This window comes from Artemia sp. Qi Xiang Cuo, chromosome 2 (genome assembly GCF_049724085.1).
Source record: "Artemia sp. Qi Xiang Cuo chromosome 2, ASM4972408v1, whole genome shotgun sequence".
Taxonomy (NCBI): domain Eukaryota; kingdom Metazoa; phylum Arthropoda; class Branchiopoda; order Anostraca; family Artemiidae; genus Artemia; species Artemia sp. Qi Xiang Cuo.
Window position 1 is genome coordinate 28,615,864 of NC_142795.1, and position 130,284 is coordinate 28,746,147.

A 130,284-nucleotide genomic window follows, 5' to 3' on the forward strand; every position below is an offset into this window, starting at 1 on the left:
CATATAAGGAGCCCTGTCACGAGTATAAGATAGCTCTCTACTTACATAGTCAATGCAATCATATTGGGCAATCTTGGAATTGAAGGCATTTTGATGAGGTGCTGGACAGCTGCTTTGGGCAGTAAAAAAATTTCCAACCGTTCCAGCTCTCACGCCATTAAAGCACCAAGGAAATCAAAATAAAAAAAATTGCCTCCCTGAACAAACCTTAATTCTATTCATTTCTGAAAAAATAGATTTTCTAAGATTTTTCTTTTGGTTGTTTCAAAATTTTATGAAGTTATTATGGCATTTTCACATTTTCGTCAGTATTGCCACGTTGAAACTTTCAAATAAATAAGCAAAACCAATTATTAAAATTTTACGATATATTTCATCTGTAGAAATTCTAACACAAGAAATATGCTTGATCCCAAAGACACAACTACACCTTCAAAGAAAGAAATTCATAAGCTGTCTTTATTCAGCTTATTTTGTGTGGAATTTCCACCACTTTTTTTGCCAGATTTGCCGCCAGCTCCTAATAAAAATAGCATAACTGCATATGGAGGTCTCTTTCATTGCAAATTATATTCCTGATTTTGCCTCGTTTTCTAAAATATGTATGCCAGGAAACCATGTCAGGAAGAGGAAAGTGTGGAAAAGTGAAGGGGAAGGCAAAGTCTCGTTCAAACAGGGCAGGTCTCCACTTCCCAGTGGAAAGGATATACCGTCTTCTGGTAAAGGGTAGCTATGCGGAGCGAGTTGGCGCAGGCGCACCTGTTTACCTTGCAGCAGTGATGGAGTATTTGGCTGCCGAGATCCTTGAGCTGGATTGCAATGATGCACGTTACAGTAAAAAAACGCGGAGCAGTAAGCTTCACATTCAGAGTGAAATTAGAAATGAAGAAGCTTAAATGTATCCACTCGTGGTTTACATTTGACAAATTTGGCATGTCTACCAACTTTAAATCCATCCTTCTCAAACATACTAATGACAAAGTGGCCCATGCGGAAATCGTTCACGCTTTTGACATAGACCTTCCCCCACCCCTTTTCTTTAGTTAAGTTTCCTTAATTTTATATCTTTGTACTTCCAACGTGGGCACATGCTATAGTGTAAATCATGTACTTTTTAGACGTTATAAGTGCGGGTGGTAAATTTTGGGTTGGGTCTAGTTCCAAAGTTAGAAATATTTATAACATTTTGTGGGGAAGGACTTTTGTAATATAAAATAAACGGGTTTTCAAGAAAATTTATTAGTTTGACAAAAACTTTACAGGTGTGTCCTACGATAGGCAATGCAATATGACGTGAAGAGGAAAACGATGGCAGGTTAAGGTAAATAGGGTTGCAAAGTGTCATCATAAATTTAGACGTGAAACAATCCACTTACTTACCCCTACATAGATCCGACAACTGGATCGTCGAGGTTATTTAAACCGAGTATCCGTCCTAATTTCCTAGGACACCAGAGGCGTGCTTAAAGTTTTTTCTAGAAAATGTTATTCGCGACGCTGTCACGTACACAGATCATAACGAGATACTAACTATATTCCATTGATGTAGTTTTAGTACTGACGAGTCCAGACAGCTTATAGTATTGACGTGTTTGTGCTTGGCTTCCAGTGGATGGGGCAACCGTCCCACTCCCCCTCTACATCAGCCTTTTTAAAGGCCAACAAATTTAAAAACACTTCCTAGCCCTGTTTTTATGAGAAAGTTCTTTTGTTTTCATAACAAATGTAGGTGCCGATTTTTTTTTCTTTTCGTCTCAAGAATACACCATACTTATTATTATTAGTGGAAATGGCAAGAGCACTTTAAAGTAATTTATCAGTTAATTTAAGGTTTGTCCCAATTTTGAGTAATAACTCAGGACAATTTGTAAGTAATAAAATCTTACATTTTAATGAACAAGACACTCCTATCATGTTTGAATAAAGCAAGCAAGAACGGAGGAAAATATGTTGTTACTCTTACCAAATTAACCCTGGACCTTACAATTTGGACGAAAGTATTGCATTAATTATATGCAGTTAATAAAAAAGTATGAAAAACTGGCAAAATTTTAGATAGCAAAGTAATTTTCTTATAAACTGAATCATGAGTTTCAAACTATATAAGAAAAGTAATCCGGCTGACTTTAATTTAGAGATTGGAAAACAAAAACTGTACTTATGCACACGATTGTACACATCGCTATATACTATATCAAGGAAACCTGAAACGACACCCGTAAATCAGATCTTTTAAATAGATATAACATAGCACAGCGTGGACTCTCCATGAGTGTACACTCTGTAAAAGAGTGTTTTTGTGGAGGAAGGGGGGGGAAAGGTACCTAGGTTACGTATTTAATATAAGCTATGCCTTACCTCCCACCCCCCCCCAACCCCCTAATGTGCAAATACATAGCCCAAATTTGTTTCAAATTTGTTTAACTATTATATATTCATCCTATTTTATTATATTTCATTAGCATTAACCAAACTTGACTTCTGTCGTGTGTACCATATAATGCACAAGTACCATACAAACAAATGGACTTTTATAGCTGGTACTCACTATTGAAATTTCAAGTCCTTGAAAGTCCATTATCCTTCTTAGCCCATCCCTCATAAAGACTTTTATTCTAATATGGAACATTTTATATTTATTATCCCTTTTTTTTGTTGGCAAAAGGGTGACTTGAGTTTCTTAGCATAACATATACTAAACGAATTCTTTGCGTTTAAAAAAAAAAAAAAAAAACAATTAAGCATTGAACATATTGGTTCTTCCCAGCACTACTTTTGGCCTTTTGAAATACAAGACTCCATAAGCATTAAAAGCCTTTGATTCGAAAAAAAAATGCATCCGAGATTCTTTGATTCATCTTTATCATTTTTCAAACTGTCGTGCTAGAGGGATCCTGGTAAAAAAAAAAAAAAAAAAAAAAAAAAAAAAAAAAAATCAGAGATGCTTGCTCTGAGAAGCTCCCTGTCCTCTTTATATCCTCGCTGTACCACCACTGATACAGATTTATATACAAAAACCTAAAAAGCAGCCATAATTTACTTACTTATTCATATAAATGTAAAGATTTTTAATGTGTCGGATTGTTATCTTTATTTCTTTATTTTTTTTTTTTTTTTAATTAGGCTAGTTTGTAATTCCTATTGTTAGTTTTTAGGCAAAAGTCGAAAATATACTGTAATAAAGGACATTTCTCTGGTTTCAAATAATTCTGTTTCAAGTGGTACGTATATTGAACATTTTATATATAATGTGATCGAAACAAATAAAAGCAGTTTACTTCCATTTTGCAACCGCTTTCCCCTCCCGCACGCATCTTGCAAACCATAAGACACTATTTCTGTTTTTGTAAATTTAATACTAGAAGGAAAATACATTTATTTTCATTAAAATACAAATTATACAAAAAATACAGAAAACGCACTCAAGAACGCTTAGTATTTCAAGAAGAAGGGTAATCTGACGGTCAAAAATTTACGCAGTGTATTGAATCTAGCTGAGTAGCCTATCAAGCATCGGGGGTTTAACCTTTATTTTATTGTGATAAATATTCTTATTCTCATCAGTGATTTTTGAGCAGTGAAAATGAGCTCACACTCCTCTAAAAGAGTGTATGTGCTGCGAGAAAATAAGCCTACACTTCCAGGGGAGTTGGTACCTAAACCATTCCTACAACAAGCAGAAAATGCTTTGCTAGGGCACATTGTCAAAAACAGCCCCCTCAATATAGAACAACCTATAGTATTTCCACAATTAATAGTGACAATTGGAGATCAAGGTCCACATGGATTCAAAGCAGAAGACAGAGTTCATGATTAATTTAAGAAGTCCAATCTTCTAATTTATGGATTTTATAGCCCTAAATTTAAAAGAAATGAAGAGTTTGGAGACTTTCTGCTGATATCAAAAAATGCATTGACTGTTATAGAAGTTAAAGCTTCCAAACTGGGTAAAGACCCATCAGAACTTAATTTAGAAAATTTCCAGAAGAAGTTGGTGTCAAATAAGTTTGAGAAACAGCAAGAACCTGTTGTATCTTTTCTTGGATTCTTACTGAGAAAGCATCGCTACAAGCCTGATTCTGTTAAAATAAATTACTATTATTTGTTCCCAAATATAAAACATCCAAACTTGACAGAAAAGCAAATAAACAAGAACCTTAATAATGTGCTTTTCCGGGATGATTATATAGGGAAACTTTATGACCTCCCCACAAATCAAACAGAAATCATAAAAGCTGATTGTTAATTTCCAATGTGCACTCTAGTAGCTTGTATATTTATTTTTCTAAAATAATGCAATTATAAAGCCGGGGTGTTATTTCAAGGGGAAGGGGGGGCAACTGTCCCTCAGGGACCTTAGTTTGCCTTCACCCCCTTCAAGACCTTAGTTTGCAAACATTCGACTAGAAGCAAAGACCTCAACTAGAACCATAAACATTTTCCAATATTCATTTCAATATAAAACAAACTCTTAAACACACATGTAGCAATTATCAAAAACGGTTTTTCTTTTCCAAAAAAAATAGCAGGTGCTATTTTTATAGTTAAAAAAAAATCCCAATCAATTAAACTTTTCCAAGGTGAATTACAATATCTGAAATGCTAAATCACTATTAATCTCTGTCGAAAAAGATTGCTACGTGTTCATATTTCTAACAAATTCTATTAATTATTGCTTATGTTTCGGTTATTGTTAACACAAGATTAATTGAGCAAACTTTTAACAGTTGTGCGTTAAATTAGGGCAAACATTGCGCATAATTTTTCGTTACCTATACATTTCTACTCATAATTAATTTGTTCATTCAATCGTCATTTGTTCTACGTCTCAAAATAATTGTTTTAAACAAATGGTAGAAACTTCGCAGGGCTGGTATAAGTCCTGCAATTTTTGTACTTTGTCAAATTTGGTTGCAAATAACTTTATCTTCAAATAATGATCATTATGTGTTACCATGAAGAGAACTTTAGTTTGAGACAGGATAATCACCAGAGCATTAGTTTAAAGGCTTACTGACTACATTTACTTTAAAAGTGTATTTGATTTCAGGTGAAAAAGTTTACAGCCGTTAAGAAGATAAGGGTTCTTGGGAAATTGCTCAACAACAACGCTGTTATTATAGTTGATAATTTCCGCTAGCTACTGGTGTTGCCAACTCAGTCTTTCAATATCGATGCTTGCTATTTTTTGGAATAAAGCAGCCGAATAGAATTAAATAAAAAAAAAATATTAAAAAAAAAGAGGAAACGTAATTAAAACCCTGAAAGTTATGGTTTCGTCAATTTGGTTCACTTCTTTTAGTTAGAAATTTTTACTGATTTTCCTAAACTTCCGCGTTGAATAACTACCATCAACCATCAAATCCAAGTTTACAAGGCTTGTGGAATTCCTGTCCTAACTCATGAATCCATTCGAAACTCACTAAAAAAGAAAAAAACATCAGTAAAGCTTCGCAAGTTTTGAATTCTTGAAATCAGTTCCAAGACTGAGTTCAAATCAATCTTCAACTGATCTTCTTTGCCTAAAAAAGAGAAATAGTTTAAAAAACTGACAAGACAATAATTGCTATCGCAATCTTCTTCGAGTTCGATTTTTAAGCCACTTTACAACAAAATTGGCAGGCTGATTTCAAAACCATAGATAGTTTTCTTTTGACATATCAAATTTTGCCTCAAATTCTTTTGTGAATTAGATAAAAAAAAACACAAGTTTTTTCGACTGAAAGTAGGAAGCAACATTAAAACTTAAAACAAACAGAAATTATTCTGTGCATCAAAGGGCTGTCCACTCCTCAACGCCTCGCTCTTTACGCTGAAGTTTTTCATTGTTTTAAAAAATAAAGTTGTGAGAAAGTCGAACTTTAGCGTAAAGAGCGAGGCGTTGAGGAGTGGACAGCCCCTTTGATATACGGAATAATTTCTGTTCGTTTTAATTTTTAATGTTGCTCTTTACTTTACTCTCAGTTGAAAAAACTTGTTTTTTTATTTGATTTCTGATCGTTTTTTAAATAATCCTAGGAAATCTGGCCCCTCCCCGGAGAAATCTTGACAATTTCCCGGAGAAATATCCTCTAGACAATTCAATCCCAGTGAAAATTTACCGCGGACAATTACTCTTAACCACTCCGCGCGTAAAGTTGAAACGGAAAAGAGAAAGCAAGACATATAAAAATAATTTTGTATAAGAATTCTGGCAAATTCCCGCAGTGTATAATTTCCCCTGACAAATTGACTCCCTAGAAACTTCCCTCCCCATGGAAAATTCCCCCGTGGAAAACCCCAAGCATAAAATTTGTCCCCCCCCCCACACCCAAAAATGTATGCATGGATGCCCATAACAAATACTATGCGTAAACAATGGACCAATTTTATAACTTAAATACCTTTCCCCTGGGGATGAAGAGGGGTCGTTTTATAACCAAAGGCATGATTATTGGGCCTTTCAACGATGATGGACAAAAGGGCTATCTCAAGATTTTGATCGGACAATTTTGCAAAAAAAGGGGCACTAAAACTTTGATATGCTCTGATATGCTGAATCTGATGGTGCGATTTTTATTGAGATCACTTGACTTTTAGGGAGTGTTTCCTTCTTTTTTCTAAAATCAGATAAATTTTCTCAGGCTCGTAACCTTTGATAAATAAGATTAAAGTTAATACATTTTAATGATACATATTTGAAACCAGCATAAAAAGCCAATTCTTTTGATATATCTATTGGTATCAAAATCCCGTTTTTTAGAGTTTTGTTTACTATTGAGCCGGGTCGCTACCCTACAGTTCGTCACCACGAACTGTTTGATACGAATAATAATAATAATAATAAACATACAACTTAGTGCTTTGTATTCAGAAAAACAAAAAACAACCAAAAGACAGGGAAGTCGAACAATTCATTAATAATAAAATTATCAATAATAACACTATATCACAACATAAAAATATGGGTAACTAAAAAGAAAAATAGAAGCAAGAAAAAAAGAATTCTTAAAGCAGGTATAAAATAAAAAAGCCTGTAATGAATCAATGAAAGTTATTATATCAACAAGGTAAAAAATAAAATAAAAATAAAATAAAAAAAACTGAGAAAAGTTTTGTAACGCCTGATATACTGTGGTGAGACGGTGTGTCTCCTGCTGATATAGTAAAGTGAATTCCGACGTCAAGTTCAAGTTGTAGTAGGTATGCAATGTTAGCCAAATTGAATTTATGATTTTACAATAGAAAAATACTAACTTTTTTCATCCCCCCCCCAAATACTCCGATCTCTTTAAGCTTTGGCCCACGCATGGTTATCATTACATCACATCTCAAGTTTCTGTTCTTTTTTTTTCTTTTTTTCTTTTTAACTCTATATATTTCCAATTTTCATAGCCTATTTCCATAAAGGCTATTCTAAAATTAGTCTAGATAAAATTTAGTTGCACAGTTTAGTTGAAAATTCAATAAAAGGAAAGAATGACAGACATTTACTTGATTCCTATCGGAAGCATCTAAACAGCCATAGTTTCTTTTGTTATATGCAGTTTCAACATTCACACACAAATGATATACACCAGTGTGTTTGCGTGGGGGAGACGATCTTGCCCAATTAAGAGAAAATCCAGAGCTCACCACGAAGTATGCAAATTCTACTACTAGTAACAGCTCACTGCAGCACCAAGCCATCTGAGACCAACACAGCTACGCACGCTCCTTTTCCATCCAAATCTATCCAAAGTCTCTCTCTTTACATCCTCCCCAGAAGTTCCCATGCCCCTTAAATCTTTCCACACGACACCCTCCTGCCCAATTTGCGGACAACCAAACGTTGCTTGGCTCTAGACGGTTAGCCGACAAGGACAATAAATAACACAATGTGCAAACAGTTAGTTGAATTAATTATGTGAACGAAGGGAAGCCGTGACAAATTTCAATCTAGTTAGCCTGTGATTTGCAAAAGCCCTGAAATACATGATGCAGTTTTTACTTTGTATGATGAATATGCCAGGATGTAACAAGAAACAAGTTTAAAATAGAATATTCTGGTTGACCGTCAGCTACATATCCTTAGAGGTAATGGCGGTCGTCCAGAGTTAGTTCCAATGCAAATTGGTGCATGAACAACAACCTCCACGTGCCTCTGTATATCCAACTAACCACCAGAGAGCCAAAAGCGTCAAAAGGTGGGTGAGTTAGCAAACTTTCCCTGGAACCCTATTGCTAAGAATGGAAATAGAAATCCAAGCTCAGATATAAGACTTCAATCCTTTCTGACCCCAGATCGTCTAAGGATGATTTCCTCTTCAGATCGTTGACCATGGTAGTATTACTATGGGAATGCCGTCTTCTGAGAAGAATATGTCACAAACCTTACATCAGCCATCTAACCAAAAGCAAGCTACTTTGCCTCGGTAGCTAGCGCCGTGCTGTATTCTTCAGTCTTAGCCCAAGACGAAGCCACAGATGATGAAATTAGATGTTGTCCAGGCAAAATAAATCCACAAAATTGGACGGTTTAAATCAGAGGTTCTCGATTATTTTTTTTTTTTGGGGTACACCTCTCTAAAAACATTTGGTTTGTCTGCAGCTGTCTTAATGCATCAGTTTTTTTTTTCAGAACTTTTGACCTTCTGCAGATATTGGAAAGCTTACGTTTTAAAAGCGATTACTCTATTGACAGCAAAAAAAAATAATTAAAAACAGATACTATTTTGGGATAAGTTAAAATATCATATTACAACTATTGTGATAATACCCATATGCAGCATAGACAGCCCCAAAGATCTTAGTTGCAGCAGGTGACCGTGGTGCAAAATACAGTCAAGGTTCGACATACAGTTGAAGTGCACTTTAATGTGGTTATGTTGGTCTCTCTCCTTTCATTTTTTTTTCTATGCTTTTGAAAAAAAGAAGAACATGTTTATAAAAATGAGGTCCTTAAAAAGGAGTAAAGCTGAATAGAATGCTAAAAATACTTTATTTTAAGTTTCCGTCAGGGGGTAATTTCTTCAAAGTGAAATGAAGAGATTCACCTTTTCAAAATGCACTTCTAAACTGATCTGTCTTGAAGGGTGCATCTCCTGTGCATTCGGTGACCTTGCTCTAGAAAAATAGTTCTTTGGTTCAAGATCTTTCTTCCATTCATCTCGACCCTGCTTCGTTACAAGTCATGCATAAGATCTGTAAATGAAAATATGGCTATTCGTCTCAACCATTGCCTCCAAAAAATATCATGGCATCACTCCAGGATCCTTAACAAAATTAGAGACGATTATAGCAGCGGCAAATATCAACTACTACCCTTCAAAGGAAAGGTTCGTCTGTGTATCAATAACTCTTTTCTAAGTCTATATGCAATCATTTCTTTCTGGCGAGCTTTCTCTTCTTGTGTCCCCATCGATGGTGGTTGGTGAACCATCTATTTGGAATAGTTTTCTTTAGGAGGTATTCCATCAGATCAATCTTTTGATTCCGTCAGGCTCAACATATACAAAAAAAAGAGCAAAAACTGACAAAAGATTAACGGCTTTCTTGGCGTATTCCCAGTGCTTCCCACAGTTAATTATGTTATAAATGCGTATTGTGACTAAAGAATCACCTAGGTTGTAAAAAAGAGAATCGTGGAAAATTTGTAAGATTTTGACAGAGCAAATACAACTCCACTTTTGTTTCTTTAGGAGACAGGGAGCTTTTCATAGTTTTGCCTAGGATATCATTCTCAAACGAATGCAAAACTATGTCTATACTACGTTTTGGTGTGTTGTTCCAGGAACCCTATTTAGGATCAGAAGGAAATCAAGTGCCTTCAATGATGCAAACAAATTCTCGATTGAAGATCTTTTTTAAGAATAAATGAAATGATTTTGAGACAATATATCCTTCTTACTACGTCCCCCAAATCATATACAGTTACTATCCATTCAAAAGTTTGATTTTTTTATAACAGCTGGGCAAAACTGAACATTACCCCATTTAGATCCTGTTAATACTGGACATGCAGCATGCTTGGTATTTTCATTTCCCTCTCCGTTAGGATGCAAATTGTACCAGAAAGCTGCTGAGCCTTTTCGAGGCCAGAGTGAAACGCCAATATTTGGAAATACAGTTGCACCGCCTGCTTCAACATCAGACATCTGTAATTAAATATTTAGTTAATCTCAGTTTCCTAATAATAAATGTTACAAATGAATTTGGGATGTCTACAATCTAAAATATCTATAAAACTAAGTAAAATTTAATTAACATTTCTCGAGAAAAATCCTTGATTATCCTTCAACTTCAATAGCTTGACTGATCCACAGCAATTTCTCTAAATCTATGTAAATGTATTCAAAGAATCTTCCAGTATTAGTCTGTCTTAAAAATAGCATATTATTTAGCTAGATTGGGTGGTCATACTTTGATTTATGCCTTTTTGGTGCAACATAGTAGAAAAATATCATTAAACTAATAGGTATGTTGATGAAACGATTTCACGTACTCAACTTTGTTTGCCTTTCAGAAAAACATGTCTTTTTAGATTGTACCACATTGAAAGTGATAGTGAGGCCTCGACAAGTGCCATATCTATGTTTCAAGAATTAAAATATATTGTCCTGACTCCTGACTATGTAATAAGGGGAAAAATTACAAAACTGTAAACTAGGTTGTATATTTTTTCTGGGATATATTTTATGCTGAATTAATTATCAAATCTCTATATATTTCTTCACTTAACTAAGTTAAAAAGGGGACAGCATCAGAATTTTATATTCAGATAAAAAGTGTGGAATTTTTTATTTTTTGCCAGAAGAGAGATTATGGAGGCGTGTTTATTTGTTGTCCCAGGAGTGAACGTATCGACTAAGTGGTCCTAGAATATCCGGAGAGGGATCATTCGAACGGATATTAAAAGTTCTAGTGCCCTTTTTAAGTAACCAGGACGGTTCGAAGCGCCAGAATTCGAACTTTTTATTGCCGTCTCGAACCGTTGCCGACAGGTCCAAAAAGGGTTCAAAATAATACCGAAGGATTTTACTTCAAAGAACAGCAGTCCAGAAGGTTTAGATATTTATGAAGGGTTTCTTATTAAATTTGCTACATTGTTTTCTCTCCTTATGCTTGTGCTTAAACTCAATTTTCACAATTTTCCTACTCTGAGCAAAAAATAAGTGTTGTTAAGACTGTAGCCCAATGAAGAATAAAAAAAAAACGATCCACTTTGTTATGTAAAAGAAAACCTGCGTTAAAGGTTACTGAAAACGGATTTGACTTTGACTTTATTGACTTTGTTGTTTTTGATCTGTTTTTATTTCAGGCAAACTAGACTTGGGAGAGTTGCTGCCACGGAAGATGAAAAGGAACCAAACTTTCCGGCCAAAGTTTACAGCACCTACTAACGCTATAGGATCAAAAGATGATAGTGACTGGGAAGAGGAAGTGAAACCTGAGAAAAAGCCAATAACAAAGCACAAAAATTTGGCACCTCGGAAATATACACTTGCCCAAAAAAGACGGTTCCAGGGAAATACATTCTTGCTCCCGTAGAATGGGAAAACAACACAGACACAGAACGTGAAGATGTAAGTTTTGTAGAAGAGATTACAGATAGAAGAGCTTCACAAGTGAAGGAGAAGAGAATGAAAAAGACACCAGCAACTGGACGAGGAGACTACAAAACTTTTGAAAATTCTATCTTGAAGCAAGCTGTTGAAGATTTCTTCATGGGACCGTCTGGGATGAAATTAATAGCAAAGAAGTACTCGATTCCTGTAACGACGTTGCAGAACCATATAGTCAAGAAAAAGGAGGATGGGTTCGAAGTAGGAAACGAGAAGAAACGAATGAGGGGCAAACTTCGAGGACCTTCTTACCTAAGTCTGACTGAGAAAGAAAAACTGGAGCAGTTTGTTTTGTGGAACAAGAGATTTTGTTTCCCATTATCAAAAGCCGACCTGCTCGATACAGTGACAATTATGATGGAACAAGCAAACCAAAGGGCTTCATCAGAGACTGGAAAACCGACCAAACACTGGTATTATTTCTTTCTGAAACGAGATCCTGCCATTTCCAAAAGAAAACTTGAGAATCTTCACGGTGGGCATTCTTCTGTAACCCGCAAAAGATCGTAAACTGGTGTCTCAACCATGAAAACTACTTGAAAGAAAAAGGAATTGAAGAGTTTCTGGATCCAAATGTTGAGCCCCCAAGAATATGGAATGCACATGATACAAGTTTTCTGTTCCTTCCTCACCGAAAAAAATGTTCTCGCGGAGTGGGGCAGCGACCAAGTTATACGGAACACAGGCATAAGGGACTGCCTCTGCGTCAGAGACTTGTTGGATGCGGGGCCCGAACTTTTGTGAAAGTATGAAAAATGTTCTGGTTCCTTACCTGAATCGAAACAACATCCAGAGACCTGTACTCATGTTTCTTGACGGGCATGCCTCTCATATTACGATCAAACTGAGTGAACTATGCGAAGCAGAACGAATTAAATTGGTAATACTGCTGACAAATGCTATGTTTATTCTGCAACCTCTCGATGTTGCCGTTTTTAGGAGCCTGAAGGAAAGGGAAAGACTTTTTGAGGAAAAAAGACTTGGAAGTTAGAGTCAGAGACCGCCAACGAAGGTTTGAAGTAAACAAAATAGGTTTTGCATCGGTGATAGCAGGATTCGTGCCAAACAATATGAAGAAAGAGGCTCTAAAAAGCGGGTTCCGCGCTTGCGGTCTATACCCGTGGGACATAGCCGCGATCGATTTTGAGAAGCTTGCAGTGCATGTTGAGTCACCTGACGATAGTATTTTCGTCGTCAACATCGATGACTTTAAGCAAAAAAATTACAGTCCTGCCTCAGGTCAACATGTCCAAGCTATGGAGCACACGATAGGAGACGACAAAGTTGAAGAGTTTCGGAATGTCGCCCGTATGCAGTTGAAATCAAAGCTGGAAGATAAGAGCCTCTTCAAGATTTGGATTAAAATGACAGGGCAGAAGGCTTTACAATCACAGAAAACCACAGCTAGTCCAACTGGTTGTTTCTCCCTGCCTAGTCAAAAAGAAGATGGACCTACCTCATCCCCCTTACCAAGTTGTGAGACGGAAACCAGGTCTACCTTGCAAACTGAGACGGGCCTACTTCATCCGTCTCCCAAACCTGTGCAAATAAAACAGTGACCGAACCCCCGAACTCACCAGTCAGTCAAGAAGAAGACCTTGATACTAGTCTTCTCACATTTGTTAATAGCTTCCAAGTTCCTGAGCCAGATATCCCTGTGGACGAGATCTTTAAAGTTTACAGTGCTGAAGACGGAGATGGTAAAACGCTTCATCAAGCTACACCAAAGCCCAATGGCACACTCCTCAAAAGTTAGCTTCTCAGCTCGCATAATATCTTGGACTGCTGTTAACTCATAAGAAAGCTCCTGTGAATACTGTCAACAGGAGGCGAGTATTTCATCAGCATCTTACAAACGAAAACTTTCGAGACCAGAAGAACGAAAAGCAGAAGCAGCCGTCTAAGCGTCGCAGTATGTCAGCTAGAAGTAAAGAAGCCGAGTCTTCATCAGTCCAGCTAAACACATCACTTAGCAACTTGAACTCAAGACACCGTCCCAGTGAGAAAGGCGGTCCCAGAGCCAGTCAAAGTTGAGCTGGAAAAGTACTATCAAGTTTGGTTCAGCAGAAAGAATGGCGAAAAGGGTTGGTTTATTAGTCGAGTGATAGGCCAAGACTTCCCCGACGAAGGACAAGTCGAGCTTAAATTCAAGAAGTGGTTGAAATTTAAAGAAAAAAACCTCAGGTCCCCTAAGATCGACGATATTGCAGTCGTCGCCGAAGAAATGGCGTTTTAAGGAGCTGTCGAACTAGTCGGATCTGATCCATTCCACCTCAAAAATACTAAAGACATGGAACTGGCCTCTGTTAGCTTTTGCCAAAAGTTTTGAACTGTGATTCAGCTATACCTATTTTGTATCTTTCTGTATTTTATCTCAATAATCAAAGTAAATAACCGAAATAAAATTACTTTCGAACCATTAAGGGTATAAAACATGGGGGTTCGAAAAGTTTTGAACCCTCAACTAGGAAGTTTTCGGTTATTTTCGAACCGGTTCGAAATCACCGGATAAGCATTCGAAAACCCCTGTCACTTCTTGACGGGTTCGAATTATTGCAGAAAATTGACCAATTGCGCATTTTTACAATTTTTGAGCAAGCTAATTACCGTAGAAGTGTAAATAAAAATATTATACTCGTGAGTGGTTCTCAGGGTTGCCACTCATCCGGTTTTTTGGGTGCCAAAATAGTGTCAATTTTGTAGAAAGTGTCATTTTCCAAAAATTTGCCGCTAGCGACGCTTCGCGTCACTTGCGCTCATATCAACAAGCTTTTCAAATTGAAAATTTTGGCCAATCCGCTTGGGATCACCCCTACGTGGTTTCCCGCATTTTTAAATTCTCCAACATGAAATGTCGGATCTAATGCCATCTATCAACTACAAAAAAGAAATTTTGATTTTACTTAGTCAGTGCTGATTTCCGGCTTTGCGCAGCACTTCCACTATTGTCAACTTTCCAGCCCCCCTCTTAAAAACCCACTAAAACACAAATGGTTCTTACTGTATGAAATGGGAACTCGTCCCACATAGTACTTTCTTCTCTTTTTTTCTGAGCAGTCTTTGTTCATAGCGTGAAAGGAACGGAAAAAGAAAAGAGGAAAAACCTTCAGTTTTTTTCTTTTGAGAAAACGGAAAAAAGGGACAGCAATACTCGTCTACATTGAGTTTTTCATCCAGTTTTTCCATAATATGGACTATCTAGATTATTACAGTCCATTCAGGTGCTTGAAACTTTTCTTTTCTCCGAAAATGCTGAAGAGAATGCCACGAACATAGATCGTAGCTATTGATGACCCTATGATAAACACAACTAATAGTGGTTCAGACACTAACTCTTTCAAATAATTTATTTGGCAAAACTAGTGGAAAAACAATAAGGCAGCTATATCATCTAATCTGTTTATCACAACCTAATCTGTTTATCATCAAATCTGTTTATCACAACCTGAATAGAATAAGTTTCACGAGAACTATTGCTACTCCCGTTAAATTTTTTTTATGATGTATCCAGGGACTAGGGCATAGGAACAGTCAACTAGCATTTAAAGTATCAATATGAAAATACCTTTATAATAAAAAACGAGCATTTAGGGTATCAGCGTGAAAGCACATCTATGATCTAAAATTAGTGGGAATGAAATAACTAAAAGAAGGAAGTGCGTCCAAATTCAATTTATGTAATGATGTAACATAAATTTAAGTAAGACAAAAAAGTGAAATTAGATTGTGATTTTGCTAATGATTGCATAGGATTTAAGATAATGGAAGTTTTGGTATCAATTTTGTTTTTAGTATGATGGTTATGTATGACTATTCATTTGTCCATTGCCAAGAGTTAAAAAAAAAATATGAAAAATATGAACGGAGATGTTAGAGCGCATTTTAGCGTCACTGGCCTAGTCACTGAAGAGGTCACTAGATATTCTTGGGGGACACCAGTGAGCTCAGTGGATGTTTTGCGTTGCTGAGTTGTTGTGTGATGTCACCAGTGAGCTTTTCAGTCACTGGGCTTCAAGAGCTCCAGTCACGGAAATCGATGAAAAGACGCGTAAAGTTAAGCAGTCACTGTCCCAGTGACTGATTAATATAGTAAAAGCAATTAGCACAGAGGCGCAAAAATATACCCTTAGCTGTTTTTGCTTTTTTCTTCTTTGAATTATAGACCACCCTCAACTAATATAACATAAAAATAGAATTTGGAACCACTCAAGAATTGCAAACCGATTGACTGACTTATCGTGTTTGAGCTAAAAAATTATTGAAACAACAAAAAATATTTGAACTAAACAACTTAAAACCATTGAAGGCTTCTCAATCACATGGCAGTTAAATGTTGGTCTCTGTCTTCTTTGTTGCCATGTATTCCGTACCGAGGATCACTGGGTGATCTTTGGTTATCAGTGATAAGAAAAAGAATATAAAAATTGCTCACACACAGAAAGAGACAAAAACCTTTACATTTTTCACCGCACAGAAAGATTCTTGCATCCAATAGGTGCCGCGCACAGAGTTAAGATAAGAATCTTAACTGACAGAAAAAGGATATCGATGCATTTCTACATTGACAGTTTTCCTTCCGGCTTTTTGTCTGAAAAATTTCTTTTTTGTAAAATAGTGCTACTTAGCGAAAAAAAAGTGTCACTTTTGCTAAAAAAGTGTCCAAGTAGTGTCAGGTGTCTTGAAAAGTGCCATTTAAAAAAGTGTTAAAAGTGACACTAAAGAGTCACCGGTGGCAACCCTGCTGGTTCTTTTACACGGTGCAAAAGTATTTTTGTTCTCATCATTTGATAGAGTGACAAGACATATGTGAGAACTGCTCGAATATGCATTTTTCAAAATAGGTTCGAAATATACCGGAAGTTATCTTAGGGTAAAAGACCTCTTTTCGGAAAGAACCACCTTTTTTCAACATTCCGGGAAAACAGAGACGGGTTTTCGGGCCGCCCCTATTTTATTGCTGCATGACGCTATGCAAGTAAAGTAACAACATCCCCGCCTTTTAACCGCCTTCTTGGTGATCACGAGGAAAAATTTGTACAAAAAAATAAAGGCTATTCTAGCTAATTAGAAATAAAAACAAAAATTATGGGTAAGTGGCAATGCAAATAAATATTGAAGGTAAGTTACAACCCACCATTATAGAAACAAGGTTAAGCGTGTATCCGTTTTTTTGGTGATTTATAAATTTGACGGTGTTTACAAAGAAAACAACAATTGTACACAAAAAGTAATTTTCTTCTAATGAATTAAATACAGAATTGCGGTACTTTTGCGCCACAAACCAGCGTAATAACATGGAATAACACGCACAAGAATAACACGACAAATTTTACTACTCTCCTCCCAACCCAAATAATTAAGTTTTATCATAAAGTTATTTTTTAATCTATATAATTTTTTTTTTTTAAGTGTTTTAAATGAAAGTAAGGAGTGACATTATAACTTAAAATGAACAGAAATTATTCCGTATATGAAAGGGGCCATCCCGTCCCTACACCTCTCTCTTTACGCTAAATTTTGACCCTGTGTAGCAACTCTACTTTTTAAAACAATAAAAACTTAAGCGTAAGGAGCAAGGAGTTGAGGAGGGGACAGTCCCTGTCGTATCCGGAATAATTTCTGTTCGTTTTAATGTTGTTCCTTACTTTCAGTAAAAAAAACTCGTTTTTTTTTTTAATTAAATTTCTGACGTTTTTCAACTAATGCAGGCTCGAATTTGGCTTACCGTCCATGAAAATTCACACAAAATTTGGATATTAATTTTGGCAGATTTATTTCGTATATAAAGCCCTCTTCTTAATGTCATGCTCTTTACGCTAAAGCTGTTAGCACCTTTAAAAAAGCTTCATATTGTAATTAAACTGCCTCCGTGTTTCAATTTTAGTAAATAGTCAAACTTTAACATAAAGGGCAAGGTATTGTGAAGGGCAATCCTTTATATATTGAGTAATTTATGTTTTTTTTTCAAATAATACTGGTGGATATGACTGACCCTCTATGAAATAGACCCCTCCCCCTCTCGGAAAACTCATCTACGGAAATGCTATACAATGTAAAATGCACCCTCTTCCTGTCAAATTCCCTCCAGCCAGTTCCATTTTAGCTAAGAATCCCCCCTCTATGTAAATTGCTTGCAGACGATTCAGCCTAAGAAATTCTCCTTTGTATCTTTTCATTTGAATAAGACTTTAATCTCTATCGGTTTCTCAATCCCTCCAGAAAAGCCCCCTTCCGTGAAAATTATTTCCCAGAAAACAAAAGACACAATCCTGGGTATGGCCTTGTCCCCAGTGTAACATTTCCCTCATAATATTCCCACTCCAGAAATTTCCCTCCCCATGGAACATTCTACTCATAGAAATGTATCCCGAGAACACCCCCCCTAAAAAATATAGGCTACACACTTCCTATATAACAAATACTACATGAAAACAATAGACGAATTTTATAACTTACAGGCATCTCCCCGTGCACTGTGGGGGGTCATTTTACAGCTAAAGACATAGTTGTTTTATATTTAAACTATACTGAACAAAACGGTTATCTCAAATTTTTTATTAGATAACTTCAGGAAATAAGCGTGGGAGGGGGCCATTTGCTCTCCACTCTTTTTAGTCACTTAACAAGGGCACTATAACTTTTAATTTCTTTTTGAATGATCCTTTTCCAGATATTCTAGGACAAATTAGTCAATACGTTCACTCATGGGACAACAAATAAACACACCTCCATAATCTTTCTTCTGGCAAAAAATACAAAATTCCACACTTTTTATCTGAATATAAAATTCTATAAGTGTCAAATGACTGATAAGTGTCAAATGACCTAAAAAGCCAAGCTACCAAAAATATGCTGTATGCTACCTATGAAATTCTGATGCTGTCCCCTTTTTAACTTAGTTAAGTGAAGAAATATATAGAGATTTGATAATTAATTCAGCATAAAATATATCCCAGAAAAAATATACCACCTAGTTTACAGTTTTGTAATTTTTCCCCTTATTACATAGTCAGGAGTCAGGACAATATATTTTAATTCTTGAAACATAGATATGGCACTTGTCGAGGCCTCACTATCACTTTCAATGTGGTACAATCTAAAAAGACATGTTTTTCTGAAAGGCAAACAAAGTTGAGTACGTGAAAATGTTTCATCAACACTTTTGCATTTTGCATTTTAGGGTTCTTTGATATGTTGAATCTGAGGGTGTGATTTTCATTAAGATTCTATGACTTTTAAGGGTCTTCCAGCCTTTTTTTGAAAATAAGGCAAAATTTCTCAGGCTCCTAACCTTTGATGGGTAAAACTGAATTTAATTAAACTTATACATTTGAAATCAGCATAAAAATTGATTTTTTTTTATATATCTATTGGTATCAAAATTCCATTTTTAGAGTTTCGGTTAGTACTGAGCTGGCTAGCTCCTTACTTACAGTTTGTCACCACAAACTGTTTGATAAGACTGGTTGTATAGGTCATATCTAAATTGTATATATTTGTCACCAATAAAATGTTACGTTGGATCTACGAGTTTTTTCTTGAACTTTATTAGTCATTTTATAATTAACATAAAAAATATATTAATGATAGCAAGACAATTTCTAGGAAGTAGGATAAGGGGATTGAACCCCCCCCGCAAAAAAATGGTTCTCCGGCACATAAAGATGTATTAAACATGCATAAATACAGTTTTGATTTTTTTACTGTGGTCTTTTTGCACCCCCCCCCCAATAGAATCCTGGATACAGCCTTGAATGATAGTAAAACTAAAATAAACAAACTCGAGTTTTTTTTATATACACGTGGATAAGAACCAGGTTTTGGTTCTTATCTGATTACTGTAGCACTAAAGTGTGTATCCACAGATTAAAATTAATTATGTAGTTAAATAAATTTTCTTCTTTTTGTTCGTGAACTAATTATATATGTTGTGGTTTGGAATGGAAAATTTACCCGTTGTGGACGAGTTTATTTGGTACTTATGCATTATAGATAAACCGGCGCTATAAACTGTACAAGGAAACCAGACATGGAAACCCGTCAAACGGGTATTTCATATCTAAATTGATAGTAAAGCGTGATTTCTCATTGCGTTTACAATATTTAAATGTCAACATGAATTGAAGTGATCAAGTATGTTACAGGTTGCATCAAGACATAGCTAATTGTAGACAGAGAAAAGCCAAGACAGAGAGTCCAAGTAATTGAGAGACAAAATGTTTAAATGGCAGGGGCACGGGTAGATGGCGGGAGTATGCATGACTCTTCATTCGATACATACTTCTTTGTTAGTTTTTGACAAGGCATGCCTGCCTAGAGTCTCTGGTATGTTGACCAAGAATTTTATTTCAATAATTTGGACCATATATCGATATCGAAACCTAAATATCAAACAGTTTGTGGTAACAAACTGTAAGTAAGGAGCGACCCGGATCAATACTAACCGAAACCCTAAAAAACAGAAATTTGATACAAATAGATATATCAAAAGTCAGCTTTTTATGCTGATTTCAATTAGGCTATACAAACTTCATTAGGTTTAATGTTACCTATCAAAGGTTACGAGCCTTAGAAAATTTTCCTGATTTTCGAAAAAAAGGGAAAACACCCCCTAAAAATCAAGTGATCTTAATGAAAATCACACGATAAGATTCAGCGTATCCAAGAACCCTACTGTATAGGTTTCAAGCTCCTATCTGCAAAAATGTGGAATTTTGTATTTTTTGCCAGAAGAAAGATCACGGAGGCATGTTTATTTGTTGTTTTTTTTCTACTTTCCAGGGGTGATCATATCAACCCAGCGGTCATAGAATATCGCGAGAGGGCTCATTGAACAGAAATTAAAAGTTATAGTACCCTTTTTAAGTGACCTAAAAAATTGGAGGGCGACTGTTAGGCCCCCTCCCCCACCCTATGTTCCGAAAATCAGTGAAAATCTACCCTGGAGAAATTTGCCAGAATTTTTATACAAAAATCTTTTAATGTCTTGCTTTCTCTTTTCCGTCTCAATTTTACACGCGGTAGGTTAAGAGTAATTGTCCAAGGTAAATTTTCAACGGGATTGAATTGTATAGAGGGTATTTCCGTGGAGGGGGGGGGTTTCCGGGAAGGTAGGGCCAGATTTCCTGGCATTGTTTAAAAAGCGATCAGAAATTTAATTAAAAACAAACAAGTTTTTTTACCTCACAAGAAGGGGCAGCATTAAAAATTGTGATAAATAGAAATTATTTCGTATATGCAGCGGATTGCCCCCTTCTCAACTCCTTACTCTTTACGCTAAAGTTTTAATTTTGTCCCAATTATTTAATAATGACTCCTGAAACACAAGGGCCGTTTAATTAGAACAATAAGACACTTTTTAAAAGTACTAAAAAAATCCCCCGATTCTTTTTCACAAACTTATATGATCAAAAATTTGAGATAGCAATTTTGATCAGCACTGGTGAAAGGTCAATTAATCAAGCATCTGGGGATGACACGAACCAGCAAGTCCCTCGGGTATATGTTGTAAGTTTGAAATTCGTTCTGTGTTTATATATAGTATTTATTATTGGGAAGTAGACATTCTTTGGGGAGGGTGATTTTTTTCTGCAGGGAGGGGGGGGGGCTGTTTCCAAAAAGAGAATTTACTGTGGCGAGGGAAGTTGAAAGGGATGAACTTTCAAAGGGAAACTATATGGGGGGGAATTTATCGGAATTCTGATACGAAATTCATTTTATTTTACCCACTTTCTTTTGCCAATTCAACATTTGAAGATATTCTGGGGAAATAGCCAAGGTCAAATTTTCAAAAGAGTAGAAGTTGTCAGGTAGATATTGCTATGGTGGGGTGGGTTGATTTTCCACAGGAGAGATTCCCCATGGGGGAACTTCACGTGGGATAAACCTTCCATTGAGACACAACTTTCCGTAAAAGGAATATTTCTGGCATGATTCGAAAAATGATTAGAAATTAAAGGAAAAACAAGTATTTTTTCTTTCAAACAAAAATAGGCTAAAAATAATTTTCCTGGTGGAATTGTCTGCAAGAAGCGTTATTATGGGGAATTTTAGCAGGGATAGCATTATCTAGGGCAAGGAGGATCTTACACGGGAGAAACTCTCCAATGAAGAATATTGTGGAGGGGGGTGTCCATGGAGAGAAAAGGTGTATTTTCAAATAGCCCCCCCCCCCAAGCCCATCATTCCCCCAAACACATCCAATCAAAATTTTGAGATAGCCATTTTGTTCAGCGTAGTTGATTTCCAGATAGAAAAAGTGTTTTTGATGAGGACACTCCCCCAAAACCCTCGGGGCAAGGGTTTTAAGTTATGCCCTGAGGGCACATAAGAACGATGTTGCCACAATGTACCATGTATTTTTTTTCCTTTAGAGCAGGGCACTTCATATGGAAGGGATTGTGGTAGAAATTTCAATAGGGGATTATTCGACTGGAAATTGGGAGTTCTAGTGCCCTTTTTAATAGTTGAAAGTGATTAGAGGGCAACTAGCCACCCCCCCCCCCCACACCCATCATTCCCCAAACACATCCAATCAAAATTTTGAGATGGCCATTTGGTTTAGCGTAGTTGATTTCCAGATAGAAAATATATTTTTGAGGAAGACACTCCCCCACAACCCTCAGGGCAAGGGTTTTATGTTATGCCCTGGGGGCATATAAGGTTTCTATAGAAGGCGTTGTTGTAGAAACTTCAAAACAGGCTCATTCAATTGGAAACTCGAAGGGCTAGTACTCTTATTAATAGTTGAAAGTGATCGGAGGGAAACTAGCCCCCCCCCATGCCCATCATTCCCCCAAACACATCCAATCAAAATTTTGAGATACCCATTTTGTTCAGCGTAGTTTATTTCCATATATAAAATATGTTTTTGAGGAGGACACTCCCCCAAAACCCTCAGAGCAAGGCTTTTAAGTTATGCCCTGGGGGCATATAAGGTTTTTTATAGAAGGCGTTGTTGTAGAAACTTCAAAAAAGGCTCATTCGATTAGAAATTCAAAGGGCTAGTGCCTTTTTCAATAGTCGATAGTGATTGGAGGGCAACTAGGCCCCACCCGCCCCCCACGCCCATCATTTCCCAAAATCCAATCAAAATTTTGTGATAGCCATTTTGTTCAGCATAGTTGATTTCCAGATAGAAAATATATTTTTGAGGAAGACACTTCCCCACAGCCTTCCGGGCAAGAGTTTTAAGTTATGCCCTGGGGGCATATAAGGTTTTTAAAGATTGCCTCGTCATATAAACTTCAAAAAAAGCTCATTTGATTGGAAACTCAAAGGGCTCGTGCCCTTTTTAATAGTCAAAAGTGATTTGAGGGCAACTAGACCCCCCCCCACGCCCATGATTCCCCCAAACACATCCAACACAATTTTTGAGATAGCCATTTTGTTCAGCGTAGTTGATTTCCAGATAGAAAATATATTTTTGAGTTGGACACTCCCCCACAACCCTCAGAGCAAGGTATGCCCTGGGAGCATATAAGGTTTTTAGTGAAACCTTTGTCGTAGAAACTTGTAAAATGGCTCTTTCGATTTGAAATTCAAAGGGATAGTACCATCTTTAATAGTCAAAAGTGATTTGAGGGCAACTAACCCCCCTCTCACGCCCACCTTTTCCCCAAACACATCCAATCAAAATTTTATTTAACGTAGTTGAAAGTTTTGGAAATTAGGTCTTTAAGGATGACAACCCCTCCCCCCACAGCCCTCAGGGCAAGGGTTGTAAGTTATGCCCCGGGAATATAAAATTTTTATTGAAAGCGTTGTCGAAGAAACTTTAAAAAGGCTCATTCAATTGGAAATTGAAAGGGTTAGCGAATTTTTTAATAGTTGAAAGTGATTGGATAGCAACTAACGCTATTCTCACGCCCACCATTTTCCAAAACACATCCAATCAAAATTTTGAGATATCCATTTTGTTCAACGTAGTTGAATGTTCTGGAAATTAGGTCTTTTAGGATGATAACCCCCTCAGAGCCCTCAGTGCAAGGGTTGTAAGTTATGCCCTGGGGGCATATAAGGTTTATATAGGAAGTTGTTTTATAAATCATAGGCAGAGCAATCGCGCTGCCTAATCAAAGAACGGGGACACTCGAAAACGAGACAAGAAACGGGGACTAAGTAAAGAAGAGGACTCTCCCCCACAACCCTCCAAATTTTCAACGATCACTCTTTCTATATATACCTTATATGACCCCAGGGCATAGTTAATAACCCTTGCCCTGAGGGCTGTGGGGGTGTGTCATCCTTAAAGACATAATTTCGGGACCTTTCAATTGCGTTGAACAAAGTGGCTATCTCAAAATTTTTATTGGATGTGTTTGGGGAAATGAAAAGTAAAGAACAATGGTGGCACAATGTGCTATTTTTTTTTCTTTAGACTAGGGCACTTCGTATCGAAGTAGTTGTCGTAGAAACTTCGAAAAGGGCCGTTCGATTGGAAATTGGACTGGCATGTGCCCTTTTAATAGTCGAAAGTGATTGGAAGGCAACTAACATCCCTTCTACGCCCACCATTTCTCCAAACACATCCAATCTAAATTTTTAGACAACCATTTTGTTCAGCGTAGTTGATTTCTAGATAGAAATTATATTTTTGAGGAGGACAGTCCCCCAAAACCCTCAGTGTATGGGTTGTAAGTTATGCTCTGGGTGCATATAAGATTTTCATAGAAAGCTTTGTCGTAGAAACTTCAAAATGGGCTCATTCAACTGGAAATTGAAGTGGCTAGTTACTTTTTAAAAGTCAAAAGTGATTGGAAGGCAACTAACACCCATTCCACGCCCACCATTTCCCCGAATACATCCAATTAAAATTTTGAGATAGCCATTTTGTTCAATGTAGTTGAAAGTTTTGGAAATTATATCTCTAAGCAGGATACACCCCCCACAGTCTTAAGGAAAAGGGTTATAAGTTATGTCCTGGGGGCAAGGTTTTTATTGAAAGCTTTGTCGTAGAAACTTCAAAAAGGGCTGATTCGATTTGAAATTCAAAGGGCTAGTGCTATTTTTAATAGTCGAAGGTGTTTGGAGGGCAACTAGCCCCAACTCCAACCAATTGGAGGGCAACTAGTCTCACGCCGACCATTTCCCTAAACACATGCAATCGAAATTTTGAGATATTCATTTTGTTCAACGTAGTTGGAAGTTGAGATAGCTTTTTTTCAACGTAGTTGAATGTTCAGGAAATTAGGTCTTTAAGGATGACAACCCCCCACAGCCCTCAGGGCAAGAGTTGTAAGTTACGCCCTGGGGGCATATGAATTTTTTATAGGAGTTGTTGTAAAAACTTCAAAAAGGGCTTATTCGATTAGAAATTGAAAAGGCTTGAGCCTTTTTAATAGTCGAAGGTGAATGAAGAACAACTAACCCTCCTCTCACACCCACTATTTCCCCAAACACATCCAACCAAAACTTTGATATATTCATTTTGTTCAACATAGTTAGAAGCTCAGGAAATTAGGTCTTTGAGTATGACAACCCCCCCTCCACAACCCTCGGGACAAACACCTGGGGCCATATATGGTTTTTATAGAAGGTTTGGTCATGGAAACTTCAAAAAGGGCTCATTTCATCGGAAATCGAAAGGGCTGGTACCCTGTTTAATAGTCAAAAGTGAATGGAGAGCAACTAACCCCCCTCTCACGCCCATCATTTCCCCAAACACATTCAATCACAGTTTTGAGATAGCCATTTTGTTCAACGTAGTTGAAAGTTCTGAAAATTATGTATTTGAGGATTGCAAACCCCCGAGAGCCCCCAGGGCAAAGGTTGTAAGTTATACCCTGGGGCATTTAAGTTTGTTATATATGAGAGGGCTGGTGCCCTTTTTAATAGTCGAAAGGTCTGAAATTTATGTCTTTGAGGATAACAAATCGTCCCAGCGCTCTGGGCAAGGGTTGTAAGTTTTGCCCTGGGGACATATAGTCCCCATTTTATAGAAAGCGTGGTCATATATGAACTTCAAAGGGGGCTCATTGGGTTGTTAATCATACGCTCTATTGTCCTTTTTAAGAGACAAAGTGATCAGAGCGCAGCTATCCTCTCCCCCCTACACACACGTCATATTGTCCCGAAATGCGTCTAATAGAAATATTGAGATATCCATTCTATTCAAAATAGTCTAAACATCATATAACAAGACTTTTGGGGCTGAAACAAGCCCCAGAGACTAGGGGTAAAGGTTGTAAGTTATGCCCAGGGGTTTTAAAGGTTATTATGGAAGGGATGGTTGTTTAACTTCAAAAAAGGCTCACTCTTTCTCCCTGAAAAAGACTATGTCAATATAATACGAACAGAAATTAATTAAAAAACTTTTTGCACAAAATAATTTCTTCCAAAAAAAGAGTAAGAACTCCATTAGACAAAAAATGAACAAATATAGAATCAAATAACCTACCAAGCATACAACTACCACAAATCAGTATCAATAAATAAATGAAACCCAAAACAAACAGAAATTAAAATAAGTCAAACTCAAAAAGAGCAGATATTAATCTGATTAGGGTTCTAAAGCCTACAATTTCTAAGAGCCAGAATATAATTTGTTCTTTATTGAAAAAAATCTTTTAAGTGTCTTCACTTTTATAACTTTAAGAAAGCAAAATAAATTAAGACTGTAAGGAATAAATATCAGCATATGTATATTAAACTGACAATGCTCAATTTTGATTGGATGTGTTTGGGGAAATAGTGGGCGTGTGAAGGGGTTAGTTGCCCTTCAATAGCTTTCCACTATTAAAAAGCGCGCTAGCCCTTTCAATTTCAAATCGAACGAGCCTTTTTCGAAGTTTCTACGACAACAAATAGCAATCTAAAAATTTTTATTAGATGTATTTTCGGAAAATACGAGGTCCGGGAGGATATCCACCCTTCCATCACTCTGAATCTCAAAAAGCGCACTAAAACTTCTAATTATTCATCATATGAACCCCTTCCGAAGTTTATACAATCAATCTTTTTATACAAACCTTATATGCCCCCAGGGCATAACTTACAAAACTTGCCCTGAGGGCTCTGATGGGGGAGGGGGGGGTGTGTCATTCTCAAATACATAATTTCTGGACCTTTCAACTACTTCGAACAAAATGGTTGGTTCAAAATTTTGATTGAATGTGTTTGGGGAAATAGTGGGCATGGAAGGCGTGTAAGTTGCCCTCCAATCAGTTTTGACAATCAAAATGGGCACAAGCACTTCCAATTTCCAATCAAATGAGCCCTTTTGGAAGTTTCTACGACAACTCCTTCGATACGAAGTGCCCAGGTCTACAAGAAAAAAATAAATAATACATTGTGCTCACATCGCTCTTTACTTAGGCAGCGCTATTCCGCTGCCTATCATACTCTATATGCCCCCAGGGCATAACTTACAACCCTTGCCCTCAAGGATCTAGGGGGGTGTCCTCCTCAGCGACAAAATTTGCAGAGCTTTCAATTATGTTTACAAAATAGCTATCTTAAAATTTTGTTTGGATGTGTTTGGGAAAATGGTGGGCATGGAAGGGGTGTTAGTTGCCCTCCAATCACTTTCGACTCTTACACAAACCCTTCCAAATTTCAATCAAATGAGCCCTTTCCGAAGTTTCTATGACAACTCCTTCGATACGAAGTGCCCTGGTCAAAGAAAAAAAAAACACAAAAACAAAAAAAACATGCCCACATCGCTCTTTACTTAGACAGCACTGTTTCGCTGCCTATGATATGTAAAGCTGAATCTAACATCATGTCCAAATTAAGAAACGCTGTTTTTAGCCATTTCGGAGCAAAAATAAAATATTTAGGCATTTTGAATGGGTTCTAGGCGTGAACCCCCTCGCGGAGAACATCCTCCTCCCCGCAGAAAATACCTCCCGGAAAATATCCCCCGTGAAAATAAGGTTTTCCAAATTTGAAAATTTTATTTAAGTTTATTTTTTTTAATTTCCCTAGCGGGAAGAAATTTTGGTACTTGTGTATTATGCGCCATTCACTCAAGTTTACGCTGTGTAAAATTCAAGAACAAACCTATTTTTTCGTTAGTTTCTTTGTTATTTTAGAAATAAATTTGGGCTATTTTCCGGGGGGTAAACGCGGACCACCTTTTGAATCACATCAACATATCCCGTCCTTTTGTGTAGGTGTCTTTCATCTATAGAAAAATATCTCACTCACATTACTCTCAATCGAAATTCTTGATCTCACCATAAAATAATACTTTTTTCGTTACATTATATTTACAACCAAAATGTTTATTTGTTTATAGTTGGTGTACCATGCCTACAATTTACTAGTTTGTACATGCAATCTGTGACTTACAACAAAATATCTAACAGGACATTTTACTCAGTTTTAATCCCATTCGAAATGAAAAAAAAAATCTTTAATTCTTGGTTATTTAATAGACATAAAAAAAAGGCAGATGAAGTGTTAAAATTATATTTTTTTTGACAAATGTAACAGTCAACCTCTGCTGGGACTGACTAAAAAACTTTTTTCAAAAAAAGAAGTTTTTCAAACAAAAGTTAAGAGCTACATTAAATCAAAGGGGAGAAGAAATTAAAGTTAAGTAATTTTTCAAGCATATATCTACAAAAAATCACCGTGAATAAACAAATAAAATTTAAAATGAACCAAAATTGCAATAAATAATTGATTCCTCTCAACATGTCCTGAAAGCTTCAACTTCATACTCTACGCTGTTCCTGAGAAATTTCACATAGGGTAAAGACTTCAGGCTTGGGACGATTTTTTTTATTTGCTTCTTACTCCTTGACACTTTGCAGTGCTGAAACAGAAATTTCTTAGCATCAGCTGCATTAATCAAGGAAGATGTTGTCAAGTTTTCAAGTCATGAAATTAATTTATTTTCAAGAAAATATGTTCTTTTGACAACTAGCCATTTTGTCCCAAGTATGGAACCGGGCACCATAGATGGGACAAGTGGAAACCATACTTGGGACAGACAATAAAAATGTTTATTCAATGCAACACTCAGTTATTTAATAGAGATAACATAGTAAATTGAAGAACAAAGCACAGCTGTATAAAACAAGCTTAAACCAGAAGTTGTTCACTTGTTCACAACATGTTAAATGGTGCCAAATCAAGGGGAAATACAAAACGTCCAGCCTGTCTTTTGGTCTGTCCGGAAGGCCCTGGCTTTGCCAAGATCATCCTAATTTCGGTAGAACTATACCAGTATGAAGTATCTGTGGAGATGGATTTCAAGAATGGAGCAATCCCCTTGAAATGCCGAACCTGTGCTTCTTTTTCCTCCAAGATATCTTCCGAGCTACTTCTGCTTTCAGTAAAAAAGGAAGGCCTAGACTTTTTGCGTTTTTGGCAAGGATTTCTGAGCTCTCCCTTAGATTTCTTAGTTTGTCGAAGTACAGCCACTTCCTCAATCTTCTTCTTTTCAGAAGTATCTGTCAGTATTCAACAGACCCCTTTTGGTCGGCCTCTTGTTGTGGCATTTCTGGGACAAGCTTTAGGATGTGGTCTTATTATGGCAGACGAAACACTCTAGTTTGAAGTGCAGGTGGTTCCTGAATCATGAGGGGCTCCACCATCCTCTTCTGAGGATAGCAAGTCTTCATCTCTGGGTTCCGACACAGGCTTACTCAGTGGTCTATCAGTGACAGCTGATGGTGAAAAATTGTCGTCGACAAAAATTTCATCATTAAATGGGCAAATACCTGTTACTCGAAACCCTGCAGTGATGTTGTTTGGGGGAAATGAAAGTGGATAAGTAACACCAAGAAACTGGAATACCTGGATTGTTGACCATCCAGTTTGAAATCGCTTTGTTGTAATGAAATTTGAGAGAATAAGACACTCCAAGATCAAGTGGTTGCAGTTTGTGCAATGTGTGTTGAGGCAAGGTCAAAAGGATTACATGATTACTTTTGGATAACTGAATAGCTTCAACTAATAAATGGGACTCATGATTATCCATAATAATTAACTATGGCTTGTCTTGGCTTGGCCAGACAGTGAAGCAGAAACTTGATGAATGCAGAAGCCGTAGTCCAGCCCCTGTCGCTAACACATGCAACAGCACCAGGTGGAGCCCCTAGATTCATCCTTGGTGTTGTCTTTTTCCTTCGGGAAGACAAAAATAGGTGGAATTGAGTTGTCAGCTACTGAAACACAAGTAAAAATGGTCGTGGTCTGATCCCTCTCAGCAGAAGTCACCCTTCCAACTTGACAGACTCCTGTCATAGCAACAACCTTATGTGGTTTTTGCACGGTAGTTAAGCCACTCTCGTCCATGTTCCATATACTTTGGGGAAGGAAGGCATACCCAGTCATGACATCACTAAGCTTGGAAAAGAAGATCCCAACATTGTAGCTATTGAAACTGGTTGCCCTAGATAGACTAGATGGTTCAGGCATTTTGAACATTCTGAAATCATCAAAAACACTGATTCTATTTCATAAAGATGCAATTGACAAACCAGAGTCAATGCATGAATACTGTAAACCACAGTTCATATAATTATCCAGTAGGCTTATCGCAGATCATTTCTGGTCTTCGTTCTCGGTGCAAACAAAAAGCTCCACCCACTTCTTTCTGCATTAGCGGGTTAGTACTTGTTTCCGATTAGATCACAGTCTGACTTGTCTACCCATGAAAAGATCGCAGGTTTCCACTTGTTTCCGATTAGATCACAGTCTGACTTGTCTACCCATGAAAAGATTTGATGCCGCCTATGTTTCTATCTGCAAAAACGTTCTCCGGAGCATTCGCACCCCAGTCCAGGTTTTTATAATGGGTGAGATAGGGAATGATCATACTGGATAATTATATGAACTGTGCTGTAAACCTAGCATTTCCCAAGACAGTTCATGAAACTCCACAAAAGTTTTTTTTATGTCTAACCTGAAATTTTTGATCCTTCCAGAAAAGAACAAACTGGCTACTGTAAAATGCAAACTTCAGCAGATGCCATCTGATAGAGATACTTCTCTATAATTATTTTGGGATTTTTGCTAGATGGCTTCACTGTATGTTAAGCCTGTCTCAATTATGGAGGTGTACCAAGTACAGGGCCTTCCCAATACATCCTTTTGGCAACCTACATATGTGTTTTGCTTCAGTTCAAAATCTTCCTAAATATTCCCTGAGGGTTTGAATTTAATATCCTTAGCTTAAGTAGAAGTATCATTGTTTAGTTTCAAGTCATAGGGTGGCAAATTACCAATTAAAGTTTGATTAAGAAATCCTGTCGATTTCAATTCCTCATTCCTTATCTTTTCCAGAAGCTAAAATAATGCGGCCCTTAATCAATTTCTGAAATATATAAATTACACAATTGTATAATTATTGTGTTATTCTTTAGTTTAGGTTAGGGTGAATCAGGGAAAGTCCGACAGTGGGGTAAGTCCGATACAGACCTTCAATTTGTCTATGGTCCATTGTATCTGTGAGAGGCTTTCATATTTTCTTCCATATTAGTAGCAGTAGACAACAGTGCCATCAACTTCCGGCAGAGTTAGCACGCCTTCTGTTCAGAAGGTTTTGAAGTTTTTTGGACGGCGTTTTCTTAGGAACACAGGTAACAGACTTTACTTTAACTTATGCAGATTATAAAGTAAGAGAGATAGAGAATATTTTTTCATTTCTTAGAAACTAGAAGACCAGGAGCATCTTCCTGATTTTTTAAAACAAGCTAATGTTATTAATTGAACAGATATGAGGGGTGTCAGTACTGGGATGAAATTACTGAAGACATGGAAGCTGCTGCCTCTAGATTGGACATCAGGAAGATGTATCAGCTCCTAAACTCAATCAGGAGTAAATCACATAAGCCTACTAGTACATCCGTTGAAGATGAAAATGGGAAGTTACTCTTGAATAATACCAAAATAATAAATTGCTGGAAGGAGCACTTTGACAAACTACTTAACCCGCCTCAACTCTCCACAGCAATGGATGATAATCCAAGTGGTAGCCCTGATGACCTGCAGGAACCAAACTCACCCAGCAGTATTTACAATTATGTGAATGTGGCTCCACCCACGTTAAATGAAGTCCAACAAGCAATCAATTGCCTTAAAAGCAATAAAGCCTCTGGTCCTGATACCATTCCGGCTGAAATTTACAAGCATGGAGGTACAGCACTTGCCAGCAGGCATCACAAACTAACCTGTCATATATGGGAAGAAGAGATGATTCCACAGGATTAAGGAGACTATCATCCTTCCAGCCTTCAAAAAAGGGCTAAAGACGAAATGTAGCACTTATTGCGGAATTTCTCTCATCTGCACTACTGCAAAAGTATTTGCCATAGTGCTAGATAATCGTTTTTGTATCCAGTGTAATGTAAAGACAATGCCCAATCAAGCGGGATTCTGCCCAGGCATGGGTACAATTGACCAACTATTTGTCTTAAGACAAATCTTTGAACGCACTGCAAAACACCAGAAACCAAACAGAAAAAACACCCAAGGAAAGTCTAGAAATGATTGTTCAATACAAAGTCAAAGTGAAGTTAATTATAGGTTTGTTTGGAGGGTAAGTCCATTTGTGTGTGTCTCTATTCATAGATTTTATTAGAGCTTTTGATTCTGTTTTAGGGGATGGAATCTGGAAGGCTATGACAGAAGATGGAGTACCAGGCAAGATATTCAGATTTATACAAGCATACTACCAGCATATGCAAGCCCAAATTCAGATCAGTACAGAACTCTCCTCAATGTTCCAAATTGATTTTGGTGTCCAACAGGGATGTATATTGTCTCCTGTTTTATTTAATTTCATGATTGACTGGATAATGACCAGAGCAATAACAAACTTTTCAGGCATTGAAGTAAGTCCCAATTTTGTGACCACCAATCTGGACTACTCCTATGATATTTGCTGGTTAGCTGAATCTTGTTCAAAAGCCAAATCTATGCTATCAAAGGTAGCTGAAAAATCCTCTCTGGTCAGCCTGAAAATAAGCTCCTCCAAGACATAGGTCATGGCATCTGGTATATCATCTCAAGATGCCCCAATTTTACAAGAACAGTTGCCCATAGATGAGATACATGAATTCAAGTACCTAGGCTCTCTCGTAGACCCAATAGGAGGATGCACATCAGAAATACAGTCAAGAATTGCTTCAGCAACTGGAATCTTCACCCAGCTAAATCACTCTCTATGGAACCAGAAAAAGGTTTGTCTGAAGACAAGAATAAAGATTTACCAGGCCCTTGCTTGGTCTGGCTTACTATACAGCTCTGATATATGGACTATGAATGCATCCAACATTCAAGCCCTCTATGTATTTGACCATTCATGTTTAAGGAGAATCACTGGCATTAAACTCTGTGATTGTGTCAGCAGTATAAAACTCTGCAAAATCTGGTATCAGCATTCTTATTTAGTGACTATATTTAAACGAAGACAACTCTTATGGTTTGGCCATACACTTTGCCACCCCCCCCCCACACCTTTGTCACTAAAGCCCTTGGATTTAACCTCGTTCGGGATGGCAAATGCAACATGGGGGCCAAAAGAGAACATGGCTCACCTGCATCAAGGCTGACCTAGATCCAATGGGTAGCATCAAGAGGTATGGACAAAAATGGGAAAAGTCCTGGCTTGATTTGATTGAACCCCTCACAAACGACCAAGAATCTTGGCTTATTACAATGACGAAGCTACTGGATGCCAGGGAGAGCAGAGATGCTTGAGCCCTGCTTCAAGTATGTGAGTAAGTACCAATGACAATGAATATGACATTTCTAAAATCCAATAAGTTAAATCTAAATATAAAAATCTAGTATTGGAAAGAGGAAAAAAAATTTAATACTTGACTTTAAAACTTGAAACCTTTTTCAGCTAAGATCAACATCAACTTAAAAGATAAAGATACTAACTAGGTTAAACATATTTAAATGACTCAATTATTATACTAAAAAAGAAATTTTTTTGAAATTTTAGTTAAGCACTAGGAACTTCAGCATATACAAGATGAATCCTCTTTGTTTTGAGATTTAGTGTTAATCTTTACGTCAATTTTGAGACAAAATATGGTAAAAAGTGGTTGAGTATATATATATATATATAAAAATATAAAACTAGACAAGCAATTGTTAAGCAAACAACTAAAGCCATTAAATGTACTTATCTATCTGTAGTGCCAAATAACTTAATTATATATATATATATATATATATATATATATATATATATATATATATATATATATATATATATATATATATATATATATATATATATATATATATATATATATATATATATATATATATATATTAATTTATTAATTAATAATAATTAATTATATATATATATATATATATATATATATATATATATATATATATATATATATATATAAAACAAATTTAATATGTTTTAATAGCATATTGGGTGGGATAGGGTCTAAGCCAAGAGGAGTGGATTTCATGAGCTTGAAGAAGTATATTGTCATTATAGTTGACTTAGTGGAATTTACTTTCATATGTAAATTCTTATTTTAATTTCTTAAATGAATAAAGTATATTTCTATGACATACTTGAAGGATCAGCAGTTCATCTACATATTAACACCTTTGAGGGAATCTCTTGCCAATTTTTATAATCAATACTAGATATAAAAGTGGTCCAATGAATTCCACGCCAAGTGGGGAGGGGTCAGAGAACATTTTTGTATTTTCAACTTGGAATCTATTTGAAAGAAAACATATACAGAATGTACTAAGAGAGGGTCTACTTCAAAGTTATTCAGTGATAAATAAGTTAAGATATTGTGATCAACTAAGTAAAATGCTTAAAAATACAAATATGATATGAGGCCAAGTGGCAGCTTGTCAGATAAAGGAAAAACCTTGTATCAAATCAATAAAATAGCAATAAAAAAAATAATGTTTTTTCATGTGGAATATCATTAGAAATAATAAACATCAAAATCTCTTGTTCTTGAGAAAGTACTTGTAAATTCAACCAATGTTTTTGTCAGAGGGCCCATGAAGTTCAACACAAACTGTATCTCATCTATTTTACATATTTAGTGAAGTTTTTACACTCACCTATATTTCAACAGGACCCATTTATGTCTGTCAAAAATTTTTACAATGTTAATATAAGATATTCTCAAAAAAAATGGGTAAATTTTTACCAAATCATATTATTGAGTAACAACTAAAGTGAATATACCATTTGATGCCTTTTTTTATGCTGATTATGAATATAACAATCATTTATATTGAAATTAATTTTAGCCCCCCCCCCCTTCTCCCACTTATATGTCAATTCAGGATATATATTTGCACATATGGGGGTGGGGGTTAGGTTAGGGGGGGGGGGACTGAAATTCCTTTCTGATAGAAATGATGATTATAGGCTATTCATAATCAGCATAAAAAAAGGCATCAAATGGTGCATTCACTTTATTCCGAACTCAAAAATATGATTTGGTAAAAATTTACCAAGAAATGAATATTATGATAGAAGCCAATATCTAAATTTGAATTTGGCAATAGGGACATTTTTAGTTGGTCTGGTATTCCAATAAATCAGACAAGAATTTTCAACATTGAAATATAGTTTTGCCAATAGGCTGTAATATTGGCTGCCATTTTAACTTACTTTTATCCAGAAAAGGCCAATGTGGCTAGATTTTAGAGAAGATCACATGCATTTTGATGTATTGATTCTAATCCCAACTATTTTTTTTTATAAAAAAAATAACCATATATGGACAGTTTGAACATCTAATAGCTGAAAAATTGTCAGGAGATGCAGTCAAGTGAAAATGACAGTGAAAACTGAAAATGATCTGCATAGTAAAAAAAGGGTAAGTATATACTAAAGAAAACAGCCACATTTTTGTGTATTCTGAATTATGCAGGCCTATTTTAGTTTTTAAAAATTAGAGGAACTAAATTTCAGTTGGGAGGGGGGTAACCTGGGGTCCAGGAGGGGACAAACTACGGTCTTGAAGGGGGTTAAGGCAATCTAAGGTCCCTGAGGGACCGTTGCCCCCCCCCCCCTTCCCCATTGAAATCCCACCCCTGATTTATAAGTGCATTATTTTAGAAAAAGAGAAAAAGAACTAGCCTTACCATGCTACTAGAGTGCAAAGTGAAAATTCATAATCAGCTGTTATGATTTCCTTTTGATTTGTGGTGAGGTCATAAAGTTTTCCTATATAATCATCTTGGAAAAGCACATTATTAAGGTTCTTGTTTATTTGCTTTTCTGTCAAGTTTGGATGCTTTATATTTGGGAACAAATAATAGTAATTTATTTTAACAGAATCAGGCTTGCAGTAATGCTTTTTCAGTAAGGATCCAAGAAGAGATATAACAGGTTCTTGCTGTTTCTCAAACTTATTTGACACCAACTTCTTCTGGAAATTTTCTAAATTGAGTTCTGATTTACCCAGGTGTTTACCCAGTTTGGAAGCTTTAACTTCTATAACAGTCAATGCATTTTTTGATATCAGCAGAAAGTCTCCAACCTCTTCATTTCTTTCAATTTTAGGGCTATAAAATACATAAATTTGAAGATTGGACTTCTTAAATTCATCATGAACTCTGTATTCTGCTTCGAATCCATGTGGATCTTGATCTCCAATTGTCCCTATTACTTGTGGAAATACTATAGGCTGTTCTATATTGAGGGGGCTATAGGCTACTCAGCTAGATTCAATACACTGCGTAAATTTTTGACAGTCAGATTACCCTTCTTCTTGAAATACTAAGCGTTCTTGAGTGCGTTTTCTGGCAACATTGTTGATCAACTTTGTTAATCACCAAGCCGTTCTGGCGATACATTGTTGATCAACATTCGTGTTTTAGCGACCAACAAAGGTCTTGTTGATCAACATTGCTGATTAAAACGACCCACAATTGAAATCTTTGTTTGTCAATCTTGTCGGTCAAATAAAGTGAGAATTTAAAAAAGAAAAATCATCGCAAAATATTATAGGGGTTTTCCCACCGTCCAATTGTTAACCAACAATTTTAGGTAGCAACAATTTCTTTAGACGGCGGAAATACAATTGTTAGCTAAGAGAAATAGTTAGCTTACAATTCGCAGAAACAAGATATTGGCAGGGAATTCCCAAAAATTTCTAACCAAGATAGTGTTGCTGTGAGTTTATTTAAGCTTGATAATACCCAACTGACACCAAAGCTTTGAAATTCAATTAATAGAATATTGCAAACTGTTCCTATCTAATAGAAAAAAAAATATAGCTATTAATGCCAGCAAGTGAAACAAAGGCACAAAACATTTTATTAACTGGCAACGTACATTGAATTGAGGCAAAAATTAAAATACCAATGCTTAATCTTTCCTAAAATAACTGTTTATTGCATTTGCATAAATTATCCCATTTATGAAGGAAGTGGATCAACCTAGTAAAAAATACAATTTGATTTCATAAGTGAAATCGTTAGATTTTTGATCATATCAAATTGCCATGACTAGGTGGCAGTGCCGTTGTTTTCTTATTTTTTCAACAGAAGAATTGATTTTTTCTTTTTCAATAAGATCACCAGAAAAGATATTTCTAAAAAACTAAAAAGGGAAAGGAAGAAAAATAAGAAATATTAGCATCCCTCGATTTTCTATCAATATTGTAAGCATAAGAAGTACCCATCTTGCTTATTTTTGAATATTTTGCATTAAATTCCCCAACAATTTCCTTCAACAAGTATTCGATTTGTTAGAGAAATCCTCTAGCAATGTTAGCTAACAAGTTTTAAATGGACGGCGGAAAAGCGATTGTTGGGGAAAATATTAGCTAACAGTTTTTTGCTGGACAGCGGAAAAACCCCTTTAAATACAAGTTCATGTTCTTGCAAAAAATATTGTAGATCAACAAATGTTTTCTCGAGATTGTTAATCAACATTGTTGATCAACGCACTTGTATAAAGTAAATTGTGATAAAATAGTTGTAATAAAATCCCAGTATAACATATCTGTAATGTTTCATTTAAGTGTTTTTTCCAAGTGTTAAGTCTTTTTTTTTTCAATGACCTATTTTCTAAATATTAAGTTTTATTAGGTTTAGACTCCGGCACCGCGCCTGCGGATCGACCGAACGCGACCGACGAGAGGCCCGGTGGAACGCCACCGAAGTGTCGTAACGCCGCCGGCAGAGGCGGCGGCGTTCGGTTGACTTCAAATAATTTTGCAGCAATTCTTTATTGCGTCAACCGCAAAGTCGGAGCTTTTCCTTCTCGTTTGGTTTAGTATTTCGATTTTCCTGAATAGAAATCAAGCAGGGCTTGCACTATCCCCGAATTTTCAGGTATTTCCCCAAAAATCTATGCGTCACCCCAAAAAAAATGTGGTTCCCCGAATCCCCAAAAATCACGCAATCACGGTCCCCCCCCCCCCTAGCGATTTATCACCAGTGACTTTCCCTGCCAAATATTACTTGGCATACCATAATTCTTCACTACTCTCTTGTTCATTAATTTTCGTCTCTTTTGTTACTTTGCATAAAAACTAGACAGATGTAATATGCAATTGCGAATATTGCAATATACACAGTTCTTCATATGTTGACAAAAAAAGTATCGTCTTTAGGAAATAACTTTAAGTCATTTGGAATGCAAGTTCCCAATCGCTATGTCTTACATCATTCGTAGTCAAGAATTTTATTTTCAAGTTGAATATAATTATAGGACGCATTCACTACTATACAGCTTTAGCCTTCAGTTGGATTTTTAAATTGACAGCCGACAAATTGTTTTTACAGCTGAATGGTAAATTTGCAGATTTTTTTTTTGCCGTTTTTAGATAAGATTTTCTTAATGTTCAATACTCAATTGTTGAACGCCTGTTAGAAAATACAACCTTCTTTCTGAGACATTTTTACCCCCCCCCCCCCAAAAAAAAAAACAAACTTCTATTGAGACAAAATTTAGCTATAGACTAAGCTATGTTTAAGGTTGGAGAATCAAAGATTCAACCGGAAGTTACCCCAAAAATATGATTCATAAATAAATTGTAAATTATTGCCTATAGAGGGGGGGGGGGATAGGGGGCTATCATTTTTAAATGATAATACCTCATTTTTTTATTGAAAGCAGGGATGCCAAAAAGATAATCATTTTTTTCATTTAAAGTGGAGACAGAAGAAAATGATTTCAAATTCCCTGGGAAACCATTGAAATGTTTTGATAGACCCAGGACCCCCCATTAGGACTTGTTCATTGTCTTGGGTATTTTGCGATTTCTCATAGGCTACTGGCCTAATTTGACTTTTGTGTGTGCTCCCTTTTAATTAGATTCTTTGGATCTTATTGAATGCCACGGCGAATCTATGACTCAGTTTTTCAATAATTTGAGGTATATCTGAATAATTTCGAGATTTTTGTTGTTGTCTTTTTACCCTCTTACTCATACCCTCATTTTTTTTTTCAAGGAACACTCAGCTGTTTAACATTATTTTGCGTGTTTGTTGGAACCACATAGTGACCTAGTTAATTATTAAGTAAATTATTTTTCTAATGAAAGCTGAGACGGTATCCAATCAAGGTGGTATCCAGAGGGGGGTAGGGTAGGGAGGTATAACATTTAAATGATAATATCTCGATTTGTTTTCTTATTGAAAGCAGGGATCCCAAAAAGTATTTTTTTTTTTAATTTAAAGCAAAGACGGCATCCTATCAAGGTGGTGTCCCGAGGGGGGGGAGGTAGTGAGCTATCATATTTAAATGATAATACCTCGATTTTTTTTTTTAAAGCAGGGGTGCCAATAAGTTAATTATCATTTTTTATTTAAAAAGAGACGGTATCCAGAGGGGGGAGGGGACATAGGGAGCTATTATATTTAAGTGATAGTACCTTGATTTTTTTTTTTGTTGAAAGCAGGGATGCCAAAAAGTTGAAAAGTTGACACAAATTAACAAGATTTTCGTGAGTTATACTTGATATAGCACTTGCATGGTTTTATCGTCCAAAGGGAAAGGGACATATGCGTCCAACCCGTTTTCTTCTTATTGATGAGACGGGTTTACTTTGAAAACATTCATTCACAAGTACCAGGCAGATTCACACAAAAACGAATTGGTGCGACGAGAGCGATATCGACATCCTCGCCTAACGTTGCGCTCGAGTGACAAAGGCACCCTTTGTCCAGTGCCCAAGTTACATTAAAAGGCCAGGTCATAATAAAAGCTTTCAATTTGGGAGGTTCAAGGAGGAGTCTTTGACAGTCTTATGACCTTAGGGTACTAGATGCATTATTAAGATTGTAAAATCTCCGTAATTGATTGAACCCATTTTTCAACAGAATAAATTTCTGTTCTATAATGTATAGACCAATATATGACCGTCCGATTTTCCCTCAAATTTCCTCGGAGCTAGAACAAATTAATTGATAATAACCCTAATTCGTGTGCTTTGAACAAAATCTCTGTGCAGCTGGCAAAGTTTGAATTCGCCAGTGTGTAAAAGTATGTTCGTTTTGTGCATACTTTAGCCAGTTTTTTTTAATCAACAAAACATGAGTGTATGAACATTATTTTACTAAAACAACTATTTATTTTCCTATCTTTTGCCTCAGTTTCAATTGCGATGGAAGGGGTAGGAGGTGAAGTTTTGGCACTGCTAGATGTTACTCTGCAAAATAGAACTTCATACATTTGAAGCTCCAAAATTATTCATTGCTATGACGGTGAAAATAAAGGTTGACAGCTTTATTTACTGGAGGCTAAATAATATTTGGAAATGACGCTAGGAACATAATTTTAAAACTAATCTGCGAATTCGTTCAAATATACAGAAATTTTAGAACTAATAAAACAAATCATAAAATTATTAAGACCGTTGGATACCATAAATTATAGCCAGTGGCGTAGCCTCGGCATTTTATTGGGGGGGGGGGCAAGAGGGGTCTCCTTCCATAGAGTCAAGGGGCATGGGCTATATAATAATTTATTTTCATATTATTGTGGGGTGGGCAACTGCACCCCCCCCCCCCCGATACGACTCCACTGAGGATAATCCATCTTGTCAATTATAAAACATGTTAATTTGTGTGGCTAAACATATCTTTAGATGCGTGCCATTTTGCCCAATTTTGGCCAAAACTCTCACTGTGGTTCAAAACGGTAGTTATTCCTTTAATTTTATCAAGACACAGGTTGGATAAGATCGTTCGTGAAAAAAAAGTCAAAATGAACTTTCAGAAAAATTAATGTTTTCCAACTTTTTGAGAAAATTTTCCAAAACCTCATTCCTGGGATGATTTCCCTTTACCTATCCTTACAGCGGGTGAGTAAACGAATAAAATCTTTAATTCCACACTCAAAACCTTTCCACAATTAGAAAGGAGTCACTACCCCTCTCAACACCCATTCTTAAAGCTTAATCAAAATACATTCCTTCAAAAGGAGGACGGTTATTAGGTATATTGTCCCCCTTCTAAATTGATCTGAAATATCTCTGACGAAAACTTTGTAAATTAGGTCCTTAAAGTACGATTTTTCGTGCTTCCGGCATCCCTCACTCCCCAGAAAGGGAAGGCACCTCTGACATAAAAATTAAGTAAATGAAGCTTTTAAATTATTATCTTATTATAATTATTACAACCTATTGCATATTTACAGAAGGTATGATCCATCTCGCAGCAGTCTGTCTTTCGAAACGTGGAGGTATTATACGACCTGTTTATGGTGGTTTTAAACTAATTGGCTATCATAACATTCGCTTGATAGCATTTTGGCCCTGTTCGGGCACTATTTGCTGATTTGTGGCGCAAAAGAGACGACAAAGGCACCATGCACGGACACGAGATCTTTTCTAAATAACTCACCGCAGAATGAGCCCTCTCTCAATATTATAAGACCAATGACTTGATACGAGCACCCACTTTAAAAAAAAACGTAGCTGTGACGCTCACAAGTAAAAACACAAAATTTCAAATATTTTTTATGTGTGTTCGAATCCTTCGTTCTATGGCTCTCAGATATTCTGAATTGAACGTTGAGACTTTCGTCAAGACTCTATCACTTATTGGAGTTTCTGCTCCGTTTTTTTTCTAGAACAGAAAATTTTCTAATCCTAATACTAACCTAGTTGTCTAACAATACGCTGCTCTACATTTAATGGATTTTACATGTTTGGAATCAAAATATAAAAAAAACAGATCTAATTAATATACTAATTGTTATCCAACTTTTGTTTTACAACCCTGGTTACTACTTACAGGGATTACTCTTTAGTAACCCTACCATGAACGGCTTGACCTTGTTGTTTGTTAATAGACAAGAAACAATTATTTTTTACTTCTTAAAGATAATATTTTTAGTTTTGATAAAATGAGTTATTATTAGATTAAGCAAATAGTGAAGCATTCTTACTAAGAAAGACAAAGGACTGATTTAGACCATGAATTTTACTACACATATTCTTGTTTTCGCAAAGACATTATCTATTTAAAAACATTATCAGGAACTGAGGACAGACTTATCAAAAATTTTACAGGAAAAATAATTCTTGAAAAACAGAAAATATTCTAGGATATACAGGTTTCCCTAAGCTTTACTTTTATTTTCCAAGTGTTTCAAAGAGAATTTGAGATGTGTCTTGTGTGTTTAAATCTTTGATTGCCTTTACAAGTTAATTACTTACTAAAGGGATCAATCTGCACTTGTTATATCCGAAATGCGTTACTAGGAGGAGAGGGGGGAGGTTCACCCTCTTAAAATTACAAAATGTCTAAAATATGTTTTAGCGCCCCCAATAATTTTTTTTTCAAAATACAGTGTGAAAAGATTTGTTATGTAGGTTTTCCTTTTGTTACGCTTAGTTTACCAACTAAGCGTAAAAGACGCGTCTCAGAAAACCATTGTTTTTCGAAATTAGCCGCTTAGTTAATCACAATCAAGCCCTTTACGTAATGCATGTTCGTGGATTTTCTGTCATTCATTTGAACGCCACATATTTAATCCCACAGCTTAAAGCTTTTCTTCAAAGGCTATACAACAAAGAGTAAAAAACAAACAAAGAGAAAAATCTCAATGAAAAAAAAACAAAAAAAAAACGAGACTGTGGCCAGTGGACAGAAAAGACAAATGTAAAACAACGTGGATATTTCGCCTGTATCCAAACAAGGCGTCTTCAGCACGAAAGAAACACAATAACACCAGGAATAAAAAAAAAACCAATACAAAACTAAAACCCAATAAAACCACCACCAAAAAAAAAAAAATGTACAATTGGCGCAAGCTGATCCACGTAGGGAAAAAATGCTATTATAGAGTTACTTCAGTGAGGACACCAGAGTAACTGCCTGAATGAGTTGATCACAATATCTTAACTGATTTATCACTGAATAACTTTGAAGTAGACCCTCTCTTAGTACATTCTGTATATGTTTTCTTTCAAATAGATCCCAAGTTGTAAAATACAAAATGTCCTCTGACCCATCCCCACTTGGTGTGGAATTCATCAAGGAACCTTACTGGACCACTTTTATATCTAGTATTGATTATAAAAATTGGCAAGAGATTCCCTCACAGGTGTTCATATGTAGATGAACTGCTGATCCTTCAAGTTCGTCATATAAATGAATGGTCAAATATATCCAAATAAACATAAATGGTCAAATACATTGAGGGCTTGAATGTCGGATGCATTCATAGTCCATATCTCACAGCTGTATAGTAACCCAGACCAAGCAAGGGCCTGGTAAATCCTTATTCTTGTCTTCAGTCAAACCTTTTTCTGGTTCCATAGAGAGTGATTTAGCTGGGTGAAGACTCCAGTTGCTGAAGCAATTCTTGACTGTATTTCTGATGTGCATCCTCCTATTGGGTCTACGAGAGAGCCTAGGTACTTGAATTCATGTATCTCATCTACGGGCAACTGTTCTTGTAAAATTGGGGCATCTTGAGATGATATACCAGATGCCATGACCTATGTCTTGGAGGAGCTTATTTTCAGGCTGACCAGAGAGGATTTTTCAGCTACCTTTAATAGCATAGATTTGGCTGTTGAATGAGATCCAGCTAACCAGCAAATATCATAGGAGTAGTCCAGATTGGTGGTCACAAAATTGGGACTTACTTCAATACCTGAAAAGTTTGTTATTGCTCTGGTCATTATCCAGTTAATCATGAAATTAAATAAAACAGGAGACAATATACATCCCTGTTGGACACCAAAATCAATTTGGAACATTGAGGAGAGTTCTGTACTGATCTGAATTTGGGCTTGCATATGCTGGTAGTATGCTTGGATAAATCTGAATATCTTGCCTGGTACTCCATCCTCTGTCATAGCCTTCCAGATTCCATCCCCTAGAAAAGAATCAAAAGCTGTAATAAAATCTATGGATAGAGACACACACAAATGGACTTACCCTCAAAACAAACCTAGAATTAACTTCACTTTGACTTTGTATTGAACAATCATTTCTAGACTTTCCTCGGGTGTTTTTTCTGTTTGGTTTCTGGTGTTTTGCCATGTGTCCAAAGGTTTGTCTTAAGACAAATAGTTGGTCAATTGTACCCATGCCTGGGCAGAATCCTGCTTGATTGGACCTTGTCTTTACATTACACTGGATACAAAAACGATTATGTAGCCCTATGGCAAATACTTTTGCAGTAGTGCAGATGAGAGAAATCCCGCGATAATTGCTACATTTTGCCTTTAGCCCTTTTTTGAAGACTGGAAGAATGATAGTCTCCCTAATCCTGTGGAATCATCTCTTCTTCCCATATATGACAGGTTAGATTGTGAAGCCTGCTGGCAAGTGCTGTACCTCCATGCTTATAAAGTTCAGCCGGAATGGTATCAGGACCAGAGGCTTTATTGCTTTTAAGGCAGTTAATTGCTTGTTGAACTTCATTTAACGTGGGTGGAGCCACATTCACATAATTGTAAATACTGCTGGGTGAGTTTGGTTCCTGCAGGTCATCAGGGCTACCACTTGGATTATCATCTATTGCTGTGGAGAGTTGGTGCGGGTTAAGTAGTTTTTCAAAGTGCTCCTTCCAGCAATTTATTATTTTGGTATTATTTGAGAGTAACTTGCCATTTTCATCTTCGACGGATGTACTAGATATATAGATCAAACGACATGCCGAAGAATCGCTAATGATCAGTATGAGAATCTATTAGGATCTGAACGCTTAGTATGCTCAGGTGTGCTATTAGAAAGAAAATTGAACCACTACCTAATATCACACCCAAAGCAAGACTAAGAGATATGACCTTAGGCTGCTGCTTCTTGACATTTTACAAGTTTAACTATGGAAGTGGGATCAGTAATACCGTTCTTAGTTCAGAAACAAAGGAGACTGTCAGAAACACAAAAACCATGTCTTTTTTCTGTTGTTAAATCCCTTGCAAATTCTGAACTCTACGAGTACAACATGTTTATGCAAGTAGCCGCAGATATGTAGCAAATGGATAAATGGATAAAGCAAATGGATCGGGGGGCGGAGCGCCCCCCCCCGAAATTTATTTTCTTTTTTTTAAGTGCCAATATAGTAAGTTCCGAAATATTCACGCTTTTAAGTTATTTGCAACACCCGTTCTTTTTTTCATTTCTTGTTAAATGGCTATCCATTTCTCCAGCAAGGTTATATCATTATTTTATCATCAAACGTGCAATCGCCTCCTGTAATCAAACAAGATGTCAAGAAATTTTTCTCACTATTTAACCCCCGCAGCTATAAGCACTAGCTTCTCTGCAATGAATGAATTGCGATATGGAATTGGACTAAGAGGCGATGGTTCATTCAAAGTTTCAAACGCTGCTATAATTCCAGTGTAAGCTAAGCACTGAAACGGACAGGTCACGTGAGAGGAAAGAAAGAAAATTACCTTAAATCGCATGTCCAGAGAGATAAGGTGGTTTTGAGCCTCCTGTAGAAATCTTGCTGGTGGTGTTTCAAGGCTATGATTTGACATCCCAGTTCAGCCTCCATTCGGCGGTGCCCCAGTCTTGATCAACTCCGTTCTTGAAGGCATATACAGTTTTAGATTGGACGGTGGCTTCGGATAAGCTGTTCCAGAGTGAGACGGAACGGACTGAGAAGAACTGTTAGCGCTCTCGCTTGATGCAACGGGGGACCTGCAGCTTCTTGGTGTGTCCTCAAGCTGGCAAATTTTTTTTAGATCTCAAATAAAAAAGAACGAGGTTGCTGACACTGGTGGTAGACTCATATAGTGATTCACTAGACGCGTGTGACTAATATTGCTATAAAAAAAGAAGAATATAAACCCGATTAATTTCTACTACGTTTATTATGCAATACATTTACAAAACAGTTTTTTGAAGCTTCTTCTTTTTAATAATGATCATGACCCAATTCAGCAAAAGTGATTGCTCTCTCTCCTCCCTCCTGTAAAAAAGAGACCCGGGACGTCACTGCTTATTATAAGTCAATCTAAAGAATAATAAAATTCAAATTATCACATATAGTGAATTACAACTTATAACTCAAAATCTGAAGAATAGAAACTCAAACCAACAAACAATACCCCCCTCCCCAATGAAACAAAAATATTGTTGGAGTAATAAAACCAAAAACAGGCCGGAAACTGAACTAAAAAACAAGTTTTTCATGTAAACGTAAAGAGTAACCTAGACAAAGTTTAAACAAAGACTTAAATGAACAGAAATTACTTTAGCTATGAGAGGTAAGGCTGCCACGTCCCCCCCCCCTTCTGTACGATAAGAGGCCTTTCATACCACTTTAATAGAACTTACGCTCCGTACCTAAGTAAATATAACGATCTATGATTGGTAAGGTGAAAATAATCTACCAACAAGTTTACATATTTACGGACTTTATATAAACCAGTGTAACAGGCCTACATACCCAGCATTAAGCCCCCACAAAATTTTACTCTCTTTTTACTGAAACTAACAACTTTTTAAAACAAACTAACCCAATTTGTTGCATAAAATAATGTTTTATTAACAATTTTGCTTTAATTCTTTTCAGCCTGGTTGGACATTCCAGTATCTATCCGAAAGAGTTTATGGACAAAGTGCTATCACCGCTTATTTAACAAGGAGGATTTTTGGATAACCTTTGCGACACCGTTATTGGGGTAAATATTAAAATTTACCCCAAGAACTGCAGTTTTTGTAAAAGGCGTATTTTTTAAATAAATTTTCGTATATTTAAGTATTATTCAGTAAGAGATAGTAACTCATCATTTGTCTCCTGAAAACTAAAATTTATATTTCAATTATTTAGTTGTTCAACATTGTCGGGCTCCCTATTCTTCTCCCTATATAGCATATACTTTTTGCTCCCGTGTTCTTTGTTCTAAGGCCTAATTCCCAACAAACGACATCGTTGATAAAACAAACATATACCTAAATAGGTAAGAAATATTTTTCTCTCATATGAAAAGAAATGCTCATGGACTCCTCTTACACATAATTTATTCCTTTTTGCTCTCGTAATATTTTCTAAGACTTATCTCCCGCCAAAGGTCCAGCACTGGGATCCCGTTAAAAAAAATAAAATAAAAAAATATCACAATAGGTATGGAAATATGCCTTTATATAAGAAAAACACAATTAATATAGGCGACAAACATTGGCTTTCCTATGAAAGACATAGGCGGGAAGACATAGTTCAGAACCTACAAAGGCTAAGGTTACAATGGTACAAGTAAGGTTACAAAGGCAAACTCCTAAATGATTTACTCTTTTTCATCCAGCACTATCCATGCAATGACAACAAAGGGGCTTACACGAAATCAATCTTGTAGATTCGCGTAAACTTTGCACACCAATACTGGAAGACATGGGTTAAAACACGTGTAGGTGTAATCCAGTTTAATTTTCTTGTCGGTCGTTAGGAAGTGGAATTCAAAATTCACTTGTTTCTTTAAAACAATCCTTCATAGCCAGCATCATCTTTGTATATGTTTAATAATAATTGTAGCCACAGCTGCACAGAGATTAAGCCCACTGGGTGGGGGAGGGAGGGGTCAGAACATGTTGTCATTCGAAATAACTTTAAGTGTAGATTGGCAAAATTCTTTGGTGTAAGAAATACAAGATCTGGCCCCATAAAAATCCGTTCCGTTGGCTTTCCATTTTATTTCCAAATTACATAGTTGTCAACAATCTTTTCTGAATTTTTTTTACGAATAAGGCTTATTACGACCTTCTGGCAAAGAGCCATCATTTGACATTGATTTAAAATTATTATGAAAATATGTATACCAAAAATATAAATGTTTTTACTTTTATAACTTTAATAAATCAAATAATATTAACATTTTGATTACTAAATATCAGTATATGCATATTAAACTGACAAAGCAATTTCATTTGTATTTTTTCAGCAAAGTGCAAATTTTGTTCTGGCCTTGGGAAGGCATAGGGGTTTTGCGCCCAACTTATATTAATTTCTGCTCGTTTTGAGTTTGACTCCGTTAATTATTGTAATTTCTGTTCGTTTTGGCTTTCATTTACTTATCGATGCTGATTTGAGGTAGTTTTACGCTTGGCAGATTATGTAATTTGAGTTTGGCTCGTTTTTGATTTAATGGAGTACTTTACTTTTTTTTGAAAAACTTATTTTGTGAAAAAAGTTTTCTTAATTAATTTCTGTTCGTTTTATATTGACATATTCTTTTCAGGGAAAAAGAAAATAGTACTTCAAATCTTTTAGTTTTTAAAGACTTTATAGTTTGGCCTGCTATTTGTCTGCTAAAGAAATATGTTCAGCAATTTTTAACAGAATACACCCTTTTGAAAATTAGGACGCAAATAGCACTGTTTAGTTTTGTTTTTAAACTTCTCTAGCTGACCTGTACTAGAAAACTTGATACCATTTGCAAAAAGATCTGTTTACTTTCTTTGATGGCTTGGATACACTTACGCTAAGGGGCGTAGGGAGGGGGGGGGGCAGTTTAAATTTTAGGAGCAGCAGTAGCCCCGAACGTTTGAACATAATACCCTCAGTCGTTCAATGGATACTGCTGAGATGCCTTATTGGGAATTGGCATTATCACAGTGGATTTTAATTTAATCTTAAGTCAAAATTTAGTTTTTAAACATATAAAAATTGGATTTGAGGAAGACTAAAATCTATTCTATAAATCATATACAACAACTTTCTGTATAAACCTTATATGCCCCCAGGGCAAAACTTACAACCCTTGCACTGAGGGCTCTAAGGGGTTTATCTTCCTAAAAGACCTGGTTTCCAGAAATTTCAACTGCGTTGAACAACATAGATATATCAAAATTTTTAATCGACGAGATTGGGAAAATGGTGGGCATGGGAGGGGCGTTAGTAACTGTCCAATCATTTTGAGCTATTGAAAAGGACACTGGCCCTTTCAATCTTCGGTATAATGAGCCCTTTTGATGTTTATACGAAATCTCTTTCTATAAAAACTTGACATGACCCCCGGCCATAACTTACAACACTTGCCCTGAGGGCTGTGGTGGGAGGGGTTGTCATCCTTAAAGACCTAATTTCCAAAACTTTTAACTACGTTGAATAAAATGGCTATCTACAAATTTTGATTGTATGTGTTTTGGGAAAAGGTGAGCGAGAGAGGGGGGTTAGTTGCCCTCAAATCACTTTTGAATATTAAAATGAGTACTAGTCCTTTGAATTTCAAATCGAATGAGCCCTTTTTCAAGGTCCTACGACAAAGATTTCAATAAAAACCATATATGCCCTCAGGGCATAAGTTTAAATCCGTGCCCTGTGGGTTGTGCGGGATTTTCCTCCTTAAAATTATGTGTTCTATCGGGAAATCAACTATGCTGAACAACATGTCTATCTCCAAAAGTTGAGTGGAGGTTTTTGGGGAACTGAGGGGTGTGGGGGGGCTAATTGCCCTCGAGCCACTTTTGACTATTGACAAGGGGAGTAGCTCTTTGAATTTCCAGTCGAATGAGCTTTTATTGAAGCTTCTACGACAACGCCTTTAAAAACCTTATATACCCCCAGGGCACAACTTAAAACCCTTGCCATGAGGGATATGGGGGAGTGTCCTCCTCAAAAACATATTTTCTATCCGGAAATCAACTACGCTGAACAAAATAGCTATCTCAAAATTTTGATTGGATGTGTTTGGGGGAATGAAGGGCGTGAGGGGGGAGGGGGCTAATTGCACTCAAATCACTTTCGACTATTAAAAAGGGTACTTGCCCTTTGACTTTCCAATCGAATGAGCCTGTTTTGAAGTTTCTACGACAACGCCTTCTATAAAAACCTCATACCCCCAGGGCATAACACAAAACCCTTGCCCTGAGGGTTGTGGGGGAGTATCCTCCTCAAAACATATTTTCTATTTGGAAATCAAGTACGCTGAACAAAATGGTTATCTCAAAATTTTGATTGGATGTGTTTGGGGGAATGGAGGGCGTGAGGGGGGGGGGGGCTAGTTGCCCTCCAATCACTTTCGACAATTAAAAGGGTACTAACGCTTTGAATTTCCAATCGAATGAGCCTGTTTTGAAGCTTCTACGACAACGCCTTCTATAAAAACCTGACATGCCCCCAGGGCATTACACAACACTCTTGCCCTGGGGGTTGTGGGGGACTGTCCTCCTCAAAACATATTTTCCATCTGGAAATCAACTACGCTGAACGAAATGGCTATCTAAAAATTTTGATTGGATGTGTTTGGTGGAATGATGGGCGTGGGGGGCTAGTTGCCCTTCTATCACTTTCGACTATTAAAAAGGGTACTAGCCCTTTGAATTTCCAATCGAATGAGCCTGTTTTGAAGTTTCTACGACAACGCCATCTATAAAACCTTATATGCCCCCAGGGTATAACTTAAAACCCATGCCCTGAGGGTTGTGGGGGAGTATCCTCCTCAAAAACATATTTTCTATCTGGAAATCAACTACGCTGAACAAAATGGCTATCTCAAAATTTTGATTGGATGTGTTTGGGGGAATGATGGGCGTGGGGGGGGGCTAGTTGCCCTCCAATCACTTTTGACTATTAGAAAAGGGTACTAGCCCTTTAAATTTCAAATCGAATGAACCTATCTTGAAGTTTCTACAACAACCCCTTCTATAGAAACCTTATATTCCCCCAGGGAATAACTTAAAACCCTTGCCCCGAGGGTTGTAGGGTAGTGTCCTCCTCAAAAGCATATTTTCTATCTGGAAATCAACTACGCTGAACAAAATGGCTATCTCAAAGTTTTGATTGGATGTGTTTGGGGGAATGATGGGCGCGGGGGGGGGGGGGGGCTAGTTGCCCTCCAATCACTTTTGACCTATAAAAAGGGTACTAGCCCTTTGAATTTCCAATCAAATGAGCCTTTTCTGAAGTTTCAACGACAACGCCTTCTATAAAAACCTTATATGCCCTCAGGGCATAACTTAAATCCCTTTCCCCGTGGGTTTTGGGGGCGTGTCCTCCTCAAAAAGATATTTTCTATCTGTAAATCAACTACGCTGAACAAAATGGCTATCTCAAAATTTTGATTGGACGTATTTAGGGGAATGATGGGCGTGGGGGGGGGGGGGTAGTTGCCCTCCAATCAATTTTGACTATAAAAAGGGCACTAGCCCTTTGAATTTCATATCAATTTCGCCTTTTTTGAAGTTTCTATGAAAACGCCTTCTATAAAAACCTTATATGCCCCTGGGGCATAACTTATTACCCTTGCCCTGAGGGTTGTGGGGGAGTGTCCTCTTCAAAAACAAATTTTCTATAACAAAAACTAAAAACCTTATATGCCCTCAGGGCATAACTTAAAGCCCTTCCCCCATGGGTTTTGGGGGGGGGGGGGTGTCCTCCTCAAAAATATATTTTCTATATGGAAATCAACTACGCTGAACAAAATGGCTATCACAAAAATTTTGATAGGACGTATGTTGGGGAATGATGGGCGTGGGGGGGGGGATGCCCTCCAATCACTTTCGACAATTGAAAAGAGCACTAGCCACTCCAATTTCCAATCGAATGAGCCCTTTTCGAAGTTTCTGTGACGACTCCTTCGATACGAAGTGCCCGCGTATGGAGAAAAACAACAAACAAAAAAAACAACATATTGTGCCCACATCGTTCTTTACTTAAACAGCGCTAGCGCGCAGCCTATGATTGAACAGTAGCTTAGGATTACCCTTCTGCTAATTCTTTTGAATGGAATACAGGGCTGACTACCATACTCTATATTATTCGTAACTTATTAGTTCCAGCCAATCAATAATCTGAGAACAGTCACCCGATATTATACAACAGATAGCCTACCTGTGCATAAGAACTGACCTGAAGCGTCCCTAGGCTACCGATCCTCACGAGTGCCTGTTTTTAAACTTTCATCCGAGTAAGTATTTTTATTACAGAAGTAGTTTACAGTCAGTACATTTAACTAGACGGTAATGAATTTTATAGGTAGTTTGGTCAGTATAGTTTGTCTCGGGGCTGGGGATCGAGATGATACTTTCACGAACAATTTCTTGGAGAGGGTAAGAGGGCTAAGAATTTTATATCTGAAGAAACAGGGCATTTTTTTGGTCTTCAGAGAAAAATATATGGTGCATTTTTCTTCTTTTTTATGCCTGTTATCCATTAAGCTCTTGTCTAATCTTTATATATAAAATCGAAAGTATGTCTGTGTATGTCCTGTCTTACAATTAATGATTATGTCAAACAAAGATATATCAAACTAAAGATAAACAAAAATATCAAACAAACAAAAATATCAAACATACTCTCGTGCCCCAGCCCCAGCCTTTACCCGTGCCCCAGCCATTTAAACATTTGCCTCTCAATTACTTGGACTATCTGTCTTGACTTTTCCCTGTCTACAATTACCCAGAGTCTTGATGCAACCTATTGCGAAATACTTGATAACTTCAATTCAAAATACTGATGCAGATGAATGAATGTTAAAACGAGTAAAAATTAAAGTGAATATTCAAGCTTGGCTACTGCCCTCTTACCGTAAAAGTTGTGAGGCGTATTGAGTTCTTTCCTTTTTATTGAAAACTATATGTATCTTGACAGTGTGGTTTAATTTTTGAAACATAGACAAATAAAAATAAATCACTATAATAATCATGGTAACTAAAGAACTAAGGACAATAATTTGACTATATGATATTAATTCCCGGAAATCTCAGCACTTCAAGATACAACATTGTTCATTGTATTCAAGATAAAACACTTATGTTTTTTACTTTTCAATGCTATAAATAAAAAGAATAATATTTACAATATATTTTGCTTACAGTAAAGCGCAAATGACACTATAAGCCATTTACTGTAAGAACTTTTACGATTCAAGGATTGGGAAGGGGGCAGTAGCCAAACTCGTATTTGTAGTAATTTTACTGATAGGACTTTTACAAATAGGGGATGGGGAGGAGGGTAGTAGCCAAACTCCTTTTAGTAGTAATTTTCGTCCGTTTTAAGTTTACTTGATTTTTCAATTTAATTTTTAATCGTTTTAACATTTTTTTTTATTCATCTACATTAGTATCTGTTATTTTTTTTGTTTGATATGATATTTAATTTCTGTTTGTTTTGAGTTTCATTTATTCTTTAATAGTAAATTCCCGTCCCTTTGAGTCTGAATTATTAGGGGATTTTATTTTTGTCGGTACAAGTTTAACATGGCTCTTTATATTTCTTTGGAACAACAAACAGAAGCATTGCTGCACTGTTCACAAGATTGTCAAGAAACTTTAAGAAGCTGTTGATTTCATGCCCCTGCCACATCTATCGATAAAGAAAGCCAAATATCATGAACGACATGGTAATTTTCTTGATTTTAGCGTCACACTTGTATTTAAGAAGCAAAAATTTAAATTGCAAGAAATTACTTTAAAGAGTTTGGACCAACAGTAATTTGTGTCCAACTGTTCTCTACTAATACTAAGTCTTCTTAATTTTTGTTATATTCCTCTCCGAGATAGAAAAACTGCTGTTCTAAGTTTCCACCGTTTCTAGTTCTAAAAATTATGCCTTAAACCTTGACTCTGATTGGTCAGTCAAGATATTAATGTTTGAAAGTTGAACAATGTTCAACTCGAGAAATTACGAACGACGAACGTAAATGGCGCTGTAGTCGTTCGTAATTTTGATTTTATCGACAAGTGTGACTATAATATGGCACGGACATCACTCTTCTGAAGGTTTTTGGGTGTGACCCCCCCCCCCCCGTGGCCCTCTTAATACGTTTCAGACTGACCGAAATTAGAGACCCTTCCATGCAAATAAGTGATAGGCCCTTCCGGTCATATTATTCACGTTTTCGAAATATTCAAGCAATGGGTTAGTTAATTACGAATTCTATCGTCTAACACACTTCCGAAATTATATAATTTCTTTTTCAATAACTTCTCTGAATTTAGTATTCAACGCTATCGCTAATTTCCAATACTTTTAACATTAAAAATACTAGTCGCTATTTTACATGTGGGCGAAAAATCTCTGCATGGGAGAATTTTCCGCACAGGGTTTTCCAGACGGTGACTTTCTATAAGATGCTTAATCAAAAAGATTGCGACTGAGCTTCGAATGTGAAAAGTGACTGTTCAAAAGAAAGAGATCTGCTAAGATTCATTTGACAACTTCAAGGAATAAAAGGGAAGCTAGTTACTGGGGGCAGCCGCCGTAAGCTAGTTTATTTATAATAAAAGATTGATATGCGAAATGAAAACCGACGCTTTAGAGAGGGAAAAGGATCCCATATCGATCAAATTTTTGCGCATAGTTTATGAATTATGGAGTTTCATAAATATTAGACCCTTATACTTCTCAATTTTATAACTTATCAACAGACATTTAATTCAGTAGATAGAAAATAGGTAGAAAATCATCTCCGCATGGGAGAATTTTCTGCGGGGGATTTTCCACACAGGACAATTTTCCTTGGATGTCCTGTCTTTTGAGATCATAGCAACGCGCGACGGGTAAGCTAGTTTATTTATAATAAAAGGTTGATATGCGAAACGAAATTCGTGATTAATAGTTATTGTTCAATAACGGGAGAAACCTGTAGTTTCTCATTTAAGAACGGTAGTTTATGATGGCAGATATATCTTTACTGACTTTTTTGAGAAATGCCAGTTAAAAAAAAAACTAAATTATTTCAAAAAAAGCTGGTAATTAAATGCTACTGGTGACTGATAGGGCTAATGGTCAGATAGCGGCTATCAGTGACTTTAAATATGAACACTAGCTGACAATGACAAGGGGGGAAAATTGTATCCCTCTTATAATTATTATCTAATTATTGTATAATTATCTTATATTATTTTGAAAAGCAAAACAGTTAACATTCTTCAAAAAGTAAACTGTTTCAAGTGAAAAATTGGCAATCTAATTGAGACTGAAAGAATTAAGAGTCTTATTTTTTGAATTTTTAGAACTATATTTTAGAAACTTAGCAATCACTCTTAAAAATTACTCCCCATGTGAGTGTAATAAATTCCATTAAAGAAACTGTCAATATTTTTAATGACACGAATATTATTTGTATACTTACCAGTCATTTTCAAAACTTCAGTTGTCAAGTTCTACTGCATACCGACGAAAGTTCACAAACGGGAACAATGAAACAAAAAAGCAACTTTTAACTGTTACCAAATACTGATTTTTCCTACTTTTATTACTCATAATAAAATACGGAGCCATAAACAGATTAGACTAAGAACGTACCGTTTTATTCCAACTTAAAAGATAAATATTGAACAAAACGTTACAAACTTCGCCTTTAGAACTGGATCATTTGACCCTGAAAGAGAAAAAAAAATTGATAAGTAAATATAAGGTCAATCTCCCAATATCAAATTATAATTTTCCTTTATTTTCATTTCGAATTATAATTGACTAGAATTCGAAAAGAAAATTATCATCTTCATTTACGTCGATCATTATCGACGTAAATATTTTTTTTTTTTAGGTATTCTATGAATTCGGCAGCCATTAACTTTCGGGGCGATTGTTGGAGTTACAGAGTAAAGACTAAATGTCACAAGACGGTTTTGGAGGAAATCCATGTTCTAAAAACAGGAACGCTCTCTGCCATCTAGATCCGCACTTTACTACAAAAATTAGTATAACAATAAAATAAGGATAGTAATCAAATAGAAACACTATATAAAACACTCCCAGAGAGATAAATTCAGTAGAAATATTTTCAGGTTTTTAGGAGATTTTATCAAATTTTCATCCTCATACTGCTCATAAGAAATTGGTTGTAATAACCAAAGTATGGCCCATATCGGAAAAATACACCTCAAATTTGTCAGTGCATCAATAATTTTTTTTGCACATTGATAAATCCGGCATTTTGGTACCTTTTTTTTACATATAATCTGCCTTGAAACTTATTTCACTTCCACCCCCTCCCCCTTGCGGGCAGGCAGAGACATACGACCCGTTTCTAACTAAAAAGTACACACATCAGATTTTCGAACATCAACAACAGAAGGATCTATCTCAAACCCCTCAAAATTTACATATAGTCCTTTGATTTTGCTATCCATTTGCTATGGAATAATTCACTTATATCCATTGTAAGAACAACAGCAGAATGCAATATTTTTCAGAAGTATGTAGAACAGATTTGGCTTTAGATCGATTGAACTAAAAAAGATCCAACAAACTAAGCTTCAAAAGACAAGATCTTACAGCTACAGAAACATATACAAAACATTAAAATATTCTAGTGAAATAGCACAGAAAAAACTTCAACAGTTTTGAAAGAACAGTTAAACTATTTTAAGACTAATTTGCGATGAAAAGTAAAATAAATTACCCGAAGTAATAGACAAAAATGGAACTAATACAATAGAACTTTCCAAAAGAAACTGACAAAAATAAGAGAAAACCTAATGCTTTTGGCTCACCGGAGCTAGAAAAAGGGCCTAAGATATTTTCCAAGGACTTCAGGAAGTGCTGTAAAACTTGAGAAATGCTCAAATTAGAACTTAGTTTGTGAGTTACAAAAAAAATACAATTTCAACACAGTGTTCTGTACTTTCAAAATAGAAAATGGACTTGGCCCACGTCAATACTGGATTCCTCCAAATGAACCCAAATAAAAATAATACTCATAAGCTGTTGACATGTCAACTGGATGAGGCTCAATTATCTTGATATTGTAGGATTAGGGCCCTTTATTGAGGCTTATTCCAGGAAGTTCAAATTGAAACTACATCATATGAATTTTATGAAAATAATCCAAAACTAAATCAGAACATACCCCCCCCCCCCGGCAGTTTGGTAGAATAATTAAATTTTTGTCTCTGGTGGCCACTGTTTTCACATTACGGACAGCCTTTCTATTGTTGTTGTTTGTATTTTTTTTTAGTAAGACTATGAAAAACTTAATTCTGTTTTTAGGTTTGTGAACAACAGCCATCACATAGGTCTCAGGGATGCCACCTAGAAGAGTGGCAAACTAGCTCCTTAATTGATAGTGAGAAAGAGAGAAAAAAAAAACAACAACAAACCTTTCTCTTCTTGTCACCACCCAATTCGAAGTGCTTGCACCTTTTCAGTGGGATCTGTTTCCTGTATTTACAATCACTGCATTCCATACGCAACACAATTTTCTTGGTTGTCTTAGCCTATAAAGACACAAAAATTACATTGTATATTATTCTTCTTATCATTCTGGAGTGCCCTGCTAAGACAGTATTTTTTACTATTTATTTTTTCATATTAAAATTAGTGAAGATTCAACCCACTTTGCACAAATTTGGAATTGGGTCACAAACAAGCAAAATCATATGGAAAAACTTTTTTATAAATAGGCTAAACTCTGTATGAACTAAGAAGTAGATTATTACAAATTATTGTTTAAAAGAGTATCCTTCTCTTAATCATAAATTTTCTGAAAATTTGATCCTCTTAAGCAGAGCGAGGTTCAACAAAGGTGTTTAGTAAAACCTATCTTAAGTAGACACAGAAGATAGCTACTATATAATACTCATCAATAAAAACTACAATCTCTTGAAACATGTTTTTAAACTTTGGTGGACATGCAGAGAATCAACTTTAGTCAAAATGAGAAATCTATAAATTTTGTTTAGACAAACAAGATACATAAAAGGATGTTGAAAAACACATCAAAACCATAGCTTGTGAAGATGCACCATTCCTTAAAAAAAAAGACACCAACTCTGAATAGGTAAATATATAATTAATATACACTAATGAACTATTGTACCCCCCAAGCAAACAATTCCAACGTTAACAACATAATAATGGTATCTAAAAGGAAACAAAATAAAAAAACTATTATCTATGCTAAAACAATAAGTGGAATTAGAAAAATCTAAGTTTAAAATTTTTTTTTTACTGTATTACAAAGAAAAGAACCTCTACACAGAAAAGAAAACTGACACTTCACTTTACTTTTAGGGACTGGGTGTCAACCACAAGAAACCTATTTTTGCCCAACTTTTTTGTATAGATATTTGCCAATTTTTGAACCTTAAGAAGATTTAGTAAAATGCAATTACATAACGTTTTCTAGCCAACAAGCCAATACAAAAAAAAAAAAATTCTAAAAAACAAAGTTTTGGTTACAATATATCCAGCAACAAGATCTATTATTTGTAATGATTCTAAATATGCAAAATCTACTGATATTAAAATTGCATATCAAAAACTATTAGTATATAATAGTTAGCATATGCATTTATTGTAATGTTTGTCCATGAGAGAGAAAAAGCCTTACCCAGGAAGTTATAAGACAAAAATTACCCATGTAAAACTACTAGTCATATTTGTTCAACTTCTACTTTAATTAGACAGAAGAAAAAAACTTACTTCTGTCAACAGGACACAAAGGAATATTTGTGTTCTTTTGTCAAACTAGCCAATGCTTGGCAGACTAGCATAGTCTTAACTACCTTATATTCACAAAAAAATGTCCATAGAGCTTGTGCATTTGATTCTAATCAAATTTTATTATGTCTAAGTCTAAATTCCACTCAACCTAAGTTTGTACACTCAACATAGTTTTTCTAGTCTTGTTAGGACACTTCTACTTTGGTAATGGTAATATAATTTTATTTCCTGCTAGGCCTATGTCAGAATACCAAGGATCTTCTTCAATTAAGCAACCTATTTTCATAGATGTATCTTTTAAAAATACATTCACAATTTCTTAAATGCAAACCTAAAAAAACTAAGTAGTAAAACAAACCTAGAAGTCACGCCTGAAAATATTAGAACTATTCCATTTAAATGGTTAAGCAAAACGGAAAAAAAAAAATTTGCATACCTTCTTTCTGAAAATGGGCTTAGTTTGTCCACCAAACCCAGACTGTTTCCTGTCATAACGACGACGGCCCTGAGCAACCTTACGATCCTTGGATTTTTTGTACTGGGTTACTTTGTGATTCTTGTGTGTCTTACATTTTTTGCAGTAAGTGCGACGTGCTTTGGGGATGTTCACCTAAAGGAAAAGCTTGTTTAAAATTTGGCTTGTTGACCCTATTAAGCCTTATTTAACATCCAAACAATTTCAAATTGTGTTTACTTTTTACTTTAGTTACAAAACTTGGCCTCAGTGGTAAAAAAGTAATACCTGAAATTACCTCTATTATATTGATATTTGAATTTGTAAAGACAATCCCAATAACCAAAAACTAATCTCAAAATACAATTATTTTATTCAGCATCAGGTTCCTCAATTTGTAATAGTGTGAGCAACTTATAGCCCATAGTAACCAAAGCTTTAAAAACAAGTTTTCTGTCAACTGACAAAAATTTTCCAATTGACAATGCTAAGGAAATGGCAATCTTTATCCAGATTCAATAGAATAGTAATTTATAATAATGAGAAAAAACAACAACAACCAGCAAAAACAAGCAAAACTTTAGAAAATGAAGATTTTCTGATAGAAGAAGGTAGCAAAATTAAAACTTAAAATGAATAAAATTATTGCTTCTTGGTCCTTAAGAAACTAAGAATGTGATCCAGGAACAAGCCAAGCTTCTTCTTTATGGTAAAAAAAGATTCTGCAAACTTGGTATGTAGACAAGGGCTATATCTGCCCCCAAGAGAGGGATCTATGGCATAATTGGATAAATTCATTGATGTCTACATAACTTCACTAGTTAAGAGACAAACATACTAATCAATGCAATTTTAATGCTGATTCCATATATGCTAATTGCTACCCTTGCAATTACATCCAATTGCATCACTTTTTAGAGGCTAGCAACAAGTATAATTAAAATCAATGTTTAAATGTGAATAAATTGGTTTATTCAGCTTTAAGCTATAAAGTTTACCTAAATATTGATAAATTTAAATATAAGCATATCACTGCCACAGCATTGAGTATTAATATTTGAAAAAAAAAAAAAATTGAATGGTATATTTACATTTGATTTCTATTCTGTACTATAATTTTACTTTGTATACTTTCTTTCTTCCCATATAGATTGGGCAAAGGCAAACAGCTATTTATTGGCAAGTCCCTAAAGGTCTGGACTAATTGGCAACCTTATTTAGTACCAGTAATTTGATGAAACACAATTGAGAGAGTAACTAAAAATATACTATATGACTCTCTATTCTGCACATACCTTCCAAATATGATAATTGCAACTGAATAGCCCTCTTCTCTGCTTCCATCTAGCACCTGGCTATAGCCCTGGGCTATACAAAAACTTGATGATTAAGTTATAATTCATTGACTTTTTTGCAAAGCATTTATTTGTAATGCCAAATTATTTTAAAGAAAAATTTGTCTCTAACTTAGGCATTAGGGCAAGGGGGATGCAATTATGACAGCAGTGATTATTATATTTGAAAAGAGCATTGATCAGAGAATTGACAATTTTTTTTGTACTATTTCTGTTCTATAAGCATCCTTAACCAGCTAGGCTATATCTAGGCATTGTGGGGAAGAGGCTGGAAACGAATTGTAATGGTTGAAAAGAGTAACTTATGTTTCTTCTGGGTAAAATTCTCAATGAGGTTTCATTTCTATTTTGGAGAGTAGATGAGACAGGAGAACAACACTTCCAGGAATGGATTTGGAGTGTAAATTATGCCCTAAGTAGGTGTTTTCAAGCTCTTGTGTCTACTCCTTCCCAATTCTTCATAAAGTAAAATTATACAGCAGAGTTTAGATTAGGAAAAAATACACCATTCTGATTCTCCATTCACAGCTCTTTCCAAATACAATAATTGCTAGTCACAATTACATTCCCACACCAATGCTTTTGCCCAATCATTTTTCTTTATTTTGTGAGCTTGCCATTACCTTTTATGGTTCTTTCTCATAAACAGTTGGTTTATTAGGCTAGGGGCAGGGAGGAGGGCAGTTTGTATTTCTTTTCAAAGATAAAAGCCAAGAAGTATTTTTCAAAATCTAGAGGGGCATATACCTCCCCCTCCAGGATACAAAAAGAAGTATTTTTCAAAATCTAGAGGGGCATATACCTTCCCATCCCAATTGGCAACCCTGATAAACTCCCTTAAAAAATTTGTATCCAGTCCCCTATCCTAACAACCTATTCTTTATACAAAAGTGTTTTTTTTGGTGGGGGGGGGGGGGGGTTGGGAACTGCATCTCCAAAACCCCAGCTTGGGAGTTACCCCCACTGGGGAAACCCCAGCCTGATATACCTTTGGGAGAAAATATATTTTCCCATGATTGTGATTTGAGTCTAGGTTTAGGAAATGCATTTTGGATGATTGAAGTATGATTATAGGGTAAACCATATATACTTAGATATCACCTAATTTTGAAAAAAATATTTTGATTAAAATGTATCTTTTACTAAAATTCGATAGCAAGTTCCTAATCTTGAACATTATGTAGATAGTTGGCATGTGTCTCAACATTGAAGTTAAAGCAAAAGTCACCCTCATTAATTTAAATATAATTATTCTTCTTTACAACAACAATCAGTCTATGGTTGAAACATTTTGCTTCCACTTTAAGATCATGTGTCCAGGATTAGGCAAGATACAGGTAGAATATTCAAACTAATGATATACTTGTCAAAAAAATCTAATGATGGAATTTCTATTTTATAGAATATTTTTAAGGGAGATATAACTGTTAAAATTAGTTGTTTGACTATTCAGTATCTTTCCATAAGCCATATTAAGATTTTATTCAAATTTAAGACATATTTTTCCATATCATTTTTAACAATACAAATTAGGGTTTAGTAGATATAAGGTACAAAACACTATTTGGGTCATATTTGTGCTTGAGATTTTGGTAGTTGTTTAGTAGCTGATAAACACACAAGCAGTGAGGTTTTGTTAATGCTAATGAAATAGAACAAAATAGGATGCAAATATAATAGTTTATGAAGAAATTTGGGTTATACATTTGCAGTTAGGGAGGGGGTGGTGGTAAAGCATAGCATATATTAAATATGTAACCTAATCAAACCTACATACCTTTTATTTCCCTTAAACCCCCAAAAATTAAAGTTTAAATATAGTTCCTAGAGTGAGAAACCCATTTCTGTATACAGCATCTCATACAAGTACCAGGTAAAGCCTATCTGATTTACTATACAATTCTTGTGTGTTTATTGGCTACTACACAAGTACCAAGATTTTTTCTGTAAGTTTCATTTTTATAATACAAGTTGGTCAAAGTTCATGAAACTTAGTACCTTTTGGAGGGAAAGGAGTTGATGACGATGTAGACACTACAAACAACTTCCTAGGATTTGAACAATCCTTTTTTACAGATGCAAAATTTGGCCAATGAAGCAACTACATGATAATGCACTGAAGGTGTTTGAGCATGCCTGTCTGAATAGTATCCTCAGGATATACCTGAGTGATTACATATCAAACATGGATATAAAATCAATATGCTGTTTCAAGAGCTGTGTTGTCATCAAGATCAAAGAGCATTGACTGAAATGGTTGGGCCATTTCTTACAGAAGCAACCAGAGTACTTACCTTACTGAAACCTTGCTGAGTCCCTCAGCTCATGGAAGAGATGCCAAGGAGGACAGCAGAAAAACTGGTGGAACTTGGTTAGATCATATCTTGAACTTATTAGGGGGTCCAGAGAGATCCTTGATGCTAGGCTAGGTGGAAGTGCCCCCAAATACAAAGTAAGGCTATTTGTCTAGAGAACTAACTGCAGAGAAGGAAACATGTTAAAAAAAAAAACATTCTTACTTCATAATATGCAGAATGATCATAGTTGACACATTTTGTATGTAGGGGGGGGGGGTAAAGTATAGCAGGGGTAAATGTGTTAACTGTTATTAATCTGCATATTATGAAGTAAGAATTGTTTTCTTAAGACAGGAAATATATAGTTTGGGCTATACATTTGCACATTAGGGGGGGGGTTGTACTTGTAAATTATAGCAAGCCTGCATGCAAAATATGTTTAACTATGGTTATTCTGTATATTATAAAGTAAGGATTGTTTTCTTAACATGTTTTCTACTCTCCTGTTAGTTTTCTAGGCAAATGCCTAAAGTACATATATTTAGGGATTCACCAAAATTTGCAATGGAAGCAATTAGCCTAATATATTTGGAAAAAAAAGAGACATTGAGTGTTCACCATCAACCTAAAGAGTAATTTAAAAGGTATAAACTCACTAAATCTCAAGTCTAAAATTGTATGTTCTATGGTTATCCTGGTAAAATTCTAGTTCAGCTACTTTTTGCTATCTTGGAAAGGGGTAAGGTTATGAAAATGAAACTTTCAGTAATGAATCTAGGGCCAAAAACATACTCTAGGAAGGTATTGCCAATCTTGGAAAGGGGTAAGGTTATGAAAATGAAACTTTCAGTAATGAATCTAGGGCCAAAAACTATTCTGGAAAGGTATTGCTAAGCTAATATGTTACCCTCTTCTGATTTCTAAGTCTTAGAAATTTGCCTACTTGACAGGTCTATACCTATTGAAACTTTGACAAAACAGCATTTTACCTTAACTTTCATTTACCAATTTTTTTTCACTGGTTTTAGTTCTGAAAATGCAATTCCTGTTGTGTGTGTAGAATTTTAAGCCATATCAATGTAGTTTTTTTTTCTTCTAAATTTAGAAAATGTTTTGTGGATCTTCAAAACTATATAAATTAGGACTGAACAAAGTTGTAAAGCTGAAAACAGTTTTGCTGTACTTAATTTAAGCAGAAGATCTAATTTGCAAGGTTTAAAGGCATGGGCACCCATAAGCTGAATTCCAGGGGGGGGGGCAAACCTGTTCTAATTGGCACTTTTAATGCTATATAATAGAAATCTCAGAACAAAAGTATAAAAATAGGGCAGCATCATTCAGCCAGGGGGCGGAGCCCTGCGCCCATGTTTGAAGGACTGGGCACACATAGCTGATTTAGGGAATTGATTTCAAGATCAGTGGACAAACAATAGCGGTAAGAAAAATTTATGGTGAAAAATTTTCAAATAAAAAAATTATGGACACAAATAGTCAACTGGAGTTTATTAATAGCTGTGTGATTGATCTCAGCTTAGTTTTCAGTTTAGTTTTCAGCTCAGTAGTGGGGTCTTTCACCACAGACATCAATGGCTGACTATTTCCATCCTGGTAAAATTCTACTTTAGGTACTTTTAGCTATCTTGGAAAGGGGTTATGTTAGGAAAATCAAACTTTCAGAGATGAGTCTTCAGGCTACAATATGTCCCAGGAAGGTATTTTGAAGCACCTGCCTCCACTCCTTCTCTCTCTAGATGGTGGACATCCAGCACATGGCTAATATGGGAGTAAAGTTCATTTGTGATGCAAATGGATGTTATATTTAGATTGAGGATGCAATTCTAGGTATATATTTGCACATTAGGGGGTGGGGGCATATATTCTGTGAATATATAGTAAAAGAAAATTGTTTTCAGCTTCACAACTGCTCAATCCCAATTTATATGGTTTTAAAGATATGCAAATACATTTCCAAATTTAAAAAAAAACATCAACATGGCTTAAAATTCTGCTCAAATAACAGGAATTGTATTTTCAGAACTAAAGCCAGAGAAAAAGAGACTGATGACTGAAAATTAGGGTAAAATATTGTTTTGTCCAAATTTCAATAGTATATAGACCAGTCATGTAGGCTAATTTCAGGACCCTCTAGGAGGGGAAGGAGTTGAGGTAGGTTCTCCAAAATACCTTCATGGGACATACTTTGGTAAATATTTACCAAATCATATTATTGACTTACAAATGAAGTGAATATACCATTAGATGCCTTTTTTATGCTGATTACAAATATAATAATCATTTCTATCAGAAATGAATTTTAGCCCCCCCCTAAATATGTCAATTCAGGATATATATTTGCACATTTGGGGGGGGGGGTTAGGTTGAGGGGGGGGGGCTAAAATTCATTTCCAATTGAAATGATTATTATATTTGTAATCAGCATAAAACAAGGCATTGAATGGTATATTCACTTTAGTTGTTACTCAATAATATGATTTGGTAAATATTTACCATGGTCAATATCTACGAAATCATATTATTGATTTAGTAATAAAGTTAATACACCATTCAATGCCTTTTTTTATGCTGATTAAGAATATAATAAGCATTTATATCCGAAATGAGTTTCAGCCCCCCCCCCCTATATAGGCTATACCTAACCTAACCCTGAATTGGCCTATATAGGGGGGGGCTGAAACTCATTTCCGATAGAAATGCTTATTATATTCGTAATCAGCATAAAAAAAGGCATCAAATGGTGTATTCACCCTTGTCCTAACTCAATAATATGATTTCGTAGATATTGACCTTTACCCATACTTTAGCCTGTAGACCCATACCTTAATGTTTCATTTTCTTAATCTAGCCCCTTTCCAAGGTAGCCAAAAGTAGCTAAAGTAAAATTTTACCAAATTTTACAAGCTCAAATTGATGCCAATTTCTTTTAAAATTGGTGCTGATTTCAAGATCAGTTCCCAAAATCAGCTAGGCCTACATGTGCCTAGCCCTTAAACTCCAAAAAACTAAAGTTTCAATAGCCTATTATAAAACAAGAGATAGACCACTGTTGGCAATGCTCAGCATGAATCCTCCATTGAAAGAACCTGTTTGACTAGTTTCTTTTACCATCTTTGTTTTATGAAATATCATATGTTTTACACCAAATAGAACAGTAGGCTACCAAGATTTTTAAAGGTCAGGGCCTTCAAGAGAAAGGAGTGGCAGTAGGTACATCAAAATAACTTCCTGGGGTGAACTTTAGTCAGTAGACCCACATCTGAAAGTTTGAATTTCCTAACCTAACCCATTTCCAAGATAGCAAAACAGCTGAACTAAATGTTACCATAATATTACCCCTTCTTTTCTCCCTGTCAGATTTTCCACTATAAGCTAATCGGGTAAAGTAATACCATCGTGACAATCTTCAATCTCAACATGTAGCCTAAATCTAGAAGATTCTTAATGCAAAACTAAGGCTGTTATAAACAGAAGCTTAGGGCACAATACGAGTGCTTAAAAACTAACTTTACAGTGCACCACTCGGTTGGTGGTTCACCACCTTGGCAGATCTTACTAATGGCATGTATAGTCAAGTTTTCGAGTTTAATTTGAAGTGTAATGAGATTAAGACAGATAAAGATGAAGGAAAATCACGTACCATTTTTATATTTATATTTTATGCCCCTTCTTCGGCGACTGAACGATGAAATTCTTCCTTTGAAGGACTTTGACAGGATTGCTTGATTAGAGGTATGAAGTATGAGCTAAAGTGCGAAAACACACACTACATTGGTCACACACTACAGATGCAAAAAAACGGTCTGGGTTCGATTAAAGAGTTTTATATCGATCAAGTTCAGCGTCCAAAGAGTTTGAGACTTAGTCTAAGATTAAATCAAAAATGTTGAGATTGTCTGAGTCAAATGGTGGCTAAATATATGGAACAGTTATAAGTGATGTTGCAAAAGAAAGTAATAGATTGAAAGTTAATTTGAGCGTCACATATTTGGCCACTTTAAGTCCAATACGCAGTCAGTGCTAGACTTATTGAAAACAAAGGTGCATATACTTGAGATCACTATGAAATAGAGTCAAAAGTCTCGGTAGGTGATATTGAAAATTTAGCCAAATAAGCTGTTTCTGAATATTCATAAAATTTTCAGCAAGACAAGAAGTCCAAGCTCCATCGGAGTTATTCTAAAAAGGAAACGAAATAAATCAACTTAAAAGACACTGCTCTCTAACACAATTGACGTTGAGGCTCATAAATATAAAGATTCTTCACTATCACGCAGAACAGCTCCCACTTCACTTCTCAATACAACCACATCCACAATTACTTATTATAATCGTAGCTCTCTGGTTCCTCCCTCCCTCACCGGACGCACAATCACCTCACCTAATTGACTAAACAAACATAAAAGTAAAAAAATAGAAATAATATTAAATACTAAACTTATTTTAATCCAATTTAACTTCTATTTATTTGACCTTTCTCTGAATAATTCTTTAAATTATTTTTTAAGGGCCCAAGTGGTCTTTTACACCTCAGCTCTTGCGGAAGCATATTCAACGCTATACTACAAAGTATATCCAGTGCAAAATCCGAAAGCACCGTTGGTGTTAGTCTCATCTAAATGTCAAAAGCAGATCGGCTGTTTTGATCATATTGTTCAGACTCCAACCTAAAAGGATTACGAAAAGGAGATGGAAGTGATCGGGAGAAGAATCTAAAAATATAAACTGAGCATGACAGACAGTGGAGTGAACCAAAGGAGAGATAATCATCTATACTTCCAATTATTTCCAGTGGACGCTTATGTATTGAATCACCTCTGTTCAGGTACGATTTGAACGTCGATTACCTAATTGTCGCACAATATTGGAGATGAGGCGTCATAAGTCCGTTGTAAAGTAGACGAAGTATTTTTGTAGAAATGTGTTCTTCGGCATCCTGATAATGCCAAGATTGCGGGAGAGCTTAGTTCTACAGCCTGGATGCGGTGTAAAAAAGATAAGTTTTCATCCAGAAGTATACCTAGATGCCTGGAAAAACCCGTTTCTGGTGGCCTAATCGTTCCTGGAGATGTCGTAGTTCCGGCTATTTCTCGATGAAGAGTTCTGATCCTCGAAAAAAAAGAGAACACACGATTTGTTAACATTATTTACAAGTCGATTTGTATCCTTTCATATGTAAGTTTCTTCAAAGATGACTTGTAGTTTTCTTTGAAGCACTAACATGCCAGTATCACAGAAAGTCATTGTAGTGTCATCTGCGAAAGCCATCAGTTTATCAAAGTTACTGTCATCATTGAAAATGTCTTCACCACAGCATAGTTTGCAGCACCTTGAAGTCCTGGTATATGGGTTTAGGACACGACTTAGGTCAGTGACGCGAACTTAAAGTAACAGTGGACCTAGGATCGATCCCTTCGGCACAACGAAGTTAATGACGACATAATTCAACGGGTCTTTTCCTATGTAAATATGCCGGTTGCTAAGGTCGGACTGGAACCATTCTAGTGACTGTCCTCTAACTCCGATGTATGTATTTTAATTTACCTAGTAGAATTTGCTGATTCATACAGTCATACGCTTTTTTAATGTCAAGCAAGATAGCAAATGGCACAAGTCTTGGGTCAAGTGTTATGTTCACAAATAAGCTCATTAACGTCAGCTTATCTTCTGCTGAATGTCCTGGTCTGAGTCTGAAATGTCTTTGGTTTGGGAAGCCCTTCACTATGAGAAAAGAGTAAAGTTGGTTCTTCATAGGCTTTTCAAAAACTTTGGAAAACATTGAGAGAACTGAGATGGGTCGGAAGTCGGACGGGTTATCTAGAGAGCCCCTTTTTTGGAAAGGGACTATTCGTGCTTTCTTCAGGAGTGATGGAAACACCCCAGTCTGCAAAGAGAGGCTTATAAAGTGTGTTAACAGTTTTAAGATGGACTAGAGAAACGGATTTTTTAATGTGGTCACTTATGGCACACTTGATTATGATAATGATGAACAGTTCATCCCCTCTTCCTCTAACTAAGGAAAATTGAACGATTTTTGTGCAATACGGAGTCTGAAATACCTGCCTAGCAGTAACATAGCCAGTTCTAATAAGGGGCTGTATACAGTTAGCTTTTTGGTTAGCTCTTTCAAACTGAAGATTGAAATCTGGTTATATTCTCAGTAAAAAAAAAAAAAAAGGATATATCTCAATTTGCCCAGATGCATCAATCGCAGACTGAAAACAAGAGATTTTAAAAGGGGTAAAGAAGGAATCTACTGCAGCAAAAAAGAACATTGGAATACACATAGGTATGATTGTGCCAAAACAGAAATAAGGATGGACTCGGTAGCGTAGCACCAATTCGGTCCCCCATGGATCGCTAGATCCCTCCTCATTCTTGGTAAACAGTGTAAAAAGCGAAAATGATCCGCGTAAGACTAAATAGAACTCATTAAATTTGATTTTCTTCTCTGGTTCGGACTCTTGTTAAGTCAATAACACAAAATAACGATTATCAGTAACTACTGACCGTGATTCTTCCACTGCTAGATGTGGTCTTGACAAGATTCTACATCCCATTACAAATAGTTGAAATACGACATAAAATGATGTGACGATTGCAGATTTCCAAAAAATAAAAATAAAAACAATGTCTCGTTTTGTTTTCGTTTAAGTTTTATAGTGGTTGAATTTGCAAAGCTCGCACTTTCGTTGTGTAAGAAATATGTCGATCTTTTTTTTCTGTGAAGCGTGTGTCAAGGACTTTGCAACTCAGCTTGAAGGTTCTCACGTCTAAGTACCGGGATATTTCCTAAGGAGTAGCCTGAATAGTGACCAGTACCACCGAGGAGTGGCTGTATGCATGAAATGTTGACAAAACGTATAGAAGATAAATCTTTCTACTTTTCTCCCTACTTGTGTTTTGGGTTGAGCATGCAGCTATTAGAATATAATTCTAATAGAGTTTGTATTTGACGAAAGTTTTTGAATATTTACACTCTCTATAGGTGGTTTTTTGCCCCCCCCCCCACCGAAAAAAATGATTCTCACCTAGTTGCGTTACGTTTAATACATATTTTGAGTAGCTGGAATTTTCTTCAATTGGCTTACGAAGGTTTCAATATGTCTATGGCTAGTTGGTCTCATGGTATTGGGCATTCCAGTGCTAACCCCACCTATGTGTAACAACCCAAACCCTTGCCAATAACCTCCTAACCAAGCTCATTGACCGGCCCGCTAGGTTTAGACATTAAAAAACACCTTTACTACGTAAACTTCTGATAACTAATGACTCTAAAAAGATAGTTACAACTCTATACCATCCATCATTTGATGTAAGTGACTAAGTTTGTATCTTGAATGAAATCACCATCGATAAACGCCTGAATAACATAGTAAAACCAAGACTTGATCAATTACAAACTGATCTGTGAAGATTTGTCAAAAATAAATTGGGAAGAACACATAACTCAGGACAGAGATGTTAAACCAATTGTAACTTCTTCAATTCAACAGTGCTTAGCCTAGAAAAAAGACACTCTAGCGCATATTGGTCAGAAAAATCAAAGTCACTCCCTATCCGGTATTTGAACCAAATATTAACTTCTATTGTTTTTGTTTAGTTTAAACGTTAATTTCCATTTGTTTTAGTCTTTACCGGTGTGTTTAATAACACTTTTGTTCTTTTTAGGTTTCATTTATTCATTCACTGTAGTTTATCTTCGTTTTAGGATAGATTTGTTACCCTTCACGTTACTAGAGTATTTATCATTTGCCCCCCCCCCAACTTCCAGGTTCAGCATTGAGACTCCCATGACCCCTGACAGTAACTAAAAGTTATATTTGGTTCATCATATCCATTCCCAAAATGTTGCAGATAAGTTATTTTGATAATCTTTGCACGCTTTGTGCCTTTTAGTTCACCTTGCTATTACAGCATAAAAAAGGGATTCACGACAAAAAATTTTGTTGAATTAGAAATTAATATTTTCACCCTTCCGCCCTCCTAGGTCTTTACCACCAGCACAATATTTGAATTCCCCTTGTCCTCGGCACAATACACAGAGTTTTCAAATCAATCCCCTAAGCCGTTCCCGACTTTATGCAGATGCTGTATTTTCAAGCCTTAATGAGGGGAAATCTTTTTAATGTTCTCAGGTACACGAATCATTTCGTGGGTATACTGTTGGGAACTCTGGTAGCTAGTCGCTTAGACGGCGATCTCGAAGAGCTCCTAGCCAACCATATACCTGAGACGAAATATACCCATTTGTTCAACAACAACACATTTGAGTACAGTGTGTAATTAGCATACATTAGGTCGTCAAGGGCTGACGAGGGGTCATCCTGACTTAGGATGTAAATCTATAAGACGTTTAAACCATTTTTTTTTATCAGTATAGTTAAACTATAATACTGTATATAATATTAATACTCTGGTAGCTAGTCGCTTAGACGGCGATTTCGAGGAGCTCCTAGCCAACCATACAGCTGAGACGAAATATAACCGTCTGTTCAACAACAAGACATTTGAGTACAGTGTGTAATTAGCATACATTAGGTCGTCAAGGGCTGACGAGGGGTCATCCTGACTTAGGATGTAAATCTATAAAATGTTTAAACCATTTTGTTAACAGTATAGCTGTCTAGAAATTTGATTTATGCCACTGGTGTGCACAGAAGCACCAGGAAACATTATTGCAACGGAGAGAGGTCAAGACGCCCTCTGACCATATCTGGCCACCTGAATAGACCACTAGAAATTTCCGTTTGTGTTCTGTTGCTCCTGTCTTCAACTTCCCACACCCCTCACTTCCGTATGATATGATCCAGAAAAAAACAAAACAATAAAAATTTTAAATAAAAAATCTGAGGAGGCCTCACCTTTCACTAAGCAACTGTTTTTTTTTAAATGCATCTGACTGATGCCAATGGCTAAAATCAAGTGGTTTAAGCAGAAAGCTTTGACAATGGAAAAAATTTATTTCTTAGGATTTCTTGCATGAAATCAATCAAAAATTGATTTCATGTGCCGCGCCGTTAGTAGTAGCTATTGAACTAAGCCTAGATTCTGCTTTAATTCTAACCTAGGCACTCTACATCTTTTTTCTTTCTTTTTCAAAAGGTATGAGTGAAAACTCCAAGAAAAAGCAAAATAGTATTGGTGACTTCTTTTTGAAAATCTCGAAAATAGCCTAGCCTTCCACCTCGATGCTAAAAAGCTCTGACATACTGTAGATCTTTGTGATGATACAGATCGTACTATAGAAAATTGGTCAAAAATACTTGCGCATGGCGTAAATCAGAAACCAAATGGCAGTAATGGTAACAGAACACCGAAAGAGCAACATTTTTTCCGCATGTGGGAACAAGACTAACAGCTGAAACATTCTTTAATTTGGTCACCAAATGATGGATAGTCAGCATATTGGAGGTTTTGCTGCAAATCTTGGATATAAAGTGAAGATCTAAAGACAAGATGCTCATTCACAGCCAAAAAAACACGCAAAGAGAGAGTAAAAATTGACGAAATGATATTCCCTTTAATCCATTTACTCAATCTTCATTCGAGCAAAAGAAGGCTATCTCTGCGTGTGAAATGTAGATAACTGGGTTGTTTGTCTCTGAAGATGTATCTTTCAAGAAGGCTGATCTTTTACTATTGTGTCTCAAGGTATCCATTCCCAATTCAAACATTGTCAAGCAGATAAAGCTGGAAAGGACCAAATTCAAAGTAATAACTAATGATTTGATGGTATCACATGACCATCACAGATTAGATGGCCTTCTAACAAAAACCTATTATGCAGCTATATGAGAAAAGATGACTAACAAAAAGTTCACAAAGTCCTTGGTTCTGAAGTGAAATATAGACACCCAGAAACTTTGCTTACAAAAACAGGCCTCCTGGGCTAAGTGAAGGCAAATGACGGCTTGAGAGGACAGCTGAAACGACTTACTGAAAATTGCCAGAAGGATAGTAGATTTCATGAAGCAAAGATGATGGTGATTGCTTGTGACAATGCTTCTCTAGATTTCAAAGTGTAAAATAGCCTTGGCAGGCTATTCCAGGCTGAACATCCTCACCTTTTCATGCTTAGATGCACAAACCATTTATTTGCACTATGTTATAGCTATGTGTCCATATTTCTTTCAGATCATTAGAGTTTTTCCTAAGGATCTTATAAACTTTACTCTGTGGAATCTGGAAGGGTTTGCTGAGCTGAACTATACAAAGAGATTAGAGATGCGTTTATTCTCCGCAGAATAGTCTTCTGCAAATAGCTAACACAAGCCTGCTTTTCTTAGAAACAGCTATCAAACGAGCTTTGGAAGCGTGACATCCCCTCTGACTTTTTTTAAAAGAAACATTCAAAAGATCCTATCACATCAAGCAATGGAATAGAATATAAAGCATCCGAGATAATTTCGTATATTAAAAGCCATGACAAGGGCGTAAGTGTTCTTCTTGTGTTGTCCTGAAAAAAAAAACATGAACTTCCAATTTCAGTATAAGATACAACAGGGGCGTCCTAAGGATCATTTTATTGGGAGACGATCTTTTTAAATTTTTCCGAATTGCTACCTGATTTATGTTGGATTTTCTGCAAAAGTCAAGAATTTTATGAAATTTTGGCCAATTTTGCAAAATTTCTGCTGAAATTTTCGCCTTCAGCAAAAATTTTACAGAATACCAAAAAATTTGGGTGGTTTTTCCTTTTAATAATCAATAAAAATATTTTTTTATGTAACCCTTATTCTTTTACCAAGCAAAACATTTAAACAAGAATACACTATTATATATGTAGCCACTAGCTTCTGTATGGTTTATTCTAAATTTGCCAAAAGTCTTCTGCTATTGGCTGAATTTTGTGGACTTTCCTGAAAAAGCTAAATAAAGTTCAACTTTTATCCGACAGCAATAAAGTCAACAAAGTTAAGCGAGGAAAACAGTTTATCAGCTTTGTGGACAGCTTTATGAACTTTATTAAGGCCATGGGAGCCCCGCATAAAATCTATTTAATTTACAATCTTTATGCTGAGCTTGTGTGCTCCATCCAATCACGGCTGATGCCGATAGGCAATTTCTCTAATGACTAACACCAAAGCCAAGTTGAGAAATAATCTGAAAGTTGACTAACTTCAAATGCGCTTTATTTACGTTTTGAGCCTGAAAAAGTCATAATGAAGACACGGTTTTGCTGAGTAAGTTTTCAAAGTTTAGTACAAGGCCGGCGTTGAAATTGCGTGTGAACAAAATAGACATTGGATTGGATTTTCAGCATACTTTTTAACTGAAATAAATTCAAAAGAGCAGAATTATTTAATGTTTTGCTATTAAATGGACTATAGAGGTATGTCCCTGATCGATTATGCCATGAAGATCTTTTGCGTCATTCTTTTGAATCGTTTCAAAGACGCAACATACACGTTAACCCGTCCTGAACAAGCAGGCTTCAGACAAGGTAGAGGCTGTCCTGAACAGATATTGAATATTCTCCTCATCCTTCAGCAGTACAGCAAGTTTCATCTACCCCCTTCTCATCGCCTTTATTGCCAGAGGAGCTCATTGAGATACTCCGAAGTGCGTATAAGGACACTGAGACTTGCGTCCGTGTTTCCGGCAATCATACTTCTAAGTTTCCAATGGAGTTTGGGGTAAAGTAGGGATGCCCCCTGTCGCTTTTATTATTCAACTACGCGATAGACTGAATCATAAACAATACAATGAGAAAGCACAGCGGAATAGTCTTCGGACAAATAGCTGGTTTCCTCCAGTCCCTGACAGATCTGGACTTCGCAGACGACATTGCTGAGCTGGAAACTACCACCGATAGCTTACAAAGCATGATCAACGATACCTCTGAGGTCTCGAAGTGCATCAGAGTGACCATCAGCAGCGGAAAGACAAAATAAAGTGTTGGCTCTCAACCAACCTGCTCCTTGCCAGGTTACCCTCGAGGATGAGCCAATAGAAAACGTCGAGGAATTCAAGTATCTTGGCTCTATCATAATATCAGATGGCGAAGCTGAAAGGGATATTTCTGCCCGCATAGCAAAAGCCTGGGGAGTCTTTACTAGTCTAAAAAAAGAACTATGGACCAGACGGGAGATCTCAACCAAAACAAAAGTCAGAATCTATGTTGCAACTGTTCGAGCAGTATTACTGTATGTTTGCAAGACATGGCTGATCAAGGCTGAAGGCGCGAGAACTTTGGGCGTATTTGACCACCGCTGCCTTCGTTACATCCTCTGCATTAAGAGATGGGACAAGATTTCTAATAGTGAAGTAAGGAGTCGCTGTGGCCAATCAGAAGAGCTATCGCTTATCATTAAAAGACGTCACCTGAAGCTCCTCGGCCACACATTGCGTCGTCCCGAAGCCATGATGTGTCAAGACGTCCTTGTCTGTGAACCAGCCCCTCCTGGAAACGAAATCAGGAGGATAAAAGAAGAAACTGTGGCAAAAATTTAAGTAGGATCTGGAACCGTGGGGAGGATTCAGGAGACACGGTCGGAGATGGGACAAAGACTGGCCAAGGATCGCCGGAGAAGCTGCAGCCGACCGGTCCAAGTTATCTTTGGAAGTCATCCCAAGATCCTTTGGTGCCGAGCAGGATAGTTCATCGTCTGGTTCCCGCCGAAAGTAAGTAAGTAAAGTAGTTATTAAATAGAAGCCCGTGAATTTTATTGTGTCATTATTTGAATAAATATGATCATCCTATTGTCATAGGAAATTTGATTTTTCGTTTAATTGATTTCATGAATACATAGTTACTTAGAATAATAATAATACTATCTCTATATCAGTTTGAATGTTGCCTATTGGGACACATCTTCTAGATGTATCACTTTCATGTTGTGATTATACAATGTCTGAAGGTTAATTTTTACCAAATCATATTATTGAGTTAGGAATAAAGTGAATACACCATTCGATGCCTTTTTTTATGTTGATTACGAATACAATCATCATTTCTATCGGAAATGAATTTCAGCCCCCCTAACGTAACTTAACCCCCACCCCCATATATGCAAATATATATCCTGAATTGACATATAGAGGGGGGGGCTAGAAATTGAGTTCTAGCCTCTAGAACTCAATGTCTAGGATTTTTGATTGCAGCCAATCAGAATGTGTCGAGATCCACTATTTTCAGCATTTTTGTTTTCTCATTGATTGTTTTTTTCATTTCAGGCAAATATACAACACCAGAAATAATAATGAAGCACACTAAGGTAATTGTTTTGCTTATCTCATCCATTAGCTTGTGACGGTAAAAATAGGGATTATAATATTTGAAAGTTTTGTCCGCATAAGCTCTGTTGATTGGCTAGAAATGACAATTTGAAGCTAAATTTGTAGTTTTAGCTAAACACCGAATTTTGCATGTGAACGGTCGTTGCCTAGAAATTGGATTCTGGCTAGACACGTGTCTAGACATGGGATTCTAGCTAGACACGCTTCTGAACGCCGCTTAAACCAATTACCTATTCGAAAAAAAAAATGTTTCCTGTTGCTCCACGAGCGGAAATAATTTGCGACCGAAAGTTTTTTTTCTGGAGGGAAACTGAAAGTGTCTCTTTTTTGGTTGCTATGCTACATTGGTTCAAAAAAGTTTCGCACCCCTGCTATAGACCTATAGTTGTCAGTTTTAAAAAGTGTAATGGTCAAAATATTTGAATGTATACTGGTCTGGAAATGGATGAAGTTTATTCCGTTTTACAAGCCAAAGTTGATCTTGGAAAAGTAATTTGAAGTTCAATTCTAGGCTAGAAAAAAATTATTATTAACAGTGATGAATGAGGATTTAATCCAAGTTGGATACTTAGGAATTTAAGCTGTCAGCATAGTAGGCTAGCATAGGCCTATGCATTGGTTTAAATTCAGAATAATCTTGTGGGAGGGGTGACCTCTTTTCTCAATAAAGAGTCTAAAATAGGGAGAAATAGAGATTATCCAATAGGAAATATGCCAAATTTGCAGGTAATTCCAATGCTGGTAAAAGACCAAAGGGTAAAAGACCTCTTTTTGGGAAAGACTAGCCTACTTTTCTTTGGTACTCCAGAAAAATAGAGATGGGTGTTTAGACCACCCCTATTTTACTACAGCATGATGCAATGTGAGGATAGTATCAAGAGCCCCACCTTCTTGGTGAAATTTCCACCAATGACTTGTCAGCATAAATTAAAAATGTGGTCTCTGTTTTGACTAATAATTGAAAAGAAAAAATTATATTTCATATTTGTAAGTTATAGAACATCAGCTTTCTGTCAATATGTGAGTAAAGCTGAAATGCTGAGATGATATATAGGCCTACATCAAAATAGGATTATTAGTGATGTATATATGTATGATATATACATCAAAATAGGATTATTAGTATTTCCAAAGAGAGGTCCTTGTAGGTAAGTCAATTAACTAGCCTAATAATTTCAAGTGTTTGATTTTAAATAATTTGAATAATAACCATGCTGGTGTATAGCTTAGATTTTTAGTTATTCTTTCATATATACAATTCTTCTCAATTTCTCTGTGGTAACAAGGTGTGAGGGTTTGAGTTTTACACAATTTTGCTCAATTGGATACTGTTTTTTTTACCCTAAGGACAAGATGAAGACACTATTCATGCCTTTTTAGGCTTTTTGTAAATATAATAATCATTTCACTTGCAAATACAACTTAGTTCTAGTTTAAGTGGTGTGCCACCTAACAAGAAACATTTAGGCCACCAAAGAAGCAGGGTTCAGACTTGCCTATAAATTCCTATATTTTAATGCATTCCTATAAAATGCCTATATTTTGGCTAAAATCCTATTATTCCTATATTTTTGGCTGAAGAGTGCTAAGAACATTGCTCATGACATTGCTCAAGAACATTGCAATTTTTACTGCTCATTAGGTAAGCCAAGATGTGATTTTCTTTGCTTTTGACTGCTTGTCAACTGTGGTGTCTTTCAGTGTAGATTGATAATTAATTACAACTGTTGACCTGTTTGAACTTAACTAATGCTTTGTTTTAAGCTTAGTAAGCTGCTTCTGCCTGGGCTTGGCTGTTGTGCTGACTTTTTTTTTTTTTTTATCAAAAATAGACTACAATACTGAAAAGATTGAATATCATTTTCTGATACATTTTTTAAATCATTATTCTTTCATTTCTTTCATCCAGTGGTATTTGGTCATCCTTTCTGCGTTTCCTCTTCTTTTTCATTTTCTCAATAATAAGTGGTGATACATCACGTAATGGATAGAATCAAACCGGCTTTTGTTTCCTTTTCGTAATCCCAAAAAAAAAAAAAAATCAATCCTGATTTTTTCTTCTTTTTTTATCTAAGACTTCTTGCTTATTTGTAATCTAACTTGTCTCTATTTCTCTATTATTCCTTAACTTTACTGCATATCTATCTTAACTCTTACTCGACGTTCCATAGCTTTCCATCTTTTTAATTACTCACATACATTATTTTTTCTCTCCTGTTACCTTTTATTTACATTTTTCCTAATTGTTTTTTTCATTCATACGATTCTCTATCCATTAATTTACCATACAACAATTTCAAAATTCTCATTCTAGCTACCCACGGCAGCAAAGGGCTGCTCCTTATTGATTAGGCCTATAACATATAGCATTAAAATACAAATTTACAATGCATATGTTTTTGTACTTTAAAATATATTCACCTTTCTTATAACACTTTAATACACTTTTCAATATATTTACATAAATAAAAGAAAAAATTAAAAATATAACACCATTTTTTTTTAATACATCACATTTCAACACACTCTACTCTTGCTGGGCCTTGCATCATTAGGTAGCTACAGTAATCCTCAAAACAATTCCCAAAAATCAAATACTTCACAATCCAGGTGAATCATACCCCCCTCAACATATAAAATAAATTCCACTAGTTTAAAATAAATTCCAAACAAACATTAAAAAAAATGACCAAATCTAAAATCTATAATCTAAAAATTCATAAAATCCAATACTATAACTATTCATTTAGATTTAAATCTTACCTAATAAATAAACTTAAAAATACTGAATAATTCCTGAAGCTAACTATTATCATCTAAAAATTCTAATTAGGGCCTAAACTTTAAAATCAAACACTTCATTAAAAGTTCAAAATATTTAACTTAAAATCTGCTCTGATTCCATATACCAAAATTAAAAACTCCATTTTCTACTCTTCTACCTAGATCCTTACCACAAAATGAAAAAGCAAAAATCATACAAATGTAAAACCTTAAACCCTATAATGTTTTCTCAACTCTCCTTTTATTATTATTATTTTTTTCCCTTTTTTTAACAGCACATCCTTGCCCACCAAGACACAAAAACTATTCCCTTCTACTTTATACCAAACACGTTCTCAGTTTTCTTACAGTTCATAATCTTCCTTCTGCTTTTCTTTTTGCTTCCACATGCAATAACAAAAAAAGCGATACTATATACACTATTGTGCTTGTATAGGCATAATCATCTACTTTGAGGTACACAGCTTTCTCTTAATTAATTACATCTTTTTTACCTGTAATACTTGCCAGTAAAGTCCTCAGTCCTTGTACATTAGTTTCTTGTTTTTCACATTCTAACTTTACATGATATTGCGTTTCTAGTATTTTCTCGCATAGCTGACAAAGTCCATTACTACCACTCATATTCATCTTTACTTTTGACTCTTCTGTGGGTAACAAATTATGCATAAAGAAAAACATATGTTCTTTAACTTTTGGTGGCAATAAGCAACTTTCTAGTAGTATGAAACTTTTGTCTGCCTCTTCTTCACTATAACTTCCATTTTCAATTATTTTTAGTGGAAGAAGCTGCTTCTTTTTTTCATAATATTCCTTAAGTTTTACTTTGTCAGTTTTCCCACTTATCTCAAGTGACATTCCTAATTTTTCTATTTCATAAATTTCTTCAAATGCTTGATTATATTTTGGAGGATATTTCTTTTCTTTTTCATATTTCATACCAAGCACTTGTTGGTGATTCTTTTTTCCTTGTCACTTGTTCCAACATTGTCCTAATAATTAGTTCTTTCATCTTACATTCCACATGTATGACCTGAAGGCCTCCATGATTTCTATATATGAACATATTGTCTGTTTTCAATTTAGATGGAAATTTTTCATTCCATATGTACTGGTAAATTGCACACACAATCTGCTTTAAGTGTCTCTTTTTGGGTTGAGAAACAAAGAACAGATACCATAAAACCGGGCAAGCATAAATATTCACATACTGGGCTCCCTGTTGAACTGTCATACCTCTTCCATATCCTTGTCTAAGGGCATTCTGAATTTCAATATTGTACTTATCCAATTTTCACTTTCCGTTCGGCTCCAACTTCTTTGAAAAAACACACCCAATATTTTAATTTTTTCCTTTCTCAGGATCCCCTCATACACCTCTTCTACTTCGTCTCCCAGTGATAGCATTTCACACTTATTTCTATTGAGCTGTAGCTTGTAGATGTCACAATATTCAACTATGCACTGAACAGCCACTTTGAAATCATCTTCAGTTTCTGTGTATGTTGTCAAATCATCTACAAAACTGTTCAACTTCATTGCCACATTTTCTATTATAATGCCATTCATTTCCTTAGATAAATATTGAAGTAACAGGTCAAAATGTATTTCAAACATTAAAAGGCTCAGTGGGCATCCTTGGTGCACTCCAGTTTCTGCTTCAAATACTCCTGTAACATCACTATTCACACAAATTACCTGTACTATTTTTTCAATTATCCTATTGATCCATTTTATGGATGTCTTGTGGAAACCGTAGTAATTCATGATCCATACTAATATTTTTTTCTTATTTTATTTTATCAAAGGCCTTTTTAATATCATAACTTGTTATCCTATACTTTATTTTCTTTTTTACCTTTCGACTTCCTGCTTGTATTATTACGTCTCTTATATTGGCCAGTACATCTGCTGTTTTATGGTTTTCTAGTCCTCCTCTTTGGTTTACACTTAGTATGGATGGTAGCACCTTTTTTTAGACGGTTTGCTAATACTTTAGACATAATTCTGTAATCGCAATCTGTGATATTAACTGGCCTCCAGTTGTTGAGGTCTTCAGGGCTACCTTTTTTTGGTATTAATTTCATCATCCCTAAACACTGTATCTTGATATCATCATTGTTTAGTAATTCATTAAAAATATCTGACAGATGTTCTGTGATTTGTTCAACATGTGTCTTATAAAATTTGTAGTGTATTCCATCAAGTCCTGGTGTTTTATTGTTTTCCGTTTCCATAATAGCTTTTTTCATTTCTTCTTTTGTTATTTTTGCTATTAGTATATTATTTTCTTCCTCTGTCACTTGATTATATTCAATCTTTCGAAAAAATTTGTCCACTCTCTCCTTTTCTTCTTCTGTCTCTCTTATAAATACATTCTTGAAGAAGGATCTTACTTTTTCCATGATATCTTCCATTTTCTCAGTTATTACCCCATATTTCTTTTTAACTCTTTTAAGAATAGTTTCTTTTGCTTGCTTTTTCTCCTTGAAAATAAGTGTTGTTGTTAGTTGTTCATTCCTTATCTGGTCCTCGCATTTTGCTCTTATCCTATAGGCTTCTGCCTTCTTTTGTTCTATTTCTCTTATTTCAAATAGAGTCTCGAAATATTCCTTATTTGAATTTCTCCCTTCATTTATCTCTCTTTTTAGTTCATAAACTATTCTATAAAGAAATTTCAGATACTCATCACTAGTTTTTGATGATTCTAGTGAAATTTTCTTTACCTCTTGCATAATTCTGGACTTCATCGTCTGTTTCCAGTATTTGGGTAGTAGCTTGGGATGTATTTCCTTCATCGTTTTCAATAGCTTCCCTATCTTTGTCTTACATTAATCACTTCCTAAGACTGCAGTTTTCATTTCCCATGTAGATTTCTTTCTTTTTCCTTGCATTTTTTCACTAACACTGCATTGTGGTCAGTGAAAGACACTATCTTGTGTTCTATGTTTACCATTCTTAACATTACTTTTGATGCATAAACTCTGTCAAGTCTTGCTCCACCTCCATGTTTTCCTACCCAGTTTATTCTTGTAAAGCTGTTTATCCTCTTAACTCCCTCCTAGACATCTACCAGTTCCAGCTCATTTATTAGCTCAACCAATGCTCTGCAAATATTACCTTCTCGGGCTATGGCGTCTTTCTTACTTGATACACAGTTAAAATCTCCAAGTAATATTAATTCATTGGAGGATAAATACTGCAATGTCTTGCCGGAAAAATTTCTCTCCGTTTTTCCTATTTTGGGATCCGGAATCCGGATGGTGCATAAACATTGATATATGTTCTTCCATTTATCACACAACTGATAATTCTTCCTTCTTCGTTGATTCTGACATTTTTTGGCTCAAACTGACGTTTATATACCACTGCTACACTATCGTCACCAATGCACGTGTTTGTTAAGTATTTGTATTCGGGTTTTACGCTTTTTAAATTATCAGTATCACTTTCTTGTACAAAAGCTAATTCTATACTTTCTGTCATCAGAAAGTCTCTTAGAAACTGTTGTCTCTTTCTTTGCTTCAGTCCATTTACATTTAAACTTATAAGCTTTTTGGATCCAATTCTAATCTCGTTTCATTCTCCTCTTCTTCACCAGTTTTTGCTTTCTTTTTCTCTTTTTCTGATCCACTCGATGATGTTGACGTATTCATTTCTACTTCTACCATGTTCACCAATGTATTATCCACGTACTAGTCCACCAACAACACCGGTGTAATGCTATTCAGGATAGCTTCCATATTTTCGATGTGTTTCAACGTTCCAGATTCTTTCTCTTTTTCTTCGTTTTTCTTAAACCGTCTGTTTTTATTTCTTTTCATCCCCCTTGTTTTGACTCCTGGTGTAGAATGGCTACGAGGTCGTATACCTGTGATCTCTTCTTCTTTTTCACTATCTTTTGTTGCTTACTGTTGATTTAGCTGACTTCTTTTTAGGTTTTTTCCTTATTTCTTTCTTTGTAGCCTCTATGTTTTCTGTCTGAGTTTTTTGTTTCTATTTTTGTTCTTCTCTCATTTTGTGCTGACTTAGTAGCCTATGTTTTGTTTTTTGTTGTGCTGGGCCTGTCCAAAATGAGTGAAGATCAGTATATAGGCTATCAATCTCTGCTTAATGAGACTGGAGTTCTTTCTTGCGACTTATGCGTTTCCTGGCTGAACGAACGCTATAAAAGGCAGATGCGAATACGGCCCAGTATCAGACATATCCACATTTTTTCGTTTTATGGTTTTTTAATTGCGGGATGCCATTTTGCATGTGATGCTTGGTAATTACGTATGGGACCTACCAAGTTTAATAGTTCATGGTATGCTAAGACGGATTGCAGCGGTAGAAAGATTGGCGAATGGTTCATGACTGGGAACAACCAGTACTCGTTCTTTTGAAAACTCTGCTTGGAAAATCTTGGTTGCACAGCTGAGGTTGCTCAGCTAAACCAACATATACAATCTGCAGAACACAAAGCCGCAGTTACTACTCAACTACATCCACTACAGCTTCACCTGACCGGACAATCTCGATTTAATGAAACAACCAAGGATAAACCATTAGTTGGTACAAAAATGTTTTGTGAGCGTGATGCCGCTTATAAAGCTGAGTTGATATGGGCACTTCAGACGGTACAGCGTTCCATGTCTGGTAACTCTTTAGACCATATTGTCGTAACCTTCCATGCGATGTTCCCGGGTAAGATCCCCGATGGAATATCCCTATGTGCGAAGAAACTCACGTATCTGATCACCAATACGCTGCATCCTTACTGTAAGCAAATGCTTGTGAAGGACATTCTGTCATATTTTGTACTAGAATATGACGAGACAACCAACAACGCTGGCATGAAAGAGTTACTGATACCTGTTCGATATTGGTCCTCATAGGGAAATGATGAATTTATCTGACCAGGCATTTCACGCCATCTACCACATCTCTGATCCCCAGGACTTCCGAATCCTATATGTTGGCCTGGGAAATCCTATAAAAATAGGACAGAGCCTATAATTTGATACTAACCAACCAGTCCGAACCCTGAAACTGCTTAATTAAATTTTAAAGTACTTTTATATATCATTCCAAAAAGTGCTTCACTTGACTTTATCCCCTCTCCTCCTGGATGTTTGAATATATAATTAAAATTATATTTTCTTTATGGATTTTTCATACATGATTCTTTTCTTCAAATTAAATACACAGGCTGATGGTGGAGTGAAGGGACCAGGGAAGGGGAGAGTCCTTTTATAGAGGAAGAAAACCCTGTATATATATATACATATATATATATATATATATATATATATATATATATATATATATATATATATATATATATATATATATATATACATATATATATATATATATATATATATATATATATATATATATATATATATATATATATATATATATATATATATATATATATATATATATATATATATATATATATATATATATTATATATGCCTTTCTCTCCTTGTATGCGAACAGTCATCCTTAAGCTGTAACCAAGCATTGCTCAATACTAAGATCAATAAACAAACTTGAATACTGATATTTCTCCTATCCATTCTAAACAATTGTTTTTACCATTATTTGTCTACTAAAGAAACCACTATGCCATTTAAGGCTGCATTTAAGAGGAGGCAGATTGGTAGGTGTGCCCAGACAATGCTTAAAAAGAGACCTTTTTGAGGCCAAAATTTCTATGTTAAAAAGTATTTACATGATTTTGTCATAATGCTATTAGCAAAGTCTTCTATGTTGTCCCAATAGCAGATCCCCCCCCCCGTAAAGCTATGCTTAGGAGATCATATCCTCTTGACGCATAAATTCTGCCAAATTTCTTATGTTCAAGTTGCATATTTTACAGCTAGAACCAATAAATCAAAGAAGAATAGTTGCTTTTGTGAACCATTTTATTGAAGAATCAGCAAGGCTTCTGGATATATTTATCCAAACCTCTGAAAGGAAGTTACTGCATTTAAATGAGCGACTTTACAAACTTGAGGCTACCATGACCCTTCTTGAGAATCAGGTAATTGCAAAGAAAAAATTTCAACTTAAGCTCTTGGCTGTAATTGACAAACTAACAATCTGAAACAATGCACTTTACAAATATCACCCATTGCATTGTAACTAAGAAAAAAAAAATAATTTATTGAATCTTTTGGGTATTTTAAAGATGTCAATGCAGCAAAGTATTTTTTTCTTATTTTTAAAAATTACAGGTTTTTGATGTGAAGTCTTAAGAAAATGGCTGATTTTTTTCTCCTGTGTCTACCTAGATATATAAAACTTTGGTATTATTAATATCAGAGGAAATCTAAGCATTTGCTTTTAGTTCTGCATAGCCAACTAAAGTACACAAAATCCTCAAATACCAGAATTTCTTTGGCATTAAACTATTCTCTTGTGTCTACCTAGATATGTGAAACTTTGGTACTATTAATGCCAGAGGAAATCTCTAATGTTCACTTCTAATTCTAAATAACTCTAAAATATGTAAATTTCTCAAATGCTAAACCTTCTTTGCTATTTAACTATGCTATCAAGGTTAATCTATAAAGTTAATCTATGTTTTCTTTTATCTAAGAATCGAAGCTATTGAAAATATTGCATGTGCTTCAATCGCCTACAATGGATAGTTTATTGATGAGAGTCCTGTGAAGCAATTGTTGCTTGGCCCTTCTGGTGACTCGCTGTAATGTGCAATTTTTTGAACAGTGAATTACAGTGATTTTATGTTAATTCAACACAGGTATAGAAACATAAGTGAAAGAGTCATAAAATGCTTGAAGAAGCTTATCGGGAGTTATCTTAGTGCCCTACATAATTTCGTGAGTGGTTCAGATGTTAGGAAATTTTCCTGGGATTTAAATTTCCTGGAAACATCTCTAATGTTAGTGAAGATGTTTTAGATTGTTTAAATCAGTAATTTGCACATGTCAGCTTAATTTCTAACACTGCATGAAACAAGGGGATACAATGCAACATCAGTGATAAACATATACCAAAGATTGTTGAGAAAAAAAAAAAAAAAAATTGTTGCATTGTTATGTCTTGAAATGGAAGGGTCTTTGAGAAAACTGTAGAAAGAAAAGAATGGTACTTTGAACATAAATGCATAGTGCTGCAAGTTTGTAATGAGCAGCCCTATCTTTTGAGGAAAAGATGTATTATTTTTTGGAAATTTTTTCTCCAATATTTAATTTTAGACTTTTCCCCTGAAATTAAAAAATTCTGAAAGAATTTTTTTTCAGTTTTTTTTACTATGAATCTTAAAATACTTGATTTGAATTTTTTATCCTAGGTCAAAACACAAAGTAGTTTTTCACCCAGTCATTAGGTATGAAGGATGCTTTTATAAACATCCCATGTAACCCACTATTAAAAGTGAACTTACTGATTATTTGCAGTGGATGTGTGAAATTCAGTAAAGCTTTAAATCTGCTCTCTATTTGTAGAACTATTTGGATTTTAGTTTGGCCATTGCATCAGAGGCAATGCCCTAGTCATTTCAAAACAGACTGTAAGTAAAGAGTGACCCAGGCCAATAGTAACTAGAACTCTAGAAGACGGAATTTTGATACCAATAGATATATGAAAAGAATTGGGGTTTTATGCTGATTTCAAATATTTAAGTTTCATCAAGTTTGATCTTACCCAACAATGGTTACAAGCCTGAGAAATTTTAACTGATTTTTGAAAAAAAGAGGAACCACTCCCTAAAGTCATACCATCCTTATGAAAATCACACCATCAAATTCTGCATATCAGAGAACTCTAATGTAGAGGTTTCAAGCGCCTATCTGAAAAAATGTAGAATTTTGTATTTTTTGCCAGAAGAAAGATCGTGGATGCATGCTTATTTGTTTTTTTGTTTTGTTTATTCTTCCCAGGGGTGATTGTATCAACCCAGTAGTCCTAGAATATCAAGAGAGGGCTTGTTTGACCAGAAATTAGAAGTTCTAGTGCCCTTTTTAAGTGACCAGAAAAATTGGAGGGCAACTAGGTCCCCTCCCACGCCCTTTTTTTCTCACAATCGTCCGATCAAAATTTTGAGATAACCATTTTGTTCAGCATAGTTGAAAGGCCGAATAAATATGCATTTGGAGATAGTCATGACCCCCCACATCCCCTGGGGAAAGGTATAAGTTACAAAATTTGTCGATTGTTTACATATAATATTTGTTATTGGGAAGCATGCATACATTTTCTGGGGGGGGGGGTTCTACTTGTGGGTTTTTCCATGGAGAGGGAAGTTTCCAGAGGGTGAATTTTTCAGGGAAAATTTTACACTGTGAAAATTTGCCAGAATTCGTATGCAAAATTCTTCTTATGTCTTGCTTTCTCATTGCCAGCTCAACTTTACACGTGGAGATGCTAAGGGTAATTATCCAGGGTAAATTTTCACCAAGACTGAACTGTCTAGAGATTAAATTCTTGGAGAGGAGGGATTTTCTGTGGAGGAGTAGCCAGATTTCCTGGCATTATTTAAAAAACAATCATTATTTCCTGGCATTATTTAAATAAAAAAAAAGGTTTTTTCAACTGAAAGTAAGGAGCAACATTAAAACTTAAAACGAACAGAAATTATTGCATATATGAGGGGGGCTACTCCTCCGCAACGCTTTGCTCTAGTAGAATGGGGGGTGCTACTCGTGACCCTACACCAAATATGGGCATAAAGTCATTAGGGAGAACACGTTGTTAATGGGGTCAATGACCTCTTTATCCAATGTGTCAACAAAAACAACATCGACCTTGACACTCACTGAGAGCATGCACTTACAACATCAACAACATCGACGGTGGAACACCTGTGATATCGACCTCAATTCACCTATCGTGAATCAATAATTCCCCTTAGAAACAACAAATTAATTCCCCTTTCTTGACAGATCAATCAACCAATGACATCATTTGTCAGACTTTAAAAATTTTCGCATAGAAACGATTCTCCAGGAATAGATCCAAGTCATTAATGTCTTGGCCTCGGAAACAACGCTTTTGGTCGAACTCCAAACGATATTAATAGCCAAAGGCCATGGAAACAATTCTCCAAGAAACATCTTAGCGATGAATTGTTTTAACGCGGGAATCAGGTTTCTTATTAATTTGAAATGCATTAGTGCAGAGATGCCAAAAACAAAAGGAACACGCTGAATTACGTTTAGGGATTATTTGGGCGAAACTGTTTTAGAGAGGTTATGGAACTATTTCGGCGAAACAGTTAGAGACATTTTAAAAGATGATTTTTGAAGAGATTTTAGAAGAGAATTTAATGGTGAAACTCTATGGTCGTTATAATACACAAGTTTCATTTGAACAGTGTTGTGAGGTCCTCTAACCCAACCCCAAAGGGTTCCAATCCTCCTACCCCAACCCCGAAGGAAGCCCCCGGTCCTCAAAGGCCCCCCAAGCTCTCAAAGGGCCACCGGCGCCCCCCAAGGCCCCCCCAGACCCCCAAAGGCCATCCCCGGGCCCCCCAAAGGCCCATCGGGCTCCCAAAGGACCAACGGGGTCCCAAAGGCCCTCTACCGGTCCCCAAATGTCCCCCAGGCCCCCAACTGCCCCCCGGACCCCCAAAGGCCCTCCCTGTGCCCCAAAGGCCCACCCGGTTCCCCAACGGCCCTCCCCCCGGCCCCCAAAGGGCCCCCAGACCCGAGAAGCTCCACCGGGATGCGCCGTGGGCCCGGCCAGCACCGCCGGCTGTGCAGCAGGGATGCGCCGTGGGTCAGGAAAGCGCCGCGGGGGGTGCGCCGCAGGCAGGCACCACAGGAAAGTGCCTCAGGATGCGCCACAGGGATGCACCACAAAAAAAAGTAAACTCCAAAGTAAAATTTTCGAAATTTTCTCCTCCAAACTCCCTCCAACGTCCCACCAAGGTCCTCCCCAGGTCCTCAGAGGTCACCCGGGCTCCCAAAGGGCCAACCCGCCCCCCAGGGGCCCCCCCGCCCCCATAGGTCCACCCCCCGGCCCCCAAAGGTCCACTGGGCTCCCAAAGGCCCTCCCCCGGTCCCCAAAGGTCCCCCGGGCTCCCAAACGTCCTCCCCGGGCCCCAAGGGCCTCCCCGGATCCCCAAACGCCCTCCCTGGGCCCCAAAGGTCCTCCCCCGGTCCCCATACATGCACACAAAAACTTACACACACACAAAAACTTACACACACACACACAAACTTACACACACACACGAAAACTTACATACACACACAAAAACTTACACACACACGCCAAAACTTACACACACACACACACAAAAACTTACACACACACACACACACACACAAAAACTTACACATGCACACGAAAACTTACATGCACACAAAAACTTACATGCACAAAAAAACTTACACACACACACACACACACGCAAACTTATACACTCACACACACACACTAAAAATCACACACACACTCAAAAAATAACACACATAAACAAACTTACACAAAAACACATTCACAAAAACAAAATAATACATGAACAAAAAAAATAATCACACACACACACACAAAAACTTACACACACACACACACACACACACACACACAAAACTAACAAACGCACGAACGAAAACAAAAAAAAACACGCCAAAACAAACACACACAAACAAACACACACACACACTTACACACACACAAAAAAAAAACAAACACACAAAAAAACTTACACACACACACACACACACAAACTTAAAAACAAAAAAAAAAAACAAACATCACCAAGAAATAAATAAGACAAACAAAAACTTACACACACACACACAAAAACATACAAAAGATCCAACAAAAAAAAATGAACAAACAAAAAAAAATGACACACCCCTCTAAAAAAATAAAACACAAAAAAAAAAAAGAAAACCAAATACAACACACACACACAAACTAACACACACACAAGCATGAAAACTTACACACACACGCGAAAACTTACACACACACTCCAAAACTTACACACACACAAACACAAACTTACACACACACACACACAAAAAAACTTACACAAGCACACTAAAACTTACATGCACACAAAAACTTACAACCACACAAAAACTAACACACACACACACACAAGAATATTACTCACACACACAAAAAAGAAAAAACACATACACACTCCAAATCTTACAAACACACAAAAAAATACACACAAAAACACACACAAATACAAACAAACTTACAAAATAAACCAAAAAAAAACTCACAATCACACGCACTACAAATAGAAAACACACACACAGAAAAAACTTACACACACACACACACACGAACACTAACACACACGCCCCAGAACTTACACACAAACAAACTTACACACACAAACACACACAAAAAACTTACACATGCACACGAAAACTTACATGCACACAAAAACTTACATGCACACAAAAAATCACACACACACAAACACACACAAAACTAACACACACAAACACACGAAAACTCACACACACACACAAAAACTGACACACACACAAAAACTAACACACACACACATACACACACAAAAACTAACACAAGAACACAATAAAACTCACACACACACGCACAAAAACTTACACACACAAACACTCACAAAACTTACACATACACACACCAAAACTTACACACACACCACAAAACTCACACACACAAACACAAAAACATTCACACGAAAACATACACACACACACACACGAAAAAATAAAAAAACAAGCAAACTCTTACACACACACACACAAACACAAAAACTGAAACACACACACACACACAAAAAAGAACACAAGCACAATAAAAATTACATTCAAGCGCAAAATTACATTAAATAAAATACTTACACACACACACACAAAACTTACACACACACACACACACACGTACAATCACACACACACGAAAACAAATACACACACACAAAAACTTACACACACACACACATACAAAAAAACTAACACAAGAACACAAAAAAAACTAAAACACTCATGCACACAAACTTGAAAACACAAACACAAACAAAAACCACTAAAAAAAAAAAACACGAAAACTTAAAAAGACGAGCCAAAAATTACAAAAAAAAAAACTTACACATACACACACACACACACACAAAATTAAATAAAAACACACAAAAAAAAAACATACACACACAAATAAATACACACACACACAAAAACACACACACAAACTTACAAAAAAACACAAAAAACTTTTATCAACACACAATATCTTACACACACAAAAACTAACACACAAAAAAAAAAACTAAAACCAACACTCAAAATCAAACATCCACACACAAACTTACAAGCACACACAAACTTACACACACACAAAAACTAACACACACGCACAAACACTCACACACACACACAAACACTAACACACACACACACGAAAACTTACACACACACGCCAAAACTTACACACACACACACAAACTACACACACAAACACTTACACATTCACACGAACACTTACATTCACACAAAAACTTACACACACACACAAGAAAACTAACACACACACGACAAAAATGACACACACACAATAAAACACACACAAAAACTAACACACACACACATAAAAAAAAAAAAAAATACACATGCACAATATTACACACACACACACAAAAACTTACACACAAAAAAAAAAACAAGAAAACACACACAAAATAAAATAAACACACACTCACTAACATACACACACACACACAAAAACTAAAACACTCAAAAGAACAAATACTCAGCAAAAAAATAATACACAAACTAAAACAATAAAAAACACACACACAAAAACGAACACACATACACACCCGAAAACTAACTTACACACACTAAAACATACACACACACACTCAAAAAATTAGACGCACACAAAAAATTACACACACACACATACAAAAACGCTTAAACAAGCATAAGAGAAATTACAATAACATACGAAATAAAATTAAAATAAAAACTTACACACACTATCGAAAACTTAAAGGCAGTTACAAAAACTTACACACACACACGAAAACTTACACACACACGCGAAAACTAACACTCACACACAAAAACTTACACACACACGCCAAAACTAAGACACACACAAAAACTTACACAAACAAAAACACACCCAAACAAAAAAACACACACACCCACACAAAAAAAAACAAACACACACACAAACACAGACAAACACACACACACACACACACACACACACACACACACACACACAAAAACTTACACACACACACAAAACTTACACACACACACACACACACACCCACATACACACACACACACACACACACACACGAAAACTTACACACACACACACGAAAACTAACGAACACACACAAAACATACACACACACACACACACACACACACACACACACACACACACACACACACACACACACACAAACACACAAACACCCACACACACACACACACACACACACACACACACACACACACACACACACACACACACACACACACACACACACACACACACACACAAAACTCACACACACACACAAACACACACAAAAACACACACACACACACGCACACACACACACACACTTACACACACACAAAAAATACACACACAAACAAACACACACACACACACACACACACACACTCACAAAAACTTACACATACACACACACACACACACACACACACACACACACATACACACACACACAAAACTTACAAACACACACACAAAAACATCAAACACACACACAAAAAAACTGACACACACACACACACAAACACTGACAAAAATACACAAACACACAAATACATACACACACACACTAAAACTCACACATACACAAACACTTACACACATACACAAAAACTTACACACACACACAAACTTAAACACACACACACACACACAAAACTCACACACACACAAACACTTACACATACACACACACACAGAAACTTACACACACACACACACAAAAAAACTTACACACACACACACAAAAACTTACAAACACACAAAAAAAAACAACACCAAACACAAAAAATAACACCCACGTACACACTCACTCACACCTAAAAACACAAACACATAAACACACACACACAAAAACACATATACAATCACATGCACACACACACACATACACACACATATACACACACACACTAACACACGCCCACACACAAAACAACACACCCACACAATCACTCACACGCGCACAAAAACGCAGACACACGCACCCACACGCACAAACACACACACACACACAAAAACTTACACACACGCACAAAAACTTATACGCACATACAAAAACTTACACACACACACACACACACAAAAAACTTACACACACACACCAAAACTTACACACACACACAAAACTCACACAAACATAAAAACTTACACACACAAAAAAACTTACACACATACACAAAAACACACACAAATACAAAATTACACACACACAAAAATACTTAAAAACACACAAAAACTCACACACACACAAAAACTTACAAATACACAAAAACTTACACACGCAAAAACTTACACACACACACACACACAAACTTACACACACAAAAACTTACACATGCACACGAAAACTTACATGCACACAAAAACTTACACACACACAAAAACTAACACACACACACAAAACTTACACACACACAAAAACTTACACACACACAAAACTTACACACACCAACACACACACACGAAAACTTACACACACACACAAAACTTACACACACCAAAACTTACACACACACACACGAAAACTTACACACGCACACACACGAAAACTTACACACACACGCACAAAACTTACACACACACAAAAACTTACACACAAACAAAACTTATACAAACAAACACGCAAAACTTACACACACACAAAAACTTACACACACACAAAAACTTAAACACACACACACACACACAAAACTTACACACACACAAAAACTTACGCACACACAAACACACACCAAATCTTAGACGCACACGCAAAAAATTACACACACACGAAAACTTACACAAACACAAACAAAAACTTACACACACAAAAAAAATTACACACACACACACAAAACTTACGCACACACAAAACTAAAACATACACACAAAAATTACAAAAACACAAAACTTACACACACACAGAAAAACTTACACACACACACAAAAAAAAAAAAAAACAAAAAAAACTTACACAACCACTAAAACTTTCTCAACCACAAAAACTTACAAACAAACCACCACAATTACACACACACACAAAAAACTTACACACACACAAAAACTTACACAAACACAAAAACTTAATAGCACACAAAAACTTACGCAAACCAACACTAACTTACACACACACACAAAAAATTACACACACACAAAAACTTACACACACACACAAAAACTTACACACACACACACACAAAAACTTACACACAACACACACAAAAACTTACACACACACGCAACAAATCTTACACACACACACAAAAACTTACAAAAACACAAAAACACAAACACAAAAAAACAATAAAACAAAAACACAAACACACACTAACAAAAAACTTACACACAAACACACGACAACAAACAAGCAAAAGAACACAAACACTCACACAAAAAAACAAAAACAAAAATAACAAAAACACAAATACAATAATATAATTCCAAACACACAAAAACTAACTCACACAGGCAAAATCTCACACACACAAAAACATACACACACACACACAAAAACTTACACACACACAAACACAACCTAACACCCACATACAAAAACTGACATGCACACAAAAACTTACACGCACACAAAAACTTACACACACACTAAAACTAGAAGAAACGCACAAAAACATACACACACACACAAAAACTTACACAAACTCACACGAAGACTTACACACAAACACAAACAAACACACACAAAAAAAACTAACACAAGCACACTAAAACTTAAATGCACAAAAAATCTTACATACACACGAAAAATTACACACACGCACAAAATATTAAAAACAAACTAAAAAAATTACACACACACACTAAAAATTACAAAAGAACACTAAAACTTACACACACACACACACAAAAACTAAACCAAATACACATTAAAAAATACACACACACACGAAAACTTACAAACACACACCAAAAATTACAAACACAAACAAAAAAACAAACACGCACGCACAAGAAAACTAACACATACACACACAAAAACTAACACATGCACACAAAAACTTACATGCACACAAAAACTTATACACACATGCACACAAAAACTTACACACACACACACACACACACACACACACTACACACACACACACACACACACACAAAATTTTACACACACACACCAAAACTTACACACACACAAAAACTTACACACACAAACAACAACCAATCACACACACACACACAAAAACTTACACGAGAACTCGAACACTAACAAACACAAAAAAACATACACACACACACACACACACACACACACAAACTAGAAAAAGCCCAACACAAAAACAAAAACACCAATGCACCCACAAATACAAACACACACACACACACACACAAAACTTACACACACACACACGAAAAAACAAAAACAAACGAAAAAAATTACACACAAAAAAAATAACACAAACACAAACAAACACAAAAACATAAACAAACAAACAAAAACAAACAAACACACACAAAAAAATTACAAACACAAACAAAAACTAACACACACACAAAAAAGCTTAGACAGACAAAAGCTTACACACACAAACACACAAACTAAAAAACACATGGAAAAACTTACATCCACACAAAAACAAAAATGCACACAAAAAATTACACACACACAAACACACACAAACTAACAAACACACACAAAAAATTACACACACACACGCAAACAAAAACAAACACACAAACACTTACACACACACACACACACACAAACTTACACACACACTAACAATTACCTGAACACAAAAAATTACACACACACAAACACACACGAAAACTTACACACATACACGACAAAACTTAAACACACAAAAGCTTAGACACACAAAAACTAAAACACACACACAAAAACTTACACCACACGGAAAAACTAACATGCACACAAAAACTTACACACACACAAAACTTACACAAACACAAAAACTTACACACACACAAACAAAAACTTACACACACACAAAACTTACACACACACAAAACTTACACACACACACACACTTACACACACACAAAACTTACACACACACAAAACTTACACACGCAAAACTTACACACACACAAAACTTACACACACACAAAACTTACACACACACAAAACTTACACACACACACAAAACTTACACACACAAAAACTTACACACACAAAAACTTACACACACACAAAACTTACACACACACAAAACTTACACACATACAAAACTTACACACACACACACACAAAAACTTACAAACACACAAAAACTTACACACACACACAAAACTTACACACTCACAAAACTTACACACACACAAAACTTACACACACACAAAACTTACACACACACAAAACTTACACACACCAAAACTTACACACACACAAAACTTACACACACACACAAACTTACACACACACAAAAACTTACACACACAAAAAATTACACTCACACAAAACTTACACACACAAAAACTTACACACACACAAAAACTTACACACACACAAAACTTACACACACACAAAACTTACACACACACAAAAACTTACACACACCAAAACTTACACACACACACAAACTTACACACGCCAAAACTTACACACGCCAAAACTTACACACTCAAAAACTTACACACGCCAAAACTTACACACGACAAAACATACACACGCCATATCTTACACACTAAATCACTTACACACTCAAAAACTTACACACTCCCCAACTAACACACGCCAAAACTAACACACCCCAAAACTAACACACTCCAAAACTAACACACGCCAAAACTAACACACGCCAAAACTTACACACACACACACACACAAAACTTACACACACAAAAAAACTTACACACACACAAAAACTTACAGAAAAACAAAACTCACACAAGAACACAAACTTACACACGCACAAATCATACATGCAAACAAAAACTAATACACTCACAAAATATTACACACACACACACACAAAAACTTACACCCATAAACAAAAACTTACACACACACACACACAAACATACACACACACAAAAACTTACACACACACACACACACAAAAAAAAACAAACATACAACAACAAACACATACACACACACAAAAAAATACACACACACAAACATAAACACACACACACACACAAAAACTTAAACACAAACACACAAACCCAAAAACATAAAAACACACAAAAACTTACACCCACACACAAAAGAAAACTCAAACAAAAACTTACACACACACACACAAAAACTTACACATACATACACAAACATACAACCACATACAAAAACTTACATGCACACAAAAACTTACATTTACGCAAAATCATAAACACAAAAAAAAAATTACACACTCTCTCAAAAACTTACACACACACAAAAACTTATACACACACACGAACAATTACGCACACACACACACACGCAAACATACGCAAAAAACTATTAATCTAGCAAACGAAAAATAACAAGCAAATAAAAAAAAAAGTGAATAAAAAATATTAAATGAATGAGCAAAAAACTTCACGCACACACCCACAATTTAACCAACACAATAACACGTACACACACACACGAAAAAATAAAAAAAAGGATCCAAAAAATTACACACACACACATGAAAAAATAAACACCAACACACGAAAACTTTAATACACACGCAAAAACTTACATCTCCACAAAAACATACACACACACACACACACAAAAACTAACAAAAGCGCACGAAATAAACAAAGAAAACAAAAACGAACAATCACATATACACAAAAACACACACACACAAAAACAACTCACACACACACACACACACAAAAACTTACACACACACAAAAAAAACTTACACACACACAAAAACTTACACACACACACACACACAAAAACTTACACATGCACACGAAAACTTACATGCACACAAAAACTTACACACACACACACACACACACACACACACACACACACACACAAAAACTTACACATGCACACTAAAACTTACACACACACACACACGAAAACTTACAAACACACACACACACACACACACACACAAAAAAACAAACACAACCAAACAAAAAAAACACACACACAAACGCACAAAAACTTACAAACACACACACACAAAAACACAAAACTAAAACACACACACACGAAAAAACACACACACACGACAAAAATTACACACACAAAAACTTACACACACACACACACACACAAACACATACACACACACAAAAAAAACTTACACACAAAAACAAACAAAAACAAACTTACAAAAACACAAAAAAAGTTACAACCACAAACAAAAGCTTATACAAACAAAACTTACACACACACACAAAAACTTACACCCAAACTCAAAAACTCACATTCACACAAAAACAAACATGCACACAAAAACTTACACACACACAAAAACATACACACACTCAAAAACTTACACGCACACACAAAAACTTACACACACACACACACACACTAAAAAAAACTAAAAAACACACACACTAACACAATCACACTAAAAATGAAAGTCAAACAAAAACTTACACACACACACGAAAACTTACACATACACACGAAAAAACTAACACACACAAGATCAAAGACATACAAAAACTTACACACACACACACAAAAAACTAACACACACACGCAAAAAACTAACAGGCACACAAAAAATTACATTAACACAGCAAAAAACACACACAAAAACTTACACACACTCACACAAAAAGACACACAAACACAAAAAAACTTACACACACACACACGAAAAATTCCGAACATACACGCAAACTTACACACACACACACCAAAACTTACACACACACAACAACTAACACACTTACCATATCACAGTTACATTGTCATAATTTTTCAAATTACATTTTGAATTTCTGTCGTGACATGCAAGAGTTGGAATATTTCAGTAGTGACTTGTTGGGCTTTACCTTCTCACAGTTACATTCTCTTGATTTTTCGAAGTTCATTTTGAATTTCTGTCATGAAATGCAAGAGTTGGAAAATTGGGGTCTTAGTCAACCAGCCCGACTGGTGGAAATCCACTAGCTCAGGATTGGGGTCCCAGGCTACCAGCTTGATTTGTGGAAATGCATTAGCTCATTATTGGGGTCCTAGTCCACAAGCTTGAATGATGGAAATCTACCGTCACACTATGGGGGTCTGAGTCTACCAGACTTATTGGTGTAATTTAACTGTCTAAGTTAGGTTAGGTTATATTGTCTTGCGATCGCACGATAATTTAACCAAGACTTTTCCGTCGAGTCCGGTAAGGTTAGGCGCGATTAAGTTAGGTTAGGGTAAGTTAGGTTAGGTTAGCCCATGTACGCTTCACTTATGTTATCTTAGGTTAGGTGAGAGACAGGCAAAAAGTTAGGTGTATGATTAGGTTAAGTTAGGTTAGATTAAGTTAGGTTAGGTTAAGTTAGGTTAGGCTAGGTTAGCCTACGTACGCGCGCGTACGTTTTGCGTGCATGGTAAGTTTTTTAAGTTTTCGTGTGCATGTGTAAGTTTGTGTGCGTGTGTGTGTGTGTAAGTTTGTGTGTGTGTGTGTGTTAGTTTTTGTGTGTGTGTGTAAGTTTTGGCGTGTGTGTGTTAGTGTGTGTGTGTGGGTGTTTTGATGTGAGTTCGTGGGGTCGTCTTTTTTTATGCGTGGGTGGATGTTTTTGTGTGTGTGTAAGTTTTTGTGTGCACCTAAGTGTTATTGGTCTAACATGATTGATCGTTGTGGTGTATGTGTTTGTGTGTGTGTGTAATAGTTTGTGTGTCTAAGTTATTGTGTGCATTTATGTTTTTGTGTGTGTGTGTAATTTTGTGTGTGTGTGTGTGTATGTTTTTGTGTGTGTAATTTGTTGTTGTTGTGTGTATTTTTAAGTTTTTGTGTTTGTATTTGTGTGTGTGTGTATGTTTTTGTGTGTGTAATTTTTTGCGTGTGTGTGTTAGATTTGGTGTGTGGGTGTGTGATTTTGTGTTTGTGTGTGTGTGTAAGTTTTGTGTGTGTGTGTGTGTGTGTGTGAATTTTTTTTGTGTTCTTTTGTATGTTTTTGTGTGTGTGTGTGTGTAAGTTTTTGTGTGTGTGTAAGTTTTTTAGTGTGTGTGTAATTTTTCATGTGTGTTTGTGTGTGTTAGTTTTTTTTGTTTGTGTGTGTAAGTTTTTGTGTGCATGTAAGTTTTTGTGTGCATGTAAGTTTTAGTGTGCTTGTGTAAGTTTTTGTGTGTGTGTGTGTGTGTAAGTGGGTGTGTGGCTTGGTGTAAGGGGGTGCCGGTGTGTGGAAGTTTGCGTGTGTGTGTGTAAGTTTTCATGTGTTTGTGTCTTTTTTTGTGTGTGTGTAAGTTTTTTTGTGTGTGTAAGTTTTTGTGTGCATGTATGGGGACGGGGGGAGGACCTTTGGGGCCCAGGGAGGGCGTTTGGGGACCGGGGGAGGGCCTTTGGGGCCCAGGGAGGGCCTTTGGGAGCCCGGGGGACCTTTGGGGACCGGGGGAGGGCCTTTGGGAGCCCAGTGGACCTTTGGGGGGCCGGGGGAGGACCTTTGGGGACCCGGGGGGCCCTTGGGGGCCGCTTGGCCCTGTGGAAGCCCGAGGGACCTCTGAGGACCAGGGGAGGGCCTTTGGGGGGCTGAGGAGGGCGTTTGGGGGATAACATTTCGAAATTTTTACTGTTTAGTTTCCTTTTTTTTGCGGTGTATCCCTGTGGTGCCTCCCCTGCGGCACTTTCCTGCGGTGACTCCCTATGGCGCATCCCCCGCGGCGCTTTCCTGACCCCCGGCGCACCCCTGCGGCACATCCTGTGGCGCTTTCCTGGCCCACGGCGCATCCCAGCGGCGCTTCTCTGGTCCGGGAGACCTTTGGGGGCCGGGGAGGGCCTTTGGGGCACAGGGAGGGCCTTTGGGGCACAGGGAGGGCCTTTGGGGGTCCGGGGAAGCAGTTGGGGCCTGGGGGACATTTGGGGACCGGTGGAGGGCCTTTGGGACCCCGTTGGTCCTTTGGGAGCTCGATGGACCTTTGAGGACCGGAGGGATGGCCTTTGGGGGTCTGGGTGGGCCTTTGGGGGCGCCGGTGGCCCTTTGAGGACCGGGGGCTTCCTTCGGGGTTGGGGTAGGAGGATTGGAACCCTTTGGGTTGGGTTATAGGACCTCACAACACTGTTCAAATGAAACTTGTGTATTATATCGACCACAGAGTTTCACCATTAAATTCTCTTCTAAAATCTCTTCAAAAATCTTCTTTTAAAATCTCTCTAACTGTTTCGCCGAAATAGTTCCATAACCTGTCTAAAACAGTTTCGACCAAATAATCCCTAAACGTACTTCAGCGTGTTCCTTTTGTTTTTGGCATCTCTGCGCTCATGCATTTCAAATTAATAAGAAACCTGATTCCCGCGCTAAAACAATTCATCGCTAAGATGTTTCTTGGAGAATTGTTTCCATGGCATTTGGCTATTAATATCCTTTGGAGTTCGACCAAAAGCGTTGTTTCCGAGGCAAAGACATTAATGACTTAGATCTATTCCTGGAGAATCGTTTCTATGCGAAAATTTTTAAAGTCTGACTGATGATGTCATTGGTTCATTGATCTGTCAAGAAAGGGGAATTAATTTGTTGTTTCTAAGAAGAATTATTGATTCACGATAGGTGAATTGAGGTCGACATCACAGGTGTTCCAAGGTCGATGTTGTTGTTGTTGTAAGTGTTCGCTCTCAGCGAATTTCAAGGTTGATGTTGCTGTTGTTGACACCTAGGAAAAGAGGTCAGTGACCCCATTAACCACGTGTTCTCCCTAATGACTCTATGCCCATATTTGGTATGGGGTCACGAGTAGCACCCCCCATTCTACTTGCTCTTTACGCTAAAGTTTGAATTCTGTCCCAATTCTTTAAGAACGACTCCTCAAACACTATTTTTGTTTAATTAGAACAATAAAAAAAAATTTTAAGTACTAACAAACTTTAGCGTAAAGAGCGAGGTGTTCAGGAGGAGCAACCCCCTCATATACGCAATAATTTCTGTTCGTTTATGTTTTAATGTTGCTCCTTACTTTAAGTTGAAGAAACTTGTTTTGTTATTATTATTTAATCTTAGTAAAGAACAACGTGCCTTTTGAAGGTTTTAGTGCCCTTTGAAGTGTCAAAATTAATTGGAAGGCAAATGCCATGCCGTTTTATGTTACCCAGCCCCTGTGACCCCCTAATTACATCAGATCAAAGTTTTGATATTGACCTTGTATTCAAAATAGTCAAAATGCACAATAGATACAGCTCCAGGAAGGAAATGACCCCCAGAGTCCACTGGGACAAGGGCTGCAAAAATGCAAATGGTCAAGAATTTACAGATAGACTCCATAGTGGAAAAAGGGGCTTGTTTTATTTTGAGTGTCTGATTTTCTCGAAACTTTGAGAAATCTTTTCCTGAGCCAAGAGGAACACATATTTTGTTAGGAGAGAAAAAAACATGTTTTGGGTCCACCTCCTCTAAAAACCGGCTAAGGGAAAACGAATGCCCAAAAAAGTATTAGTTCTCCCGGAAGTAAAAAAAATGGGCCTAAAAGTGCCCCCTCAAAATTTTCGCCCCAATTAGGTCCATTTTTTTCAATTCGCCTTAAACTTTAAATGTTCATTGTTTGGGCTATGACAACCATAAATTTTGTTTTGAGCGGGTGGGTGTCAGGGGGTTGTAAATGGGCCAAAAATATTGTTTATCCTTGATGTGCCTGAACCTGTAGCCGTAAGTCTCCGGTCGAAGAGAAGCCTAATGTTTAAAAAACATTGTTTTGGGATATCCCCCTAAAATGAGTTCAAGAAAGACAATTTTTTTCCTTTTATCGGCTTAAAACTTAAATCCTTAAGTCCTTAAGCCAAGAGAAAGCAGAGGCGATTGAAGGACGAGGAAAATCTAAAGACACTATGTGCATCCAGGTGGTTGAAATAGCATACCTGCAATATCTCAAAAAACGGCTTGGGTAATGGAGATGAAACTTTCAGGTAATGCTCAGGAAAGGAACAGTCATTGGGGCAAAGGGAAATCAAATTTTGTAGTGAGGGATGGGCTAAACAATTTTTATCTGATTTGATATTTCTAGCAAAACTTTTTGCACTTTAAGCTCCTATAGGACTCGTATCTATTCATGGTCAAGTAGCGACGTAAATCAAAAGAGATTATTTGCTGCCATGGTATCAAAATGCCGTACCTTCAATATCTCGAATATTCCGGGGGATTGAGTTGAAACTTTCAGATAGTATTGAAGAAAGAATGGGTGAATGGCAAGAGGAGTTCAAATATTGTGTTAGGGTGAGTGGTTAGTTTTGTTTTGTCTCCAGTCGACCTAAATATTTTTGGACTATAAGCTGCTATGGGACTTAGAATTTACTCATGGTTAAGTAGTGAGCTAAATCAAAGGATCAATAATTGCTAAATTTTTGAAAAGAAATGGTACTTTTTACAGCAAATAATGAAACTAAGTTCATTTTTCATGAAAAAAGTTTTATACATATACATGTTTTCAGGTCATATAAATTAATTGTGTAAGCTATTTAATTGCTGGTATGTTGAGGAAAAAACGACTTATTATGACAGTTTTGCATGGCCAATTCCAGGATAAAACACAAACAAATCAAGAGATAGATTCACAGCTCTATATTGGATGAGGTTTTTTTTTATAATTTTGTGGAAATTTCTCGTGTCTTTTAGCTAATTTCTGTACATCTTCAAAAGTTAAAGTCAAAAGTTGTTAATCTAATATTCCTATTTTCTAGTTAAACTCTATACCAAGAGTTTTCTTAATCTAATATTCCTATTTTCTAGCTAAACTCTATACCAAGAGTTGAAATACAAGTACAGAAAAAGTCTGTTGAGAATCTTGTAATTAGTGCCAAAGCAGCTAACCCTCTCAAGCCGGACGAAACCCAAATCGCGGAGAAAGAAGAATTTGAATTGCCGCAGCTGGCTGAAAGCAACCAAAGTGAGTCGAGAATATTTAGTACTACATAGAAAAATGTAAGACTATGGCTTTTACTTAGGTTATGAACTTTTTGTCTAAATATACCAGACAAAACAGTGTTTCTCAACCTTCGTAGCCTTGTTGAAGTCTTGAAATAAATTATATGTGTAACAAAACCCCTGTAAAGTATACACAATGGCACTTTCGTAATTTTTTTCTTCATACTTTGTCTCAGTGTAATTTTTTGTTCATACTTAGTCTCCATAACCTTTATGGACATTCTGCAGAACTCAGTGTTCCGCTTTGTAGTCTGTTTATTCTGCTTTTTTAATATCTCTGTAGCTTCGGACTAGAGCAATGTTCATGAAGGTGAAAGATCGGTGTGTTTTGGTGACTAAAAAGAGGAAATTAAGGAAAAATGTGAAACAGCTTTGACCCATCGTTTGCTAAAGCGTACTTCAAGATGTTTATTTTTTAAATATGTAAAGTATAGTGATCCTAAAAAAAGCTTAGCAGACTACAAAACAGCAGACTACAGAACATCTTGCAGACTACTGAACAAACGGACTACAAAGCGGAACACTGAGTTCTGCCGGATGTTCCTAAAAGGTTCTGCAAGACACAGTGAGCCAAAGTAGGAAGAAAAAGTTACGAAAGTGCCATTGTGTATAAATAAATGTTAATTATAAATGTTAATTTTATCTAAATGCTAATTTTATTTAAACGTTAATTTTATTTAAATGTCCCAAAATAAATTTTATAATTCTGGTTTTCCCCAGTCCTCGTATTGTTATCTATTGCCAAAAAAAAATCTCTTGAATTGTGCAATTAATTAGACCTTATAGGTTGGTGGGATTAGAAAATTAGCATGCTGTAATTTATGATGCATATTGGGAAAATAATACTTTTTTTCTTCAACTAGGCGATTGTTTTACTATTTTGTAATATTGACCAAGATGCAAAAGTGTCTGCAGGGGAGAGTAGAGTTCTGCCAAAGAATTTTATTTTACCTTGATGTTCCTCTAAAGTATTTCCAGGCTTCCTCTCACTATAGCTGTTTTGGCTATACTGTGGTTGTAGACTCTTTCTGCTCAGTCTGAGTGTCAGAATTGTTGCAATGCACCATCACCGGTCCCTTCTGAGAGTGACCTCCACATTTGCTGACAAAGGTTCAAAGTTGTTGGTTGTATCTTATCTTGTGAAGTTACCTTTTAGTTGCGGTGCCTGCTACAACCAAAAATGGTTTTCTCATTCCTGATTGTACAAGTTTCCACTCGAACGATTCAACCAATTAGACATCATTTCAACTGTCTCTGATGCTTCAAAATATTTTTTAAATTTGAAACATAAAGCATTTGTATAGTTAATTCTTTAATAAATAAATTATCAAGTTCAATATTTATTCTTCGAATTTTATAGTTCTGTTCTGGAAATCCATTAAATTTTTTTTTGTAACAATATTCATTTGGCTTTCGAACACAATTGTTGCTGCTTCTTAGGATTTTGTTTCTCATTGGGAAAAATTCTGGCTGCTTGGAAGAGTAGCTTGTAGATTCAGGCACTGTAGATGCAGATTCTGAATTTCTAGCATAAAATTCCCCTTGTTTATGCGTTAGTAAATGTGTTGCCTTTTTCAGGCACCAGACTTGGTATTTTTTTTCCTTTGGAGGGTCATTTCCATGTTCCTCTTTGGATATCAAATTTGTAAAGCCACACTTATAAATAAATTCTAACGTATGTTCCTGTATCCTTGTTGCTACTTTACTGAAAACTCTCCTCTTCTATTGCTATTAGCAAATTTTCTTGTATGAGGCTTGATTCAAGTTTGTCGTGAAAGAGAAATAAGCTTGAAACAGTCTGCAAGCTTAAATCAAAGTTTGAAAAGGCTTGTTTTAAGCCTTCAGTTCTGAAAATACACTCAGAATAAGTCTGCAAAATAATTCCGTAACTACAAAATCCTTGATCCTGTTTTATGTCTGTAATTTTGATATTTAATTTTGATTTGTTTTTGACAAGGTATTTAAACATTTAAAATAAGCTTACGAAGCAAGCCCAATAGCACTGGAAAATCTTCATGTTGATAATCTGAGCGTAAGTTAGCTCGATGTTTATTCTTCTCTTTACTTTTTTTTTCAGTTTCGACCGATGTTATTGAGGAGGTTGATCCAAACATGCTTAGATACCGGAGGATGCTTCAAGTTGGTGTTCCTGCGCAAGCGGTGAAGCTCAAAATGAAATCCGAAGGATTTGATCCATCACTGTTATAAGTAATATTTCCCATTTTAAATTTTTGTTTTCATGTTTGATGAATTATATTTTTTTTTGTCTTCACGGTTAAATGTTTTGATACTTTCCATCAAATTTGCCATAAAAAGTCACAATGCATTGTGGATATCTGTGGATATTTGCTCACTGACTAAATTTTAATACTTAACACCATCCATTTAGAATAATCTTCCAATTTGAGGGAATGGTGAAGGGGGTGCTTAGCCAAATCAAAAGAAGGTATGTGCATAACGGTCGCAAAAAAGGCAGACTTGTAATAAATCAAGAACGGCTAAGAGCATTAAGTTGAAGCTTTCAGGGACAGTTGAGGGGGATGGTAAACTAAATCAACATGCACTCTGGAATCTGGATTTCCAAAAGGATACATCTGCAATATCTCAGAAACGACTTTAATAAGTCAGCACCATCAGGGAATGTCGAGGGTGATGTTGAACTAAAGACAAAGAAATTATAATTACAAAGAATAAATATAATTACAAATTATAGTTACAAAGAATACAGGTTGTCAAAATGGTGTATATGCAATGTCTTAGGAACGGCTGTGGCGTTAAGTTGAAACTTCCAGGAGCTGTTAAGCTAAATCAAAATACACCATGCATCCAGGTTGTCAAAAGAGTGTATCTGTAATATCTCGGGAAGGACAAAAGGTATAAATTAACGGCTTAAGAGACCCAGCTGGAACTCTGAGGAAATTTTGGACAGGGAGATCAAGAAGATTCTAACTTTTGACTTTGACCAAGGTCAGCTCATCAAGGACATCAATGTTCGAAAAAATGTGGTTATATTTATTCTTAGTTGAAATATTTATTTTTTATGTTGATTAATTTCTAAGATCTCGAGGAAACCGGAAAATCATTTACTTGATTTTTTGTTTGTTTGACAAATATCACAGGAATCCTGTCTAAAACGAATTAAGAAAAAAACTGTTTCTCTTTGTGAGACATTCAGATTTTTTCCCTTTTTTATCTTTTGAATTGAATCAAAGAGGAAAAAAAGGACAATATTGAATGGTGTGTTTCAGTGTTTTGTGTTTTCATCAGGCCAGAAGGTTGTTTAAGTCATGCAAATAATTTCTGCTATATTTGTGGTGAGCTGACTGTCAAGGCTCAGAAGTGAAATTTTACCACACTTATAAAGAAGTGATTTATACAATGAAGAGTTCCATGTACCAGTATGTGCAGGTACGACCTTGAGTGATAACCCTGATCCTGACCTACCTCAAACTCAAAATGAGTCAGATAAAAATAGAGTGATCCTAGATTAAAATTGTTACGATTAGGTTAGGTAAGTTGGAAAGATTTTGAAACAGTTAGATTAAATTTTAGTTACTCAAGAGATACAAAAATGCTGTGTCAGATCTGACCGTTTTACTCTCATTGTTTGTATTCTATGGTAAAACAGACACAGGGAAAGGAGGTATATTTTAGAGTTATGTTGTCTAGGAATGATATTAAATTGGGTAAGTCCATGTAGATATAATGCTGTTTTACTTAGAGAAGCAAGAAAACATTTTGAAAGGGTTAAAAGAAAGAGTCGTCCTTACAGCTGTCCGGTGTGTAGAGAGTAAGAGGAAAATTTTACTGCATTTTTTAGAGAAGTGTGAGGGGTTAAGCGATTTGAAAAATAAAGTTTTAGAGTTGATGATGGGGAAGGGTTTTGGGTGGAAAACTGTCGAGGAATAAATATTTAATGAGTATTAGGAGTCTGGCGAGGTTTTTCGTGTGGGTATGACCCGCCGAGAGTGTTTGCTATGATAGTTATGTTTATATTGATGTTTTCGTTTTGTTTCTTATTGTACGGTTGTTTCCTCTATTTTTGCGCGTGGCGATGGTTTTACAAGGTTTTTTTTTGTGTCGAACATACATATACATATGAAGCCAGTAGCCATCCTTCCCGAATCAACAGTCTAATGTTCTGACTCGAGATTTAAATTTGTCTGAACAGCAAGCGGAACTTTAATTTCCAGAATCAAAGGGTAGAATCTACTTCGAAAAGATGTAAGAATATGTAGTTTTTGTAGCCGCCATAGTGTTTATAAAAAACTGCTTCCCTGGAAAAAATTGACACTGCTCCGTAATAACATTGTTCAGTTATGGAAAATGGGCTACCACTCGCGGAAAAAATAAAACAAGATGACTCTCAAATGAAAGTTTGATCACCCATTCAACATTGGAGTTTATTGGAACTAACATCAAATTATGTAAGACTACTTTTGGAAATCATAAAGCAGAAAATGTTTGTGACATAATGGCTGATCTTCTGCAATCTTAGGAAGCTAAAGGATTCATCATATTGTTAAAAATTCCCTGTTTGGACTTTTTCTTTGACTTTTTCGCCATAAGTCTCGGAGCTTTCATCAATAAATATATAGAGTACTTTCATCGACAAATTTCTACAATGGAGAAGAGGTACCAAGGCAAATGCAGTTCTAAAATGCAGATTGACTACTGTTGAACAAAGAAGAGGGACGCTCCAGATGCAAAATATGTCCAGAAATCACTATTTACCCCTTCCTCTTTAATTTAGAACGAGTATTTTTTATTCTTAGTGGGATAGCTTGTTAAGGGTTCTTAGAATATTATAAAAAATTCCGATGAAGAGCACACAAAACTGCTTCCCGATGGGGAAAACCCGAAATGCTATGTGAATTCAGATATTTCATCGGAAACGTTTTCCATCAGAAAAATTTGTCATTGTGCGTGCGCGAAGGCGGGGTCAATGAATCTTGTGCGGTTTTAGATATGTGTCAAAAATTTTCAATGGAGAGTATAGGAATTTTCGCTACTGAATATTACCTTTACTGTGGTCCTGTTTCTTATTTGGTTTGATGTATGCTCCCAGTTGCTCAATTCTATTGCTTATTAATTCTCATTTATGGATTTGACGTTGGATCTGGCATAATTTTAAGCAGTAGCTGTGTCCAAGCGAACTTTCCTTAGAATATCCAGTCCAGCCTGTGCCTTTATTTATTTACTTACGTTTATTTACATCAGCATTTTGTTTTTTGTGTTTTGCGTTCTGGCTTTGAAAATTAGTATGAAACAGATCAAAATGCTTGTGATGGTTTGGTGATATTTGAAACAATTAATGAAATAGCTGGAAAAAAAAACTTTTAGAGTCTGTTATTTCATTTCTTGTAAAGGAAAAATTGGTCAATAGCGATCCCTCTCCATTCACTCGAATTCTATTAGTAAAAGTATTATTAAAAGGTCATTGCACAAAACTACCGTTGATCAAAAGCCTTGATTAAATATTCAAATCTTGTCCGATATTCAAATTACAATCAAACGTTTTGATTCTTTAGAAGAAAAACTAAAAAAGTTTACAAAGTTTTCTACTATTTATACAAGAATAATTAAAAATAACCTTTGAAAAAGAACTTCTTCAAAGCAAAGTAAAGATGTATAGAAAAGCCTAAGACGAGGAGATATAAAGTCATGTAATAATTCAAAATGAAAACGAACCGAAATTATGAAAATGCAAACCCAAAATGAACGGATATTAAAATAACTATATCAAACATAAAGATAATAGATACTAATATAGACGAAAAATCAAATCTAAGATGAACAGAAATTAGGATAAGCAAGAGTTGCACTACCACCTCCTAAATACCATTGCTATTGCGTCATTTAAAGGCTTAGGGGGCGGTGGCCCTACTGCTGTTTCTGGTGATTTCTGTTTGTTTTAAGTTTGACATGATTATTCATTTTAGTTTCTGTTCCGTTTATTCATCTATTCCAATATCTGTTATCTTTGTTTGATGTTATTATTTATTTAATCTCTATTCGATTCTGGTTTCATTCGTCCATCTATAGTAAATTTTTTTTGAAGTTCGAGTTACTATAGGAATTTGTATCTGTTATCTTAAGTTTTTTGTACGACTCTTCATTTTGTTTTAAAAAATTCGTTTTCCGAAAATATTTTGCATTAAATTAACATCTTAAAAAATCAATGTAGTTTCAATTAGTTTATTACTAGTCTAACATACGGTAAGTTTATATCAAAAGTTCCTTTTTTTAAACGTGTTTTTTTTTCTTCAAATGTATAGAAAATTGAAGGGTAAACCATTTATTATTTTGTCAATCCAAGACATTTCTTCAACAAACTAAACCGGTTGCATAAAAATTACCATTGCTCGTTTTAGTCATTTCTTGGACATCAATTTTCTGTGGGTTCCAAAAGGAGGCGACGAAGAAGCGAGTGAGCGAATAGGGAGGGGGAACAAGAATTTGTGATCCATAAATATAACATAAGAATAAGAATATCATAAGAATATTCTAATAAGAATATCATAATGCCAGAGCGATAATTGCAATTCCCTAAGTTGATTAAGGTTTGATATATGAAGAAATAAAAATGAAGTTTTTGTTTCAGAAAGATTTTGAAGTCGTGCAGGACGATGAAATAAAGTACCAATGAATCTTACGGCCTTATTTTGTAATATCTGGAGGTGTTTAAAATGATTAGGAAATTTATTTAGGTAAATAATGGGACAATATCTTAGGTATGATTCTATTGAAGAATGAATAAAGAATTTTAATAATTGAAACAGGACAAACATACTTCTATCAATTTAGACATCCTAAATTTTGAGATAATTTAGTATTGGGGTGGTCTGAATGATTACAGAAACATAAAAGATCATCAAGAATAATCCCTAAGTATCTATATTTCTTCACCAGTCTAATTCTATACCCAAAAACAACACACTAATCAATCCCAAATTTAGCAACTCCTTGCTTAGATCTTCCGAAAACCATAAATTCTGTCTTTGACAAATTTAGAGCTAGACGATTACAAGAAAACCATTGGATAACTGAATTCATTTAAGACCCCATGTTCTCGATCAATAATGAAAGGGTTTTAGCTTCAACAGATACCACTGTATCATCTGCAAACATAAGTGCTAGGCTATCCTTATAGGATACACAATTAGGGAGATCATTTATATATATATCAAAGCTAGTAACGGTCAAAGTATAGACCCCTGGGGCACTCCAATATGATCCAGGGAGTTAGGCTGAGACAGATGGCCTTGTAGGTCTACTTGGAATCCATGATATCGTAGATATGACTTTATTAAATCCAATGCCTTTCCACGAATTCCAGAGTTATTCAATTTTTCAAACAAAATGGAATGATTTAGAGTATCAAATGCTTTTTTTTATATCGTAGAAAATGCATGATACATAATTACCATTACTCAGTGAATCATTAGTTTTAAGTAAAAGGGCTGCAACTGCTTGTTCAGTAGAACGACCCGGTCTAAACCCAAACTGGCTTTTGGTTAAAAATTTTTTTTTTTTTATCTAAATAAGACAAAATTATTTTGTGAAATAACTTTTCCAAAATCTTTGACAAAGGAGAAAGTATTGCAATAGGTCGGTAATTATTAACATTAGTTTTATCAGCTTTTTTATTCCGTGGGATAACTCGAGCATTTTTCCATTTAGAAGGGAATACCCCACAAGATAAACACAAATTAAAAATATAAACAAGAGGTATATGAATTACAGAAGCAAGGTGTTTCAAAATATTAGTTGAAAGTCCATCCAAACTTTAATGAATTACCTCTATTTAAATCTATTAAATTTCGTTTGGAATTCATCAAGACTAACTGGGGTCAAAACATACTTGTATCCTCTGATTGACGAAGGTATCGACAAAGTACAATTTTATCTTCCAAGATGTTTATGATGCTGCTTTTGCTGATGACAGAGTATTTACAATATGCGGGAAGTCAATTGATGAGGTTGTGCTAAAATTAAATGAAGCGTTAAAAAGGTTGAAAGTTTTAATGAATCTTAGTTTATTCTGCATCAACGTGAATAACACCTTCCTCAAGACCTCCTGCTGAGTAGGAATGCTTGCTGATGCTAGTGGTCTTGTTGTGCTATCTGGCAATGCACCAAGTGAATTGCCTACGATACTAGGCTATTTTCATTGATTCTAATCTGTCATGGAGGCATCATAGTGATGTTATTTCTTCCAAAATTGCCAGACAAGTTGGAACTATATAAAGACTAGTAGTTTTTTCCAAAGCGAACTCTACTAATGATATATTATTCCACTGTTTCTCAGCCTGTTGTACGCGTACCCCTTGGGGGTACACAAAATTTTTTAGGGGGTACGCGGCCGGCCAATAAAAAAAAAATAAGCCACCCTTTAACTCAAGACTAGCAGTTTTATTTATATTTTAGCTATAGTTTCCTTAGTACCGGTAACTGAGAAGGGGTATCTAAAATGTTTTGTGGGTAAAAAGGGGTACAGTATCTAAATAAGTTTGAGAACCACTGTATTATTCAAATATTCACACATTTATCTTTTATGTCTGGAGGCATCAAGAGGAGGGATTTTTACGACAATTTTGAAAGAGTACAAATCTTGCAAAACAAAGCAGTAAGGATAATAGGTAAGTATGTTAAAGAAGTGAAGGATGCATGTGCTTCTTTTAGGTCTTTGGGTTTGTTTAACGTTAGTGAACTGCGTGATTATGAAGCTTTGGTTTTCCATTTCCAGTGTACAAATGATATTTTTAGAATTTTTACCGTGCTAATAGCGATATCCATGATTATGAGATATGATTATGAGTGATGATTTGGAGGTTGAGCATAAGATCAATCTACTGCAGATTTAGATTCCAGTTTCTTGAAACATTCGTGCAGAATTCGTTACCGATGATCATCAGAGTGGCTGAACATCTTTTAGATTTTAAGAGGAAAGTAAAAGAGTATTTATTAAAAGATGGGTAATTTCATTTTGAGGGTTGAAAGGGGGTAGATGGGGTTAGATTTTTGAGGTAGTTTTGAATGGTTTGATATAATGGAGGGTAGTAGTTATGGAGGTGGGGTAGCAGGGCAGAAGGATGGCGGGGGGTTGTGGTAGAGGTGTGTTTTAGAAATGATATTGTTGAAGGAGTCTTTTTTGTTGTTTTTTCCTCTTCTTCATTTTTTTTCTTTTATTATTATTTATTATTGTGTTCGAGTTGAAAAAACTGACTAATATCTTATACTGCACTCTAGGAAAAGCATCAGTTTTTCATAGGTGAAACCTTGTTTATATACATACATATATATATATATATATATATATATATATATATATATATATATATATATATATATATATATATATATATATATATATATATATATATATATATATATATATATATATATATATATATATATGTATATATAATTATATATATATATATATGTATATGTATATATATATATATGTATCGATTCCATGACTAGCTGAAACGATAGTTCAGTTACTTTTCCTTCTCTTGAAAAGTTGTGTTTTTGAAGCAACTCTCAAGATCCATGGGATTTTTCAAAATACATCATCGAAGGTTTATATTGTACTTCTTGTTTAAATTTGAATAATACTTAAATATTTTACTTCGAATAAATACCGAATACTCTAACTTTTATATTCATCCCCATTGGTTTTTGGTAGGTACATCCTTTTTATTGCTAACACAAAAAATATTTTTTTTTCTTTTTAAAAATTTGTATTTGAATTGATGAACCAAGTTTGCGAAACTAATTCGGTACCCGAGGTTCTTAAAAGGATATGACCAAAAGGCTATTTAATGCTTTTTGTTTCCATATTAGGATAATTTGTAGGTGTGCATTTTACGTCTAATAAAAGCTATTTGTCCGACTCATACTTCTGGTCACTATAAAATTAAATTCGTTTTTATTTAGAATTAATAAAATTAATTGTTCCAATTGTGAATTGTGGTGATGAAGAAACTGTATCCTATTCTTTTTGAGCGTAAACTTTTTGAAAATGAAAGAATACAAATTGAATTTAAACTACAAGAGTTTTCTTATTCTGATATTTTAACATTAATTTTGTTTGGTTGTTTGAAGAGGCTCGGCATAGAGTTCTAGCATACTTGAATCGAACAAACAGACTGGATTATGTAAAAATGGGAAGTATAGAAATATGATTCTCTAGATGTCTTTCAAACATTATTATAGTCCAATGGTGGTACAGTGGATTAATCTTTGCCTGGGGGTAAATGGCCCAGGATTTTAATCCAGCTGCCGCAGGGCCAATGTAAGGATCTGCAGTCAAGAATCTTCGTTAATTAATAGACGGATGGATGGATATATGATACGTGTTTACTATCATACAAACCCAATTTATTCAAATTTTAGCAGGATTCTTGAAACATTCGTGCAGAATTTGTTACCGATGAGCATCAGAGTGGCTGAACATCTTTTAGATTGTAAGAGGAAAGTAAAAGGGTATTTATTAAAAGATGGGTAATTTCATTTTGAGGGCTGGAACGGGGGTAGACGGGTTAGATTTTTGAGGTCGTTTTGACTGGTTTGATATGATGGAGGGTAGTAGTTATGCAGGTGGGGTAGCAGGGAAGAAATGTATCAAAATGATACACAGCAAAATTTCATAGTTTAATATATATATATATATATATATATATATATATATATATATATATATATATATATATATATATATATATATATATATATATATATATATATATATATATATATTTTTTTTTTATATATATATATATATATATATATATATATATATATATATATATATATATATATATATATATATATATACATATATATATATAAAGATTCTGCAGTCAAGAATCTTCGTTAATTAATAGACGGATGGATGGATATATGATACGTGTTTACTATCATACAAACCCGATTTATTCAAATTTTAGCAGGATTTCGAAATTCTTCCCTATAGGTTTTTGTCTTAAAGGCAAATTAATGCTAAGAAGCGGAAGATTGTGCAATTCTTTATTAAAGCTTAACTTACAATGCAAAAAAAACTAGGAACTAAGCAATCAACCCAGTAGCCTAGTGCAGTAGGTTAGATAATATCGTAATTTTACTCCTTATCTTTGCCAGAAGATGCTTTTGACATCAAATCAGATAATTTGAATCTACGTTTATAATAAGGTGATTGTCGATACTGTATGTCTGTGCCATGAATGTAGTCCAAAATTCCAAAAACCCCAAAACATTGTGTAAACCTGGAAATAAGAAAGAATTAATTGAGGTGTCTCACTAAAAGTGATATGGACCGCAATTCAGGCACGTCCGACGTATGATATTAAGGCTACGTACGTTCATCAACTTACGGTCTATGTTCCGCCTTTTTTCCCTCCATGTACCGTGATTTAGTATCTTTTTATGTATTAAGAAACGTAAACTTAAATGTATAGCTAAATGTTCACACTGAAAGAATTGGTGAGACAAGCAAGATTCGTCAATAGCTGTAGTACAACCTTAAATTCAGTCTTTTTTAATTTTTATTCAAATATCCCTTAAGTAAAGCTAATGAAGTAAAGATATTGCAGTTCTGCGTTTAAAACAAAAAAAAAGACACTCATTTCAACCCAAATTTGTCTTGAATCCGAGAAAATTTGGACCTTGCTCTATTAATACTTGAATTATATTATGTTTTTGCATAGTTCATCGCTTTTGATGACCGATCATGCGAAGTTTTCGAATTATAAACCACCCTCCGATTATCGAATTGTAAAACTATTCAAACACAATTTCTCTTAGTCTTTGGTTGCCATGGCTGCATTCTTATTTCATCATTGCCAGGTATTTTTTTTTTCATCTGTGCAGGTAATTTAAAAAACAAGTGCACTACAGCAAGAGGGGTACTATCAGGTGGAAGATGCAAAACATAGATCCTTCGGCGCTCCCATACTTTCCTTACTTGAGCCAAACATCGTTTGTCTTTCTGGTTCTACTTTCTACGTCTTCGGTATAATATGCTTTCTAGCACAGACAGTGTAAAACGATGGTTTTATGTGATTTTAAATACATGTTGTAACATTTACTGGCTAAAGAGATCATTTTCTTAGCTGAACCCTAAAATCCCTTCACTATAAAATTTCCAGAATGTCCTCAAGCGCCACCTATGTTCCAAATCTCCTATTTTTTTTCATTTCTCTGCTAAAGCTTGCATGCTTTACTATATACCAGTGAGATTTTACCCCTTCTCTCTTCCTAGGTGAGGGAGGGGGGCTCTAAAATAAAATTTAAATAATCCTCATGTGAACAAACTCAAAAGAGAGTTTATTGAAGCTATGTATAATGAATACAAAAATGAAAGCCATTATAGTAGGTAACGTGACGCCAACGAATGAACACCAGCGAGAATCAAAATCTCAAGCTTGCATCACAGAACCTAACTGAACATGGAGGACCAAACTGAACATAGAGAACACCACAGAACCAAACTGAACATAGAGGAGTAAGAAAAAGTTCAGGAAGAAGAAAAAAGAACTGAATCTTTACCCTTGGTTCCTTTAAGAAAAAAACTGCTGCAACGACTATATTCGTAAATTATATGAAAAAGCAGTTTTATTTGCTTTTGTGTTCACAAAGGATTTTTCAGTCAGTGGATTTTTTCTTCGAAAAACTTATTCCTTCTGGGGCCCTTGTTTTTTTTACAATAAATTGTCAGAAAAAATCGCTGTTGGTCGATAAAAGTTGAATTTCTTGTCTCTATTAATTGCTTGTCAAAGCAAATAAAATAACTGAAGTTGGCAAATTAATTGCTATGATGAGCAAACACTGCCCGTTTGTAAACAACTATGGTACAACTAAGGTTTGAACCGTTCCGATCTTGTTCTATGCGATGTAGCATTAATTTATCTATTATAAGAAACTGTCTTTTCGAGATAGTAAATTAAGTGGTTCATATCTTAACTATGCTTTGTATCTCAAGTTCTTCCTTTGTTTGTTTTTGAGATTGTTCAATGTTTTGATTGTGTTTTTGAGAGTGCAAATTGCATTAGCGTAACCGCGCGTAACTGCAACATATCTGTCAAATTTGGAATGCAAAGTTGTTTCGTCATCTAAAGGTGTGATAAATTGTCTTTTCAGTTTGCTTTATGTTAAACTGTGCGTGTAACCGTCACTTGCATCTGCCTGTGTGTACATATGTGGTTGCATCCCAAGGAAACAAAATCATATCTGTTGATAAAAACCTAAGATACATGAATAGCATTTCTTTTTCTTTGATTTTAATGCTCTTGCGGGGGAGCGAAAGAATGAAATCCTGAGAATTGCCTAAGATACATGAATGATAGTTATTTATTTTTCTCGGTTTTAACGCCCTTGCAGTGACGCAGAAAATTGAAATTCAAAGAATTGGTTAAATCAAAATTAATTTGTTTGTGACTATTGCCTATTAGTAATATATCTTTGTATCGTTTGCCAGCTGCATCTTACATGTTGGGAAATTGTTATTCTAAGTTTTCATTTTTCCTAGTTTCAAAAAGTTGTGCCTAAATGTTTGCTCTGACTGACAAATCATAAATTTTATACTTAAAAGTTGAGCATTATTCAATCCAATATATTACGAGCTGGATAAATAATCAACGCTGTAGCCGTCCACAATTTTTATTTTAACCATAAGTGTGACCAAATTATGTCCCAGGGCCGCCGAAAAGCAACGGAGTGGTTGATCAGTAAAGGAAAACGTGTCTCCCATAGCTTACTTTGTATCCCATTCCCTCATTTGTTCGAAAATTGAACTTTATAATCTCTGTTTTTGATCGAAAGTGATCAGTTGGAAACCAGCCAATTTTGATGCCCTTTACCCTGGACACTCCCTTAGCCTTCAATGTCATTAGTTCACAATTTTGAGACAGTAATTTCACTCAAAATTGTCAAAGAGTAAAAAGAAATGTGCTCCCAGAGGACACATGACCCATGATGCTCCAGTGACTAGCATTCCAAATTGTACCATTGACCCATTCTCTCAAATACATTTTAGTAGAAAAGTTGATCATGTTTTACCCTGTTAAAACCAAAATCATAGAAAAATTTAAATCTGTATGATTGGAACTACAAATTTCACTTATAATAACTCCACCACCCCCCCCCCACCCCCTTCTCAGCCTCCAATTTCTTATTAGAAAGTTAGGCATGTTACAACCTGCTTAAACTGGAATCATGCAAGGGTGTTCAATGCTTGTGCAAAATCCAGCCAAGTTTAAGTTGTTGACTGAGTTGCTACAATTGCGAGTTAAGTCCCGATTCGGTACAAAAATTTCGAATAAACTGTTTAGAACATAATGGCTTATTTCTAGGTTTTACTTTTTTATGAGGTCCAGGCCCGGTCATTACTCTTTATTTTCTATACTCTATTCTATACTCTAAATGATTTCCAGTAGGATATCTACCAAAAGGGAATAACAGATCTTAACCCCACTTGGTGGAAAGTAAGAGCTCGTTTCCTAGGTATCATTCTGATGATCATGACCCGATTTCATAACCGAGGAGAGTGAAAAGGGGTATTTTTAGAATCTTGTCATCAAGACACCTACCAGAAAAGATTATTGGATATTTGCCAAACCTGGTTGGGAGTGAAAGGCATAATTGTGCGTTTTTGGCACCTGAACACAATGTGTCCGAGCCAGAACGAGGAGGGATGTCCCATAAGTCTTCATCACGACGTAACCAGAAGAAGCTGTTGGGTCTCAAAAGAACTTGGTGGGAAGTAACACTTCATGTCCTAGTTATGTATTCTCCGAATCAATACCTGATCTAAACTTTTTGGCGTGAAAAAAGAAGGGGTACATAGAAATTTTTCGCCAGGGTAACTGCTAGAAAAAGGTTCCGAATGTCAAATCAACTAGGTTAGAAGTAAGAGTAACTGTTGTAGTTTTGCCTGTTGGCTGTCCACTTATTCGTGGTCCCTGTGGGGCAAGAGTTCCTAATTTCTTGCCGTCGTGAACCAGAACAGATTGTTGGATCTCATTCGTCATTGATGGAGAATAAAAACAATTGTCCAAATTGTGTGACTTCGTGACCCGGTCTCAATTATAACTCTGAAGGTTTTAGCAAAACTGTGAAAAATGAAAGTTAATCTTATTGTTGTGGATTTTTTTTTGGACTAAATCCCATCCTACCTCTCTTCTGGAAAAGGGTTTCTAAATTATTTTTATAAGGGCAGCCACAGGAAGAGGCTATCTGATCTCTACCAACTTGTTCACAGCGAGGCCCACAGGCTCTAGATCCAGATATGAAAGCTGTTGGACATAGGAGGGGAGAGAAAGTGAGAGTTACTAAATTCTTGTCATGAGCACCTATACCAAAAGGAGGTACTTGATGCTAGCCAAAGTTTCTACAGCGTAAGAACATGGCTCATAGTCTTGCCTTTTCAAAGTCCATGTCTTGTCTTATCTCTGAGTGTGGAAGTGAGGGGGGCATGGGTTTTTGCCATATCTTGTTAGTAGTTTAATTTTTAGGTTAGCAGGCTAAATTCAAGCGAACCCAGCCAACAGTTGCTTGTACAATTTTTGGTGTTCTTACCCCAAATTCTTTTTATGCTCATCAAAACAGATTGAATGTCAGTTAAATATAATTGAAGATCATTATAGACCTCTGACTTGAAAAATTTTCTGCTAGAAGAAAGTGCCGTATGAGTTTTAAGGTCGTGTTTCGTTTCTTGATTTAGGTGATTTAAAGGACAATAAACAGCTAAAAAAATATAAATGTATTAATAGTAATATATAAAAGTCTGAGGAAAAATCCATGAAGATGAATTACTTTAATACAAATCAAAATAACTCCCAATATGAGAATAGATAACATACAAACTGGTTTGCTAGAATTAGACAAAACGAAGTTTGCATAAATTTCTAATATTAATAATGATTTAATAATCAAAAGGTACCACAAAAAAAGGGGTTGGAGTATCTCATTTAAAATTTCAGTGACAAGAAGAACAAGGTTTTCACACATCTTGTAAAAAAAATATTTTCTAAAGAAAAAAAAATAAATGGTGATATGGATGAGGCGTAACAATGAGGATATACAGCTGTGATTGAGCGAGGGGGTGAGATCCAAGAGGATAAAAATGAATAGGGAAAATCGAGTTTGCTCAGAAGCTACGGATACAGTTCTTGGTAAAATTCAGACAATTTTCGTTTTCCTTTCTGCAAAGATTAGCTCTGCGGAGAAGGTAGATGTAAAGAACGTATTGAGGATGAGTTCTAGAGGTTTTTTTTTTAACTGCCTCTATTCTGTCCGACAGTTACTTGGGGAGACCAAAATGTTTGATCTGGCACACGTGCTCGAGTACCGAGTACATAAAGGATAGTAAATTCTCAAACAGTTAAGTTCAGTTCTTACTTCATGTGATGATAATCATGCGCTTCTGGTGTCGAAATCAAAGGTAGATGGTAGCCAGAGTGGTCATTCAACGTGTGAACAAGTGCCATAGTAAACCATACCCACTGTGTTGCAATATGAGGACCAACCAATAGAATTCCAATGAATGGTGGCAGTAGGTTTGATAGCACATGTTCAACAGGGTGGCAATAGATTGCTGTTATTGCTATAGGTGCAGTCCACTGATGATGCTGTTTATGAATATGCTTGTAAATCGCTTTGTGATGTAACAATCTAGAATAATAAGGATCAAATTGTTAACATATATAACTATATCTTTTTTAAATACTTTTATTCAACTTCGATTGTCTATGGTGAAGATAAGAAGACCAGATTTTTTAAGAATAAATACCAGTCTATAAATCTGGCAATTGCAATAGATCTGTCTTTTTGTCTTAACAAAATACAAATAAAATCAGACACCACGGATCATGGAAACAGATTTACTTCCAAAATTTGTTTTCTTCATTGTGTTTCCCCCTGGCCCAGTCTATTTGACCCTTAAATTTCACGCTGATTAGCCATATAATATTTTCTAAATTCACTCGTTCTGTAGCGATACAACCAAAGTTTTCATCCAAAACTTATTATTCCCATTTTCATACCCTGGTTTCGTCTACATTCAGTCACCTAACAGTGTCAAGCCGATTGAAGAAAAGCAATTTTAGGTCCCTTTTAGAGTGTCTTTTTAGGCATCTTCTTAGGGAGTTGTGTCTTCTTAGGTACGTTTTGTCCAGTCAAAAAGTCCAAATTACAAGCAGATCAAAGATACAAAGGATCCTTTTTTTGTGTTTCGAGAGTCGATAAAACCAAATTTTGTTTTATATTATTAGTCTTCCTTTAAGGCCCCTGGTGTCTCTACCTGCCTAGGAAGTTTCGAGTGGATTTTGAAAAACAATTTTTGGATGTTCTTGCGTCACAAGTTGTGAAAATCAATTCTTTTTCAAATTTCAAACATTAGTTCATGTGTAAGTCCTTTCTTCTAGTCTATCATACCCTGTAAATTTAATCCAACCCCAAAAAAAATTGGCCCGGTTTCAGGCGTCAAAGATGGAAATCAAAGTTGGTTTCCAAAATATTTTGTCTTCAATGAGGTCTAGCTGACCTTGTTTACAGTCCATTTAAGTTTCATGTCGATTAAAGACAAAAAAAATAATTCTGGAGCCCCCTTTCAAAGCCAAAATTAGTTTCAAACTTTTCTACATTCGGGATACACTTGGCCCAGGGAAATGAGAATGAAATTTTCAAGCCGATACGAGGCACGAAATTTGTTACCATTCTTCAGGTGCCTTATTCTCTTTTGTTGTAGGGTAATCAGATACGTTCTAAGTTCAGCAATTCCTTTTAATCTGGATTGATCCTTTCTGATTGGAAAAAAAAAGGTTTTTCACCCAATTTTCAGGCGATCTGAAAGTTTTCATTTTTTGTCTGTGGATTGGGGTTCATTTTACCCAGAGACTTACTGATATAAGTTTCAATCTGGTCGGGAAGAAATTTTTAGGCCCTTTTTCTTTGGTTAATTTTTGAGTGAGCCATATTTTTATTTTCATTTATTCCTTGTGTATTGGGCTGAAGAACTTGCAGATACAAGTCTCCGGCTGACTAAATATCAAGTTTTTTGGCCCGTTGTAGGGCCTAATTTTCGGAATGCAACCGTGATCTCAGGGGTAAAATTATAGAGTTTTGGGGCTATATCAAGCTGATTGGGGCTGATTACGAATACCTCATGACTATAAGTACTAAGCACTTGCTTGATGATTCTATACAACTACGTTCGTTAACTTTTCAATTTCGCTCAGACTAAGTCTGAATTTTTACTGAAAAAGTGCAGTTGTCTTCATTATACCTAGCCAAACTATTAAGTAATCTTTAATTTGCTATCAAGTTGCCAAAAATTTGACACCGGCTTCAATGAAGGATCAGTGCAGCCCATACTGATGTGTAAAAATAATAAGATCGCGGGAGCGACACCAGAAGAGGAAAAATTTTAAATTTAAAGTTTCTTATGCTGCTGGCCAATCATAAAGACATGCTGGCTATATCAGTTATATGAGCATATGCAGAATCTGCTATACAAACAGGAGCGTAAATAAGTCAACTAGTTCGCTACAATCAAAGCACTATATACAGACATTGTTAAATTTCTAACATTGTTAGCAACTGAAATCACACGGAATATTCACAGCAGCTTATTAAAGTGGTAAGACTTTTATAGACTGTGCTATCATGAAAATTTATATGCATCATAATATGCATCATATGTTTTTCAGTCAAACTCAAAACGAGCAGAAGTTAACATAAGTTGGGCTCAAAACCCCTATGTCTTCCCAAGGCCAGAACAAAATTTGCACTTTACTGAAAAAAATACAAATGAATATGCAGTGTCAGTTTAATATACATATACTGAAATTTAGTAATCAAAATGTTAATATTATTTGATTTATTAAAGTTATAAACGTAAAAACATTTATATTTTTTTCAGTAAAGCGCAAATTTTGTTCCGGCCTTGGGAAGGCATAGGGGTTTTGAGCCCATCTTAATTTAATTTCTTCTCGTTTTGAGTTTGACTCGGTTTTACTCAGTATTTATTTTAATTTCTGTTCGTTTTGTGTTTCATTTATTTATCAATGCTGATTTGTGGTAGTTTCACGCTTGGTAGATTATTTGATTTTATTTTTGCTCATTTTTTGGTTAATGGATTTTTTTACTTTTCTTTGAAAAACTTATTTTGTGGAAACAGTTTTTTAAATTAATTTTTAGAATAAACGGAAAGAAAAATCCTAAATATCCAGAAACAGTACAGACTTCAAAGGAAGAAAACAAATTGAAAATTTAATAATTTAGCAATGATTTTTTCTTTCAGAAATGTAATAAATGTAGATACAGGCCACCTACTTATAAAAATATGACAGCCTTCAGAAAATGAGTTTCAAATAATTTGCTACACAAAAAAAATACATGTGATTCAACTCAAAATAAAGGAACAAAGTCAGTCAATGCTACTCCAAAAATATTTCGCCACTTAAATGTGATTTTTTAGTTTTTTTAAATGGAAATTTTTATTGATTTTAGTTATGTTCCAAGTTGGATAGGACATATATTGGGATAGGAAATAGCTGTATGTTTGATTTTTTTTTCTTATCTTCGTTCTGCTTTTATTTTGTAATTTCCTTCATTTGTTTGTTGTTCTTTTTGGTTCTTAGCTGGTGGATGTTTACCTCATAAATCCAACCTTATTTTAAAATTTTCACTATCATGGGTTACTATGCACTGAGGGCGCTTTATTGCCTTTACAGGTGAAAAATCCACGATCTTTTTTAAGTTTGTCAGCTTCATTGGGTTTGGCAGAGATCATTGGTGACTTCTCCTTGATGCCTCAGGTGCCTCAGGAGGCACATATGGAGCTAAGGTAAGGTCATTGGGTTAATATTGTTTTTCTTTTTTTCTTCCTGATTTTCAGAGTCTTAGTTATTCTTTGCCAGTTCCACTTTAGAACTGACAATTCATTTATAAGAAATTTGCGAAGTCCTTCTTTCTAGCTCTGGCTAGAATTTTATTTTATATTATTTATTTATTTTTTGTTTGGTTGATTTTCTATACCAGTACCTGTGAGAATAGTAAAACACGATCTCTTCAATGAGACTTATCAAGACTAAATGGACGACAAATGTTGTAAAATCTGGCAGCTTAAAGATCGGAGGTAACTCTCTATGTTTGAAATTCACATGAGAGAAGTATGTGAGTGGTAACGTCACTACTATTTGATTGAACAGCACTTGCTTGATGACCTAAAAAAAAGAAACAGATAGAAACCATTATTTTTATTTATTACGTTTGGCAACAACATACTCTCTCTCTCTCTCTCTTTCTCTCTCTCTCTCTATCTCTCTCTCTCTCTCTCTCTCTCTCTCTCTCTCTCTCTCTCTCTCTCTCTCTCTCTCTCTCTCTCTCTCTCTCTCTCTCTCTCTCTCTCTCTCTCTCTCTCTCTCTCTCTCTCTCTGTCTCTCTCTTTCATATAGCCCTAGAAAGCGGGATTGAACTATATTTTTGGTACAGCTTTGTATGTGGGATTAACAAAAAAAAAAGAAAAAAAAAAGAAAAAAGATACCACATAGGTATTCGACTGACTGACGATATCCCAAATACAAAGCTGTACCACAAATATAGTTCAATCCCGCTTTCTAGGGCTATAATGAGAGAAAGGATGAGATGGGTACGACACAATTTGTGGATTAAGGGTGACAGATTGCCAAAGATTGTCCCTGTTGGCCAACCGTTTAGGGCCAATGCAGGTCGTCCCCGAATGAGATGGGAGGATTTCGTAAGGAAAGATGTAAAAGAAATAGGAATTTTTTTGGAGTGCATAAAGAGGGAGGCTCTGGATGGATTGGGATGGAGGAGGACCGTGTGTAGCTGTGTTAACCTCAGGCGGCTTGGTGCTACAGTGAGTTGTTAATAGTAGTAGTAGTAATGCATCTTGTAATGCTTGCCCAGTTTTATGGTGTCTGTCCTTTGTTTCACAATCCAAAAAGACACACCTAAAGCAGATTGTGTGTGCAATTTACCAGGACATATGGAATGAAAAATATCCACCTAAATTGAAAACAGACAATATGTTTATATATAGAAATCATGGAGGCCTTTAGGTCATACATCTGGAATGCAAGATGAAAGAACTTTCCAATAGGACAATGTTAGAACAAGTGATGAGGAAAAACGAATCACCAACAAGTGCTTCGTATGAAACATGGAACAGAAAAGAAAAGAAATATCCTCCAAAATTTAATCAAGCATTCGAAGGGATTTATGAAATAGAAAAAATAGAAATGTCGCTTGAGATAAGTCGGAAAATTGACAAAGAAAACTTAAGGAATATTATGAAAAAAAGAAGCAGCTTCCTCTACTAAAAATAATTGAAAATGGTAGTTATAGTGAGGTGGACCAAAGTTTCATACTCCTAGAAAGTTGCCTGTTGCCGCCAAAAGTTAAAGAACATATGTTTTTCTTTATGCATAATTGATTACCCACATAAGAGTCAAAATTAAAGATGAATATGAGTGGTAGTAATGGGCTTTGTAAGCTATGCGAGAAAAAACTAGACACGTAATATCTTGTTACCCCTATTCGCCTACTCGCTTCTTCGTCGGCTCGTTTTGGAGCGTATAGAATCCCTTTGATTATTTGTGAAAGAGATAAATTTTCAATAAGATACCAAATCCCTTCTATAGCAAATAGGCTAAAATTAAATAGTAAATTCAAAAATCTTAATAGCCGATCACTTTTAAAGACTAGATTAGTAGAATAGATTATTAACCTTTGATGACGGGGTGATTCTTCTTGATAATTTGTTTTTTAGCATTACTTTAGATTTTGCCGTGCTGGGGTAGCCTCCTTTGCCCTTCTTCTATATGTTAAGACGTGTTTGGTTTATCTTCTTTATCTTTATTTTTGGTGTACTTGAACTCATTGTAATAATAATTGTTAGCCTTCCTTTCGAGCTTAGCTCCCTGTTGGCTCTATTTAATTATTTGTGTTTGATTATGTTTTTACGAAATAAAATCTATCGATCTATCTTTGTCACGTAATGTTAGAATGTGAAAAACAAGAAACAAATGTAGCAGGACTGTGGAATTTGTTGGCAAGTGTTACAGGTAAAAAAGAGGAAGTTTATTTAGAGAAATCTGTATACCTAAAAGTACATGATGAGGCCTATATTAGGACAATAGTGTACGTAGTATCGCTTTTCGTTATTACACGTGGAATCGAAAAGAAAAGCATCAAGATTATGATGTGATAAATCGTGTGGAAACAGAATGGAAAAGGATAAGGATTATGAAGTGTAAGAAAATTGAGGACGTGTTTGGTATAAAGTAGAAGGGAATAGTTTTTGTGTCTTGGTGGGCAACGATGTGTTGTAAAAAAAGGCTTTTGCAAATATAAATTTATTTATAGAAAAATGCTATAGAATGACGAAATCACAGAAAAGCCCTTAAACTCAACAAATGGAAAAAAAAGATTGAATATATTTTTAGTAGTTAGTATGTAGAAATAGTATAGGATTTGTATGAATTTTTAGATTGTGGATTTTAGATTTGATTTAATTTTTTTAAATGATTGTTTGGAATTTATTTTAAATTAGTGGAATTTTTTTATATGTTGAGGGGGATACGATTCGTCTGGATTGTAAAATATTTGATTTTTGGTGGTTTTGTTTTAACGACTGTTGTAGCTACCCAATAACGCAAGGCCCAGAAAGAGTAGATTGTATTGAAATGTGATGTATTAAAAAAAAAGGTGTTATATTTTTGATTTTTTTTATGTATGTAAATATAGTGAAAAGTGTATTAAAGTTTTCAAAGAAAAGGGAATGTATTTTAAAGTATAAAAACGTATATACATTGTAAATTTGTATTTTACTGTTATATGTTATAGGCCTAATGAATGGGAGCAGCCCCTTGCCGCCGTGAGTAGCTAAAATGAGAATTTTGAAATTGTTGTATGGTAAAGTAATGGATGGAGAATCGTACGAATGAAAAAAAGATTTTAGGAAAAAGGCAGATAAAATATACTAGGAGACAAAAAATTATGTATGTGGGGTATTATAAAAATTGAAAGCTATAGAATATCGAGTAAGAGGTAAGATACATAGGTAGTAAAGTGAAGAAATAATAGAGAAATAGGGACGAATGACATTACAAATAAGCAGGGAGTCTTAGATCAAACACAGAGAAGAAAGAAACAGGATTGATTTTTTTTTTCAGGAGTACGAAAAGGAAACAATAACCGGTTTGATTCTATTCATTACATGAAGTATAAGTCAAAATAGTAGCTTCAGATTAGTTGCAAAATTCTCTGTTTTTAAAAAGCATTTTTCTGCCTAAGAAAAAAAAAAACAACTAAGGCTTCGTTCAAGCTGGCAAGCTAACAGTTGACAGTTTTACATTAAATTTAGATAGAACTATGAAAGAGCTGAAGATGAAAGTAGGTTCTCTACCCCCAGTGCTAATCTCCAGCCACAGTTCTCTAGCCTCTAGAAATATTAAAAAGAAAAACTTTGAGATACAAAAATAGAGCATTTTCAGACGAATCCAAGAGAGCTGCCATCTACTTTAACAAGCTGTTTCCCCTTGTGATTCTTTTAGGCTAGCTATTTTGTTTTCTACATTTGGGAAAGAGCCACAGAATGGTAGTGCATTTGCCTCCAAAACTTTAAAAGCTATCTCACTACTAAGGCAACTCGTTCATGACGTACACCAGTTAAAATTTTCTAGGGCCTTACAGCTAATTTGTTGTGATGCATACCGGAAAAAATTGAAACGACTGATTTTAAAAGCGAGCCACAAACTGATTCGTCGTAAAACAACCTAGAGCTAGAAAGTGAGCCTACCATCATCAACTTCTCGAGAAAAATGAATGCATGTTGCATCTTGTTGTAGCAAGAATCATGGAAGGAAATTCAACTGATATGATTGGTGAACTCAAATGGGCCTGAGGCCTTCCGTTTTCGTCCCACTCCTTATGTCACCAACTTCTAGAACAAACATAGGTATGCTTTAACTTTTTCGTACTAGAATTAGACAAGCATTCTCAGTCTGCATGATCGGAGGACGAAATGGGGCCTGCGGCATTTTCTTCTTGTTTGAACCAGCATCATACAGTGATTTTAAAACTAATGTCGTTGGAGACAAAATATGGGGTTACATGCACTCCAACATTCCTTTTAATCGGTCCACCTAGACAATTTTTCTTCATTCTGTGACTTTAAGACTACCAAATAATCATTTAGAACCATTCTGTAAAACGTCCCTGAATGGGCATGAGCTGAAGAGGTGCAACATGTCTATGTGTGTGGATTTGGTGGTAGTCAATGCTGGAGTGTGCGTTGAACTGAGGCGTTTTGAAGTTTTGATCAAGTGCCATGTATTGCATCAGGGGAATGAAGCGTTGAAGGGCCGGCAGTTTTCCCTAAGATTTGTTTCTTACTATACACAGGTTTTCAACCTATGAATGAATTTAAAAGCTCATTAGAGTGCAGTATTTGCGAACGAATAAGACCTTCATAAACTTTTTATCTGTTATACATGAGAAACCCAATCAAAAATTTAAAATAAGGTGATTAATGTTTTGCTCTTTAATAATTCAATGCTATTCCGTTAATTTACTTTAAAATTACCTCAAATTCTTATTAATGAAAGAGCTTGATGACATTTAAATAGGTAACAAACAGGCAGTGTCCGTGTAACTAAAGGCTGCTCAACCCAACCCGTTTAGCTCAACCTTCTTTCGAATCAACCCCTGTTTAACTCATTCTCCTTAATTCAACACCCATCGAACTCAACCCCCATCGAACTCATTTCTGTTGAACTTAATCCCCATGCAACTTAACCCCCATTCAGCTCAAGCCCCATTCAATTCAACACCATGCCAATTAAAGCCTTATTCATTTCACTCACATTCAACTTAACATCATTCAACCTAACCTGTTGCAGGGTTTGATTTGGATCAAGTCTGAGTTAAATGGAGGTTGAATTGAATTGGGATTAAGTTAAATAGAAGTGAGTTAATAGGAGGTTAAGTTGTATTGCGGTTCAGTACAATGGGGCTGAGTTAAAAAGGAATTTAAGCTAAACCGGGGTTGAGCTGAATGGGATTAGAGTTAGAGAAATGTGGAGCTAAATGATTTGAGTTGAACTGGGTTGAGTTAAACTGGGGCTGAGGCACAAAGGAGCCCAATAGGCTACTGGAATTCCATTGAAATGACGTTGCATAACTATAACATTTGTGAATGCTATTCTACTACACAATAAAGTTTTTCCTCTGCTCATTAAGAATTCACTACCTCCCGTGACATCCTAAAATGCTTAATATTGAAACTAAAATATTTCACTTGGTAGGAAACTTATCAAAATTATTAAGGTTTGTCGTAAAATCTTACTTCCCATGATTTTGGAGAATTGAGTACATAAATTTTAATATTTCCTCACTTTTAACAGTATTTTAAGTTCAATGTCACTCTATATGACATAGATCCTGTTCTTCTTAATGAAATCCGGTATTTAAAGCCTGCTTACTATCCACCTTGAAATTTTGCAAAATAGCAAAATTTTTATCATGTAATGCTTTGAGATATTAGTGTCAAATGATTATTTTGTTCTGCATCATTGAAAAAAAGTCTTTGCCCCTGAAAATCTTGTATCTTGAATGTTAACATTCTGTTTCACAAGGTGCTTCTGCTCTTGAATATTAACATTTTGAAAAATGTAGGTGCCGGGCAAATACCGTTATGTTTTACATATGATTTAAGGTACCCATATCGAGATTGTGTCCCATGTTTGGCAATCTTCTTAGGAATCTTAAAGAAGGCATTAACGTCATTTGTGCACTAAGATAAAGTTACCGAAAGTCACCTTTCTCAGGCGGTCGGGCTCCACTGGCTCGTTTGTTCCAGGTTGAATTTTTATCGCTTTTAAAGCTTTCGGACGCTCAAGGACCGCAAAGAAGAGGTAAATTAATCCAACAGTCCAATAAACAACGAATGCCAGAAATGTCGTTCCTGTGAATGAAATTAAAGTAAGCCAATATCATTTTTTTCAATAATTAGCATCTTTGATATATAATATCACGCCTTTGAAACATAAAAATGATTCGAAGAAAATTTGTTTCTTTTCTAGTCCCCGTTTCATGATTAAGGAACAAGTAGATGATTAACTAATAATGAATTATGTCTAATTTTTGGTACTCTGATACTCCGGCACAGAAAAAACTTTATGTATTCCAATATACACATTTCCATTTTTTGTTTTGATACTGAAGCAAAACCATTGGGCTTTGTTTTAGTCATTTATTTTAAAGTTTTAATCAAAAGTACACGCCTCATATAAATCTTTTTACTAGTCTTAATTTTCTTCTTTTTTGCTAATTATACTTTATAGCTATTCAGTAATTCTTATGTAATACTTAATAGTCATAATTATTTATTCTAGAAATTATTATAACTAAGCCATGAAAGATTAGTAGTGGAGGGGGACGAACCCTGCAAGACATGTCTACCAAGCACCAGGTTAGATTTCAGGCTTAGTTCAGGCTAGAACGGATGTTCCTTTACAGTGTTTCATGTACCAATATCAAACTCAACATCAAACGGATGTTCCATGTACAGTGTTTCATGTACCAATATCAA

The 130,284-nt window shown here is 35.7% G+C and overlaps 5 protein-coding genes across 12 annotated transcripts in view; 2 read left to right on the forward strand and 3 right to left on the reverse strand.

The window, feature by feature from the left end:
* Positions 1-4,328: 4,328 nt before the first annotated feature.
* On the reverse strand, positions 4,329-36,238 carry LOC148955094 (prolyl 4-hydroxylase subunit alpha-1-like). Of its 6 annotated transcripts, none has more exons than XM_089100237.1 (4): positions 36,071-36,238; positions 33,077-33,242; positions 9,950-10,115; positions 4,329-5,422 (listed from the first exon to the last, which is right to left on the reverse strand). In XM_089100237.1, exons 1-4 carry the CDS (start codon positions 36,130-36,132, stop codon positions 5,352-5,354), a joined length of 465 nt encoding a protein of 154 aa, XP_088956363.1. In that variant the 5' UTR covers positions 36,133-36,238; the 3' UTR covers positions 4,329-5,351. The 6 variants fall into 6 exon arrangements, with proteins under 6 accessions (XP_088956363.1, XP_088956356.1, XP_088956347.1 ...); XM_089100230.1 differs by having other exon boundaries at positions 33,077-33,245; XM_089100221.1 differs by having other exon boundaries at positions 36,035-36,238.
* Positions 28,690-46,629, forward strand: LOC148955095 (uncharacterized). The gene is made up of 2 exons (XM_089100271.1): positions 28,690-32,076; positions 46,498-46,629. Exon 1 carries the CDS (start codon positions 31,293-31,295, stop codon positions 31,746-31,748), a length of 456 nt encoding a protein of 151 aa, XP_088956397.1. The 5' UTR covers positions 28,690-31,292; the 3' UTR covers positions 31,749-32,076; positions 46,498-46,629.
* Positions 46,630-55,150: 8,521 nt separating this feature from the next.
* Positions 55,151-66,173, reverse strand: RpL36A (ribosomal protein L36A). Of its 2 annotated transcripts, none has more exons than XM_089100290.1 (4): positions 66,073-66,173; positions 58,748-58,921; positions 56,967-57,083; positions 55,151-55,243 (listed from the first exon to the last, which is right to left on the reverse strand). In XM_089100290.1, exons 1-4 carry the CDS (start codon positions 66,073-66,075, stop codon positions 55,223-55,225), a joined length of 315 nt encoding a protein of 104 aa, XP_088956416.1. In that variant the 5' UTR covers positions 66,076-66,173; the 3' UTR covers positions 55,151-55,222. The 2 variants fall into 2 exon arrangements, with proteins under 2 accessions (XP_088956416.1, XP_088956407.1); XM_089100281.1 differs by lacking the exon at positions 66,073-66,173 and adding an exon at positions 65,825-65,866.
* Positions 66,174-76,053: 9,880 nt separating this feature from the next.
* CCDC53 (Coiled-coil domain containing 53) lies at positions 76,054-105,935 on the forward strand. Of its 2 annotated transcripts, none has more exons than XM_089100356.1 (4): positions 76,054-76,163; positions 84,328-84,492; positions 103,467-103,623; positions 105,739-105,935. In XM_089100356.1, the coding sequence occupies exons 1-4, from the start codon at positions 76,098-76,100 to the stop codon at positions 105,867-105,869; spliced, it is 519 nt and encodes a 172-aa protein (XP_088956482.1). In that variant the 5' UTR covers positions 76,054-76,097; the 3' UTR covers positions 105,870-105,935. The 2 variants fall into 2 exon arrangements, with proteins under 2 accessions (XP_088956482.1, XP_088956490.1); XM_089100364.1 differs by lacking the exon at positions 76,054-76,163 and adding an exon at positions 76,371-76,400.
* Positions 105,936-114,684: 8,749 nt separating this feature from the next.
* LOC148955098 (fatty acid hydroxylase domain-containing protein 2-like) overlaps positions 114,685-130,284 on the reverse strand; it is a 28,857-nt gene continuing 13,257 nt past the window's right edge. Inside the window, exons 3-6 of the mRNA XM_089100316.1 lie at positions 129,512-129,657; positions 123,711-123,892; positions 120,066-120,338; positions 114,685-114,934 (exon numbers count right to left, since the gene is read on the reverse strand). Of these exons, the coding sequence (XP_088956442.1) occupies positions 114,790-114,934; positions 120,066-120,338; positions 123,711-123,892; positions 129,512-129,657 (746 nt within the window). The 3' untranslated portion in view covers positions 114,685-114,789. The remainder of the gene's footprint in view (positions 114,935-120,065; positions 120,339-123,710; positions 123,893-129,511; positions 129,658-130,284) is intronic.

Coding starts and splice junctions, on each gene's coding strand:
- LOC148955095 (XM_089100271.1), top strand. CDS start 31,293: ATGGAAGCTGCTGCCTCTAGATTGGACATCAGGAAGATGTATCAGCTC.
- CCDC53 (XM_089100356.1), top strand. CDS start 76,098: ATGTATACTGGTCTGGAAATGGATGAAGTTTATTCCGTTTTACAAGCC. Junction 76,164..84,327: donor CCAAAGTTGATCTTGGAAAA/GTAATTTGAAGT, acceptor CATATTTTACAG/CTAGAACCAATAAATCAAAG. Junction 103,624..105,738: donor GCTGGCTGAAAGCAACCAAA/GTGAGTCGAGAA, acceptor TTTTTTTTTCAG/TTTCGACCGATGTTATTGAG.
- LOC148955094 (XM_089100221.1), bottom strand. CDS start 36,132: ATGGATTCGAAGCAGAATACAGAGTTCATGATGAATTTAAGAAGTCCA. Junction 10,116..33,076: donor CTAGGTCAGCCTTGATGCAG/GTGAGCCATGTT, acceptor ATTTAATTACAG/ATGTCTGATGTTGAAGCAGG. Junction 5,423..9,949: donor ATTAACAGGATCTAAATGGG/GTAATGTTCAGT, acceptor TTTCTTTTTTAG/TGAGTTTCGAATGGATTCAT.
- RpL36A (XM_089100281.1), bottom strand. CDS start 65,851: ATGTTGAGATTGAAGATTGTCACGATG. Junction 57,084..58,747: donor AGCCCATTTTCAGAAAGAAG/GTATGCAAATTT, acceptor GTGTCTTTATAG/GCTAAGACAACCAAGAAAAT. Junction 55,244..56,966: donor GTGGTGACAAGAAGAGAAAG/GTTTGTTGTTGT, acceptor TTTCTCTTTCAG/GGTCAAATGATCCAGTTCTA.